At 39.3% G+C, this 144179-nt stretch overlaps 2 long non-coding RNA genes across 9 annotated transcripts; one reads left to right on the top strand and one right to left on the bottom strand.

The window, feature by feature from the left end:
- The first annotated feature begins 77703 nt into the window (after positions 1–77703).
- LOC134529032 (uncharacterized) lies at positions 77704–122093 on the top strand. 7 transcript variants are annotated; one of them, XR_010074444.1, is made up of 19 exons: positions 77718–77894; positions 77967–78119; positions 80648–80751; positions 80824–80976; positions 83513–83615; positions 83688–83840; positions 86323–86426; positions 86499–86651; positions 90891–90994; positions 91067–91219; positions 97199–97302; positions 97375–97527; positions 105850–105952; positions 106025–106177; positions 110739–110841; positions 110914–111066; positions 113754–113865; positions 116934–117049; positions 120591–122093. It is a non-coding gene; the product is annotated as an uncharacterized LOC134529032 (long non-coding RNA). The 7 variants fall into 7 exon arrangements; XR_010074438.1 differs by lacking the exon at positions 116934–117049 and having other exon boundaries at positions 77720–77894; XR_010074443.1 differs by having other exon boundaries at positions 77704–77894; positions 97199–97527; positions 113754–117049.
- A 2435-nt stretch (positions 122094–124528) lies between these two features.
- Positions 124529–130004, bottom strand: LOC134529033 (uncharacterized). Of its 2 annotated transcripts, none has more exons than XR_010074446.1 (3): positions 128559–130004; positions 127550–127816; positions 124529–124745 (listed from the first exon to the last, which is right to left on the bottom strand). It is a non-coding gene; the product is annotated as an uncharacterized LOC134529033 (long non-coding RNA). The 2 variants fall into 2 exon arrangements; XR_010074445.1 differs by having other exon boundaries at positions 129793–129983.
- Positions 130005–144179: the final 14175 nt, after the last annotated feature.

Genomic DNA, 144179 nt, shown 5'->3' with positions numbered 1-144179 from the left:
GGTGAAAACAAGGCGACGACTTCTCTCGCAGACGGCCGCCAATCGCAAGGAAGAAACCGCTCGTGCGGGTATACCTCGTTGCAGTCTGGCAGACGTTCAGGTTTTTTCGCGAAAAATGCCTGCCCCTATTCATTACTATACATTTTTGAACAGATTGTATTATTCCACGTCAAACAACTTTTATTTACATGGGAAACTTAAAGTTGTAGCTTTAGAAACAAGCTGATACGATGTGTGTGTGTAGTACGAGCCATCTTCGATTCAACAGATTTCTAACAGCCTTCAAATTCGCATTTATTTCCAACAATGCCGTGACAATGTGAGAGCATATATAATAGTTACGGAAATACTAGATTATGATCCGAAAGTGAATAAAGCATTAACGATGCAGTAGCTGTTGTCATGGAGATGAAGAGAGCGTCATCAACAATGCTACGGCCGTTCTTGTAGCCGCCATAACCTGCGTGGATGACGTACGCAAGAATTATGAGAGTTTCTTCTATGTCAGCACTCATTTGAAGTAAGTTGCTCGATTTCTAATTTTCTTCTATCATCAGCTACCATCAGGTGAATAAAACTGGCTATGCTGTGGGTTAAAATATTGGAGTGCAAAAAAAATTGAACACATCACATTCTTTAAATGACTCGTGCAATGGGGAATTTTGATAATACAAATAAAAACACTTAATAAAATTTCACCATTGCGTGAACAGGAAAAAACATCAATACCGTATTTCCAAGAAATTGTATACGATACGTCGCGGCAATAGAAGTCCGAAAGGTGGAGCTCCTAGTGGCAGTTCCTGAACTTCTTGGAGCCGCCAACAATTTTCTCCACGCTGACGTCATAGATGTGTCGAACGTGATTGGTTGGAAATCTTGGGTCACCGTCGTTCCGCTAAAAAATTTGTGTTGGTACCCATAAAACATCTCTAAGCGCTCAGAGCAGGAAGTTGCGCTTAGTGCCGCTAGATGGCACTTAAAGTTAAATATGACTTAGACAAATGCACTGTATTTAGTTGTACTTGTCGCCAGCCAAACACAGTGTATAATATATGTTAGTTTACTGGGCGTAGTATTTGCAGTTACTAAGTGATGAAGTATTCCTCAGGTTGGGTAATTACAAATCCCGGTATGTATATGCACCTAACAAAAAGGTTAAGTGTTGTATTTTATACTCTTAAAACAAACAATAATTGACCTGACTCGAAGCTATAAGTGTGCAAGCCCACTAATATCTTCTGGTCAGGTAACTAAAAATCAAAATCCGTGGTACATACAATGCTATGTTATATTGCAGCATAGTATTGAATTTCTTCATAAATAAATACTATATAATGTTCAACACGTTCTTGACGATTGGATTCCAACCTATCACATATATCGCTAAAACAGTTTTTTTTTGCTGTGTGAGTGGTGCTGTCCTTTAAGGCCTGTTTACAAATACAATGTTCTAAGTTGTGTCTGGCGGACACTGGTCGCTGATAGGTCCACGCGACCCTTTGACGTCATGAGTGGTGTAGGCAGTAGCGGATCCAGAGGGGGGGCTAAGGGGCTCAAGCCCCCTCCAAAAGCATCTGGGTCCACTATTGTTTTAGTGTTTGCCTTGATAAAGCCTAGCCTCAGCTGGGTCAAGCCCCTCCCAAACCAAAATCCTGGATCCGCCACTGGGTGTAGGTGATGGTCCGAATACATTGGTCAACTTGAACATTTTTTTCCAATCTGTGTCCTTTGGTAGCATTATTGAATATATATAACGTATAGAAGTCGCGAGGGGATACCATTTATTCTGCCGGTTTTGGAATCCCAACTGAGGTAGTTGGAAGCTCCCCCGCCAGACAGCTCTGCTTTCGAAAAGAAGGCACACGTGGTTACAGTCTCCCACGCTAGAGCGCTATAGCATCGCTTGTCTCAAGGTCGCGCGCGTTTTCTCTCTCTGTCTCTCTCTCATTCTCTTGTATTTTGTTTCCGTTGCTGTGTGGAGGGCCAGCGCATTGACAAGGCGGGAGGTTATGCTCGTCAAAAAAATGCGTGAACATATTTCACACAAATGTATTTTGTTTAAAGAACCGAAAGCAAAAAATAATTCCTTGAAATATTACACAATTATTTAAAAACAGCCACATAAATCAGTAATCCATTGGTGTTTGATCCCAGATGGTGTAATAATTATTGTATTTTAATAAAAATTGGTCCAATTGAATATAAAATAAATATTTTATTCACCAAATTAATTCAAGTACCTCAAAGAATCCACTTTAATATGAATTCAATCAAATGCATGCAAAGCGGAAATTATAAAATACCAGCCACTGTTATATAAATTGTCGATCAGTGTAAATCTGTGCACGAACTTTGTCATACATTCATAGAAACTTTTGTAAGCTATAACACAAGAAATTCGTTTTTATAGGGAAAAAATTGTATGTTAAAGAAATAACTAAACAGGAAACAAGTACATACATATTATTTATGTTTACATACGTGCTGTGAATATTATTTTGCAGTGACATATTAATGTTTTATTAACATGGCTAGATCTAAAAAACGTTTATATAAAATTTTAAAAATATATATTCAATGGTAGCATCGAAGAAGAATAACACGCGTGATATTTGCTGTTTCCTGTTCCTGTTTCAAAGAGATAAATAGAAAATAAAGGACGGTGTGCTAGGAATCCATGAAGATCGAGACAGGGTTCTACGTTTGCGACCGGCGCTTTTCAAAGCCTGAACACAATAATTCATTTTTTCAGTGTGCTTAGTATCCAGAATATTCAAAATTTAGATGCGTGCTCATTTACAATGCCTGAAAACAATAAACAAAAAGAAATATTTTGACGCTCTGTATCCACTGTGCTTTGGGAACTACTTTAGAAATCAATAGATTCAGACATAGGACATCACAACTGTAGACGGGCTGTTTTCCGTGCGACAATGTGACGTCACACATTAGAATAAGAACACGGACCACCCACAGGTTTGGAAACTTGTAGCCGGGCCTTCAAGGACAACATACTAGTCGATACTTTGTCACATTACTGAACAATTTAGAGCTCACAGCAGCAGATTATAGTAGGTACAGTTGCCTATTTTACAACCTAGTTTTCGACAGCTGGAACAAAACATGCTGGTTTTTGTTAATAAATGTTTTACCTGCATTGTTGCCGGTACAATATCCTGTTCCCACTAGGCCTACAGTAACATGCATTGTTGCCGGTACAATATCCTGTTCCCACTAGGCCTACAGTAACATGCATTGTTGCCGGTACAATATCCTGTTCCCACTAGGCCTACAGTAACATGCATTGTTGCCGGTACAATATCCTGTTCCCACTAGGCCTACAGTAACATGCATTGTTGCCGGTACAATATCCTGTTCCCACTAGGCCTACAGTAACATGCATTGTTGCCGGTACAATATCCTGTTCCCACTAGGCCTACAGTAACATGCATTATTGCCGGTACAATATGCTGTTCCCAATTGACCTATCTCTTTAGGTACTATTAAGTGTTCCTGCAAAAAATCGGAAGCGCAACAAAATTATAGAAATTTCTGATTCTATTCTGAAATTAAGCCTAGTTGTTGAAAACTTGTACCCGGATAAATAAAGCCATTATTCAAGTGGTTTAGACTCAAAAATTAAAGTAAAATTTCTTTTTCTTACATTATCATATTCTTTTGAGTCTAAACCACTTGAATAATGGCTTTATTTACATTATTTTCTGTCTGTCATTGTATCTACTGTTTGCGTTTATGTGAGCTGTAGACACTTTAAAAGTAAACCATTGGCTACAGTCATCCCGAAGCAGTAAACAGAGTTGATATTGAATTGAGCAATGTTTATCTCATTCTAGACAATCATTATAGTCAGACTTCCATTGGCATACTGTGGGCTGCATTTATTTCAAATGAGAATAATCTAATGCTTTCCGGTAATTGAAATCAATCAGTATTAGCGTATAATATCATTTAATCTTTGTGAATTGACCCGAAAAAATTATTTTACTTTCCCGTTGACGTTGTAATAAAATTCAAGCAAATAATAAAAAAGGTAAGATGTTGTGACTGTAATATTTGTTTTGTTTTTGACGTGACAACGTCCAATAAATCGATGAACGCCGGCTGCACGCACGAAAGTGTCCCGTTACGCACATTGTCCCGTTACGCACATTGTCCCGTTACGTTGTGTCCCGTTACGCTCATTGTACGCTTGCGCCGCATCTATCACTCTTCCACTCGATTGGAACAACCCTCGATTTGACTTTTTCGAGGCACATTAAATTGAAACACTCCCATTCGTTTCCTACTTTTCCTGTCATCGTCCTATCCTTAACAGAATAACACAGATTGGAAGAAATTAAATAGCAAACACGTATAAAAGTTATAGTTAAAATAATCCCTTTGTTAAAGTAATAAACATATTTGAATTAATGAGTGCAAATAAAAGTAAATTTATCAATTAAATTGTAGATTTCATTTCACTGCTTCTTTGTATCCATACAAAATAGTGATAATTCAATAAAAATGATTCAATTTTATTTATAAAAGTATGCAATCGTTTCATCAATGTTTTGTTATGACGTTGTCACGTTAAACTATCGTCCGTAAACCGACTTTACAGACAACCAATTTTTTTTTCTCCCCCTTTGCTATGGAATAAAGTTTAGAAATACATCCGTGCAGATTGTGAGGTAGCTATGGACGTGCTTGAACAGATGAATGCTGGGTGCTTGCGCGCCGACACAATTGCGTTGTTGGTCGTTAAAATCGCTGACGCCGCGCGTAGCCCGGGGAGTAATTAAGTTGGGGCTAAGCGCCGTCAGTCTGCAGGAATGCCGCCCCCATGCCCCGCTCTTGTTGTGGCGTCAAACAATGAAGCATTAAATTGCTGCTGTTACTCCGGAGCCGGGAGCGACTTTAAGATTTTGGCAGGAATTAGATAATTTTCCCAGGAGGGCACCTGAAGGAGTAAGGGAGCCATTTTGTGTAAAGTAGTTAACTAAGTTCACCCTGCAGCCACCTTGAGGTTTGTTCCAAGGGTTGGAGCGCGAATACGGCTGGGGGGAGGGGGAAACGCAAATAATGAGCATGCTGCAAGAATGCGATCGTTCTCTCTCTCTCTCTCTCCACCTCTCTCCCCCTCTCTGTTTCTCTCCCGACTCGGGGGTAGACAAGAAGCGGCAGTTAAAAACAGCTAACTGGTTGGCACGACCACAGATATAACTGTGATTCCATCTCTGCTAATTATACAGCGCCTGGGGGGGGACGGGGGGGGTTGTGGAGGGAATAGTGTTTCCCGCTGTCTCAAAAACACTACGGAGAGCGTATCAAACATGCTCGTTCGAAAGAAATTTCCGCTTTTCAACCAACCCACAACCAGTACTCTGTTACACTGGAATAAAGATGTATGTGGTTCTCTTGTGATGATCGAAAACTTAACACGCTACTCAGTTGTAACAATGCTATGTTTGTATGGTCATACAATAATTTGCAATATTCTTAATTTTTAGCTTGGTTGGTACTTCTTGAAATGAAAGTGTATAGCATTGTTGAACTAACATCAACATAATTTTTGTTATCGATTAATAAATAATAGATAACTCACGCTTCTAAAGCCTAAGAATTATTCTAATAGTCTTTTCAATTCGTGGCTGTACATTTTTATACATCAAAGTTCACGTGATTCATCGGGGAATTTATAAATACCGATTTGTCTCTGAATAATTAGACCATAAAATTTAATTAGCTACATTAGCCCGATACACGCTCATAGAACCACTTACTTGTAGTTGCATATCGTATCCATTATGTGAAGCTTATGTTTCGAAGCAAAAATAATTCTGACGTCGCATTTATTTCTTATTTTCGTGAGCGTTAGAAGTTTCACTTGTATGGCATTACTGAAATAAGTAATAACTTTAAAACATTTTAAAACATTTTTCGGCTACAATATTTGATGTGGGTTCCATTACAGAAAATTTCTTACCCAAGGTATTAATATCTGGTTATATTTGGGCTTTAGTAAAACATAACTTCCATAGAAGAAAAAAAGAGGGCGTGTAACTCAGTACACGTGATATTGAAACTTCTTTGGCAATCCAAACCAGGTTTCGTAAGTAAGTGTATGGTAAATCGACACAGAGAGAGAGAGAGAGAAGACAATTTTCTAAAAATAACACAGCGCGGGGTTTTCGGCTTAAATTGCGCGATTAATTAACGTAATTAAATTCACTAATGTATACACAGGCGTACACTACATCCTTAGTTTCTAGTTACACGAGCTGGCTGGCAGCCTGGCGGGAAACGACGAAAGTCGCCCCCGAAATAACCAGTGCCACCAAATGAAATGCGGACAACAATGTCCAAGCTCCCGCCCTTTGCTTAGTAGTACTCTGTCCAACTCTTCTTCCGGAACCATCCTTCTGTTTCCCGTGACCAACCTGCTTGCTATTAATGCATGAAATTTTTGCATCCCGCATGTCAGAGACCAGGCTGCATCATTAGAGCGTATAGGCTTCGGCCTGAGACGCACTTAGTCTTCCCTAACCAGACCTATCCCGCACACTCATAGTTTTAACTTAGGTTAGGAAAAAAAACAATGTTTCACGAAAACGTTGCAAAAAAATTCGGCCTTGAAATGTTATGCCCATCGCGACCAAAGACGTTTCACTTCAAAAACTCCCTGTTTTCTTAATGCTTCCTTTTTGTAGTAAGGGATTTCCGCTTGCTCTTTGACACATTATGTATTGCAGCATTGCAACGCATGAAAGGACTGATTCCCCGTGTCAGTTTCATGCAGGACAGCGAGCGAGTAGAATGTGTCTACTTCTGTGAGCAGAGTGTGGTTGTAGAGTGTTGTGTGACATTAAGGTAAATAGTGAGAATAATTCTAGGGTAAAGTTTGACTTGTCCATACTTAGGGTATATCGGAGGTTTACATCTAATATTCTAACAAATATTCAATATTTTTTCGTGTGAATAAAAACTTGCAAGAGTTACCAGTTCTTATGCTGTACTTGTGCTGCATTTATAATGTGTACTTACTGAACCACGAAGGCAAAAATTCAATACGTCTGTAGTAAAAGTATTCTTTTAAAATGGAGCAATCTCTTGAAATTGAAATTGCCCGATAAAAGTGTGTAACATCTGAGACATTATGTCCGTAAATTTTGTCCACTTAACAGATGCTAATGTTTATGCTACTAAGGTAGCACTGTTTTCATTTGATAGCTCCGAGTCAGATTGCAAACTATTCAAAGCGCATTGCAGAAGGAAAAATACAAGGTATATAAAAAATACATTATACTACTTTCTAAGACATCATCATTTTAAACATTTAATTTGATTATAACTGATAAACTTAAATATGTTATTGGTTATAATTATTTTTTTCTGAATATAAAAATAGGCATTTCCCTATTGATTGGCATATCCCCCCCCTAATCATAAAATTCTACGCATGGGTCTTAGCAGTAGAGTCAAAATTGCATTGAAACTACAAAAGTTTGTGTTTCCATGCTATTCTGAGATTAACAGTGTCTATGTGATATTTGTGTTAGAGAAGAGGCCTAACTGATAGCCGAACTGGCTGTGAGAGATTCTTGTACCCGAAAGTGCTCGATGCCCCTGTAATAGGTGGGGGCCTATTAGGGTTGGAGGGAGACCAGAACCTGGCTAGGACTGGGGTTTACGTGACTGGAGCAGTTAGGTAAGCAAGGTAAATGGTTTCAGGTACACAACACATTTTATTCAAATTCAATATTAATTCAAGATTAATATTACGTTAACATTTATGATAATGTTAAGTTTCAACAATGCAAGGTTGAATACATAAAGCATGAACAAATTCAATATTAATTGAAAATTAATATTACGTTAACATTTCTGATAATGTTAAGCTTAAACAATGCAAGGTTGAATACATAAAGCAAGAACAAATTCTGACAAAGCGAGTTAGTTGACAATTATAATTTGAATGGGTAAGCCGGCTACTCAGTAAGCGATTCAATCAACGATCGTCAAAAAGAGACATAATTTCCACGAATGAAGTTATATTACAAAAATTGAATTTACCAAACTACTGCAAAGTGCAGGTACAAGAAAGAAAGAAGTTACATTATTCTTTAAGAAAACTTTAACAAACAAATACGTGCGACGACGTCTCAGGGGGAGACAGTTACAAACAGAAAAATGGAAGCGAAGGTTAAGTTAAATTTAAAGCAAATTATCCAAACAATTTTTGATGGTGGCGGCCGAAAAGGAATTTAGACAGAACAAATTCAAACATAAATGATTCTACATTAGGGTGAGGGCCACCGCCTCACTGACGACTCGAACCAACTTACATTTCTCCCCTGAGGTCGCACACGCACGAAGACTAAGTCGAAGCTCTCGGACTACATGCTAGTGAAATTAACAACTGGTCAGCTACTGCTGACAACAAAGCCTGACCAAGGCTACCAGTAGAAGAAGGCCCTCAACATGGCCGCAGCTGAATTTATAAACTCGCGCCGCAGCGCGCGCATGCGCATATTGAAAGGGTGGGGGGAACGAGTACAAATTGAACAAACACTAGGAGGGGGGGGAAAGGAGGGTGGAGGAGGGGAGCGGAGTGCCGGAGGCCCGCGATGACGCGCGCAGTTTGAACGTGGCGGGCCTAAACGCTACACCCCAGTTGTTTAACAAAATCTCCCTAAGAACGTTAATGGTTATTTATTCATTACTCATCGCTAGGGACACCTGTATTTCGCGAATACATAATGTGTCAAGGTATTTCACAAAATACTGTAGCTTTTCTCCTGTGGTTATTGGCTGAGGTCGGTGAGAGGTGTCGTCCCGCTCTTGACGGGGCCAATGAGAATGTGGTCACCGTACTGCTGCACCCTCACAATTTGCCATGACTAGGGGCAGGAAATTTTCGCGAAAAAATCTAAACGCCTACTAGACTGCAACAAGGTATACCCACACCAGCGGTTTCTTCCTTGTGATTGGCGGCTGTCTGCGAGAGAAGTCGTCGCCTTGTTTGCACGAGCCACTAAGGACGAGTTTGCTTCCGCACTGAATTAGTGTGATTGGTTGTTGTAACAATCGACATGCACCTCAAAGTAACTCACCCAATCACGAAACACAGACGATGCTACAGTGTTTTGACTTCCAGCTACTCTCGGGATCTTTTAGCGAAATTTTCATGGCCCTAGCCACGACTCTTAGAAAAAGCTACAGTGTTTTGTGAAATACCTTGACATGAAATGAAATCGCGAAAATCAGGTGTCCCTACTTATCGCTGCCTTGCTGCGCGTGATCGCGTCCTTGCCAGCTATTGCCTGAAGGCAGGTCTTGCTAGTTTTAAACCTCGCGGGCTTTTCTCCGCCTGCCCGCTGTCATTTGTCACTTGAATTGGCGTCGTGGCCGGCGAGAGATAAGAAAGGAAATTCCCGAACATCCGGTGCGCGTGGACACGCGTGGAAAAAAAAAAAAAAAATAGCCCTGGTGGCAACGTGCGAAACTTTGTCCCAATAACTGCGACAGTTTTCATTAGTCGTTGAGAAACGACTGGTTAGTCATGGCTAATAATCGACGCCGGATAATGGCTGTATTAACATCTCTTTTCCGGACGCTGTTCGACCGCTCAGGGTAAGGGGTTGTGGGAGGGGAGGGGGGGGAGAAGGCATAGGACTTCGGGAGATGCGATATTGCGCCCACCAAGTGCACACATAAATATCGCAGAAACGACCGCCATTAAAGCTCATCCCACGCAGGAATATCCCTTCGAGAGGGAAGGCAAAAAATGAACTATTCCAGCTAGCCCCGTGGACGATGTTGCCGCGTTGTTCGCTAGACGATACTTTTTTTTTTAATTAATTGGAAGATGGTCCAAATGGCAGGTTTATAGCCCGAAGGTTTTTTTTTCTTTTTTGGAAGTAGTATAAACGAAACAGAGCCACTGACATTGATGGTAGGTATTTCACCTATCCTCTTTGTTAGTAGGTACACTCTTCGTGCAAATGCAGTGCGGCTTTTTCTTCCACGAATGAAAACATCCTCATTCGTTGTAATGCTTTCCATCACAGCAGAGGTAAGTTTAAAAAAAAAAGCTGGATGTTGTCGTAGGAAATAAACTAACTTTAATTTTGCATGCAAATAATTAATAGAAATAAAATGGTAATAGGACTGGAGTGATACGATTGGTAAAGTATAAATTTATTCAAATTAAAATAAATACCTAGTTTTCAATAGTTATATAAACACATTTTTTTAATTAATCATTAGTTTAGTAAAATTATCGAGATGAATTTTAATTAATAATGAAAGTCAATAAATATGTTGAATGTTTATTCTAATTAATTTTAATTATTTACTTAATAATGTAATAATATAATGCCCAAAAAATATACATACGGGAACATAACCTTAATTAATTTCAGAATCACAATTTTTGTCACTGATATTTACCATAAATAAAATGTTTAATTATATGGACCAGTTTTAAATATCAATCACTAAATGTATATGATTTAAAAGCACACACATAAGATTAATTTATATATGGCCATTTTTCATCCCGTCAATTTTTGCTGCATGCTGCGCGCGCATCGTAAACATTCACTCTCATCGTGTTCTCATGAGGCGCCTAAAGATACGCCATAGAGAGCTTACTCTATGGTGTGAAGAATCTGGGAACAACTGACAGAAGGGTAGTCAGCTGGGTTTTGCAATATGAATCAATGGTGCGGCTGGCTTAATCGCTTGATGTTTTGTGTTTGCTGTCTTCATGGGAGGTTGTAAGCCTCGTTTACGTTAATAAATGTGTTAAAAAAAACAAGGCAGCTATAGCCGATAAGCTATCCATAAGAATATATAGGTACACCTGTATTTCGCGAATAAATTTCATGTCAAGGTATTTCACAAAACACTGTAGCTTTTTCTAAGAGTCATGGCATGGCAAATTGTGAGGGTGCAGCAGTACGGTGACTACATTCTCATTGGCCCCGTCAAGAGCGGGACGACACCTCTCACCGACCTCAGCCAATAACCACAGGAGAAAAGCTACAGCATTTTGTGAAATACCTTGACACGAAATATATTCGCGAAATACAGGTGTCCCTAAGAATGTATAATCGAAATAAAGTAGTATAATTTAACCTCACTTATATAAATACACTTGAAAATACATTTTAAAAAGTTTATAAACACAATTTATATCACTAATATTTACAATAAATACATGTTTTAATAACATTGACCCGTATTAAATAACAACCACTGCAGTATTACATTTAAAAGCTCGTATATGTATATATATATATATATGTGTGTGTGTGTGTGTGAAGTAGCTTGGCTTCTGTGTTGTAGCCGCGGCTACAACCAGAAGCCAAGCTACTTCAGAGACAATGGCCGTGAAAGCCTGTGAACATTATTCACACACACACACAAACACACACACACATATATATATATTTATTTATTTATTTATTTATTTATTTGTATGTAACATTTTTTTGGTGAAAATTATGTTGCATGCTGCATGTGCATCACGAAAATTCACTCTCATCGTTTTTTCATAACGCGTCTAAAGAAGTATATCTTCAATCCTTATACACGCGGTTGTATTGTAGTATGAACTAAAAAAGAAAATAATAATATTGGTGCTTAATATCAATATTCTTAAATTTTCTGTCAGTAATAACTAACTATTCTTGAGTATAGGAACATTACGAAAATGAAACAAAACAGGGCACCTCATGCTTTTATTCATTAGAATTAATTGTTTTGTTTATTAATTGATTACTTTTTTAAGCTTGTTAATAATTAAGTTATACAGTGTTGTAAATGCTATTGCTGTTGAACAAGTTACACAAATTTAAAGTTTGTTTTACTTTTTGGATCATATTACAATGAAAACCTTTTTTTAATACTTAAAAAATAATTTTAGTTTTACTCTAATAATTTCATTTTCTAAGAAAAGGCCTCATTTTTTAATTTACATGGTAATAAAATAAATATATTTTCATTAACATAAATTTGTTATTTGTTACTATTAAAGCTTCGTAAATATATATATTTAAAAAATATAACTGTAAAGTATAACATAAATTGTTTTGTTGTATACTAGTATTAGTGTAGCATAATATTCATAAAATGTGAAGCTGCGACACAAAGAATAAGAACTGATTCCTATAATCAATTTTCAAAGTCCCGATCATTTCAAGGGCAGTTAAAACAACCCTTCCCCCCCCCCCCCCCCCCCCAAAGACAACTCAAGATCCAAGAACCCCAGAGAGTACGAAGTTGCCTAAAGCCCTTGGGAGCACGTCAAAATCAAAGTACTTCCATTTTCTGCACTATAAAAAACGCAGGCAAATGAAAGCTTCGATTCTGAAAAAAAGATAGAAGAGTAAAAAAGGGGGGAGTGTTTGAGGTCATGGAAATTTTGCATACAATCCAAATCGAAAGAGGAATGATATTTAAAATTTTCTCAATTGTAGTGCGTGACCCCTTTGGGGGGAGGAGTGTTTGACCGCCAGGGGGAGGTCAGTCGATGACCTAGCACATCATCCTCCACGCAGCGGCCCCGTTGACACACAAGAGGCGTGGTTACTGCCCATAGCTCGACAGTAGTTGTTTATGACGTGACAACGTCTAATAAATCGATGAACGCCGGCTGCACGCACGAAAAAGTGTCCCGTTACGCACATTGTCCGTTACGTCGTGTCCCGTTACGCTCATTGTACGCTTGCGCCGCATCTCTCTCTCATCCACTCGATTGGAACAACCATCGATTTGACTTTTTCGAGGCACATTAAACTTGAAACACTCCCATTCGTTTCCTACGTTTCCTATCATCGTCCTATCCTTAACAGAATAACACAGATTGGAAGAAGTTAAATAGCAAACATGTATAAAAGTTATAGTTAAAATAATCTCTTCGTTAAAGTAATAAACATATTTGAATCTATGCGTGCAAATAAAAGTAAATTTATAAATTAAATTGTAGATTTCATTTCACTCCTTCTTTGTATCCATAAAAAATAGTGATATTTCAATAAAAATGATTCAGTTTTATTCATAAAAGTATGCAATCATTTCATCAATGTTTTGATATGACGTCACGTTAAACTATCGTCCGTAAATCGACTTTACAGACAACCAATTTTTTTTTTTATAATTCTCTGACCCCTACACCCCCCCCCCTTTTTTTTGTATTCAGTTTCAGTCATTAAAATACTGTCTTGTCATCGGTTCTTAATACGTGTGCAAAATTTCAAATTATTCCTACGTCTTGTAGTGGGTTAAAATAGAATTTGAAGATTCCATTGCATACTAACATTAGGGTGAAGCTAATAAAAGCAATTTTAATTGCTGTAAATTCTAAAGGGAAAAAAAGAAAGTAAATGTTGTTGTATCCCTTCAAAGGTGTTTGTATGGTTTCAGGAACGTGTTATCACCGAGAAACTAGAACAGTGCAAAATACTATTCGAAATGAACTTTTTAACCCACCGCTAGTTTGTAATTATCTGCAGGCAAAGTTTAGTAATGATACAATAGATGGCTTACATCTCCACAAAAAATGTTTTGTAATGTAGGAAAATAAAAAGTTTAGAGTTATAAAATATTTAACTAGTTGCTAATATTCATAATTCGTTATAGTATAAATAAATCGCTGTAAACATTTTATTATACTTAAGCGGACGTTTTACTATTAGTGATGACGTATGGCATGGTAATATTGATTTTTTTTTAATGGGGACCCCCCCCCCCCCCCCCAGGGGTCCACCCTGCCAAAAAATTCCCGTTCTTTATTAGGATCAGTTGGTAAAGTACACACATGAAGGGTAACATTTGACACAGATAACATATACATGGTATTTACAATTATTTCATTAAGTGCACGGTAAAACTCCTTCCAACTCATTGAGTCCTTGGAAGTTAATCAGTTTTTTGATGGGCTACGGGGGTTGAGGTCTGGAAGATCGTTCCTGAAGGCGGGGCCAACCTTCATTGGTCGGCGGCGGGATCCTGCCGACGTGTGTCAGGGTGGAGCTGGTTGGTACCGTGAGTGATCTGTCCCGCAGTGCTTAATAGGGTAATCAATGCAATGATTACAATGTCAAACACAAAATACAGTGTTTGACATTTCAAAATACGGATTGTGATGGTGGTTATTAATTTAACTATAACCGCGGAAGTATATACAACAAAACTCTTGACATTTGTTCTGTACTGTAACGAAACATTGTTACAGATGAACTTTTTGGCTTTGGTTTTGTGAATCGATATATATTTAGTTTTCAGTGCCATGTTTGTTTGATATATTGAAGTATGTGCTATGGTATTGGAATTGTGATATTGTATGTACATTACTCTATGCTTAGGAAGGAGTTTAAAAATGAATGGAAGAATTGATATCCTCGAAAAGGAAATAATTAAAAAGAAATACAAAGGCCGTGTTTTTCCTTTTGAAATGACAATCGTATGAGATTATATTTTATGAGTGAAGAAATTAATTAAATACAATCGAGTCTGTCGACTAATACTGAGTACTCGTCGGAATTTCAGAAGTCCAAAGGTATGAATTTCGTTCTCTACCATTGACAACAGTTGGCCGGGATTTATAATTAAAACATTATAATATAAACTATATCGTGGTGTGCATTAATGTTGGAACCCAATTTTAATATTGACAATAACTTTTGTGTTTTTAAATGATGTGCCCAACCTAACTTCCAGTCATTTAACAAACATTTGAGCTAACACAAATGGTTTATTTGTTCATAATTTTACATACTTAATTATAATTTTACATATACTATCACAGATTCAAGCTAACCATATTGTTCGAGCTTTATTTATTGTGTAGAATGTGTATTCCAGTATTGAGGATTAGCCTATAAGTAATTTTTTTTTTATTTTTATTTTGTAATTATAACACAGAATATTATACATGCACACACACTCACAGAGAAAATTTTTATTCACAATGAAGATCCTAACGTTAGTATAGAGTACATTAACATTTGGCGATTTGTTACAACATAGTCCGGATAAATTGAATCGCTTGGTAATTTCACTGTCTAAGCCCAGGTATTAACGTTTATTTACACTCAGGGTTTGGCTAGTGACAAACAAAAAGGGTACACATACAATAGTCTTGGACGTATAAAACCTTAGCTGCCATCTGTCGGCGGTGAGCGCAACTCCGTGTGGTACGAGCGCTTCTCGCGGAGCGGAGCGACTTCAATGGCTCGCGTGCAGAAACTGACGGCGATGCCCCGCCCTTCTGTTTACGTTACTGCGTGCGACCAGTAATTTTGAACAGTTACATTCAATATCATTTGTTGCCGTTTGTTACGTTTTGCGCATTGTGTGAGCGACAGACGCGGTAGTGAAATTATGTCCCAGAAGATCCGTCTCCGTTTAGAAGTGGAATTAGTGAAGTTATGTATTATGTATTAGTACAAAAATTGTTTTTGCAATACTTCTGATATTTATCGCCGGTGGAAAGCGTAGCGGATGTTGCTATTTGCAGCGCACGGAAAAAAATAATAATTGGAATTGAAGTGGTTTTTGTAAGAGTAAGAAGAAATGACAATAACCGATGTTTATATAGTTGGTTGTAATTACCGAAATTCGTGTTTGATGATTCCGAAGTAATGTGTTGATGTTATTTGGTCATATCAAATAATTGTGGTAGAACAATATAAGAAACTAAAACTTTTAAACATGGTGATGCTGGCTACACTCGACTGCAGCGATCCTAGCGGCTCAGCCTGAAAACGCCCGCGAAATTCAAATTACCATGCATTACAATGAGCTATCTCGGCACAGATTTTCTCTCGTCTTTTGAAATATTGTTCTTGTAGAGTATTTAATTTACACTCCATACATTTGTAACAAAACAGTGTTTTCATAAACGTAACAGGTTTTCTCAATTTACAAAATTGTATATTGACTTAAATAACATACAAAATTACCTAACTTAAACATGACAACAAAAGGACAGCGCTCATACAATTTCTAACAATGAAACATACTTAACTTTGACCCTGAATTTTTGTAAATCGTTTATTTCGTAAATAATTCTGTGAGACATGATAAAATAGTTAATTGCCTAGAAAAGGTGCTCAGCTGTAAAAAAGAAACTGAAAATGGTACTTATTTTAATACCCGTATCCCAAAAATTATTGTTCAGTGTTTTCGATGTTGCTTACATACCCCAACCAACTAATTACTACAAATTAAATCATTTAAATGTTGTTAAACAAACTGTATCAACTTTCAAAACTGTGTACTATTGGTAAACTACTTTGAATATAGCAGTTCACTTTTTATGCATTCACCAAATAGACTGAGTAAAAAAAATTTACAATTTTCCGAATTTTATATCATTTATTATAAGAGTGCCTACTCTTGCAAATTACCATTTTATATTTATAAAAAATATTTTAAAAACTTTATTAAATATTAAAAGAATAAACATTTAAAAGCATTAAATGTTGCACATATATAACTTCTTCAATTCATGCCAATTGATATTTGTTCCATAAAGATTGTAGATATAAATTTTCACAATTAGATGAAAACAGTAGTATTCATATTATTTTAAACGGTAGTTGAGAAACTTTTCACTACAGTAGTACCAAAATTCCTTCCTAAGGGTTGGGAAAGGATAGTGGGATGGTTTTTAGCAATCTAATTTAGACAATGACATTATACTTATTTTGAAGGCCAAACTCTGAATAGAACTTTAAATCTGTATTAAAACCGTACAAACAAACATATAAAGTCTGCTTTATATTAAGGTATATACACATACACGTACACCCAATTAAACATTTCGAATATTTTTATAAGATTTATACTTATTGTAGTAAAAATAAATGTTATATGCCTACCAAGTGTAAAATAACCAAACCAACGGACTGGGATGTCTCCTTAACCTAACCTAACCGAACATAACCTAACCTAACCTAACCTAACCTAACGGAATTCTACCTCTGGAGATTGAATTCCTTTGTTTTAGATTGTACCACGAATTAACATACACGCTTATAAATAGTTCATAATACTCTATTATAAATACTTCAATCCTAAAATTATAGCTTTTTTTTAGTTGTGACTATTTCTTTGTCTGATTATTTAAGTTTATACAATTCATTCCAGAACTTATTTGCCATCACAGAGATTTATTTGGAACGCCGTGGCTTGAAATGTCCCCCGGTGGTCATGTAAGACGATATAAAATAGTCTATTGTCGGCACACGCAGACGACTTCGGCAACAAACGCACCGTAGGACTGTTTACTTTTAAAACGTTTTCGAGCAGTTAGCAACATCGTAATTGCTGCAACCAAAAAATGAATAATTTTTTTTCAGGCATAATACAAACTACAAATAAGTAAAACTTGGAATAAAGTACCTGTTAAAAGGCCAAAAACACAATCACATTTGCGATTAAGTCGTGGGACCAGGACATGCCGTTCAAGAACGTGTCTCCCGTTTATTTGACGACTTTCCTGTATTGTTCTCTTTCAATACTTGGTTTTAAACTGGAAGGTACCATTTCACCATTTACTTAAATTAGGGTTAGGGATCACTAGGTGCCTGTTGCCAGGCAATGTAAAATTTATATCTGAAGGTCAATAAAATTTTTACATTGATTATAATAAATCAAAGAAAATGGCCAATATCTTATTCATTGTATTACGCATTACTTTTGGGGTTAATTATGGTCAATTTCTCTATTTTCTTACCCACATTACGTTGTATGGTGTATTGCCTTATTAAGTGTTACATGATAATATTATAATATTTATTTCACATTTTTATTCCTTGTTCTTATTGGCTAAACGGAAACAAATGAACCCTTGTAACGGTATATCATTGATTGCCATCTATCGGCAGACTGCGGCACTAGAGTCTCGGGCAAGGAGGGACTCTGCTCCCAGCCAGCGCGGTGGTACAATAAACTCGACATTGCCAAGAAACTATCCAACCAAACTGCATACAACTGCAGGTGTCTGTTCCTTAAGGTGCGTGGCCTACAATGGCTAAGTTTTAACACGGTGGTCTGATAGTCTGTTTATGTTCATTGTTGTGTTCGCATATTTGCTGCGTTGTCCAGGTTTTGTAGTCTGCTAGCATGTACTGTTGTTGTTGGAACTGTCTCGTCGTTGTTAGCCCAATGTGTTGGTCTGTGCTGTGGTCGTTGTGTTGTTCATAACACCTTGTTTAGGTACATCGCTGGCTTTATCTGTTTGACATATCTGTTTTAGGCTTGTTCTCTGTGGGTGTATATCTTCATAATGTATTTTTTATATCTTTGTTTGCGTTCTTGAATTTTTCCGTGACAAACAGTGCAAAACTGCATTGGCGTATGTCCAAGAAATTGTATTAAATCAGAAGTATATAGTGAATGGATCATTTAAAGAACGTCCCACTATTTGATTGGTGTCTAACGTTGCGAGAGCGTAGATCACTTTACCCCAAGGCAGGGTCTTTGGTAAACCAAGAATAACTCCATGATTATATTTTCCCATTTTCTACTTGTTGGGATTGCTCTGTTTATTATATCTAGAGACCCGGAAATTTCGCGGATTCTTCTGGCCTCAGATTAGAATCCAAAGTTATAGGTGTGCTCGACCCATGTTTACTTTCCCATTGGTTGATTTCTTAGCGAGAACATTTTTATTCTTGTTATTTGGCACTACCTGATTCGCTTACTTCTCTCCTAGCTGGTCATCATTGGCTCACGGTCGTAGACGGGCGTGTCCAAACAACTGCGGTCCAATCATGAACACAGTGCGAGAGTGTGGAGGTTTGCATTCTAGCATGCGACTAAATGAATCCGCGAAATTTCCGGGTCTTTAATTTATATCCCCCATCCTGAAGTTCTTACATCTTAGTGCTCTCGTTGGCTGGCTTATAGCACTTAGTTACAAACTTTTCCACCTCCAATCAGTGCGATCACACGTCGATAATAGCATGGTACACGTCGTGGAGTGTTTGACGCAATTCAATTACTTTCCCGGTGCATTAAAGTTATGTTCGAACAGGACGAATCCGTCTTTGTGGCATTGGGTCGTTAGTTCAAACAAAATATTTCCAAACAATCAAAAACAATCAGATAATGTAATATTAAAAATAACAATTACATAGCTTATAACGAGTTTGGTATTTGCATGTCAAATAAATATTCAAATTATAGCACATTGTTTGTTGCGACTTGCGCTGCAAAGAACAAAAAGAACCATAGAAGTGTTAAATTTACAATAGATATAAAACTTAGACTTTTCTGTCATAAAAATAATGATCAAATGAAAGCATATTGAAGACTTCTGTGCGAGAAACGCGCACGTTTGTTGCAGTCATACGCAAGGGTGATCAGCAAATTAAGGCACGGTGTTCTGGCGCAGTATTTTTATGTAGGGTCATTTGCGATAATCATGGACGGTCGCTCTCCGAGATTTAGACACGGTCAAAGCTGCTGCACGTGCAATGCAAACCCATCATGATTGGCCAGACACTCCTCCAATCACGGTCACCCACGGCCTCCGGGGACGGTTTCGACTGATTGACAGCTGAATGCCAAATGTCATAAAAGTAGGCGGTGGACTTAGCCATAATATTCTTCTTTTCAAGTGTATAAGTATGTGTATGTGTATATGTGTGTGTGCGCGCGCCTCAGAGGCGTATGACTATGTCACATAAACAATATTTTTCATGAGAGCAATTTAAAGAATTTAAAATAATACCTCACTTATTTTTGACGTTATAACGTCTTATAAATCGATGAACGCCGGCTGCACGCACGAAAAATTGTCACGTTCCGCCTGAGCCGAGCGTGCAAGAACCGGCCAACCACCGTGCGAGAAAATCTTCTATAATATCAAACAGGTTGAGGCGGGCTTTTTAACTAGTTGTTCGTGATTATATTTAAACAACTTATTTAAATTAAATTTGCAAATAATAATTTGAAAATTAAAAAGTATGCAATTTTTCATCAATGTTTTCTTTTGACGTTATCACGTAAAATTATCGTCCGTAAACCGACTTTACAGACAACCCCCTTTTTATCGTAGAGTTTAGTGATGTATGCCACTAGAAAGAACGCCACCAGTGGTCAGGTTTATGGTTAAAAGTCAATTTTGCCCCAAAGTGGACACAGTGTCTTATGCCTCCGAAGCACAGAGATGTGTGTGTGTGTATTTCAGTAGAGACCGGAAAAATTCGCGTATTCATTCAGCGATAGGCTAGAATTCAAATACATATACCTGTTAGATGATTTTGCTATTGGCGTACTGTTCATCTGGACGAATCTCAACCAATTATAAACGTTCAACCAAAGAAGGATCGAATCACAAACAAACCAGATGAGGAGACTTACAAGTCGGCAGCCAATGAACTTGCGTTGTTTGCCCGAGTGTACAGGGGAATGTGCAGTCTATCCTGAAGGCCATCGAAACCGCGAATTTTTCCCGTCCCTATATTTCAGTAGTTTCCCGCAGAACCGTGTGATGCAAACACTCCACGACACTACTGCCTGCAGTCCCGCCGTGGAGAGAGGATCTCGTCCTCACTGCAGAGCGGTAACGTGGCGGATGTTGCCACTGCTAGCTCCTGGTTGCCCGCCCACTCATTCCCATTGTGCGCGCTCTCGTCGCTTCGCCCCGGACCAACGATGATTCAAGCTGTTGCTATGCCGTTCCTTCATTCCCCGCCGTGTTCAGTTCCCCAATCAGTTGATGGTTTTCGTGACATTGCATGAATTATATCTAGAGACCCGTAAATTTCGCGGATTCATTTCGTGTTATGCTAAAATTCAAATAATTATACCTTAGTGCGGCTTCTGTCATTGGTTCACTGTTAATCTGGAGGACTGAGGGCCAATTAGAGACCCTCACTCATAGAAATGTCGAATCGCAGGCCACCCAGTCGAGACGACTCGCAAGTCAACAGCCAATGAACAGTTGGCATTTGCCCGAGTGTGTAGAGGAGATTGGAGTCTATCCTGGAGGTCATTGAATCTGCGAAATTCACGGGTCTCTTTATATCACAGGCTATTTCTTTCTTGATGGCGTATGTCCAAAAGCTTACATCAAGTCATGCACTCCCATTGCACAGGTCTTTCAAAGAAAATACAGACTGTTTCGCATTGTTGCACTCGTTAACCAGAAATTATACAATACGTCCATAAAAAATGTTCCAGTTATAAATTTCAACAGTATCGACTGTAAGCGTGGTAGAGTTTTCGTTCAAGGTCACAATTAAAGAGTGACTCAAACAGTTTCAGATAAGTGCATGCGCGAGTACTGCTTTGTTGCTTTCTCGCTGGCAGCGCCACCTGCGCAAAATGGCGACTCCTGAGCGTAAAGCGTTTTGTGTTCTGCAATTCGCTACGAGTAGAGACCTGCAAAATTTGCGGTTTCGATGGCCTTCAGGATAGACTGCACATACCCCTGTACACTCGGGCAAATAACGCAAGTTCATTGGCTGCCGACTTGTAGGTCGTCTCAGCTGGTTTGTCTGTGATTCGATCCTTCTTTGGTTGAGGGTTTATAACTGGTTGAGATACGTCCAGATGAACAGTAAGCCAATAGCAAAATTATCTAAGAGGTATATGTGTTTGAATTCTAGCCTATCACCGAATGAATCCGCGAATTTTGCAGGTCTCTAGCTACGAGTGAATCTGTAATTTCATCCCTCCCCATTGGAATCTCTTTGCACGAGAGTGGTTGAACGTCGAAGTCCCTGGCCGTTGGGTTGGTCGTAATGGTCGAGACGACAGAGCTCTTTTTCGCTGGCCTCCACGTTCACCTGACAGTCAAATACGATTTTTATTTTCTTTGGGGCTTTATGAAAGATCGTGTCTACGTTCCACCGCTACCGAATGATCTGCCAGATTTGAGATGCAGAATTGAAGAGGCTATTGCTTCCATAAGGGCGCTGGAAGGCTAATGAAGTCGCCCGAATGCCGCTAGGTAGTGGAGACCGCTCTACAGGCGCTGGTGGCTGGGAGAGTGTCTTATCGCAGTTGCAAGTCTGTTGCACCAGTGTTGGCAACCTTTTGAAACATATTTATGCTACAACTCAGAAAAAAATATGCTATTTTGAGAAAAACTATGCTATATTTAACCTTTTAAGTTATTTATTAAGGTAGAAAAACATTGCTTTTACGCTGCAAAATAATAAAGCTGTAAAAATTTGCTAAAACTTAATATTGCACATAAATTATTATTAAATGCATTATTATAAATTAATATCCATTTGCTATTTAGTCCAAGCTGTTTTTCTTTACACACACACACACACACACACACACACGTATTAATAGCCAAATAAAGAAGAGCTTCATCCTCTGTACTGCTGTCGTCAGCAGAATTTAGCTTGACTTGTAAATTTTTCATTTGAAAGAAAAAAATGATAAAGAGTTCCAGTCCAGTGTGGTATAAAATTTCCCTACAAACGATACCGCTTTCAAGACGTCGCTGAAAGATAGCAGTGTGTGTGGCTGTGTAATCAGAGATCCCAGTTCTCGCGTGTAGCACCGAAACTGTGTTATCTACTGTATTTAGTTACATTTGTAGCTTTTGAACTCAATTCTTTACAGTTCATTTTTTTCTGAAATAAAGAAATTATGCTACTTTTGCGTAGCATAACTGGCTTCATATGCTACAGCAACAACAAATTCTGCTACATGTAGCATAATTATGCTACGGTTGGCAACACTGTGTCGCACCCGGGCCGTACCGAGCCGTGCTGGGCGACGGGAAGGGATCAGCTTTCCAGTGTTGCCAGCTCCAGCGTCGCAGCTGAGAGGTGACGTCAGCGAGCCCTGACCTTGAAGGAACACACGTCCCTCGCCAACAATGAACACCCGGCCTCCTGCAGCGATTGTGGAGACCCAACGACCTAGAGATATATAGACTGCTTATCACCCTGCTTTCAGCGCCAATTGCTGCTGTCGACGGCATACTGGGGAACTACAATCCGAGCGAGAGAGACAGAGAGCTGTTTTGACAGAAGGATGGGCGAAACATTGCTGTAAAAGCATTGGTTCTTATGGGAGAAAGATGCAAGTTGCTAGTAAATTCCCTAAAAATGTAGGTTTTTCGCAATTTTACAGTTTTTGCGGGTAATATTTAAAGATGGAACGAGTGAAATATAATTTTAAATACAGTTATATTGTAGTGCGATGTGTAAGTACGACATTAAATGCGCTAGAAAATAGCTAACCCTTCTTCGACCCAACGCTTGTGACCAATATGTAGATCAGTTATTGAACCTATTATATATGTATTTCGGGTAGGTAATTTGATACAGTACATGGAATTTATCTCATCACTAAGTACTATTAATTAAAAATAATCGACTGCAATTGAATAATGACCACTTTTAAATGATTTGTGTGGGTTTGTTATTGTAGTCGTATTCGTTCATTACGAGTTTTAGTTGTGTCTTTACTGTTATAATATTTCAGATTCAATGCAATTTTTTAAACAGGATAATCTTAATTACGTAGCAAGATAAAACAAACCTATTGCTAGAATATATTTTAAGAGGAAATCATTGGACGAGTGCAAACCTAGACTGTGTGTTGATGTTTTAAATACAAATAAAATTGTCATCACAAACTGCTCTACCTCATGTAAATATTATGTACAATTATAACAGTGTGTCGTCCAATTTTTTTTTTTTTTTTTTTAATCTTGAAAGTAGTGGCTCTAGAAAATAAAGTGCATACGTAATAGCTGAAGTAAAAACTTGTGAGTCAGCTACATTAATACGTATAATCTGGGTTACATTATTTTTTTTAAAAATGTAATTTATTTATCACTTTAAAACCTTTCAGTTTTGTTATTATTTGCCATTTCCCCAGGAGCCTCTACTTTCTAAACTGTATTGTCTTCAGGAGCTCTCTCCCCAGACCCTTCTCTATATAGAAATTTAAGTAACATATTTATACTTACCCATTTTTCGAGAAAATTAGCATTTATAGCAGTAAAAAAAGAAACATTTTTGACTCTCCACCTTGAAAAGCCAACCCTAAAAATAAGGCTCTATGCACATAAATTGCTGAACCAGTAATACTGGAGATTAGCAGATTTTAGAAAATAATTGTTAAGTAAATGATTGGTTGGATCAGCTACCTTAATAATGCATAATATCTTGTTGAAATGGTAATTAAAGTATGATTAACTTTGCTTACCTAACCTCTCAATCTTTTCACTTAATATGGCTGACATAACCGAACCTACTATGCACACAATTTCAGAGTATTTTTAATGTACCTAACCTAACCACTTTTTGAAATGGTAAACTATTTAATGTATCACAATTCCCTCACAGAGAATGGGTAAAAAGATTAATACACAAATATATATATATATATATATATATATATATATATATATATAATTCAGGACAAAAACAAATTGCTTTCCTTCAAACCTATCCTGCCTTTATGTACAAAAATCCACCGGATATACTTAAATCAAAGACGTTCAATTTACACGAGGAAAAAAATTACCGGTTCATACTATCTTAGCTGGTGACTTATCGAAACTCGTGTGTCTGGTGAAACTATGAACCTTGTCTCAAGCCTACAGTGCTCAATGTGTTTAGCCTACTCATTGTTTTACGTGGTGTTTCCCCCAATAGGCCTATTAAAACCTTTCACATTCATTATTTGCCTATTTTCCAGGAAAACCTACTTTGAAAAATAACTATTATCTTTAATTGGTTATTGCGTAAACTCTTGTAGAAATAGTAATTTACGTGTAATGTTGCTCACCTTACCTACACAACATTTTTTTTTTATTTTAATTATGTAATATACACATTTCTGTGAAGCTGCTCATTTCTGTAATTACTTTTAAAATTATTAGATGTGCAGTGTATACATAGGCTTGTTAAAATGGTGAACTATTTGAACACCACCCTTTTATAGTATGATTGGAAACAAGCGTGGCTCCAGAAGTGTGCTCGACCCCCAAAAAATGCTGGAATGACAGCACCACTCAGTATTTGGTTTTATGTGACCATGGCGTTGCGTGTTTCTTTTGGCGCATTTGCAGTGGCCCACCATAAAGGAAGCTTTAACATCATGTTTCTTTGTATGATAGTCCCTCTCAAAGTGTCTTCCTGGAGCTTCTGCTGAATGGAAAACATGTTAGGATGCAGAAAAAAAAATTTTGATTTTTTTTTTTTTTTTTTTTTTTTTTTTTAATTCAGAGGCTTTCCTGCAGACTTGATCTGCCCCACAGGAAAACACCACTGGATGCAATTTAGTAAAGTCAATCAAAGATGTGCAATGTACCTACTACATGACGTAAGAAAAATCAATGGTACATACCATAATTGTTTGTCTATTGAAAATCATACTTCTGGAGAAATGTACTGAGTGGAAGCAGTGTAGTGCACAATACATTAACTCATTTTACACGGTGAGTTTCTCCAAGAGGCTTATTATACCATGCTATTTAATTTTCTAACTACTACTACTCCGTAGCCTGTGTAGTTTCTGGATGTCTGTAACTACATACTATGTCATGATTACAACCAACAAGTCCTTGTTAGAATCTTGAAGTATACTTTTTACTAAATTGTAAGCAAAGAAACTCAGTTCCAAATTTTGACTGTTAAGAGATATTGCCCAATGGGACTAAATTGGGCCAGGAAGATAAAGACTCAATTTGAAGTAATTGTAACAGAATTTATGCGTGGACTATTTTGATGTATACTTGTTGCCTTAAAATAAAATTCACATAAATAAACACTGTTGATATGATTCATAACACTGTCACCAAAGTTTGAAATTTTTATCTACTCTAGAATTACAATAATAAAACAAGAAATGTAATACAGGAAAAAGTAACAGTAGACTGACAACTTCAAAAAGAAAATTATTGCCTAGGTAGGTGTAAATGTTTAACAGTTATTGTCAAGCACAAATTTTAGTTATGTATAACAAAATTTACAGCACGTTTGCTGAACACTGGTGTGAGTACATAACCTTATGACTAACCAAAACTCGCACTTCTCATTATATTCGTAACACAAATCCTAAATTTTTAACATACACATCAATATTTAAATGAAGCTTATTTATGTATAAGAAGCTGAAATCAATCATTACTGTATTGATTACTTTTGACATCATTTTTTTTATTATTTAAAAGCTGAGAATACATTCGTCGGATTTTTAAAGTAAACAAATATTTAAAAATTAAGATAACTCCTAAAAGAAAATACACTTCAAAAATTATATTTTGAAATTAAATTCAATCAATTCAACACATCATCTGTTCATTCATCACGTAATTTTACAAATTCATCGCGTATTATTGCTGTCAACGTATGTCGTCTGCTAACAAAGCACTGTTTGCCCACCATTCTGTCAAATTCAATTGGAATCAAAGATGGCCTCCCACTAGCAGTCTATATATCTCTAGGTCGTTGTGGAGACCGTATCACAGCCTATGGCCTAACACAGTTAAAATAGACAAATTTGTATGGTAATTATTTTTCCCACGTATATTCCTAAACTTATATATGTACATATAACTGATAACGTATTTTGTGTTCCGTTGTTTTGTATGCAGCATGTATAAATGAAATTGGAAATCTAATAACGACTATATAGAAAATAACGATTTAGGTAATGGATTTATTTAAATAAACACTTATACAAACATAGTGTTCAAACAAAATTATATTCTAAATAAATGATGTCGCTTAGATGTCACTCCCATGCGACATGGGTCGTGTATTCTATCCCAAACCTCTTTTTGACTCAATTTATGAGCACTGTGTTGTTACCTACCATAACACTGTCATGGAAAATCCAATAAAACATGTGATTTTCAAGTGATATCGTAAACTGTTCTCTTTGAGATTGAACGTGATCTAAATTGCATTCTTAACTGTTTACTTACTACATAAGAAATGGTGCATGGCTCGAACATTGTATCTTGACACCTTTAGTACGAAATGATAAAATATATTTAACATTAAAATACTGTAGGGAAGGAAACACACTGTTCATTATTGTATATAGTGTTCGAAACCAATCTAAAAAATAAGTATATCTTCGAATAAAAAAAATCCACTAAGAAATATGCTGCTGATCAACAACTTGTTTGGAATCCCAGTTTTGTTGTGGAATTTCCAAACATATGTATATTTTTTAATACAGACATTTTTAGTGACTACCTACCTTGCCTATTGCTACAAAGGTTTGTAGTTATATTACTTTTTTTTTTGGAAATAGCCAAACATCTAAATGCAAATCTGAGTTATGTAAATAAGGCCATTATACATTCTCATAATATAATCATGTCAACTGGCATTTTGGATTGAATCTTTAACTTTGAGAATACAGTCTATGGAAGTGTTCAAACAGCGTTTTTTAAGTTTTGTATACTGTATATTTAGCCAGATGCTTTTGTTCATAAATCACTGACATTATTTTAATTGAAAATTTATTACAACTGACGATCACAAACATTTCACTTCCAGCAAATTATCCTGCCCTACTAGCCCGTCTGGACTGGCACCGAGATATGGACTGGCACAGAGGTATGGACTGGCACCGAGGTATGTAATGGCACCGAGGTATGGACTGGCACAGAGGTATGGACTGGCACCGAGGTATGTAATGGCACCGAGGTATGGACTGGCACAGAGGTATGGACTGGCACCGAGGTATGGACTGGCACAGAGGTATGGAATGGCACCGAGGTATGGACTGGCACAGAGGTATGGACTGGCACCGAGGTATGGACTGGCACAGAGGTATGGACTGGCACCGAGGTATGGACTGGCACAGAGGTATGGACTGGCACCGAGGTATGGACTGGCACAGAGGTATGGACTGGCACCGAGGTATGTAATGGCACCGAGGTATGGACTGGCACAGAGGTATGGACTGGCACCGAGGTATGGACTGGCACAGAGGTATGGACTGGCACCGAGGTATGTAATGGCACCGAGGTATGGACTGGCACCGAGATATGGACTGGCACAGAGGTATGGACTGGCACCGAGGTATGGACTGGCACAGAGGTATGGACTGGCACAGAGGTATGGACTGGCACCGAGGTATGGACTGGCACAGAGGTATGGACTGGCACCGAGGTATGTAATGGCACCGAGGTATGGACTGGCACAGAGGTATGGACTGGCACCGAGGTATGTAATGGCACAGAGGTATGGACTGGCACCGAGGTATGTAATGACACCGAGGTATGGACTGGCACAGAGGTATGGACTGGCACAGAGGTATGGACTGGCACAGAGGTATGGACTGGCACCGAGGTATGTAATGGCACCGAGGTATGGACTGGCACAGAGGTATGGACTGGCACCGAGGTATGTAATGGCACCGAGGTATGGACTGGCACAGAGGTATGGACTGGCACAGAGGTATGGACTGGCACCGAGGTATGTAATGGCACCGAGGTATGGACTGGCACAGAGGTATGGACTGGCACCGAGGTATGGACTGGCACAGAGGTATGGACTGGCACAGAGGTATGGACTGGCACCGAGGTATGGACTGGCACAGAGGTATGGACTGGCACCGAGGTATGTAATGGCACAGAGGTATGGACTGGCACCGAGGTATGTAATGGCACCGAGGTATGGACTGGCACAGAGGTATGGACTGGCACAGAGGTATGGACTGGCACAGAGGTATGTAATGGCACCGAGGTATGGACTGGCACAGAGGTATGGACTGGCACCGAGGTATGTAATGGCACCGAGGTATGGACTGGCACAGAGGTATGGACTGGCACAGAGGTATGGACTGGCACCGAGGTATGTAATGGCACCGAGGTATGGACTGGCACAGAGGTATGGACTGGCACCGAGGTATGGACTGGCACAGAGGTATGGACTGGCACCGAGGTATGGACTGGCACCGAGGTGGCAACACCCTTGCAGTGCGTGGTTCACTCGTTTCTCTCCCGTGAACTTAACTACTAGAGCCATGTATCTGGAAAATTACAAATGAACAATATTCCATACAATATTACAATTAAAAAGAAAGATAGGGTTATTATTTATTTAAATGAACTCAAATGTGGCTGATGGTTGTTAATACGTTTTCTACATTTAAATCATCATGAACGCTGTTACTCATATTGTTACCAAAACTTATTATCTTAGGTACTGAAATAAAATGTAACTTAAACTTACAAAGTAATCAATATTTAATCAAATTGAAAAAAAGTTTATCTAAAATTATTACAATTGCCAAAACAATACGTAACAGTGAACGTATGGTTATGATTTTATGAATTAGTGGTAATCCTTATGCAACCCAGCCATATGATGTACCCTCGTGCGAGATTACTGATATTGGTCCTGTAGGTTTCGGGAATAAGAAACAGGGATGATAACATTGTCCACATCCACTACTGCTGCTCGCTATACCATTAGTCTCAACAGCTCACAGTCGCAGAGCAGAGATGGTGATCGTGCTACACCACCTGGTGCTTCGTCTCGGCATACTGGTGAACCATGCCATCACATCTAAAAGATGCCATCACATTTTAAAAGAGCAGAATTATTCAATAATCTACCACAGAATATTAAGGAAACAAAACATTTTCAACAATTTAAAAAAATTATTTTTAACTTTCTAGGTACTTCAAAAATGCTAATACTCCACAGCATAATATCTCAATAGAACGACTCAAATTTCCACTTAAAACTTTTTTTTTATTTTCTATAAATACAATTTCAATGTTTATGAGATAAAGTATTAATCAAAATATCTTGTACAATCTTTGTCTCAACTGTATTACTTCTTTACCTTTACGTGTGTATGGTTAGATGTATTTTTTAATGTAAAAAAATATAATTGTAACTGTACTACTACTGTTTCAATTTTATCTGTTTACAACTGTATTATTGTATAAAGCCTACGTGTATACTTGTATTGCTGTTTCTGCAACCATCTTGTGTTATACTTTTATCAACTGTCAAATTTTAACATTTATCTTTAGTACCTGTAAAACTAGTTGTTGTTGTTGTTGTTGTTAATGTATTTTTTGACGTGTCCTATACCATTTGTGCAAATGTCTGTATGGTCAGATGGACGAAAATAAAGTCTAATAAAATAATACAGGCATGTGATGAACTGACGTTGTTCTGGAACTATGGGTTAGAAGACTGCACCACTTTCAGCAGCTGGAATTGTTCTCGACGAAGAACCAAGATGTGATGACTGGATAGGGCAGGAACGGCATCACCTAAGGTTCTGCGTTGACTGTAGACGGTGCGGAAGTTATGCTAATATCGTCGTACTCAGGGGCGTACCCAGGGGGGTTAGGGGTTCTAACGCCCCCCCCCCCCCTTTAGCCTCATTTTTTTTTCTTATCTGAAAGCAGGTTAGCTAAAAGCCTAGGTGTATTACTGCTATCACCGGCCACTGCACTGGAGGGGAAGAGTAAGCGAGCCCTACCGATTCTCCTTCCCTTCCCCTAACCCTGTCACGAGCAGAAGCTATAAGGTTGTGACGCCGTGACGGGTCCCAAGCTTTCAAATATCTTACACCTACTGTATTTAACCAACGTGGTAATTATAAGCAGGAGGTGACTGGGTAACTCTTCAAGCTAAAGCTCCAGGAATAGACCAGTTCTGCCGAAACCCAACAATTTTTATTCCTTTTTTTTTTTTTGTATTGTCTAGCTTCGAGCATGATTTATGATTTTAAGTGGACGTGGACAAGGCACTTGGATTGATTAAAATATCTTTAATTAATTTCTTACTTCATCACTCAAACAATTTTTTTTATTAAAAAAGTAATAATAATATTTTTAACATTACAATATTTAAAGTTAAGTACCGAAAACTGCTAAAATATAACTATTTTACACCTTAAAATCCTAATTTTTCCGGGGGAGGACCCCCGGACCACACGCTTTAATGGGGGGGGGGGGGGGAATCATGCTTCTTGACCCCCCTCCCCATACACAAATCCTGGCTACGCCACTGGTCGTACTCACTAACGTTGTGAGGATATAGATGTGGAACTAATTCCTCGCCACCAGCTACACGTCAGGATACCGGGTCGTGCGGAGCCGCGCTGGCTGCAGACTCGACACCACGCACTGCGGGTTGCGTCCGATATGTTCTCAGGATGCCAGGCGCAAGAAATACACGCACTGCTTGGATAGCACACATCTGCTTCAATTTTATTACAATCCAACTTCGTGAGACACGAATAATAAATTGAAACCCGAACGCACTTCGTGCACATTCACATTTCGATATAGATTTGACCATGGCGTTTTTACAGTCTAATGAAAAATTATTTAATTACAAGCCTGCACACTTTTTTTGTATCAACTTACGAGCAATTTAAACCTATTCCTGCAAAAATTACTAAACATACTTCAGTTATACCAAATATTATCTACATATATTGTCTCGTTTTCGTGTTTTGTAGGATCGAAGATTGAAAAAAAATTATCTTTAATGGCCATTTATCTAAACATTATATGCCTAAATAATCTCAAATTGGGTACAAGATATTCTCTGCGTAGGATGAATAAATGTCATCAAGAAAAACATAACGAAAATTTTGCGAGCAGTTCCCTTCGAAAGTGTGGAAGAATTGGACTCTAGGTTGGATGTGTGCCGTATAACTAAATGTGCACACATTGGCCATTTGTAACAAAAACTAGTTTAGTTTACCTTTAATTTGATGTATGATTTGTTGTAAATAGTTTAAATTATTTATTTTGTAATATACCATTGAAACAGTGACATTCTTTTATGGCACTGTATTACCGTGCACACCAACACAAATCACGTTAAGTCCATCAATTTTGACATCCGCAAGTGCCCAGAGCGTTGCTACACGGTCTTTTGCAATACGGAAGCGGTATTTCAAGCTGGGACTCAATTTTTGTTCATTAGTTTTGTAGGGTCTTGCGTCGTACGGTTATGCACAGGGTTTTAAGGCTGCGGGACCTCCAATATAAAGGTGGGCTCCGAATCACTGGAAAAAATACTCGCTGGTCAAAAATACGATCGATACCGTGGCGTTGGCATCGAACTCACGACCCTTCATGAGATCCCGCTTGGTGTTTGAGAAATACAAGATGGTGGCCACTAATTCCCTTCTAGCATATGGGAAGCCAAAGATTAACAGAAACTTTCATACATGTCCGAATACTTATCTTAGAGCAACTTCGGTTTTTTTTTTAACTTGAAAAAACGCGCAGGTTAATAATGTAAATAAATGTATCAAGTGACGAAAAACATACTTAAACCATTAATAACGAAATAACGAGAAAAATATTAAAATATTGATTCGAAAAATTGCAGCAAGTATCTTTTTTACGTCAGTTGATACCTGTCGCTAAGAGACAGTTTCTGATATTTTAAAGTTCCATTCATTATTCAGGCAAGCTTTTGCAAGCACATTGCGTTGTGTGCAGGCGAACGTAAAAAACTATTGACTACACGAGAAGTTAAAAAAATCTCGAAGTTACAGGAAGGCAAGTATTTGTGTGTGTACGAAATGATTTGTCAATCGTAAATTCACCTTAAGCAGGCCATAGAATATTGGTCGATATAGACCAAGTGTGTAGATCTGCGCACTGCAGGCCAACACTGGCTCACTATTTGCCAACCGTACTAAAAGTTCAGCTGATGTAAACAATATCATGTACATTTGTTTACAAATGGAACTCCACAGATATATGTTTCAGCTAAAATATGACAATGTAAATGAGATATTCTACACAGAGCATAGTTATTCAAATGCACAAATACTGAAGGTGCTATGGGACTACGTAACCTTAACATATTTCCAATTGCATCCGCAATTTCTCGTGAATTTGTTTTGTTTATTTTCTGTTAGAATACAAGCCAGTTTAAATTACGGACCACACATTATTTTTTTAACTGCGCTGCTTGTGCGCACGTTCTACATCCGTCATTACTAGAGACAGGAAAAATTCGCGGGTGCATTTCGCGATAGGCTAGAATCCAAGTGCGTGTAACGTATTGCCGCTTCAGTGATTGGAACACAGTTTGCCTGAAGGACTGTGAGCCAATGAATGACCCTCAACGTAAGAAGTATCGAATCATGAGCATCCCAGTCAGCAGGTGTCACGAGTCAGTAGCCAATGAGCTGGTGTAATATTCCCGCGTACAGAGAGGATCGTGGAGTCCATCCTAGAGGTCATGCAAACAGCGAATTTTTCCAGTCCCTAGTCATTACTCATTACCGGAGATCACTCCTAGTCATTAGCTAGGATCACTCCACAATCCTCTACGTACTCGGGAAAATGCTACCTGCTCATTGGCTACTGATTTGGGAGACCTTTCGTTTAAGTTGCTTGTGATTCGATACGTCTCACGTTCAGGGTATTTTCATTGGCTCAGAGTCCTTTTAGTAAACTGTAGTCCAATAATTATGGGCATGCATATTTTGCGAAAAGATTTCGAGACTATCTAAGAGTTTAAAAACTGTAGTTTCGTCTTTTTCGTGACTGTTTGAGTTTCTTTCAGGTACATGTCTATTCTTACAACACCAATCACTAGGGACCGGAAAAATTCGGGGATTCATTTCGCGTTATGCTAGAATCCAAACAACTGTACCTTCATGTTGCTTCTGTGATTGGCTTACATTTTGTCTGAAGGACTTTGAGCCAATGAAAAACCTTCAACCAAAAAAAATATCGAATCGCAAGCGTCCCAGTTGACAGGTGTCACGAGTCAATAGCCAATGAGCAGGTGGCATTTGCCTGAGTGTGTAGGGGGTTGTGGAGTCTATCCTAGAGGTCACTGAAAGCGCGAATTTTTCCAGTCTCTACGGCAATCACAGTAATTCAATACGGAAGCAAACGCGTCCTGAGTGGCTCGGTCAAATAAGGCAACGACCTATCTCGCAGACGGCCACCAATCACAAGGAATAAACAGCCGATGTGGATATACATTGTTGCAGTCTAACAGGCGTTCCTTACCAATTGTTAGGGACCGGAAAAATTCGCGGGTTCAATGACCTGTAGGATGAACTCCATAGTTCTACGTACACTCGGTCAAATGCCACCCACGCATAGGCTGTCTTGTGAGACGTTCCAGTGTAGCAGCCTGTGATTCGATAAAGCTTTGGTTGGGTGTTTCTCATTGGCCCAGAGTCATCCAGGTGAGTTGTGAACCAATAGCAGAGGCAGCACTGAGGTATAACGATTTGTATTTTAGCCTATCGCGAAATGAATTCGCGAATTGTTCCGGTCTCTACCAATTGCAGAAGCAGGGAAAAGGTAGACGTGTTTGGCTTCCAGCCTGTTGCGCAACTAAGTCGTCAGTCAGGGGAGTTCGCTTGGACGCCAACCTACTATACTGGCCGGCGACCCGGCGCAGGGAAGCGAGGCACGTGAGAAAGTCGACGTCTCCGCCGGCTTCGAGGGCTCGCAGCGCACAAGTCTTGACAAAGGAGCGGCGCGCTTTGTTTCTTCAGCCAGCCCCCTCCCCCCTCCCCCCCCCTCCCCCCTCCGGCTCGTAAAATAAAACACAAACACAAGTTGCTGTTTGCCCGCTCCTTCGCTCCGCTCTTAGCTCGTCATTAATATGACAGGCGGGTCTACAACAGAACGATTGCCGACAAAATGGAATCCTTGCGAGCCACGAGGCCTGAATAAACACGCCATCAAATTAATGGACAATAATCAACATTCCAAGGCGGAACGAGGAAACAGTCTCCCCCCCCCCCCCTAAACCCCCCGGGCAAACTCCGCCGCCCTCGTTAAAGCACAAAGAATCAACGCTGAAAAATTATTCTTCGCCATTTTCGTCATTGTGCCTCGCTTCGAGCGAACTCGGCCGAGGCAGGGGCGAATGTGCGGGGTTCCCCCCCCCCCCCCCCCTCGACACGCGGCCGTCGACCAATGGCACGAGAGCGCCGGCAGCGCGCACCTGCGGCGAAGCTTGCAAACACAAGACATTTCAACCATCAGATCATTTTTTTTTTTTTTTTTTTTTTTTTTAATGTTTTGTCAGAACAAGTTCGCTGTCCACGTCGCAGAACGCTGATTCGACAGTCAGTTATGTCAATGAAAGCTTTGAATATATATACTGTATAGAAGTCGCCAGCCCAGGTTAAAATTTCTAATACGGTTTTGAGGTAGTTGGTTAATTCACCGCCGCAATCGCCACCATCTCTAGGGCATCGACTTGTGGTGGTCCCTGGCGGACAAGTGTCGAACTCTTCAAACACCCCTTCCCCCCCTGTTGAACGACCTTGAGCTGTAGTGAATGATGGATGGGGGGTGCGGGGAATGACAGCGGGCGACAGTGCTGCTCTCTAACGTGTAAATAACAACTAAGACGATACAGGGCGTTACGGCAGCGCACTGCAGCGGTTAAGTTCCCAAGCTGCTTATCATACATTCTGAAAAACGTAGAGTAAATCCTATCCACTTGCGACTTCTATACAGTATATATATTCAAAGATGAAAGTTATGTGTGCCGGAACGTCAGTGCAAAAAAAATTGCCGTTTATAAAATTTAGTAGCTAAACAATTATCACATATTTAATCTCTGGCAACCATTTTTTTATCATTTTGTAAATAGTATTTTATATATGTTTAACTTTTAATTTTGCCAAACAATACAAGCTTCGAAATGTTTGGAAACATGCAATTTACAGGCTTAGAAAAGTTTGGAAACATGACAGACTTTCCATTAAAGCCCTTTATTCTTGTGAGAGAGAAAAAATTCCTACTTTTTATACTGTGCAATAATAACTGTTATTTTCTAGTGTCAGGCCAGACTTGTACACATTTACACAAAACAGTTGGCAGTTGGTTGATTCTCTCTGCATTGGGGTATTTTCTTATTGGTTTCTTGTACTTCGTGGCGTCAAATGACCCACGAACCCAATGAAATGCCATTCATACGTGCAATGGTTCACGGTCTTGCCTGTATCAATGTAATAGCGCGAATTCTCCTGGTCTCTGCCCATTTATTTCATACTTCAACTGAAGACGACACTGCAGTGGGTAACAACGTCATCAATTTAAAAAAAACTTATATTTTTTATTTTAAAAATTTATCCCGGGAATTTTTTGCCGTTCGGTTACTTATACTGCTTGTCAATTTTTTACTATTTTTTGCTTTGTTTTGAATACAATGTTTATTATTTGTTGTCGCACGGGTAATAACCGTAGGTTCACAACAACGCGAAATTATGCTGTCGCATCGCCAGCATTATAGTGACTCCAGGATGGCATTTTTAAAAATTCCATGCATATAGCGAAGTAAATAATTTACTATGTGTTCGGTTTTGCCTGCGTACGTCTCGATGATTAATAAACGATAATTTATACAATGGAATTTTATTTTATCGGTTAACTTAATCAATAATTGAAATGAATACAACTTCAAGGCCCTTGCTTCACTGGAGTTCGTGACAGTGATAATATACTGAGAAAAATGAGTAGAGAAACAACAGAACAATACTGTTGCACTTATGTGGAAAATATAGCCCATGTTCGGTGCTTGCAACAGAATATTCTAAGTCATAAGTCATAACAGTCTATATGTTGCTGAAACAGTTATGTTACTTCGAACTTCTACAAAAGGTGTATTTCATTTATGACCAATTTTTTTCTGTGTGAAAAAGTTATCGGGATATAAAAGCCACATTTATTCTCCAATATAGTTACGTGCTCTATGAGATTGTAGATATCAATATCAATATGAGTAATATATAAGTTCAATAATAAATTAGGAAATATGATTTATTTCCTTTTAAATAAGATACATATACATTAAGAAACTACTTTTGAAATTTTGTTATAACCATATGCTTAACTCAATGGTTGTCCACAAGTTATGAGGATATAAAAAAACTATTTTAATGTCTTAAAGCCTTAATTTGCAAACATCAAACTGAAAATCACTCTCATCTATTTTAGTTTGCTACAGTGCATCATAATACCTATTTACGCGTGTTACAGGCATTGTCATAAGAGTAAGTGTTTGTGGACTATGTAATGCAAAGCACGCTTGATAATACGCGAGAGATTAAACGGCTCGTTATGATAGTGATGGTTAGTTAGCATTGGTTTTTTTTATTTAATTGTTGTCACGTGACCTCGCTCGAGATGAATCGGCGCTGTGTTTGCGCAGACAGATCGCTGCTGCTGGACCAACTACCAGCCTGCAGATGGTATTCGGTAAGGGGCCCGCCTCGTCAGGGGTGTATGTGTGTCAGTGAGGCGGGATGATAAGCGCGACGCTCGCTGGTGCTTCTAGCATTGAATATATATAACTTATAGAAGTCGCGAGGGGATACGATTTATTCTGCCAGTTTTGGAATCAAAACTGAGGTAGTTGCAAGCTCCCCCGCCAGACAGCTCTGCTTTCGAAAAGAAGGCACTCGTGGTTAGTGTCTCCCACGCTAGAGCGCTTTAGTATCGCTTGTCTCAAGGTCGCGCGCGTATTATCTCTCTCTCTCTCTCTCTCTCTCTCTCTCTCTCTCTCTCTCTCTCTCTCTCTATCTTTTGTATTTTGTTTCCGTTGCTGTATGGAGGGCCAGCGCATTGACAAGGCGGGAGGTTATGCTCGTCAAAACGATACATAAATATATTGAACACAACTGTATTTTGTTTAAAGAACCGAAAGTGAAAAAATATTCCTTGAAATATTACACAATTATTTAAAAAGAGCCACATATATCAGTACTTCATTGGTGTTGGATTCCAGATGGTGTAATAATTATTGTATTTGAATAAAAATCGGTCCAATTGGATATAAAATAAATATTTTATTCACCAAATTAATTAAAGTACCTCAAAGAATCCACTTTAATATAAATTCAACCAAATGTATGCAAAGAGGAAATTATAAAATACCAGACACTGTTATATAAATAGTTGATCTGTGCACGAACTTAGTCATACATTAATAAAAACTTTAGTAAGCTCTAACACAAGAAACTCGTTTTTATCGGGGAAAAATATTGTATGTTAAAGAAATAACTAAACAGTAAACATGTACATACATAATATTTATGTTCGCATACGTGCAGTGAGTATTATTTTGCAGTGATATATTAATATTTTATTAACATGGCTAGATCTAAAAAAAGTTTATACAAAATTTTAAAAATATTTACTACCTATATACTTTTCATAAGTAAGGTTGGTTTGTAAATTCTCCTTCAGGAGCATTATACAACACAGTGCATTAAATTGCATTTCAAGTCACATAAAAAAAATTAAAAATGGGTGGAAGTAAAATAAAAATACCACACACAAATGATTATACGTACTATTTTATCATCTTTATAATTTACAAATAATTAGGGCCCAATAACTTTGAGTTAAGATGGTGTATAAAACTCTAGCGAAAAACAGTTCTCTGTATTCTAGAGTTGTTTGAAGAGTTTATTTACATGCACAAAAACTTTCAATGTAAAAAAAGCCACATTATCATCCTACCATAGTAGGTGACATTTTTGACAGTTCGTACAACGAAATTTGTGACTTTGACATATGAATTATGTGAAGCATTAAGAATTTGTGAATCAATAAACAAAACTAACACATATTCATGTAGTGCAAGACTAGCTAATCATGTATTAATAATTTTTGTTTATTCTACAGTAAAATATTCAGCGGCCAAAGACTTAAGCCGTTGCAATAAATGTAATCTAAAGCCATCTTAAGTGAAACAAACTGTTGCTAAATGAGGCCCAGTAATTTTGAGCGAAATTGTATTCGTGCAAGTTCCCATGTACCACAGCTGTATTTACCTTATATTATATGTATATGCATAATAAATTTAAATATCACTTAAGAACTTTAAGAAAAAATAAAACAGAGTACAATATAAATTTCAAAGAATTATTTCATTCTAAATATCAGTATATAAAACTCTTCCATTGCGTATAAAATTTTTGTAACTTTTACTTCCGTACATTCATAACGATACGAAACATGCACAATGCAATTTAATGCCATTTAACAAAACTATTGTGTTATTGTCCCTAGGTATTCGTTACTTATACGTTTTATACGTTAAGTAAAATAACCTCATTAGTAAGTACTATTTTTTACAACATTAACTAATGTAAAATATTTCATTGTCGAGCTTTAGCAAACGACTTACACACGTGCAATCACTGACACGTATAGAGGAAGGTTTATAAATCAATGACTCGTTAGAAAATGTACGTGTTTGTTTCATCATCTGTGAAATATGTAAAAATATGATCGTGTAAAACGCAGACTGTCATATGTCAGGACTGAGATTATTTGTCAGAAACGTTTGTTGAAAGCTTTCAAACTAGCAATAGTTCTAATGAAGGAATAAATAGCCCAGTCAAAATATGCTAACATTTCGCTCGTAGTCGAATTAATTTGTTACACTTTGCACGTATTTAGTAGTGTCCAGGGGAATTAAAATCAAAAGTCATGATGAATAGGAAGTGAGGTAGTCAGAAACTAGAAAGGATTATAAAAAAAAGGCATTTTTTTTTTTTTTTTAAATATCTCGTAAATGAGTAACCTTAAAAGAAAAAAGGTTTTAATAAAAAAAATGAAAGAGTATTAAAAATCCTATAAAAGATTATTTTCACTTTTTCATTTCTCCAATATTGTTTGAGATAGTCTCACTTAAAAAATGAGTTTTTTTTATTTATCTCAAACATTTTTCCTATAGCAACTGACCTATATATTTGTAAACCGTGCCTCTCGTATGCCAAATGCCGTCACTTGAATTTACAAGACATGTTTAAGCTAGAGTCCATGATGACCCCAGAATTAAACATTTTTACATGTCAGGGCTACTTCTCAAAGAAAAGAACTGATAGCGTTTGGTCAGACAGACCACAGAGCAGACTTAAATGCGTAACATGAAAATTGTTGGAAGCCTCACACGAGGACGAGGATTCACTGACAAGTTCTTGAGCGAGTGGACCTTGGGAATGACTGCATTTGCATCTGCTCATCATTGAAGAGTTATGCGCTACTCATTTTATATCTTTGAACGACTAGATTTCTGACAATATCGAAGAAGTAGGGATGCCACAGATTAATATAAGATCTCTGCTTAGCTAAATAATCACCCACCATTTCCTGGATCACAACAAATCATGTCTATAGCAACTGGACTAGTAGGGGATGCCACAGTTACCTTTTTCAATGCTATAGTAATTGGCGAGCAATCAATACAGAGTAATATTGGAAAAATGCTAATCAAGCATTGTCACGAAAAGATCAAACTCTCCCTCTGGCGAATATTAGCTACACTATTACATTCAATTGTAATAGCTCATTAATCATTTGTTAGTTTTCCAGAGGATAACGATAAGTGAAGAAAAATAGGATGACTTGATCATGTATATGCAGTATGAGTTGGCTCCATTTCATTTAGCTCTCTTTGACGAAGCTGGGATACGCAAAACCAAGAACCCTGTACATGTTTTAGGTGACGAGGGAGAATTTGGACTTGGAGAACCCTGACTTTGTTCTTAATGGTGGATTCTTACTACACAGTCATATAGCCGATAAGAGGTACTGATTCCTCTATTTGCCCAAAATATGTCAATTACATTATCATTTCATATTTATCATGACTGTTGATGTGACGTTCCGTGCAGACCACTGAACAATTGAAACACAAAATCATAAACATCGGTTTGAATTTGAGCACATAATATACTTTGACTGGGCTAGAAGTCTATAACACCTCGTGTTTAAATGCGTACCTAATTTTTAGAATCTCAATATAAGTGTCTTCCAGGTTAATTTTTTTTTCTGGATACATAATAAAATATTTTGGAATTCAAATTGTTCATAACTTAGGTAATAACGGTAGAATTCAAAGCATTTTAAACCGTTTTATCTACTTAAAAAAAAGTACGGAGGTGGTTGTGTGGACCAATTTTTACCACGTTTTTGTTTTTATTTTTGTATAAAACTAAAGTTCGAACTTATGTTTTTCTTACGCTAATCCACTTAAAAAGTATGTTCTCTTGTAAATAAACGCAAAATTTTTCACATGACGTTTTTTGACAGCGATCATTAAGCTACTAACATCTTAATATTGTAAAGTAATAAACAAAAAAATACTAATGCAGCTGCAGTCTATCTACTCACAAATAATTAATTGTTTAGTTATTTCTTAAGCACATATTGCAATCTATCTAAAAAAAAAATTGGAAACGCTTGCCAAACAAATGCATTTTATGACAGACGATACTTGGCTAAAACTTTGCGTTTATTAAAATTTACATCGAAAATTAACTAGCGTTCACTCGGTTTTAGTCAAAATGATGAAATTAAAAATATGTGGTTGCTGTAATATAATTAGTTTTTTAAAGAAATTAAAACGTGGATATTTTAAATATAATAGAAAAGAATTCTTTACTAATTCATATTAAATAATTATGACTTTCCTCGCATACTAGCGTCAACTTTTTTTTACACAGTATATAACTGATAAATAATGTAAAACAAAATTGGCAAGTTATAATTCACAACTTCCCTTTCATTATTTTTAACTGGAAAATGGAACATTGATGTGCCTTATGAACCGATCCTCGTATTCTGACAACCCGTGTACGCACATTTATAACCCTTCAGCATGTCTGAAATTATAAAATTATCAATGCGAAATAAAGTTAAAATAAGTAGGTATTTAACTTTTAAATTAAATCATATTTTAAACTCAACACGGACTGAAGGCCTGATACAAAGTTCTTAGGAGCTAATTTTCACGTTACTAGGGTACACAATCCCTCGATACAGTGATCCCAGTAACTGTCTTCTCCGTTCTTCCGGGGTTTCGTGGCTCTCAAAGGCAGTGGTAAGGAATACTTATCGTCAAGGTCGCCGAACGGTGCTGATACCAGCTTCCCGTGTATGGGAGGGTGAAGGGAGGTGGCATGACTGGCTGGTTAACGTAGTACGTCCTAAGACCGCTAGGGGCGTGCGCTGTCGATACCCAGCGATTGAAGCGATCGCAGCGGCGGAGCTTGGAACTACAACAATTCTTCTGGGAAACCGGACAGAAAATTTAACCTGGGCTCGCGACTTCTATACATTATATATATTCAATGCTTCTAGCGCGGTGTCTCCTCTGGACTGGCGCGCAGTCTTCTCGTCGTCACATGAGCGGTGACCGTAACATTATATGGCCGAGAAATGATGATAAAGGTGTAATGCAAGTCCCTTAAGTGCTTTCAAGAATCTGTACGGGTTGTTTTACGCCTAAAAATTACTCTGAAAACATGCGTTTTAGCCATTTTAACTCTTCTAAAACTACAGTTTTAAAACTTAATCCGAAATCAAAAGTACTTTTCGGCCCTCTGCGAACTCTTAAAATGCTTTTCGTAAGCAGACCCCACTCGGATGTCTTGAGTAGTCACGTTGTTTTCCCTGGAGCTCTGCGCGCCGTGTGTGTGCCCGGGTGGGCGGGGGCTCCTAACTCTGTCACTCCACCGCCATCTACAAGTAGCGCGAACATGTGAAGGCGTGCTCGTGGAAATGGCGCTGCCCTGCTCCCACGTGGACGTGGAGAACACGACTGTGAAGGCCCGCTCTGCAAGGCGCATGTCCCTGGGACATCTCACCGTCGCGCCTGCTGCTTCCGCGACGCACGGAAACATAACAAATGGCAACCAAGGTTACGAAATATTAATTTAATTTAAAATGCTTATATCATGCTTAAACCTCACAGCCCGGGCAAGCACTCGGCTGCTATTGGCCGCGCGGAGCGACGTAAACGGAAGAGCTGGGCATTGCCGAGCTGATACGTAATGGGTCCGTGTCCTGCGTGCTATTGTAGACACACTGTTGCCGGGTTTACGACCGGGACGTCCTAGCCTCGTGCGGCCTCGCCTAGTGTTAGGCCCGGTGCACACGTGCGGACATTGTCCGCGCGGTGCCGCTGCGGCGCCGGAGATGCCTTCTCGGATGCTTGACTGGTAAGAAGTAATGCACACACAGCTGCGGCACCGCACGTCCATTGCACGTCCATTGCACGTCCACTGTGCTTACATTGTTGTCCGTAGATCCCACAGGACCGCTGCGGCGCCGCACGTCCAACTACGTTCCTCAGTACATTGGTGTCCATCGAGCAGTGCACACGTGCGGTCGGTTGCCGCAAAGTGAGATGGCAGCATCACGTGAATTTGAAGACATGTTAGATGTTGAACTCTTCATCGCAGAAGTTAGAAGTTATCCAGAGATGTGGAACGTAGCCGTTGAAGAATACCATGACCGTAATAAAAAAAGAAGTGCGTCGATCAACATCTGCCGTAAATTTTGCGAATCGTTTGACGAAAAGGATAAGGAAAAAAACGAAACATGTAAGTATACATTATACTTTATTTTAATGAATGCTTATAAGAAAGTAGTGTTTTAATAAACGTACAGTATTTCAGAACAGGCTGTATGATTAAATACATTTACAGATGTGAAACATGTGAGTGAATATTTAACGTTAATGTACGTACATAATGTCAGGATACATGCCGATGAAATATTATGCGCTAACAATAATCCATCAAATGACTGGACACTCATACGGAAATAATTATGAAATTTTTCTGCATTGCCTTTCAGGTCTGAAAAACTTGTTACAAATCTGCCTCTCAAGAGTCTTGAGTCGGTGAACGGATGCACCCAATGTTTTTTTAGTTGTATCCAATAAACATTTGTATATAAGGTACACAAAGAATACCCGTTCACGTTTGTACACATCCATCTCGTTAGTCGGCATCGTTCAGACTGTGCGGTATTTGTCCGTGCTGTGCGAATGTGTTTCTGCGGCAACACCGCACGTGTGCACCGGGCCTAAGGGTACCGCAGTACGTCGCTCGGCCGCCGGGTACATTAGCCCGCGCACGCGCTGGCTCGCGAGCTTGCAGCCGGACTGCACACCTGAGTCCTCTGCCATGTGGAGCGGCCCAGCGGTCGCTACAGTTGGTGGCAGATCCCATGTTCGGTCTCTGCGGCCAGCACACGAGTGGTATCCTGTTCACCACGGACTCCGACTGCTGCGATTATGAAGGCAAGTACTGGCAAGTCTGAGGGGCAGAATCGGCCCGTGTCCACCGTCGTGTTTCGACGTCTACAACTACACGCGCGCTTAATGAACTGGGACGGTGTTCGCTTGTCTTCCCCCCACTTTGGAAACAGTGACGTTAATGAATCGTGTACAGGGAATGATACACCTCATGAGTACAATGAACTGTGACGTATTATCTTAAGTAATAGAGACTCGATAGTATATTGTAGGAGTCAGGGGCGTAGCCAGGGGGGAGTTTTAAGGGTTCAACCCCCCCCCCCCCTTAGCACCAAATCTTAAATTAATTTCTTATTCATCACTCAAACAAATTTCATATTAAAATTAATAAATTTTTTACCATTACAATATTTAAATTTAAGTACCGAAAGCTGCTAAAATAGCACTATTTTACACCTTAAAATCCAAATTTTGCCGGAGAGGACCCCCGGACCCCCCCGCTTTAATACGGGGGGGGGGGGCATGCTTCTTAATACCCCCATACACAAATCCTGGCTACGCCACTGGTAGGAGTCAGAAATTAATATGTTAAGTGTTTGTGCTTGCTCCCGTTTCCATAATAAATGTAGCCTCTCTGTCACCATGTTGCCGGTTAGCTCAGACTACCCCCTCCCCCCCCCCCCCAAAAAAAAAAAAACAATACGGTTCCGTCAGACCCGTCTCCGCTTACGTGTCATTGTAGAGCGGACCTAACAGCAAACAATACCGTGCGGGGTTACGACCAGGGATGCCAACTTGGGGGTTTTCCCCCCAAATTTAGGGGGAACAAAGCTGCAATGCTGTTTTTTTTAGGGGGTAAATTTATTTAGGGGGATTTTTTTAGCGGGTACATTATTTAAGAAAATTTTTGAGGGCGTGAATTTAAAGTGTATAACTTGAAAACAAAGTGAAGAAAGAACAGCAACACAAGTGGCAAAAATAATTTTAGCTCTCAAATGGGTTTACAATTACAGCTTTAGGGGTTTTTAATAGTAATCTAGGGGGATTTGAAGTTGGTCCTAGGGGGAACACTCTAAAGGAGTTGGCATCACTGGTTACGACTTCCCATTACGTAACGTGAGCCTTGTCAACACAACAAACACACCACGAACTAAACATCGAGGACAAGTTATCCTTCCTGCAGAGATAAGCTCGTGTTACTAGTCAGGGCTCGACTGTCAGTTGTTCGTGCTACCAGCCACCAACACTGATACAACAGCGACGCAGTTCCGTATCCACGCAAGCAACGACTCCACTCCCCCCCCCCCCCCTCCTCACTCATACTGCTGGTCTTTCGCGTCTTATGTTTCTGTTTTTGAAGTGAAAACTTCTTTAGCCGCGTTGAACGATTTTTGGTAGGGGCAAAACTCATGGGTTCGCGTCACTGACATGCTATTGACGTGTTGCGCCAGACTGGCGACGCGCAGCGGCCTGTGTACATGTATACGCATATATACACTAGTACATTGTATATACTCGACTGTATCGTGTGCGTGTTGGACTCATTTTTGGATGGGTAAAATCTTGTCTGTTCGCGTCACCGGCATGCTGTAGTAGCAGTAAGTGAAGTTAATTTGACCACGTGAATAGATGACCTAGGTCTGACATTACTGATAATCCATAGCTAGGTAATGAATTTTTACGTAATTTTAAAATACCACTTACATCTGTTGTGACTAAAAAAAGATGTAAGGATAAATGATATCTTGCTGAAACCGTACATATATAATACCAAAATAATTTTCTTACGTCCATTTGACGTAGAAATTATGTCCTATTAAACATCTAAAAACAAAGTTTTAAGTTTTCACTTCTGGCGATAGTCCAAAATACTGCCCTTTTTTTGACGTGACGTCTAATAAATCGATGAAAGCTGGCTGCACGCACGAAAAAATGTCCCTTTACGCACATTGTCCCGTTACGTTGTGTCCCGTTACACTGTGTCCCGTTACGCTCATTGTAAGCTTGCGCCGCATCTATCTCTCTTCCACTCGATTGAAACAACCATCGATTTGACTTTTTCGAGGCACATTAAACTTGAAACACTCCCATTCGTTTCCTACTTTTCCTATCATCGTCCTATCCTTAACAGAATAACACAGATTGGAAGAAGTTAAATAGCAAACATGTATAAAAGTTATAGTTAAAATAATTTCTTCGTTAAAGTAATAAACATATTTGAATTAATGAGTGCAAATAAAAGTAAATTTATCAATTAAATTGTAGATTTAATTTCACTCCTTCTTTGTATACATACAAAATAGTGGTAATTCAATAAAAATGATTCAGTTTTATTCATAAAAGTATGCAATCATTTCATCAATGTTTTATTATGACGTTGTCACGTTAAACTATCGTCCATAAACTGACTTTACAGACAACCAATTTGTTTTATTCACACATCCTGTTGCAGCTGGCTCGTTATACGCCATCGCCCGCCTGCTGCGTCCATCAGTTCAGAATGAAGATTTATATTTCCATACATAGGTGTGTACACCTAACTAGTCGTGTATGCGCATCTTTGGTTGTTTCCCGCGAAGAAGTGCCATCATGAAGTGAACTGTAATATTGTTAATCCATTTCCTAAAACAACATCGTTATTCCATAACCATAACTCAACAGTTCTGGCCCAGCTATACTGCAGAGTTTTGAATTCTGAGAATTCAACATGAAGTGCTTAACTATAACAATTAATGATTCATTCACTTACAACTTAGATACAGTTACAAAATAAAAATAAATGGGTATATTACAAGGTATATCATGTAGGGAAAAGGGGGGAGGAGAGTAAACTGATTAATCTAATGTTTTGAAAACAATATGGCGGTCATGTAGAGAGCGAAGACACAGGAAGAACCTCTTCCTTGGGTTCGCCTCGCCACGGAGTCCTAGCTGTCTCGCTGTTCCTCTGGTACCAGAGGCCGACTGCCGCGCGGGCTGACTTACATTAGCCGAGGGTTACATTACACTAGGCGACCCAGGCTAGCCGTGCTTCCAGACCGTCACGGAAACCAGGGACTCTGGGTTCGGACCCCGCTCCATCACCCCCGTCCAGACTGCATATAATATTACTAGAGACCCGTGAATTTCGCGGATTCATTTCGTGTTATGCTAAAATTCAAATAATTATACCTTAGTGCTGCTTCTGTCATTGGTTCTCTGTTAATCTGGAGGACTGAGGGCCAATTAGAGACCCTCACTCATAGAAGTGTCGAATCACAGGCCACCCAGTCGAGACGACTCACAAGTCAACAGCCAATGAACAGTTGGCATTTGCCCGAGTGTGTAGAGGATATTGGAGTCTATCCTGGAGGTCATTGAATCCGCGAAATTCACGGGTCTCTAAATATTACAAATCCCTAGGGCCATGTAGTTTTCGCGAAAAGATTTATAGACCAGCTTTGTGTTAAAACACTGTAGCATCGTCTGTTTTCCGTGATTGGTTGAGTTTCTTTCCGTTGCATGTTTACTGTCGGTCCACAAATCACAGTCGTTCATTGCGGAAGCCAACACGTTCTGACTGGCCCGGCCCAACAGGGCGATGGCTTCTCTCGCAGACGGCAGCCCATCTCAAGGAAACAATCGCTAACGCGAACATAACTTTTTGAAATCTAATAAGCGATCATATTTATTCGCGAAAAACACCTGCCCCTACAAATCCCTCAAGAAAATTACAATGTTAAAGAGTTAACGAACAAAAATTTATTTCGTGGGTGAATTAAATATTTCAGATAAGCTCACATTGTCCATTATTTTTTTCTGGAACACATACCTAACCCGAAAATTGTGTCCACCTGAAATTTGTAGCTATAACATTTACTTTTATCACTAATTAGTAATTACATTTATTTCATAAGTTCAAAGTAAGACAGTAATACGGGCCTTTTTAGATCTAAAGTAAGATACAAAATACGAGGGAAAAAATCAAAATTTTTTTATACATAAAATTAATCACGTGAGCCGAAATCCACTAATTGTACTGCGCGAAAAGTTGTTTGCTATTAGTCGGAAACAAAAGAACAATTAACTACCCGCATGTGTCCATTATTTAGGAGATTTTAAGGATACTTAGTGAAATCGAAGGACTACAGATAAATTAAGGACTTTTAAGGATATTAAGGACGCGTACGAACCCTATCGCAACCCCTTAATTATAAAGCGTAAAAAAAAATTGGGGTGTGGCTGTGTAATGGACACGGCCGTGTGTTGTACGTGAATACGTGTACGTAACAGGTAATATATTCTATACAAAATATAAAATACGCTATTTTCTGTATGTTATAATCATTAGAGCCACGGAATTTTCGCGCATTCATTTAGTCACAAGCTAGAATGCATACCTCCACACTCTCGCACTGTGTTCATGATTGGACCGCAGTTATCTGGACACGCCCCTCTACGAACGTGAGCCAACGATGTCCAGCTAGGAGAGATTTAAGCGAATCAGGTAGTGCCAAATAACAAGGATAAAAACGTTCTCGCTAATAAATCAACCAATGGGAAAATAAACATAGGTCGAGCCGTATAACTTTGAATTCTATCCTGAGGCCAGAGGAATCCGCGAAATTTCCGTGACTCTAATAATCATGTTTGAACACTAAGAAGTCCTTCGGGTTTCCACGTTTTGTTTATGATAGCAATTATTTTTTTTTTAATTTTAACACCATATTTATTCAGTGTAACTATTTTACACTACTTCTTTATATTTGCAATCGATAGATTTTGACGAGAGCTGACGATTTAAACCCAAACGAACGCCGTAGCTTCTCCGAGTCAAAAGTTATACCAAATGGAAATCTCGAAACGCAACAAAATGACCTCAAAATGGCGGCGCTTCCCCCTCCACCGCGCGCGATGCGTCGAGTCCTCACTCAGCGTGACGAATTCTTTGATCCTTTAGCTATCCAGTGGTGTGATTACATTTTGGATGGAGATGATAGATATGTAGCTGCAACACCAAAAATCTGTATCCTCCGATTTTGTTATCATTCGTATTTTGACGTGACAACGTCTAATAAATCGATGAACGCCGGCTGCACGTACGAAAAAGTGTGCCGTTACGCACATTGTTCCGTTATGCTGTGTCCCGTTACGCTGTGTCCCGTTACGCTCATTGTCCGTTACGTTGTGTTCCGTTAGGCTGTCGGCGAGTGCAGTAATAATAGGTTATGTTACAATTGACTAAAAAATTATGGTGATTCATATAATTGATGGTAGATATTTGATTACAGTTTATTTATACGAAAACTTGTTCATAATAATATTTAAACTTTATAGCTAAACGCTAGTTTTTAAAATTAATTACAAGTCATCTACACGTGAACTGTTTCGTCGACTGTTTAAAAAGTGCAGTGAAAAGTAAATGTGGTTTTCATTGCTTATTACAACAACAATTTCGGCAATAAAGGTTAGTTATTCTTGCGTTTTAAAAATCTGATAACTATTATAATTTCAAGTATTTATTATTTTATTATTAAAATAATAATGATTCAATTTTACTCATAAAAGTATTCAATCATTTCATCAATGTTTTGTTATGACGTTGTCACGTTAAACTATCGTCCGTAAGCCGACTTCACAGACAACACTAGGGAAGCAAAAACAGCGGTTGTCAGGTGCGACGCGCAGCAGTCTGGAGTCGCACCTGCGTGTAGGAGTACCCACAGCTAATCCACAGCCTGCGAGATGCGACCAGCTGGAGGAAGCCACTCTCGCGACACCCTGTTTACTGCGACACTCTCGCCTCGCCTCGCCACCAATCCTATTATTAAATAGAGACGGTTTACTCGCCTGCAGAGCAACTCCTCCCTGGGGTATTAGAGGCAGGCATGTCTTTGCATGGGCAACTCTTCTCAGAGCGTGGATTAGAACACCCCTCCCCCCTTGTCTGCTCGGCTGCCCGGCGCTGCCAACCCGACCCCTCCCCCGGACAAACATTTCCCTTCTGCGCGGGCCTCCCCCGCCCCCCACGCACTGCCGCCAACCCCCGGCGCACCAACACCTTTATTTATCGCCACTGACCAGTTTCTGGCCGCGACGCCACACTGCACCGGCTGTTCCGCAAAACACGTCTCCTAGCCACTTCAACTCGGGAAGCCTAAGATGCACATCAAGTTCTGGCCCTGCCCGAACACGCCCGAATATTCACCTTCGGCTGACCTCGGGTTTATTTATATATATTTACATTTCTCTGTTTATTTTAATGTAGCTATACTAACCTAACTAACCGTCCATAGTGTTTTAAAGTGTTTTAATGTAGCTAACCTAACCGACCCTGAACAAAAATAAAACAAATCCCGAGGTTGGCCGAAGGTGAATATTCGGGCGTGTTCGGGCAGGGACAGAACTTGATGGACATCTTAGGCTTCTTCTTCAACTCCTACAAACAAACAACACTACTTATCGGCCCCTCGGCGAATTATCGAACAGACCCCACCCGGATGTCCGAGTAGTTTTCAAATCGCGTGGTTTGTTCTGGAACCCGTGTAGGCGTGGCCTGAACTAATGCAGCGGCGCGACCAGTATTGTTGTGCCAGTCGAATGTTCAATAAAATGCATTTTCTGGGTTAATTATTGGTGGGGGGGGGGGGGGGGGGACGATAATGAACATAATTTTTTTTTGGGGATGTGTGTTCCTCCCCGGTTGCGCACTCGTACTTTTTGTAACAAACATACAAACATACTTTTTGCAATTTACAAACATTTGTACAAAATAAATACTTCAGCTCCATTTACAATACTTTTTTTACTGTGTTAGAAGACACCTCATAAATACATATACACATATGTAGGTATTACTCGAAAACGTTTTAGGTATTTATATATATACATATATATATAATTTAGTGTTTTCCTATTGTTGTAATTGTTACAAAAATATTTTTAATGACGTATGTACTCTCAGGCGAACCAAGTTCATTGCGGAAAATCTCAACGATCACTACCAATACCTAACTAGAGACCTGCAAAGTTCGGGTCGTAACTTGGAGACAGTCGAGAATGAACATTGTCAATTATAATAATAAAATTTTATTTGGCTCGTGGGTCTTTGACACACTCTGAAATACAGGAAGCCAAAAAGAAAATAACGAAGATCCACATGACCAGACTCGTACAGTCCCGACAGAAGGTGGGAAGAGGCAGCAGTTCATAAATGAAGTGCAATTGCTCGTTTGTTATAAGAGTGTGAAGCCTAGCCTAGTGCCACAATATAACGTGGATTGTGCGAAATGACACGTTTCTCTGTAAATATGGAAGCCTACAATTTTATATGTCTTTTTTTTAAATAGGTGTTCACCTGTCGATTAAAGGCGATAAGTACGTTTATTAAAAAAAATGGTTGTCTGTAAAGCCGGTTTACGGAAGATAGTTTAACGTGACGTCATAACAAAACATTGATGAAATGATTGCATACTTTTATGAATAAAATTGAATCATTTTTATTGAACTATCACTATTTTGTATGGATACAAAGAAGGAGTGAAATGAAATCTACAATTTAATTGATAAATTTACTTTTATTTGCACTCATTAATTCAAATATGTTTATTACTTTAACGAAGAGATTATTTTAACTATAACTTTTATACATGTTTGCTATTTAACTTCTTCCAATCTGTGTTATTCTGTTAAGGATAGGACGATGATAGGAAAAGTAGGAAACGAATGGGAGTGTTTCACGTTTAATGTGCCTCGAAAAAGTCAAATCGACGGTTGTTCCAATCGAGTGGAAGAGAGATATATGCGGCGCAAGCGTACAATGAGCGTAACGGGACACAACGTAACGGGACAATGTGGGTTACGGGACACTTTTTCGTGCGTGCAGCTGGCGTTCATCGATTTATTAGACGTTGTCACGCCAAAAAAAAAAAACCTCTGAACTCAACTTATTTTTAAGCAGTTTTTCTTAAATAGTATTTTCTGGATTCGTGACGATTTGCGAGTTTCGCAAATGACGTCGATCTCCCAAGTGAGTTGCGAGCAGAGTTGTTGCGCTCTGGCGCTACTGTGTTGTTCACAAAGCTGGCCCGAGGCCGACACTGCCTCTACGCAATTTCAACGACTGTTTATTATTTGACTCAGTATGAAGCTAGAGCTATTAGATGGTTAGGAAGTGCTAAGCGTTAGGTATTCCTTGATTGAGCGAGGTGTCCACCATACAGAAAGAGGACGGTAGTTCGAAGTATGTAGGCCTATGTGTGTGTATCAGTGGCGGATCCAAGGGGGGCACCAGGGTAAAGTGCCCCCCCCCCCCCCCTCACATACGAAAAACCAGTTGTCTGCTACATTAATATTGCCGACAAAAATGATTGTTTCTGAAACCAATAAGATATTTTAATGTAATTAATGAATTTCTCGTAGAATCATAAAATCTGGTGGTTGGGTGTTATGTTTAGTGTGAGCAGATTATATACAAATTTAGTAATTTTAAGACATTTTTTCTCTGGCTTCTCTGAAATCCTAGAGTGCCCCCTGCGAGGTGAATCTCTGGATCCGCCACTGGTGTGTATATATATAAACGCACATTAGTTTCTGGAGGCTAGGTCATTATGAACGGTGAAATACCACGTCGAAGATCACGGATATTGGGACAGTGATCTGACAGTTCCTGCAGCAAGGAAGAATACCAGCACTGTCCTAGTGTGCTCCCAGGTCACCTCGGCCATCGACAGCAGCGTGGCCTCGCCGTTCTTCGAACCCGGGCCTCCTGGGACCCGGGCTGTCGCAAGTGGGACGCGTCCCGTGTGTTTTCTCGGGGTGCTCCCGTTTCCCTGACCGGCCCATTTCGCCTCACGCCGGCCGGAGCGGCAGGTCTGTGCCTCAGTCTGTGCCTCAGTCTGCCTCAGTCTGCCTCAGTCTGCCTCAGTCTGCCTCAGTCTGCCTCAGTCTGCCTCAGTCTGCCTCAGTCTGCCTCAGTCTGCCTCAGTCTGCCTCAGTCTGCCTCAGTCTGTCTCAGTCTGTCTCAGTCTGCCTCAGTCTGCCTCAGTCTGCCTCAGTCTGCCTCAGTCTGTCTCAGTCTGCCTCAGTCTGCCTCAGTCTGTCTCAGTCTGCCTCAGTCTGCCTCAGTCTGCCTCAGTCTGCCTCAGTCTGCCTCAGTCTGCCTCAGTCTGCCTCAGTCTGCCTCAGTCTGCCTCAATCTGCCTCAGTCTGCCTCAGTCTGCCTCAGTCTGCCTCAGTCTGCCTCAGTCTGCCTCAGTCTGTCTCAGTCTGCCTCAGTCTGTCTCAGTCTGTCTCAGTCTGCCTCAGTCTGCCTCAGTCTGTCTCAGTCTGTCTCAGTCTGCCTCAGTCTGCCTCAGTCTGCCTCAGTCTGTCTCAGTCTGTCTCAGTCTGCCTCAGTCTGCCTCAGTCTGCATCAGTCTGCCTCAGTCTGCCTCAGTCTGCCTCAGTCTGCCTCAGTCTGCCTCAGTCTGCCTCAGTCTGCCTCAATCTGCCTCAGTCTGCCTCAGTCTGCCTCAGTCTGCCTCAGTCTGTCTCAGTCTGTCTCAGTCTGCCTCAGTCTGCCTCAGTCTGCATCAGTCTGCCTCAGTCTGCCTCAGTCTGCCTCAGTCTGCCTCAGTCTGCATCAGTCTGCCTCAGTCTGCCTCAGTCTGCCTCAGTCTGCCTCAGTCTGCCTCAGTCTGCCTCAGTCTGCCTCAGTCTGTCTCAGTCTGCCTCAGTCTGCCTCAGTCTGCCTCAGTCTGTCTCAGTCTGCCTCAGTCTGCCTCAGTCTGCCTCAGTCTGTCTCAGTCTGCCTCAGTCTGCCTCAGTCTGCCTCAGTCTGCCTCAGTCTGCCTCAGTCTGCATCAGTCTGCCTCAGTCTGCCTCAGTCTGCCTCAGTCTGCATCAGTCTGCCTCAGTCTGCATCAGTCTGCCTCAGTCTGCCTCAGTCTGTCTCAGTCTGCCTCAGTCTGCCTCAGTCTGCCTCAGTCTGTCTCAGTCTGTCTCAGTCTGCCTCAGGCAGGACACCTCGTGTCATCCTCTGGCATCACAGCTGCTCACGCCATTGGACGAGGATAGGGGTGTGGTTGAGGACTGGCTATTTGTTTTTACTTTTCGACATAGAACCATTGTAGCCTACGAATGGAACTGAATACCGGATCAAAAGTCAAAAGGTGTAATAACTAGAGACCCGGAAAATTCGCGGGTTCATTTCATGTTATGCTAAAATTCAAATAATTATACCTTAGTGCTGCTTCTGTCATTGGTTCACTGTTAATCTGGAGGACTGAGGGCCAATTAGAGGCCCTCACTCATAGAAGTGTCGAATCACAGGCCACCCAGTCGAGACGACTCACAAGTCAGCAGCCAATGAACAGTTGGCATTTTCCCGAGTGTGTAGAGGATATTGGAGTCAATCCTGGAGGTCATTGAACCCGCGAATTTTCCGGGTCTCTAGTAATAACTAACTAGATATGCCTTGACTTTAACATGTGGAAAGAAAAAATAGGAAAGAAGGCTTTCATGTACTCTCAGTGGTAGTTTTGGGGTAAATCAGTTATGATCTGGTAGTGGGAAAACGCTCGATATACATTTTTTTTTTAATTTAAACTTTATTACAGCTGGTAGGTATGTCATCAGAGAGTAACAAATATTATCAAAATAAAAAAAAATTAGCTTAACGATGAAGTGTATCGCTCAGAACTTTACTGCAATTGTAACGATCAGGAAGATAGTCGTGTAACTGCATTGCAATTTGACACCATTTTATTCCCCTTGCACTTCTATTGCGCCGAGCTTAGACTTGTCAGCTGACATTCAACTGCCGACGCCTCAAAAATTACTCGTTCACTTTCGCTCAAATGGTACACTGTTCTGCGAACCACGCCACCGTACCCGTCCAGCAAAAACGTCCTACTGCTACTATAAACATATATTTTAGTATAACAAGACTGCGTAAAATATTACCTTTAATATTTGTACTTATAACTAGGGCCATGCATATTTCGCGAAAAGATACCGAGGCCAGCTGAAAGTTAAAACACTGTATCATCGTCTGTGTTTCGTGACTGGGTGAGTTTCTTTCAGGTACATGTCGATTGTTACAACACCAATCACAGTAATTAAGAGCGGAGGCAAACGCGTCCTGAGTGGCTCGGTCAAATAAGTCAACAACTTCTCTCGCAGACGGCCGCCAATCAGAATGAATAATCCGGTGGTGCGGGTATACCTTGTTGCAGTATAATAGGCGTTCGGATTTTTTTCGCGAAAATTGCCTGCCCCTACTTATAACACTATCGGGTGCACTGTAACATCGCTTTCGTTACAACAATGGTTTCTGTTTACAAACAAAATTTTATGTATCAGCCAGTGCAGCAAACAAAAATTCTCAGTGAAATGTAAGAATACTCAAAGTAGAAATCGGCATTGCACAATTTTCGTAATGATGAAGTTAGTTACAGCTGTTAACTAAGAAACGTTTGTGTAACAAGCTATTTCATTGTAACCTTAATGCCCACAAACATCAAAAAATAACCATATTACTAACATTTATCACATGATTGTTTAATGTCATCGTTGATATAATGTCAGTAGTATGTAAATGGGGCTCCGATATCAGGTTCCAGGGGGTGGAGCCGGGAACCGGTGTCCGCCATCTTTGATTGTTAAATCACGGCGGCAAAAATTCCTCAAAATTCCTCAAAAATGACTCAAAATGACTCAAAAATTCCCGTTTTGAGAAAAAATTTCCCGTTTTCAAGGGAAAAATTCCCGTTTCGAGGGAAAATTTCCCGTTTTAGTCCGTAAAAATCCCAGCGGCTAGAAATGTCCTTAAAGAGGCTTAAGCATCCTTAACTCAAGCCTCAGTTAAGCCTCTATCAGGACTTGACCTTGACCCCGACGGCCATTTTCGATCCGCCATCTTGGATCCGTCATTTTGGATGACGTCATTGTGTTCTAGAAAATTCCGGCGATGTGTTATCCGCCATTTTGAATGATGACGTCACCGTTGCAATTATCGTTATGGTCGCCATATTTAACTTTTTTATTTATTATCCGATTTTAATGAATTTTTTTTTAAATTTATAAAAAAAATCACTTAATAAAATTTTAATAAAATATTTATAAAATATATACTTTTACGACACCGAGTTCGGAGTCCTCGGTTCGAACCCGACGAGTGCAAAAAAAAATAAAAATGGCGACCGATCCTTCCCCCGTGGTGGCTGCTGGCATACTGACTCCCACCACTTTTTTTTTCAAAGTATATATAACATCATCTAGTATAGCGTCATGTCCGCCATCTTGTCTTCGATGCTGGAAGCCATCATCATTGTATCGTCGGCTAGAGTGCACCAACGCCATGTTAGTTTAATTCTTACCCGCTAGAGTGCAGTAATCATTTATTACTAAGGTGCCCGCCATCTTTTCATTTGGCCGCCATCTTGAAAATCCGTAATTTTTATGCCAGAAATTCCGGAAAAATTTCTAAATTCGTTAAATAAATCACTCATTAATTTACATATTGATTCGATCCGTTCCTGTCCTCGGTTCGATACCCAATTGATGTAATAATGTTTAATTTTATGTAAAAAGAAATAATAATTTCAATAAACCATGTTAAACTTTCGTAAAGAGACTTTAAATCCTCTACTACCATCATCCTATCAGACATCAAGACTACCATAATGGAAATTCGTAATTGTAATGCTAGAAATTCGGGAAAAATTCCAAAATTCATTAAATAAATTTGTAATCTATATACTGATTGATTAGGTCGACTAAGGTCCTTGGTTCGATCCCTGGCCGATACAAAAAAAAATATAACATCAATTTAAAATAATAGTAACAGGTTCGAGGAATTAAACACCGCCAGTTCTATTACAAACATAATATTTATTACACAATCTCTATTCTACTACAGGATCAGTTGCGAAAGCCAGCAATCTTACAATCATTTAGTTCCGCAGCGGTGTGAAATGACTAATTCTTAGCTCCAATCGGTTTATACTAGACAGAGTCCAGCCAGAACCTTTACTGACATAGTTCTCCTCTTCCTGACAGAGTTTCTTGATACCATGTTTAACAGTTTGCTTCACATCGTCAGAACTGTAAATTACTGCAGCCGAAGTCTTGAAAGCACACTTCTTCACTTTGTCATCTAACGGATACGGCTTTCCATATAGACAGTCCAACCACAAGTTATATTTTAATGAACCGTTTGTTGCTACGTCATCAGTAAGCTGATTGATCATGTCCTGTCTGATATCATCAAGAAAAGTACAAATGTCTTTCGACTCACCTAAAGTATTTAAATAATAGTAGTCCTTCAATGTTCCACGAAATGCAGACTGCGCCAAATAGAAGCCATTATCGTTCACTTGTAATGCTCCGAACACAATCTTAGGTTTATTTTCCTGTTCAGACGTCATACCAATCGGTTGCTGCTCATCGGTTTTCTTGCTTGTACGCTCACGAGCCTTCAACCTAAACCGAGGAGTCGAAATTTCTGCAGGTAGTTCAGCAGTAGGCACACGGACTTCACCTTTACAGTTTTTCGCATGTCGTCGCAAATTATCAATTCGAGTAAACCATTCATGACAATCATCACAGCGAAACTTCATGCGAGATGGATTCTTCTTGCATTTGCTCCTCTCATGTCTTCGTGCATCATGAGCAAATGCGAACGTCATATCACAGTAGCTGCAAGGATACCGGGGTGATGTAGACGAACCTTTCAGACCCGATCCAGATACTGACGTTGCAACAGTAGTACCATTTCCAGGCATACTCTTATGAACATCGATGCATCGCTGTTGCACCGAAACCTTTACTTTCTGCCGCACAGCAGGACCTTTACATGTCTTCATGTGCGTTTTCATATTATCTTTTCTGGCAAACTGCTTATGACATTTCTCACAAACAAACATTTTACGATATAGGTTCTTGGCACATTCTCTCTTCTCATGCCGTCGAGCATTGCTGCTGTTTGAGATTATCTTGTCACAGTAACAGCACCGATGTTCGTTAGTTGTTGTCGATTCGGTATCCATTGAATTCTCCATCGAGGGCGAAACGAAGTTCGTCAGGTTTCCTGCACAGCCAACACTACCGGCATTAAAGTCTCTTCTGCTGGTGGTATCGCGTCTGATGAAGTCTCCTCCAGTGTTGTCGCCGTGGTTGTCAAAGGAATCTGCTCCTTCTCCGTCGTAGCTGTCGTCAAGGTTCCCGTAGACGATGGTACAACCTCCATCGAGTTCGTCGTTAAAGTCGGTAAAGATGCCATCGAGTTCGCAAGAACAGGTAATTACGTGATTAATGCACCAGAAGAAACAAACTAGGTGATCCTTACACCGTCGACGTCAGTAACAAACTGAGCGTCCTGCTGTCTAGGACTCGCTTATATACATGCACCGTATGGAATAATACGCTAGTCAAATCATGAACCATTTACAATAATACTAGAGTCAAAACAACATTAAAAATAGAAGGACCATCAACGAAAAGGCAGCACATTTGGAAGCACCGACAACGAAAAGACAGCACATTTGGAAGCACCGACAACGAAAATACAGCACATTAGGAAGCACCGACAACGAAAAGGCAGCACATTTGGAAGCACCGACAACAAAAAGACAGCAAATTTGGAAGCACCGACAACGAAAAATCAGCACATTTGGAAGCACCGACAACGAAAAGGCAGCACATTTGGAAGCACCGACAACGAAAAGGCAGCACATTTGGAAGCACCGACAACGGAAAGGCAGCACATTTGGAAGCACCGACAACAAAAAGGCAGCACATTTGGAAGCACCGACAACGAAAAGGCAGCAAATTTGGAAGCACCACGAACGAAAAGGCAGCACATTTTGGATGCACCATCATAAAGGCAGCACATTTTGGAAGCACCATCGAATAAGGAAGCACACTTGGAAGCTCCATCAAAAAAAAAAATGCAAAAAGGAAGCACAAGTTACGAGATCTAAGCCTTAGTTAGAAATCAGAATACAAGAAATAAAAACATTAAATTCTTATAATTTAAATTATTTATTTTATTTCTTTACATTATACAAATGCAAGTAAAACAAACCATTATTGTATGTAGCCAGCTTTCCTCAGTTCCATGGATCTACAAAGCTTCTAGAACATAAGTTTACGAGACTGCGAGAATACAGTACTACAAGTCTACACGAGTACTTGACTACTTCTTAGCTCCAACAGCTCCAAATTGCTCCAACAGCTCCAAATGGCTCCAAATGCTCCAAACGGCCTCCAAATGGCTCCAACAGCTCCAACAGCCTCCAAATGCTTAACTCAGCTCCAAATGGCTCCAAATGCTCCAAACGGCCTCCAAATGCTTGACAGCTCCAAATGTCTCTAGCAGCTCCAAATGCTCCAAATGGCTCCAACAGCTCCAACATCTCCAAATGGCTCCAAATGCTCCAAACGGCCTCCAAATGCTTGACAGCTCCAAATGTCTCCAGCAGCTCCAAATGCTCCAAATGGCTCCAACAGCTCCAAATGGCTCCAAATGCTCCAAACGGCCTCCAAATGGCTCCAACAGCTCCAACAGCCTCCAAATGCTTGACAGCTCCAAATGCTCCAAATGGCTCCAACAGCTCCAAAAGGCTCCAAATGCTTCAAAAGGCTCCAAATGCTCCAACAGCTCCAAATGGCTCCAACAGCTCCAACAGCTCCAAAAAAAAGGCTCCAAATGCTCCAACAGCCTTCAAATGCTTAACACAGCTCCAAATGCTTCAAAAGGCTCCAATTATCGCATCTGTCTTCGTCGGCATTTTCTCTTTTGCTCCCACTGCTCCAACAGCATTATGTTATATGATTCCATGGATACTTTGTTACGTAGCTACAGGTCTACGAGGTTCCAATGCATCATGTTTACGAAGCTTCCAGAACACAAGGTTACGAGACTGCGAGGCTACAGGACTACGAAGCTTCCAGGACACGAGGCTACATGGCTACGAGACTACATGACTCTAACTGATTACAATAGCACCACTCAGTGGTGAGAGTTAGGTTATCTAATGGAAAGCATATTGATGCAAGTAGTTCTGGCTGTCATCAACAGATGTAGCCACGTGTTGCTTGCAGGTAAATATTAATTAGTTATTTTATGTGGGATGCGGGATGCTCACTAACGATCGCAAAAGAAGGAGGGCTTCGCTAGACACCAAGGAGAAGGAAGTTCGTCTTACATGTTAATGCTTCGCTGATGTCTCATGGCATATTATTTGACTGAGTAATGGTTGTTTATTTCTTTAATTCCACCTGGTAAAATTATTGCAAGTGTCAATTTATTAGCAGAAATTCACTAATTAAATGTAACTCTGAATAAAATGACATGACTCATTAAGTAAATATCCTTCATGCAGAGATCGATTTCACACAAATAATCAGCAGCACTCGGAGAAAATCATTAGATGTCTAGCCAGGAATAACCAGAAGCACTTGGAGAAAACCATCAAATTATTAACAAGAATAATCAGGAGCACACGGAGAAAACGTAATGACAAGAATAATTGGGAGCACACGGAGAAAACCATACACAAATTGAAAATAATATTCACGAGCAAACATAATAACAAGAATAATCGGGAGCACACGGAGAAAACCACCACACGTTTTCTTTGATATCATAAAATTACAGGGAAAAATATAATTAATAAATAATAAAAAATTTAAAATGAAAAAAATACAAAAATACATAAAATTCTGGCTTGTACTAGAACTCTAACTTTGCTCAACAATGAGAAGTTCACAAGCTAGCAGAATCTGTTTATGTATTTTTGTATTTTTTACATTTTAAATTTTTTATTATTTATTAAATATTTTTTTCCCTGTAATTTTATGATATCAAAGAAAACGTGTGGTGGTTTTCTCCGTGTGCTCCCGATTATTCTTGTTATTATGTTTGCTCGTGAATATTCTTTTCAATATGTGTATGGTTTTCTCCGTGTGCTCCCAATTATTCTTGTCAATACGTTTTCTCCGTGTGCTCCTTATTATTCTTGTTAATAATTTGATGGTTTTCTCCAAGTGCTTCTGGTTATTCCTGGCTAGACATCTAATGATTTTCTCCGAGTGCTGCTGATTATTTGTGTGAAATCGATCTCTGCATGAAGGATATTTACTTAATGAGTCATGTCATTTTATTCAGAGTTACATTTAATTAGTGAATTTCTGCTAATAAATTGACACTTGCAATAATTTTACCAGGTGGAATTAAAGAAATAAACAACCATTACTCAGTCAAATAATATGCCATGAGACATCAGCGAAGCATTAACATGTAAGACGAACTTCCTTCTCCTTGGTGTCTAGCTAAGCCCTCCTTCTTTTGCGATCGTTAGTGAGCATCCCGCATCCCACATAAAATAACTAATTAATATTTACCTGCAAGCAACACGTGGCTACATCTGTTGATGACAGCCAGAACTACTTGCATCAATATGCTTTCCATTAGATAACCTAACTCTCACCACTGAGTGGTGCTATTGTAATCAGTTAGAGTCATGTAGTCTCGTAGCCATGTAGCCTCGTGTCCTGGAAGCTTCGTAGTCCTGTAGCCTCGCAGTCTCGTAACCTTGTGTTCTGGAAGCTTCGTAAACATGATGCATTGGAACCTCGTAGACCTGTAGCTACGTAACAAAGTATCCATGGAATCATATAACATAATGCTGTTGGAGCAGTGGGAGCAAAAGAGAAAATGCCGACGAAGACAGATGCGATAATTGGAGCCTTTTGAAGCATTTGGAGCTGTGTTAAGCATTTGAAGGCTGTTGGAGCATTTGGAGCCTTTTTTTTTGGAGCTGTTGGAGCTGTTGGAGCCATTTGGAGCTGTTGGAGCATTTGGAGCCTTTTGAAGCATTTGGAGCCTTTTGGAGCTGTTGGAGCCATTTGGAGCATTTGGAGCTGTCAAGCATTTGGAGGCCGTTTGGAGCATTTGGAGCCATTTGGGACTGTGTTAAGCATTTGGAGGCTGTTGGAGCTGTTGGAGCCATTTGGAGGCCGTTTGGAGCATTTGGAGCCATTTGGAGCTGTTGGAGCCATTTGGAGCATTTGGAGCTGTTGGAGCCATTTGGAGCATTTGGAGCTGCTGGAGACATTTGGAGCTGTCAAGCATTTGGAGGCCGTTTGGAGCATTTGGAGGCCGTTTGTAGCATTTGGAGGCCGTTTGGAGCATTTGGAGCCATTTGGAGCTGTTGGAGCTGTTGGAGCCATTTGGAGCATATGGAGCTGCTGGAGACATTTGGAGCTGTCAAGCATTTGGAGGCCGTTTGGAGCATTTGGAGCCATTTGGAGCTGAGTTAAGCATTTGGAGGCTGTTGGAGCTGTTGGAGCCATTTGGAGGCCGTTTGGAGCATTTGGAGCCATTTGGAGCTGTTGGAGCAATTTGGAGCTGTTGGAGCTAAGAAGTAGTCAAGTACTCGTGTAGACTTGTAGTCCTGTATTCTCGCAGTCTCGTAAACTTATGTTCTAGAAGCTTCGTAGATCCATGGAACTGAGGAAAGCTGGCTACATACAATAATGGTTTGTTTTACTTGCATTTGTATAATGTAAAGAAATAAAATAAATAATTTAAATTATAAGAATTTAATGTTTTTATTTCTTGTATTCTGATTTCTAACTAAGACTTAGATCTCGTAACTTGTGCTTACTTTTTGCATTTTTTTTTTTGATGGAGCTTCCAAATGTGCTTCGTTATTCGATGGTGCTTCCAAAATGTGCTGCCTTTATGATGGTGCATCCAAAATGTGCTGCCTTTTCGTTCGTGGTGCTTCCAAATTTGCTGCCTTTTCGTTGTCGGTGCTTCCAAATGTGCTGCCTTTTTGTTGTCGGTGCTTCCAAATGTGCTGCCTTTCCGTTGTCGGTGCTTCCAAATGTGCTGCCTTTTCGTTGTCGGTGCTTCCAAATGTGCTGCCTTTTCGTTGTCGGTGCTTCCAAATGTGCTGTCTTTTCGTTGTCGGTGCTTCCAAATGTGCTGCCTTTTCGTTGTCGGTGCTTCCAAATGTGCTGTATTTTCGTTGTCGGTGCTTCCAAATGTGCTGTCTTTTCGTTGTCGGTGCTTCCAAATGTGCTGCCTTTTCGTTGATGGTCCTTCTATTTTTAATGTTGTTTTGACTCTAGTATTATTGTAAATGGTTCATGATTTGACTAGCGTATTATTCCATACGGTGCATGTATATAAGCGAGTCCTAGACATAAGGACGCTCAGTTTGTTACTGACGTCGACGGTGTAAGGATCACCTAGTTTGTTTCTTCTGGTGCATTAATCACGTAATTACCTGTTCTTGCGAACTCGATGGCATCTTTACCGACTTTAACGACGAACTCGATGGAGGTTGTACCATCGTCTACGGGAATCTTGACGACAGCTACGACGGAGAAGGAGCAGATTCCGTTGACAACAACGGCGACAACACTGGAGGAGACTTCATCAGACGCGATACCACCAGCAGAAGAGACTTTAATGCCGGTAGTGTTGGCTGTGCAGGAAACCTGACGAACTTCGTTTCGCCCTCGATGGAGAATTCAATGGATACCGAATCGACAACAACTAACGAACATCGGTGCTGTTACTGTGACAAGATAATCTCAAACAGCAGCAATGCTCGACGGCATGAGAAGAGAGAATGTGCCAAGAACCTATATCGTAAAATGTTTGTTTGTGAGAAATGTCATAAGCAGTTTGCCAGAAAAGATAATATGAAAACGCACATGAAGACATGTAAAGGTCCTGCTGTGCGGCAGAAAGTAAAGGTTTCGGTGCAACAGCGATAAATCGATGTTCATAAGAGTATGCCTGGAAATGGTACTACTGTTGCAACGTCAGTATCTGGATCGGGTCTGAAAGGTTCGTCTACATCACCCCGGTATCCTTGCAGCTACTGTGATATGACGTTCGCATTTGCTCATGATGCACGAAGACATGAGAGAAGCAAATGCAAGAAGAATCCATCTCGCATGAAGTTTCGCTGTGATGATTGTCATGAATTTTTTTACTCGAATTGATAATTTGCGACGACATGCGAAAAACTGTAAAGGTGAAGTCCGTGTGCCTACTGCTGAACTACCTGCAGAAATTTCGACTCCTCGGTTTAGGTTGAAGGCTCGTGAGCGTACAAGCAAGAAAACCGATGTGCAGCAACCGATTGGTATGACGTCTGAACAGGAAAATAAACCTAAGACTATGTTCGGAGCATTACAAGTGAACGATAATGGCTTCTATTTGGCGCAGTCTGTATTTCGTGGAACATTGAAGGACTACTAATATTTAAATACGTTAGGTGAGTCGAAAGACATTTGTACTTTTCTTGATGATATCAGACAGGACATGATCAATCAGCTTACTGATGACGTAGCAACAAACGGTTCATTAAAATATAACTTGTGGTTGGACTGTCTATATGGAAAGCCGTATCCGTTAGATGACAAAGTGAAGAAGTGTGCTTTCAAGACTTCGGCTGCAGTAATTTACAGTTCTGACGATGTGAAGCAAACTGTTAAACATGGTATCAAGAAACTCTGTCAAGAAGAGGAGAACTATGTCAGTAAAGGTTCTGGCTGGACTCTGTCTAGTATAAACCGATTGGAGCTAAGAATTAGTCATTTCACACCGCTGCGGAACTAAATGATTGTAAGATTGCTGGCTTTCGCAACTGATCCTGTAGTAGAATAGAGATTGTGTAATAAATATTATGTTTGTAATAGAACTGGCGGTGTTTAATTCCTCGAACCTGTTACTATTATGTTAAATTGATGTTATATTTAATTTTTTTTGTATCGGCCAGGGATCGAACCAAGGACCTTAGTCGACCTAATCAATCAGTATATAGATTACAAATTTATTTAATGAATTTTGGAATTTTTCCCGAATTTCTAGCATTACAATTACGAATTTCCATTATGGTGGTCTTGATGTCTGATAGGATGATGGTAGTAGAGGATTTAAAGTCTCTTTACGAAAGTTTAACATGGTTTATTGAAATTATTATTTCTTTTTACATAAAATTAAACATTATTACATCAATTGGGTATCGAACCGAGGACAGGAACGGATCGAATCAATATGTAAATTAATGAGTGATTTATTTAACGAATTTAGAAATTTTTCCGGAATTTCTGGCATACAAATTACGGATTTTCAAGATGGCGGCCAAATGAAAAGATGGCGGGCACCTTAGTAATAAATGATTACTGCACTCTAGCGGGTAAGAATTAAACTAACATGGCGTTGGTGCACTCTAGCCGACGATACAATGATGATGGCTTCCAGCATCGAAGACAAGATGGCGGACATGACGTCATACTAGATGATGTTATATATACTTTAAAAAAAAGTGGTGGGAGTCAGTATGCCAGCAGCCACCACGGGGGAAGGATCGGTCGCCATTTTTATTTTTTTTGCACTCGTCGGGTTCGAACCGAGGACTCCGAACTCGGTGTCGTAAAAGTATATATTTTATAAATATTTTATTAAAATTTTATTAAGTGAATTTTTTTTATAAATTTAAAAAAAATTCATTAAAATCGGATAATAAATAAAAAAGTTAATAATGGCGACCATAACGATAATTGCAACGGTGACGTCATCATTCAAAATGGCGGATAACACATCGCCGGAATTTTCTAGAACACAATGACGTCATCCAAAATGGCGGATCCAAGATGGCGGATCCAAAATGGCCGTCGAGTTCAAGGTCAAGTCCTGATAGAGGCTTAACTGAGGCTCGAGTTAAGGATGCTTAAGCCTCTTTAAGGACATTTCTAGCCGCTGGGATTTTTACGGACTAAAACGGGAAATTTTTCCTCAAAACGGGAATTTTTGAGTCATTTTGAGTCATTTTTGTAGAATTTTGAGGAATTTTTGCCGCCGTGACGTCACAATCCAAGATGGCGGACACCGGCTCCCGGCTCCACCCCCTGGACCCTGATCTCGGAGCCCCATTTACATACTACTAATGTCATATTTATTTTTATTCGAACAATACAATGTTTTTTTTATATAGTTTCTATTTTTTATCGCTTTAACTGAGAAACGGCGATAGCTAGGCACTTAAAATTTGTTTCCGTCATGGAATAAATTTTGTATTTAATAAATAAACAATTAATCGCTTTGTGTATAGTACGGAACCCTCAAATGCGTTGGTCCAACACGCACTAGCCAAATATATTTTCAGACAGATTATAGGCGAGCTCTAGAACTACTGCGCGGCCAATCACAAGGCATGTCACTCGCACCTACCATCGCACCGCCCGCTGCTTTTCCTTGTAATAATTAACTAATTAACAAAATTCAAGAACGCAAACAAAGATATAAAAAATACAAATATGAAGATATACTCCCACAGAGAACAAGCCTAAAACAGATATGTCAAACAGATAAAGCCAGCGATGTACCTAAACAAGGTGTTATGAACAACACAACGACCACAGCACAGACCAACACATCGGGCTGACAACGACGAGACAGTTCCAACAACAACAGTACATGCTAGCAGACTACAAAACCTGGACAACGCAGCAAATATGCGAACACAACAATGAACATAAACAGACTATCAGACCACCGTGTTAAAACTTGGCCACTGTAGGCCACGCACTTAAGGAACAGACACCTACAGTTGTATGCAGTTTGGTTGGATAGTTTCTTGGCAATGTCGAGTTTATTGTACCACCGCGCTGGCTGGGAGCAGAGTCCCTCCTTGCCCGAGACTCTAGTGCCGCAGTCTGCCGATAGATGGCAATCAATGATATACCGTTACAAGGGTTCATTTGTTTTCGTTTAGCCAATAAGAACAAGGAATAAAAATGTGAAATAAATATTATAATATTATCATGTAACACTTAATAAGGCAATACCCCATACATAGGGACACCTGTATTTCGCGATTTCATTTCATGTCAAGGTATTTCACAAAACACTGTAGCTTTTTCTAAGAGTCATGGCTAGGGACCGGAAAAATTCGCGGGTTCAATGACCTGCAGGATGAACTCCATAGTTCTACATACACTCGGTCAAATGCCACCCACTCATTGGCTGCTGTCTGGTGAGACGTCCCAACGTAGCAGGCTGTGATTCGATAAAGCTTTGGTCGTGTGTTTCTCATTGGCCCAGAGTCATAAAGGTGAGTTGTGAGCCAATAGCAGAGGTAGCACTGAGGTATAACACTTTGTATTTTAGCCTATCGCGAAATGAACCCGCGAATTTTCCGGGTCTCTAGTCATGGCAAATTGTGAGGGTGCAGCAGTACGGTGACCACATTCTCATCGGCCCCGTCAAGAGCGGGACGACACCTCTCACCGATCTCAGCCAATAACCACAGGAGAAAAGCTACAACATTTTGTGAAATACCTTGACACGAAATGTATTCGCGAAATACAGGTGTCCCTACCCATACAACGTAATGTGTGTAAGTAATAGAGAAATTTACCTCAATTAACCCCAAAAGTAATGCGTAATACAATGAGTAAGATATTGGCAATTTTCTTTGATTTATTAGAATCAATGTAATATTTTATTGACCTTCAGATATAAATTTTACATTGCCTGGCAACAGGCACCTAGTGATCCCTAGTCTACGTTAATGGTGAAATGCTAACTTCCAGTTTAAAACCGAGTATAGTAAGAAACAATATTGTAAAGTCGTCAAATAAACGGGAGACACGTTCTTCAACGGCATGAGTGATTGTGTTTTTGGCCTTTCAACAGGTACTTTAGTCCAAGATTTCCTTATTTGTAGTTTGTATTATGCCTGAAAAAAAAAAGTGTTCAATTTTTGGTTGCAGCAATTACGATGTTACTAACTGCTCGAAAACTTTTTAAAAGTTAACAGTCCTACGGTGCGTTGTTGCCGAAGTTGTCTGCGTGTGTCGGCAATAGACTATTTTATATCGTCTTACATGACCACCGGGGGACATATCAAGCCACGGCGTTCCAAATAAATCTCTGTGATGGCAAATAAGTTCTGGAATAAATTGTATAAACTTAAATAATCAGAAAAATAAATAGTCATAACTTAAAAAAAACGCTATAATTTTAGGATTTAAGTATTTATTATAGAGTATTATGAACTATTTATAACCGTGTATGTAAATTCGTGGTACAATCTAAGACAAAGGAATTCAATCTTCAGAGGTAATATGCCGTTAGGTTCGATATCGATTTTACATGTCCTTAAATTGTTCTTTATTACATTTTAACATCATAATTATAGAAAATAATATTATTAATTACATTTAAGTAAGTGTTATAATATTAATGTTAAGGAGACATCCCAGTCCGTTGGTTTGGTTACTTTACACTTGGTAGGCATATAACATTTATTATAACATTAAATATAAATCTTATAAACATATTCGAAATGTTTCATTGGGTGTACGTGTATGTGTATATACCTAAATATACAGCAGAGTTTATATGTTTGTTTGTACGGTTTTAATACAAATTTGAAGTTCTATTCACAGATTGCCCTTCAAAATAAGTATAATGTCATTGTCTAAATGAGATTGCTAAAAACCATCCCAATATCCTTTCCCGACCCTTAGTAAGTAATTTTGGTACTACTGTAGTGAAAATTATCTCAACTACCGTTTAAAATAATATGAACATTACTGTTTTCATCTAATTGTGAAATTTTGTATCTACAATCTTTATGGAACAAATATAAATTAGCATGAATTGAAGAAGTTAAATATGTGCAACATTAAATAGTTTTAAATGTTTATTCTTTTAATATTTAATAAAGTTTTAAAATATTTTTTTTATAAATATAAAATGGCAATATAGATGAGTAGGCACTCTTATAATATAAAGTATAAAATTCGGAAAATTGTATTTTTGAGTTTTACTCAGTCTATTTGATGAATGCTAAAGAACACTGCTATATTTAAAGTAGTTAACCAATTGTACACAGTTTTGACAGTTGATACAGTTGGTTTAACAACATTTAAATGCTTTAATTTGTAGTAATTAGTTGGTTAGATTATGTAAGCAACATCGAAAACACTTAACAATATTTTTTGGGATACGGGTATTAAAATAAGTACCATTTTCAGTTTCTTTTTTACAGCTGAGCACCTATTCTAGGCGATTAACTATTTTATCATGTTTCACAGAATTATTTACGAAATAAACTATTTACAATAATTCAGGGTCAAAGTTAAGTATGTTTCATTGTTAAAAATTGTATGAGCGTTGTCCTTTTGTTGTCATGTTTAACTTAGGTATTTTGTATGTTATTTAAGTCAACATACAATTTTGTAAATTGAGAAAACTTGTTACGTTTATGAAAACACTGTTTTCTTACAAATGTATGGAGTGTAAATTAAAGACTCTACGAGAACAATATTTCAAAAGACGAGAGAAAATCTGTGCCGAGATCGCTCATTGTAATGCATGGTAATTTGAATTTCGCGGGCGTTTTCAGGCTGAGCCAGTAGGATCGCTGCAGTCGGGTGTAGCCAGCTTTCGCCATGTTTAAAAGTTTTAGTTTCCTATATTGTTCTACCACAATTATTTGATATGACCAAATAACATCAACACATTACTTCTGAATCATCAAATACTAATTTCGGTAATTATAACCTACAATATAAACATCGTTTATTGTCATTTCTTCTTATTCTTACAAAAACAATTTTCAATCCCAATTATTATTCTTACTGTGAGCTGCTCACAGCAACGTCCGCTACGCTTTCCACCGGCGATAAATATCAGAAGTATTGGAAAAACAATTTTTGTACTAATACATAATACATAACTTCACTAATTCCACTTCTAAACGGAGACGGATCTTCTGGGACATAATTTCACTACCGCGTCTGTCGCTCACACAATGCGCAAAACGTAACAAACGGCAACAAATGATATTGAATGTAACTGTTCAAAATTACTGGTCGCACGCAGTAACGTAAACAGAAGGGCGGGGCATCGCCGTCAGTTTCTGCACGCGAGCCATTGAAGTCGCTCCGCTCCGCGAGAAGCGCTCGTACCACACGGAGTTGCGCTCAGAGCCGACAGATGGCAGCTAAGGTTTTATACGTCCAAGACTATTGTATGTGTACACTTTTTGTTTGTCTCCAGCCAAACCCTGAGTGTAAATAAACGTTATATCCCTGGGCTTAGACAGTGAAATTACCAAGTGATTCAATTTATCCGGACTATGTTGTAACAAATCGCCATATGTTAATGTACAGAACAAATGTCAAGAGTTTTGTTGTATATAGTGCCGCGGTTGCTGATAATTTAACCACACAACTTCGTAGATAATTAAAGCGTAGGAAGTTGCTGCTAGGGATTCGCAATGAAGGAGTGGGCAATTTCTCTAACCGACCGACTGCCCTTTGCTGGCGACAGGCGATCTGAAGCTATGTCCTCTCCAGAGTTTGTCCCGACACATCAACTTGCGGGCACACTATTTAAATTAATTATTCGTAGCTATTGATGCGTAGATGCTGTGATAATGGGTTAAGCAATGACGGACGAACTAATTTCTCTAAGTGCCGACAGCCATTGACAGGCGACCTGAAGCTATAGTTTCTCCGGAGTAAAGCCCATGTCACAGCTCGCGGATACTTAACGTAAATAAAACATTTAATGCCCACACATGCGTTACACCACACATCAAGGCATGTTAGCCCGCGCAACATGCATTTACTAAAAATAGTCTAGTCTGTAGGATGTTTAATTTTCTCTCTTTTAGTTATAGGTGCTGCTGTCTGGAGTGGATGTGAGTGGTTCGTGTTACCCTCACCGCCAGGGGCCCCTGCGTCCCTGGCCAGCGAATTCCAGTCCTGGACAAAATCAAAAATCAAGGCGGACATCAAGTCCAAGTACCCAACCCCCGCATGGTAGACTCTTTCTACTCTGGCCAACTCTTCATCCAGACCATCCTCTATCTCCTGTACTCTCCTACACTAATGCATGCAAACTTGCATCCCGCATGAAAGTGCCCAGGGTTTTCCCTGTGTCTATGCAGGTTTTACCTGGGCCCAACTTAACTAGTAGTTTAGACTAGAGATAAGAGTGAGGGGAGTTAGTCATGCCAACAATCGCTGCCATGGCTGGCCAATCCCCTCCTAGCACACGATGCATGTGACCCTCTCCCTGCATGGCTATTTCCAGCATGACTAAGGCGTGATAGGCTTCGGCCTGAGACGCACTTAGGTCCCTCCCTAACCCGGACCCCTCCCAAACACACTTAGTTTTTAGTTAGGTTAGGAAAAAAAAAAAATCGATAATTTAACGGTCGGTGGTCGTCTCTCGGGGCGTGCGCATCTCTCTCGCGGGCTGTTGGCTGGGAGTTCCCTGCGACCTATTGGGTAACCGAAGGCTGGCAGTGCGTGTTGGTTTTGTGTGCGTGCTGGGGGCGGCCTAGCAGCGCCAACTGCTACCGACCGCGTCCCGCGGGTGGCGGATACGGGAGCCCAGCCCGAGAGTTGCAATCTCGCTGGGGTGGCTGTGAATAACCAATAGCAGTCCGCGGACCAATGGCCGGCCTGTGGAGTCGTTATTACGGCTATCGGGGTGAAAGGTAGCCTGAATGTAGCTCGGCGCGTGGCAGGAAGCAGCTTCGTCGGCGAAGGCACCACAGGGGAGCTCGATGTGCCATAGTAGCGAAGTGTAGACGAACTGCGGGCTGGAACTTGCGGAGCTGTGAACTGCTGCGCGCGCAACGGAATTGAAATGCATCGGAACTCTGAAGGAAGACATCAGGAACCTTCAGCTGGGGCTGCTGTAGGTGTGGCAGCAGTAGCCTCGAGCGGCGCGACCTTCAACCGTCTCGGGGATTTTGGGTGGCGAGGTTGGTTCCCTCCCCCCACCCTGGCTTGAAAAGTACTGCTGTTGACCTGAAGAAGGAAGATGAAGATGGCGCAACGTCAGGCTGCCTTTCGCACCGAGAGCCAGCAGTTCGAGCCGGTTTACTGGCTCGTCTGCCCGCTTCTGTCTTAACTGTGGCTGCCTGGGCAGCTGTGGCTGGGCTGACGTGAAGTCGCCCGCCCCTGGGGGCGCATGCGCCCCTGGCTAATAATAACCCAGGAGCTCCCAACTTAAATGCGGGCCGCAAGGCCCAAGCACCCAACTCCACCAAGGTTGATTTTTCAGCCCCTCCAACTCTTCTTACCTGGACCCTTCTTCCTCTTGTCCAGTAGTTACCTGCTTGCTTAATGCATGTTAATTGATCCCCGCATGAACCGGCCCAGGGTTTTCCCTGTGTCTATGCAGGTTTTACCTGGGCCACACTTAGCTAGCTTTTAAGCTAGGCGACCAATGGGGCGTCAGTCATGGCGCCAATTGCAGCCATGGCTGGCCAATAAACCCCAATAAGCACATGATGCACGCGCCCTTGTCCTGCATGGTTAAAAACCCGCATGGTAGAGTGTATAGGCTTCGGCCTGAGACACACTTAGGTCCTCCCCTAACCTGGACCCTCCCCTACACACTTAGAATTAACTTAGGCTAGGAAAAAAAAAATTGATAATTTAACACAAGCCTTCCGATGAAATACAATTTTGAAAAGTCAAACACTGTGGTGTGCTTGACATTGTAATTATTCTCTTGAAGACCTTATAATAACCAATACTACCTTGCTATATGATATCGCCAATAGGAAAATACCTGCTTTAAAATAATGAAATGTTTACAGCGATTTACTTATACTATAACGAATTAATATTTTATAACTCTAAAATTTTTATTTCGCTACGTTCAAAACATTTTTTGTGGAAATGTAAGCTATCTCTTGTATCATTACTAAACTTTGCCTGTAGATATTACAAACTACCGGTGGGTTAAACAGTTCATTTCGAATAGTATTTTGCACTGTTCTAGTTTCTCGGTGATAACACGTTCCTGAAACCATACAAACACCTTTGAAGGGATACAACAACATTTACTTTCTTTTTTTTCCTTTAGAATTTACAGCAATTAAAATTGCTTTTATTAGCTTCACCCTAATGTTAGTATGCAATGGAATCTTCAAATTCTATTTTAACCCACTACAAGACGTACGAATAATTTGAAATTTTGCACACGTATTAAGAACCGATGACAAGACAGTAATTTAATGACTGAAACTGAATGGAAAAAAGGGGGAGGGGGAGAGGGTTCAGAGAATAATAAAAAAGGGTGTTTTCTGTAAAGTCGGTTTACGGAAGATAATTTTACGTGATAACGTCATAAGAAATTATTAATTAAAAATTGCTTACTTTTTAATCTTAAAATATTATTTACAGTTTTTGCAAATTTTATTTGAAAAATTTGTTTAAATATAATCACAAACAATTAGGTATAGAAATAAACTGAAATCAAATCAATGTCAATAAATTGTTAATTTGAAATGACGAAATTGGACAAATAAATCAAATTTTTTAAATTGCTGCTTTTAAAAAGCCCGCCTTAACCTGTTTGATATCATGGAAGATTTTCTCGCTCGGTGGTTGGCCGGTTCAACTTGTCATTTTAGACACATTGTTACGACATGTGTGAGTTTAAACATTAATTTTTAATCTTACATTAATAGCTGCGCATGATAATTTTTTTTCAGTGAATACTAAATAAAAGCATTTGACTTTTTATTCGATCGTTTATATGAATAATAATTTTTTAGTCAAAATTGTAACATGACCTATTAATACTGCACTCGCCAACGGATGATACTTTTTTTAATAATCAAAGAACGAATATATGAGATTATATCGCTAATAAAATTCTTAAAATGCAAGAATTAATTACCTTTTTTGCCGCAATTGTTGTTGTAATAAACAATGGACACCACATTAACTTTTCTCTTCACTTTATAAACAGTTGACAAAACAGTTCACGTGTAGGTTGTGTGCTGCCGCTGTCTCTCTTCTACTCGGACACATCGGCCGATAGAGTGGAAGAGAGATAGGTGCGTCACAAGCAGATCGTGCCTCTCTATCGCTTGTTCCGCGCTCTCGCTTGCACGCTTGGCTCAGGCGGAACGTGACAATGAGTCATGCTTTTTCGTGCGTGCAGCCGACGTTCATCGATTTATAAGGCGTTATCACGTCGATAATTTAGGATTTCTTGTTTTATCAGTAGAGTTCTACCAAAGACCACAATATATTTTACCTTTACGTGTTTTTTTTTCCTAAGTGGCTTTTATTGTTAAGACTTTATGTTGGAATTGTGAATAAAATATTTCGATTTTATCTCATTTTTGATCGTCTTAAAGCTCCACGCAGATACAGAGAGATTGGCTCATCTCACTGGTCCAGGGCAGCATCTTGGCTCGTGACCGCTAGACCGGCCCTGGGCTGTTTGTCCAGCTGCTATTAGCGAGCTGGCGGCCGCTTCCGGACCCCCCCCCCCCCCCTGGCCACTGCGGCCAGGGGCTGTTTCCGGGGCGCAAATTGCCCTGTCTCCGGCCAGCACTCCCCCCCCCCCCCCCCCCTACTCACACGGATCCCCTAGCGCCCAGCCAATGGTCACTTCCGAACACGCTCGAAGCTCTCCGCCCGCTCGTGCAACTCCGTGGTACTTCGAGCAGTGCCTCGGCTGTGAGCTTTGTAACATATTTCTTGTGTTATTCACGTTTTCTTCTTTAGTTTCAGGTGCTGACTGGCAGCGGAGTGAGTGGTCAGTGCAGCCACTCACCACCAGGGGCGCTTGCGTACCTGGTCACTAAATCCAGTACGTACTGGATACACGAGTCCAAGTGCCCAACCCCCCGCATGGTAGACTCTTTCCTACTCTGTCCAACTCTTCATCCAGACCATCCTCTGTCTCCTGTATTCTCCTACACTCCTGCACCCCGCATGACCGTCCCCAGGGTTTTCCCTGTGTCTATGCAGGTTTTACCTGGGCCCAACCTATCTAGTTTTAGTCTAGAATAGTCAGCGAGAGGAGTTAGTCATGACTAAAATGTTGCCATGGCTGGCCAATCCCCTCCTAGCACATGATGCATGCGACCCTCTCCCTGCATGGCTAATCCCAGCATGACTAGGCGTATAGGCTTCGGCCTGAGACGCACCTAGGTCCCTCCCTAACCCGGACCCCTCCAAAATACACTTAGTTTTACTTAGGTTAGGAAAAAAGAAGAAAAAAATTCTGCTGTGAGCTGTGCATAGCAAGTGTCCAGTCCAGTAGGAGCATTTGTCCACTTTTCTTTCTTCTCTTGTTTTAGGTGCTGGCGTACGCCCCGCCTCTAGACCTCTCTCTGCAGCTGGCTGACTGCTGAGTCCGTTTTGAAGTGGAATTCATCTGCAGCTGCGTCGGTTGATTCGAGAACGGTTTGGTGACAAGGGCGGCAGATTTGGATGAGTCGAGGAACCACACAGTGAAGTTTTTGGATTTTATGAAGAATTCTACGATCATGTTCATCTTCATTAAAGATTAGTTTGGAGTAACAGAGTAAAGGAGTTTCAAAATAAATTCAGTTTTCCAAAAGACGTGGTTGTAAATGTGCTATACCCATTTGTACAAATTTGGGGGGGGGGGGGGGAACGATAATCGTGATTTGCCAGTTCCTGCGGTGTGCGAGTTATTGTTAGCCTCGTGGTTGTATCCGACTGGGAGTTTTCATGTACGTTTTTTCCCATGGACTGTATACATGTTATGCGATTATATTATTTGAATGTTCAGCAATCGAAATGAAACTTGCATGTGCCAGATATGTTATACTTTGTATCTATAGGTCCCCTGATAGAGACATTGATTAATCTCTTTAAAAAAAAAGTGATAAAATAATAAACAAATTTTGGAACACCGGAAAAAAAAACACAATAATTTGTTTTGGCCCAAAACATTGACTTCGCAAAAGAGACTACTAAAAAAAATTATATCCTTAGTTCTTATTAACTTACTTAAAATTATCAATGAACGAACCAGAGTCACTTAACAATCCAATTCTGCTATTGACTATTATTACCAACCTCCAACAGAGAGACCTTACAACTAATGTAACTGATTATAAACTTTCATATCATATAACTTAGATAATTAAAGTGCATATAGCACTTCAACCTGATACAAAATTTAAATTTTTTAAATATAGGTGCATTAATAAACATAGTAACTTAAATATTATTTGAAATTTTAGGCAATGAAACTTGGCTAATTAATGATGAATTGACAACTATTGATCAAAAATTTAAAATTTAAAAGATAAATTTACAAACATCATTAATGCATTCATATACGAGTTGGTAAGCTACAATTTTTCTTATTACTATTTTGAAAAAGGTTAGTAGAGAATATGGCTTCATCGTTTGCTAATAACCAAACTAAGATTAAATTATTTTTATAAACATATATTCAACTATTAAAATTCTCCAATCAACAATTGAATTGAACACAGCACAAACCAATAAGTTAATACACTGAAAATTATAAAATGTACAAAGGTGGAATTTTATATGGATTCATAAATATATCACGTAGATTAAAACTATTACATTCAATTTTCATATCTCATGTCTGTTCTCAACATCTGATAAAAAAAAATCTTTGGGTTCAAACACAAATGGCTTGATCTTACAAAATGACAAATGATGATAGCAGGATTTAAAATGTAATACTTCATACTACTCCAGATAGCTTATATTACTTGAGAAGCATATGTTATTTAGTATACCAGTACACAAACCTTCTGTATTCACATGAAATCTGAAAACCACAGGAAAATAAAATGGGCAACATTCACTAGCAATACTTTATGTACCTAATTAATATATTTCCATTTGGGGTTGATTTCACAATAGTTTTGATATGCACTGTTCTTTTCTATTATAGCTATGCTCTGGCTAGCAAATCTCAGGGTAGAGCAAATGCTACAATCGGACTACTGGGAGAAAAACTAGTGTCAAAAGTTACGTTAACTTGTGTATGACGATAATTTAATTAATACTGGTCACTTGTTATAGGGGTATTCAAGAATTTTCGAATGTAAACTTTCGCTTAACAACAGTTACATAGTTCTAAAATAGAATCACAATAAACGATTAAGCGTCGTCTAACAGTTTTATGCAATGCAGTGTACAAAGATGATAGGACTTATTGCGTTCCTGAACACAGTAGTATTCAGTTATAATCACTACGTCAAATTATTTGAAATATGCCTAGGCTAACTAAATAGTATATAACAATTACTAACCGTTAGAACTTAACGGATACTGTACTGGCCTTAAATGGAGCCTGATTTTTACAAGACTCTCTAGAAGCGCTACACAGTTTCGTTCATTTTTCACACCAGAAGCCAAAATCATTCCACAACAATAGTTTATAATTTAGCTTCGTTCAGCAAGCTAGGCTGTGATGGCTCGGCTGACCTTAAGGAGCACACAATAAACATATTATAGAAAACGTACCTAACAATGGTGCCTTATTAAAATTTTATTAAATAATAGTTTTTTGTGTATTTAAAGTTTATAACATAAATAGGTCCATATTAGAAATAAGTTGAAAAACCAAGAGCCCTTAGAGGGGTTTGGGCAATTGAAAATTTAAAACCGTTCGTGAAATGCCATAGTTTCTCTTATCAGTAGATAGTTATTTTCCCTTTTCACTCAGACGGTTAATTTTCGACATAACAGAATATTATCAAAATGCCAATACATTAACACGTAAATAAATAAAAATAGTTCTTTTACTGCCCGCGTTTAGGCACAGAACGCCGCTTCATTTCACGTTTGAACACCGCGCCACTCGAGAGTTGTGTCCGGGCTTTGAAAACTGAAACCATAAAAGACGGTTGTTCATTCTAAAAATAACCCGGTAACCATGGTAACGGCGCACCACACAGCGCCTCGCGCGCGCTTTTACTGCACTTTTACACTTGTTCCTCAGCAAGGCGGGACTGCGGACTGCTGGTCGCTGCAACAGGCAGTCTTCAGGACTGCTACATGTACCGGGCTGCAGGGGGTAGCAGCAGGGCGACTTACGGCCCGATGGTGAGTGGCTCGAGGCAATCAGGGGCACTGCTGACACGAGGGACACTGCACAGCACAAGGGTCGTTCTGCAGGCTCGTCACATCACAGCACGGCGTCCCAGCTGCAGCAGATGAAGACGGGCAACTCCCACCACACGACTACATGGCGGTCGTCGGGCCGTGCTGTGGGCGAGACTCGCCACGTCATCGCTCAACCGGACAACGCAACCTCACCAGACTCACCAGGTACTCTCTCCTTGGTCTCACTTTAGTTCTCGTGCCATCAACACATGTGCTGACTCTGTCACTACTAGCGTGAACTCAAGTGTGCCGTAACTCTCTTCGTAGCCACAGGCAATGTTTAGCAATTCTTCATATCTTGCCGTACATACACACACACATGCTAACTTTCATAATTGAGAAAAGCCATTTAAATAAATCCTTACATCTAAATTAATTTTGCAGTATATATCAATTTCTATAATAATATATTTTAGTTTAGTAACTAACAGGGTTATTGTTAACATTTAAATTTTTTTAAACACAATACCAGTTGCTCAACAAGGCCAGACGTACATGCCTTCTATATATTATAGAGATAATAATATATATTAACTTAAACTATTTTTTTCTCCCCTGAGGGTATTAGAATGTAATATGCTCAGCTAAACACTAGATTTATTATACCTTCTTGGCCAATGGCCACTCTGAGTCCTTTTGCCTTGGATTTTTTTGTTAGGTTTTGAGAGCAAACACTGTTTGACGATATTTTTCTATACTAGGTACAATGCTACTGTAACATGCCAAACCACAGCGCTACCCTGTAGTGACAACTTTCTCGGATCGCAGACTGTATCAGCCTTAACACATATTCTTTTCAGGTTACACAAAGTGTCCTGTGTAACAATTATAACTTATTACAGTGATTAAGCTCAACAATAGGATTGCACATAATTTGATATTACTGTTGCTAATATTTACATTAATTTACAGTAACATAGGTAGTAACATATTACATAATTACAATAGCTTTCTACATAACTTTTATGCAATTACTTGTTTACAGTTTTTATTTTGTAAAAGAAGACACACATTTAATTTAAGTGCTTATCTTTGTTGTATTTTATGAGTGGCCTTGTCTATGCATTACATTTCATTAATATGTAAATAAATAAAGATAGTTCTTTTTGTGCCAGAATTTAAAGATGGAATCATTTCCAGTAAGACCATGGTTAACAATGGGAATAATAACATCAAGTTAAAAGCTAAAAAATATACTTTTTCTAAATAAAACATATTGTCAGAACACCAAATTTCTGCAGTATAATAATAACTATAAAAAGATACATAGGAGTATCATAAGTCTGGCTAAGAGTATGTAATTACAAAACAGGATAACTCATTGTTACAATGAAATGAAATCCACATGGAAAATAATCAATGCTGAAGTAAGTAGGAAGACTAAAATTAAAAAAAATAATACATTATATAATAAAACGAAATGTAAAAAAGGTGGAAATAAATGGTATAGTAATTAATGACAGTGATAAGATTGCTTCAGAATTTAAATTTACTAACTTTGCTGATGCATTAAATGCAAAAAATAACTGTTAATTAGCAGAAAAATAAAAAAGATATTTAAATTCTGAAAGAAAACAGCTCCTGTAACATTAAATCAATTTACATCATTAAAGGAACATTAAAAATTTCAAAAACCCAAATTTGTCAGATGACTATGGCATATCTTACAAAATAATAAAAGTTGCTGGACATCACATTGCTAAGCCATTATCAAATAGAATTAATAAAGTTTCTTAGGAAGGTGTTCCACCCGATTGCTTGAAAAAAATCAATAATTACTACATGTCTATAAAAGAGAAAATACAATAGATGTAGCAAACTATAGGCCCATTAGCTTACTACAAATTATTGACAAAAATTTTGAAAAAGTTCTTTACAACCGACTATTATTATTCTTCAGAGCCTGTAAAATACTCAACAGACAACAATATGGCTTTAAAATACATAAATCAACAATAAATTATGTATACATAATTTTACTATTAAATTTTCGGGCATTTTGGACTGTGGTTATTAGGCACTAGGCATTTTTTGTGATTTGTCTAAAGCTTTTGATCTCGTTAATCACAAAATTTTGCACAATTCTCATTTGTTCTCAAACACAATAAATGATTAAGCATCGTCTTAACAGTTTTATGCAATGGAGTGTACAGACGCAATAGGACTTACTTCGTTCTGGAACACAGTAGTATTCAATTATGAACACTAATTCACAACTATTTGAAATATGCCTAGGAAAACTAAATAGTATATATTACTTACTAACGGTTAGAACTGAACGGATACTAAACTGTAGTACTTAAAAATAGCCTGATTTTTACAAGACGGAAGAGCTATACCGTTTCATTATTTTTTACACCACAAGCCAAAAATTCCATAAAAATTGTTTAAAATTTAGCTTCATTCAGCAAGTTAGGCTGTGATTGGCTGAACTTGCCTTAAGGATGCTTAATTCACCTATCACTTAACACACAATACATATATTATAGGTAACGTAACAATGGGTACTTAATAACATTTTATGAAATAAAGCTTTTATTTTATTTTTTATTTTATAACATAAATACAGTTTAGCAATAGACTCTAGAGGGGAGACAGAACTTTATTCTAAAAATAACCCGGTAACCATAGTTACGGGGCACAACACCGCGCCTTGCGCGCACTTTTATTGCACTTTTTCACTTGTTCCTCAGCGACGCGGGACTGCGGACTGCTGGTCGCTGCAACAGGCAGTCTTCAGGACTGCTACATGTACCGGGCTGCAGGGGGTAGCAGCAGGGTGACTTACAGCCCGATGGTGAGTGGCTCGAGGCAATCAGGGGCACTGCTGACACGAGGGACACTGCACAGCACAAGGGTCGTTCTGCAGGCTCGTCACATCACAGCACGGCGTCCCAGCTGCAGCAGATGAAGACGGGCAACTCCCACCACACGACTACATGGCGGTCGTCTGGCCGTGCTGTGGGCGAGACTCGCCACGTCATCGCTCAACCGGACAACGCAACCTCACGAGACTCACCAGGTACTCTCTCGTTGGTCTCCTCACTTTAGTTCTCGTGCCATCAACACATGTGCTGACTCTGTCACTACTAGCGTGAACTCAAGTGTGCCGTAACTCTCTTCCTAGCCACAGGCAACATTCTACAATTCTTCATTTCTTTCCATAGCAAATACAATACATACATACATATACACACATGCTAACTTTCATGATTGAGAAAAGCCATTTAAATTAATCCTTACATCTAAATTCATTTTGCAGTATATCAAATTCCTAATATAATATATTTTACTTTAGTAACTAACCGGGTTATTGTTAACATTAATTTTTTTTTTAACACAATACCAGTTGCTCATCAAGGCCAGACGTACATGCCTTCTATATATTATAGAGATAATAATATATATTAACTTAAACTATTTTTTTCTCCCCTGAGGGTATTAGAATGTAATATGCTCAGCTAAACACTAGATTTATTATACCTTCTTGGCCAATGGCCACTCTGAGTCCTTTTGCCTTGGATTTTTTTGTTAGTTTTTTAGAGCAAACACTGTTTGACGGTATTTTTCTATACTAGGTACAATGCTATTGTAACATGCCATACCACACTGCTACCCTGTTGTGACCACTTTCTCGGATCACAGACTGTATCAGCCTTAACACATATTCTTTTCAGGTTACACAAAGTGTCCTGTGTAACAATTATAACTCATTATAGTGATTATACTCAACAATAGCATTGCACACTATTTAATATTACTGTTGCTAATATTTACAATAATTTGCAGTACATAACATAGTAACATGATAATAACAAAGTATTCTACACAACTTTTATGCAATTACTTGTTTACAGTTTTTATTTTGTAACAGAAGAAACACATTTAATTTAACTGCTTATCTTTATTGTTGTATTTTATGAGTGGCCTTGTCTTCGCATTACATTACATTAATATGTAAATAAATAAAGATAGTTCTTTTTGTGCCAAAATTTAGAGACGGAATCATTTCCAGTAAGACCATGGTTAACAATGGGAATAATTGCATCAAGTAAAAATCTAAAAAATTTACTTTTACTAAGTAAAACACATTGTCATTACACCAATTTTTTGAAGTATAATAAGAACTAGAAAAAGATTCATAGGAGTGTCATAAGTCTGGCTAAGAGTATATAATTACCAAACAGGATAACTCATAGTTACAATAAAATGAAATCCACATGGAAAATAATCAATGCAGAAGTAAGTAGGGTGTCTAAATAAAAAAATATATAAAAAACCAAATGTAAATAATGTGGAAATAAATGGAAGGTATAGTAATTAATGACAGTGATCAGATTGCTTCAGAATTTAAATTTACTAACTCTGCTGATGCATTAAATCCCAAAAATAACAGTCAATTAGCAGTAAAATGACGAAAGATACCTATTTAAATTCTGAAACAAAACAGCTCCTGTAACATTAAATCAATTTACATCATTAAAGGAACATTAAAAATTTCAAAAACCCAAATTTGTCAGATGACTATGGCATATCTTACAAAATAATAAAAGTTGCTGGACATCACATTGCTAAGCCATTATCAAATTTAATTAATAAAGTTTCTTAGGTAGGTTTTCCACCCGATTGCTTGAAAAAAATCAAAATTACTACATATCTATAAAAGGGAAAATACAATAGATGTAGCAAACTATAGGACCATTAGCTTAATACACATTATGACAAAAATTTTGAAAAAGTTCTTTACAACAGACTATTATTTTTCTTCAGAGAAAGTAAAAATCTCAACAGACAAAAATTTGGCTTTAAAATACACAAATCAACAATTAATTATATATACATAATTTTACTATTAACGTTAAGGGCATTTTGGACTGTGGTTATTTGGCACTAGGCATTTTTTGTGATTTGTCTAAAGCTTTTGATCGGTTAATCGCAAAATTTTGCACAATTCTCATTTGTTCTCAAACACAATAAACAATTAAGCATCGTTTAACAGTCTTATGCAATGGAGTGTACAGAGGCAATAGGACCTACTGCGTTCTGGAACACTGTAGTATTCAATTATGAACACTATTTCACAATTATTTGAAATATACCTAGGAAAACTAAATAGTATATATTACTTATTAACCGATAGAACTGAACGGATAATATACTGTACTTAAATATAGCCTGATTTTTACAAGACAGAAATACTATACCGTTTCATTCATTTTTCTCACCACAAGCCAAAAAACTGCATAAAAATTGTTTAAAATTTAGCTTCATTCAGCAAGTTAGGATGTGATTGGCGGAACTGACCTTAAGGATGTTTATTCACCTATCACTTAACACAAAATACACATATTATAGGTAACGTAACAATGGGTCCTTAATAACATTTTATGTAATAAGGCTTATAGTTTATTTAAATTTTATAACATAAATACGGTTTCGCAATAGACTGTAGAGGGAAGACAGAACTTTATTCTAAATATAACCTGGTAACCATAGTAACGGGGCACCACACCGCGCCTCGTGCGCAGTTTTACCACAATTTTTCACTTGTTCCTCAGCAAGGCGGGACTGCGGACTGCTGGTCGCTACAACAGGCAGTCTTCAGGACTGCTCCCGTACCGGGCTGCAGGGGGTAGCAGCAGGGCGACTTACGGCCCGATGGTGAGTGGCTCGAGGCAATCAGGGGCACTGCTGACACGAGGGACACTGCACAGCACAAGGGTCGTTCTGCAGGCTCGTCACATCACAGCACGGCGTCCCAGCTGCAGCACATGAAGACGGGCAACTCCCACCACACGACTACATGGCGGTCGTCTGGCCGTGCTGTGGGCGAGACTCGCCACGTCATCGCTCAACCGGACAACGCAACCTCACGAGACTCACCAGGTACTCTCTCGTTGGTCTCACTTTAGTTCTCGTGCCACTCAACACATGTGCTGACTCTGTCACTACTTGCGTGAACTCAAGTGTGCTGTAACTCTCTTCGTAGCCACAGGAAACGTTTTTAGCAATTCTTCATACATTCACACACACTGACTTTCATCATTGAGATAGGACATTAAAATAAATCCTTACATCTAAATTCATTTTGCAGTATATCAAATTACTAAAATAATATATTTTACTTCAGTAACTAACCGGGTTATTGTTAACATTATTTTTTTTAAACACAATACCAGTTGCTCAACAAGGCCAGACGTACATGCCTTCTATATATTATAGAGATAATAATATCTATTAAATTAAACTATTTTTTTCTCCCCTGAGGGTATTGTAATATGCTCAGCTAAACACTAGATTTATTATACCTTCTTGGCCAATGGCCACTCTGAGTCCTTTTGCCTTGGATTTTTTTTGTTATGTTTTGAGAGCAAACACTGTTTGACGATATTTTTCTATACTAGGTACAATGCTACTGTAACATGCCAAACCACAGCGCTACCCTGTAGTGACAACTTTCTCGGATCGCAGACTGTATCAGCCTTAACACATATTCTTTTCAGGTTACACAAAGTGTCCTGTGTAACAATTATAACTTATTACAGTGATTAAGCTCAGCAATAGCATTGCACACAATTTAATATTACTGTTGCTAATATTTACGATAATTTACAGTAACCTAGTAATATGATAATTACAATAGCTTTATAAATAACTTTTATGCAATTACTTGTTTACAGTTTTTTTTATAACAGAAGACACACATTTAATTTAAGTGCTTATCTTTGTTGTATTTTATGAGTGGCCTTGTCTATGCATTACATTACGTTAATATGTAAATAAATAAAGATAGTTCTTTTTGTGCCAGAATTTTGAGACGGAATCATTTCCAGTAAGACCATGGTTAACAATGGGAATAATAACATCAAGTTAAAAGCTAAAAAATATACTTTTTCTAAATAAAACATATTGTCAGAACACCAAATTTCTGCAGTATAATAATAACTATAAAAAGATACATAGGAGTATCTTAAGTCTGGCTAAGAGTATGTAATTACAAAACAGGATAACTCATAGTTACAATGAAATGAAATCCACATGGAAAATAATCAATGCTGAAGTAAGTAGGAAGACTAAAATTAAAAAAATAATACATTATATAATAAAACGAAATGTAAAAAAGGTGGAAATAAATGGTATAGTAATTAATGACAATGATCAGATTGCTTCAGAATCTAAATTTACTAACTTTGCTGATGCATTAAATGCAAAAAATAACTGTTAATTAGCAGAAAAATAAAAAAGATATTTAAATTCTGAAACAAAACAGCTCCTGTAACATTACATCAATTTACATCATTAAAGGAACATTAAAAATTTCAAAAACCCAAATTTGTCAGATGACTATGGCATATCTTACAAAATAACAAAAGTTGCTAAGCCATTATCAAATAGAATTAATAAAGTTTCTTAGGAAGGTGTTCCACCCGATTGCTTGAAAAAAATCAATAATTACTACATGTCTATAAAAGAGAAAATACAATAGATGTAGCAAACTATAGGCCCATTAGCTTACTACACATTATTGACAAAAATTTTGAAAAAGTTCTTTACAACAGACTATTTTTATTCTTCAAAGCCTGTAAAAAACTCAACAGACAACAATATGGCTTTAAAATACATAAATCAACAATAAATTATGTATATATAATTTTACTATTAAATTTTCGGGCATTTTAGACTGTGGTTATTAGGCACTAGGCATTTTTTGTGATTTGTCTAAAGCTTTTAATCTCGCTAATCACAAAATTTTGCACAATTCTCATTTTTTCTCAAACACAATAAATGATTAAGCATCGTCTAACAGTTTTATGCAATGGAGTGTACAGACGCAATAGGACTTCCTTCGTTCTGGAATACAGTAGTATTCAATTATGAACACTAATTCACAACTATTTGAAATATGCCTAGGAAAACTAAATAGTATATATTACTTACTAACGGTTAGAACTGAACGGATACTAAACTGTAGTACTTAAATATAGCCCGATTTTTACAAGACAGAAGTGCTATACCATTTCATTCATTTTTCACAACACAAGCCAAAAATTCCATAAAAATTGTTTAAAATTTAGCTTCATTCAGCAAGTTAGGCTGTAATTGGCTGAACTGACCTTAAGGATGCTTAATTCACTATCACTTAACACAAAATACACATATTATAGGTAACGTAACAATGGGTCCTTAATAACATTTTATGTAATAAGGCAATTATTTAATTTAAAGTATATAACATAAATATGGTTTAGCAATAGACTCTAGAAGTGAGACAGAACTTTATTCTATAAATAACCCGGTAACATTAGTAACGGGGCACCACACCGCGCCTCGCACACACTTTTACCGCACTTTTTCACTTGTTCTTCAGCATGGCGGGACTGCGGACTGCTGGTCGCTGCAACAGGCAGTCTTCATGAATGCTACAAGTACCGGGCTGCAGGGGGTAGCAGCAGGGTGACTTACGGCCCGATGGTGAGTGGCTCGAGGCAATCAGGGGCACTGCTGACACGAGGGACACTGCACAGCACAAGGGTCGTTCTGCAGGCTCGTCACATCACAGCACGGCGTCCCAGCTGCAGCAGATGAAGACGGGCAACTCCCACCACACGACTACATGGCGGGCGTCTGGCCGTGCTGTGGGCGAGACTCGCCACGTCATCGCTCAACCGGACAACGCAACCTCACGAGACTCACCAGGTACTCTCTCGTTGGTCTCACTTTAGTTCTCGTGCCACTCAACACATGTGCTGACTCTGTCACTACTAGCGTGAACTCAAGTGTGCTGTAACTCTCTTCGTAGCCACAGGCAACATTCTACAATTCTTCATACATTCACACACACTAACATTCATCATTGAGATAAGCCATTAAAATAAACCCTTACATCTAAATTCATTTTTGAGAATATCACTTCTTACAATTAAAAATTTTAGTTTAGTAACTAACAAGGCTATTGTTAAAATTAAAATTTTCTTTTTCAACACAATACCAAGTGCTAATATGTCTGTTATCACAGTTTCTTTTCAGGTTACACAAAGTGTTCTGTCTAACAATGAAAACTCATTACAGTGATTAGCTCAAAAATAGCATTGCACACAATTTAATATTACTGTTGCTAATATTTATATTATTTACAGTAACCTAGTAATATGATAATTACAATAGCTTTATTCTTAAGTTTTATGCAATTACTTATGTACAGTTTTTATTTTTAACTGAAGACACACATTTAATTTTAGTGTGTGCCTTAGTTATTTTGTTATGAGTGCCCTTGGTTTTGCTGATGTCTGTGTTCATCTTATTCTTTTTTCTTCTCCTTCATTTTTTTTATTTACGAGCGCCCTTCTCGACCTCTTTATTTCATTTACTTCCTTACCGGTTGGCTGGGGGATATAATTAGTAGCATCTGCTCCTTTATTTACAGTCTCATGTTCAGTTGACACCCATTCTATCACTGACCACAGCAGACCGCCTCAGCTCTCGGCTGATCAGGTCATCGTCCTTCTCAGCGACGTGTGGTCACTACACTGTTCCGTCTCTCAGACTGTGTCATGGCGGCTAGCAGCCACTACTCGTAGCTTACCAAGCCACTCAATCAGTGGTTTGTCATGTCTCAAATAGACTGCTGTTTGCATCTACGAAGGAACAATGCACATTATGTCAAAAAAATAAAATTTCTTTCAAAGCGTAGGTACTGTTAATCTCGAATAGGTTAGACAAAAATAGGAAATTGATTAAACAAGGAATTTAGGATTTTGTACCATCATTACAATTGGTTATCAGTGAGTGTGCAATTTATTCAAAGTTTAGAGTATCTACATAATGTTTTATATACATACAAAAGTAACTACACAATTACTAACTGTGTACGTTTCCAGTAGAATCTTACTAACCATACACTTGAAGTGTTGTGTCACACATCCTAACACAATTACATCACATAGGCTTGAGAGAACATGTCAGTTTGGTGTTACAACCATTTACAGGCTAGACAGAATAGCAATACTTGCATAGACTAGATGCTAGGTTCATCAGTTGTATCTGTGTAGGTAAATGTTGCCAAACACTAAAACTTGCAAAGTGTCGGTTTCATATCAGAGTCTAAGTACTAGTTCTGCTGCTGCCCAGGGCGTCGTCTCGGCTGCTGAGTGAGGCCGTCGCCTCTTCGACATGCTCCATCGTGCAGGGAGGGGGTTAGTCTGCTCCTTCAGTATTGCTTCATCAGTAGAGCACTACCACTGGAGTGCTTCATGCTCTTGTGGAGCAGTCAGTAGTAGACTCATTGTCTGACTTGTGCCTGTCCTTGTGAAACACACTCTTGTAGGTGTTCCCAGTGTTGGAACCCCGACTCTAGCCATCCCTCTAAGCTGCTAACATCAGTTCTTAGGCTGGCCTCTAGGTTGACTAGTTTCAACTGAATAAAATCTATCTTATTGTTCAGTTCTGATTTGTATTCCAAATTGCAATGATTTATCTTATTGTTGACCTGGCTGATATCCAACATGAATTCTGAAAACACATAAGTCAAACGTTCCACAGCAACGATTGCCAAAGTGTAGAACTAGAATGTTCGCTAGTGCCTGCAGTTTTCCCATCAGTGGCTAACTTGTTCAAGGGAACATCACTGGTACAGACACATTGGAGGTACCTGGACTACAACAGGTGTCACAGTGTCACGAGATAGGAGGTTTGGGGTAGAGGGTAGAATTGGGACAAATGGTCACTCCAAACTCTAACTTATCTAGTTGGGGGAAGTAACAAGGCTGTCCATATTCCCCCTGCTCTTAGGTGAGCTCATCCCGTCAGACGAGGCTGTGATTGTGTCGCTCCCCAAGTCCCTAACCTCACTCCCTTAAGCCCCTCCATGACTATATCAGTCCTGTACCGCAGGACGAAGACCTGTGACGAAGAGTGTCGAGACATACTTCCAACAGTGAGGGACAAATATACAATACACACATAAACAAACAACAATAATACATCAGTTCCTTCATTACAACACCAGGTTTTTATTTAAATACACTTTCGTAAGCCTTCTCTTTTCTTATTACTATTGTGAACAAACTTAGTGGAGAATATGGCTTCAGTGTTTGCTCGTAATAGAAATAGGGTAAATGATTTTTATAATACACTATGAATGAGAAAATGTACAGTGGTAGATTTTTGTCTGGCTTCATAAATATATCACATGATTTAAAATTATTACAATCATTATCATATATCATTTCTGTCTCTAACATCACATAAAAAAAAAACTAAAAACTTTGGTTTTAAACACAAATACTTGTTCTTATAAAATGGCAAATGGTGACAGCGGTTTTAAAATTTAAGTCTTTAGACATCTCCAGATAGCTTATATTACTTGAGCAGCATACGGTATGTTATCTAGTTTTAATAGTAACTTCTGTATTCACATGAAAAATCATGAAAATTAAATGGGCTACATTCACTAGCAATAGTTCATGTAATTAATATATTTCCACTGGGGTTGAATTCAGAATAGTTTTGATATGCACAGTTCTTTTCTATTATGTAAAGCTGTGCTCTGGCTAGCAAATCTCAGGGTAGAGCAAATTCCATGATCGGACCATTGTGAGAAGAACTAGTGTCAAAAAATACGTTAACTTGTGTATGACAAATTAATTACTACTGGTCACTTATTATATGGGTATTCAAGAATTTTTAACTGTAAACTTTCACTTAACAACCATCTCACTGTTCTCAATTGGAATCACAATAAACAATTAAGCGTCATCTAACAGTTTTCTGCAATGGAGTAAACATAGGCAATAGGACTTACATGGATCCGGAAGACAGTAGTATTTAGTAATTATAAACACTATTTCACAATTATTTGAAATATGCTTAGGCTTACTAAATAGTAGTATAGAACACTCACTAATCGTTAGAACTAAACGGATACTATACAGGCCTTAAGTATAGGCCTAGTCTGATTTTTACAAGATTCTCTAGAAGCACTACACCGTATTATTCATTTTTCACACCAGAAGCCGAAAAAATTCCATAATTATTGTTCAAAATTTAGCTTTGTTCAGCAAGCTATGCTGTGATTGGTGCAGCTGATCTTAAGAACACTTAAGGGGCTCGCCTCGTCAGGGGTGTATGTGTGATAGTGAGGCGGGATGATAAGCGCGACGCTCGATGGTATTTCTAGCGCGGTATCGCCTCTAAGCACAAGGCTCTGAACTGGCGCGCAGCCTTCTCGTCATCAATGGATAACTGTGAAATTTGAGTGGTGACCGTATTTTTATATAACGGGGAAATGAAGATAAAGGTGTAATGCAAGTCCCTTAAGTGCTTTCAAGAATCTGTACCACTTGTTTTACACATAAAAATTACTCTGAAAACATACGTTTCAGCCATTTTAACTCTTTTAGAAATACAGTTTAAAAAACATGATCCAAAATTAAAAGTACTTTTCAGGCCTCAGCGAACTCTTAAATGCTTTTCGTAAACATACCCCACTCGGATATCGTGAGTAGTTTTGAAATGGCGTTGTTTTTCCTGAAGCTCTGCACACCGTGTGTGTGACCAGGTAGGCGGGCCCCTTAAGTCACCGATCACCCAACACACAATATACATATTATAGATATCGTAACAATGGTGACTTTATAACATTTGGTGAAATAATAGTTTTTATTTAATTTAAAGTATATAACATAAATACGGTTTAGAAATAAGTGTGGAAGCAATAGTCCCTAGAGGGGTCTTGAAAATTGAACATTTATAATCGTTCGTGAAATGCCATAGTCTCCCATATCCGTGGATAAATGTTTCCTTTTTTACTCAGATATTTAATATAAACAAAATATTATCAAAATGACAATACATTAATTCTTTAATAAATGAAAATAGTTTTTTTTGTTCCCGCATTTAGGTACTAAATTCCGCTTCACTTTTGCATTTGTTCCTCAGCAAGGCGGGACTGCGGACTGCTGGTCGCTGCAACAGGCAGTCTTCAGGACTGCTACAAGTACCGGGCTGCAGGGGGTAGCAGCAGGGTGACTTACGGCCCGATGGTGAGTGGCTCGAGGCAATCAGGGGCACTGCTGACACGAGGGACACTGCACAGCACAAGGGTCGTTCTGCAGGCTCGTCACATCACAGCACGGCGTCCCAGCTGCAGCAGATGAAGACGGGCAACTCCCACCACACGACTACATGGCGGTCGTCTGGCCGTGCTGTGGGCGAGACTCGCCACGTCATCGCTCAACCGGACAACGCAACCTCACGAGACTCACCAGGTACTCTCTCGTTGGTATCCTCACTTTAGTTCTCGTGCCATCAACACATGTGCTGACTCTGTCACTACTAGCGTGAACTCAAGTGTGCCGTAACTCTCTTCGTAGCCACAGGCAACGTACTGCAATTCTTCATACATTCACACACACTAACATCAATCATTGAGAAAGCCATTAAAATAAATCCTTACATATAAATTCATTTTTGAGAATATCACTTCTTACAATTAAAAATTTTAGTTAAGTAACTAACAGGGCTATTGTTAACATTTAAATTTTCTTTTTCAACACAATACCAAGTGCTCATATGTCTGTTATCACAGTTTCTTTTCAGGTTACACAGTGTCCTGTCTAACAATGAAAACTCATTACAGTGATTGAGCTCAACAATAGCATTGCACACAATTTAATATTACTGTTGCTAATATTTATAATTATTTACAGTAACCTAGTAATATGATAATTTCAATAGCTTTATACATAACTTTTATTCAATTACTTATTAACAGTTTATTATTTTTAACCGAAAACACATTTAATTTTAGTTTTTTTTATGAGTGTCTTTGTTGGTGTTTATGTTCATTTTATTCTTTTTTTTTCCTCTTCATTTTTTTTGTTTACGAGCGCCCTTCTCGACTTCTTTATTTCTTTTACTTCCTTACCGGCTGGCTGGGGGATATAAATAGTAGCTGCTCTTTCTTTTTTTACAGTCTCATGTTCATTTGACACCCATTCTATCATTGACCACAGCAGACCGCCTCAGCTCTCGGCTGATCAGGTCATCGTCCTTCTCAGCGACGTGTGGTCACTACACTGTTCCGTCTCTCAGACTGTGTCATGGTGGCTACAGCCACTACTCGTAGCTTACCAAGCCACTCAATCAGTGGTTTGTCATGTCTCAAATAGACTGCTGTTTGCATTACGAAGGTACAAAGCAACTTGTGTCAAAAAAATATAATCTCTTTCAAAGTGTAGGTACTATTAATCTCCAATAGGTTAGACCAAACTAGGAAAATGATTAAACTAGAAATATATAGATTTTTGTACCATCATTACGATTGGTTTTTGGTGTGTGTGAATTTCATTCAAAGTTCAGAGTATCTACATAGTCTTTAACATACATAAACCAGTAACTACACAATTACTAATTGTGTATGTTTCCAGTAGAATCTTACTAACCATACACTTGAAGTGTTGTGTCACACATCCTAACAATTGCATCACATAGGCATGAGAGAACATGTCAGTTTGGTATTACAACCATTTACAGGCTAGACAGAATAGCAATACTTGCATAGACTAGATGCTAGGTCCATCAGTTGTATCTGAGTAGGTGAATCTTGCCAAACACTAATAATTACGAAGTGTTGGTTTCATATCAGAGTCTAAGGACTAGTTTTGCTGCTGCCCAGGCGTCGTCTCGGCTGCTGAGTGAGGCCGTCGCCTCTTCGACATGCTCCATCGTGCAGGGAGGTGGTTAGTCTGCTCCTTCAGTATTGCTTCATCAGTAGAGCACTACCACTGGAGTGCTTCATGCTCTTGTGGAGCAGTCAGTAGTAGACTCGTTGTCTGACTTGTGCCTGTCCTTGTGAAACACGTTCTTGTAGGTGTTCCCAGTGTTGGAACCCCGACTCTAGCCATCCCTCTAAGCTGCTAACATCAGTTCTTAGGCTGGCCTCTAGGTTGACTAGTTCCAACTTAATGAAGTCAATCTTATTGTTCAGTTCTGATTTGAGTTCCAAATGACAATGATCTATCTTATTGTTGACCTGGCTGATATCCAACATGAATTCTGGAAACACAAGACTCAAACTTTCCACAGCAACGATTGCCAAAGTGTAGAACTAGAATGTTCGCTAGTGCCTGCAGTGCAGAGAGGTTCCGTGGCTGCCCATCAGTGGCTAAAGGCCCGTCTACAATAGCAATGTCCTAAACTGTGTCCGAAGGACACTCGTCGCTGATTGGTCCACGTGACCCTCTGACATCATGCGTCAAGTGGGCGAAGGTTCGAACCTAACTGGTCCGAAGACTTTCGTCAATTTGAACTTTTTGTCCCAACCTGTGTACTTCGGACACAGAACACTCACATTATTTGAATTTCCGGTTCCCATTTGAACACGTGGTGTTTGTTTTTTTTATTGAAGGAAATGGAAGATGTTGTAAGTCTCTTATAACTTACATAACTTTCATAAGTTCAATCTCAAACTACAAAGCATCAAAACAATAAACAAAAACATTTGGTTTGGCACATTTACTGCGCTCTGGTGACTACTTTAGAAATCAATACATTCGGACATCGGACATCGCAATTGTGGACAGGGCAGTTTTTTGTGAGACAATGTTACGTCACTCACATTCGGATAAGAACACGGACCACGCACAGGTTCGGACTATTGTAGACGGTCTCTAACTTGTTCAAGGGAACATCACTGGTACAGACACATTGGAGGTACCTGGACTACAACAGGTGTCACAGTGTCATGAGATGGGAGGCTTGTAGTAGAGGGTAGAATTGGGACAAATGGTCACTCCAAACTCTAACTTATCTAGTTGGGGGAAGTAACATGTCTGTCCATATTCCCCCTGCTCTTAGGGGAGCTCATCCCGTCAGACGAGGCTGTGATTGTGTCGCTCCCCAAGTCCCTAACCTCACTCCCTTAACCCCCTCCACGACTATATCAGTCCTGTACCACAGGCTGCAGGGTGCCGAAGAGTGTCGAGACATACTTCCAACACTAACAGATAAATATACAATACACACATTAACAAACATTAATTAGGGATGGTCGGGTACCCGAAATTTCGGGCAGTGTTTCGGGTATCAAGTATACCCGAAATTCCGGGCGGGTATTTCAGTGCCCGAAAATATCGGGCACCTTGGAAAACGGCAATACCGCACGGCGCAAGTAAACAAAGCTTCTTTTTTTTTGGAACGCGCGGCAGCTGCAGGAACATGCCACGCCGCCGCCGTCCCGGCACCAGCCGGTGAAGTGAGTGTGTGTGAGAGATAAGATAAAGAAGGTGCCCGGTCAGCAAGTGTGTTTGTGGGAGGGGGAGACAGATATAAGAGAGCGAGCCCTGTAGCAAGCGGAAGTGGTCAAGGTCAACATTTACCGTTACTCTCGCTGGCTGACTAACGATGCAGCTGGTCGCCCGCCTCTCTCTCTCACACACACACACGCGCGCGCGCGTACGCACGGCGGATGCTCACTGCTCAATAGTCACAAAGTAGTGTTCAAGGCCGGTGGATCTGCTTGCTGTGTGCGAGAAGGATTATAAGCTGACTTTAATTACACACATTGTAGTTGCGTGGCATTTACAGAAAGTGGTTGTGAATTGTTTCTATTTAATTCATGTCATTATTTTACCAAAATGGCAGTGTAGGTCAAACAATCAACAGTGACAATGAACCTTCAAGCAGCTACCCAAACACAATTTAGTTAATAAGCACTTTATTTCCAAGATTAATATGCACTCTATTTTTTAGTTTAATGTTTAACTTTCATATCAGTGCGGTATAGTAAATAAATAAAAACAGTTCAGGTTTGTCAATGCAAACTTAAGTACGACTATTTTATGTTCAAAATTTATTTCATTAACTGATTTTGATGCCCGACCGAGATTGCCCGAGCCCGAAAATTTTGGACAATTACCCGCCCGAGCCCGCCCGAAGTCAAATTTCTCTGCCCGACCATGCCTAACAATAATACTTTTTTTTATATCTTCAGCCCCTACCTTACAACACTAGATTTTTGAGTAAATACCCTTTCGTAAGCCTTCTCTTTTCTTATTACTATTGTGAACAAACTTAGTGGAGATAATGGCTTAACTGTTTGCCGTAACAGAAATAGGATTAAATGATTTTTATAAAAGTATATTCTACTATTAAAATTCTTCATTAAACAATTGTGTTGAACATACCACAAACCATTAGGTTATATTATAATACACTATGAATGAGAAAATGTACAATGGTAGATTTTTGTGTGGCTTCTTAAATATATCACTTGTATTAAAAATATTACATTCAATTTTCATTTATCAATTCTGTTCTCAACAAAACTTTAAAAAAATATGTAATAGCTAATAGGGCTGGGCTGATGCCAATCACCGATCACAGTCGGCCGATTTGAACACATCGGCATAGGTATAGATCTGCAAATTATTTACCGATAACCAAACGCCGATCATTACATACTAAATCAAAATATGTAGTAATGTAAACCACCTGTAACACTAAGTTTTTAAGATTAACTATGTGACATATCACATATCTTTTGTGCTTTTACATGCTGCAAGAACTGCACTGCATTATTTAGACAAAAACTTAATATTTATTTGAAAACTAACCCACAAAGAGTTGTTAAGTGTTAATTAATGTTTTGTGTGCATTTGTTAACAAAGTAAATCTTAAATATCAACACATGATATACTGTTTATTTTCAAAACAATTCATAAAAATTACCATGTGTCACTGAATTTGTGTATTGCATATTGTGTTGCACTCTTAGTATTGCAGTAGCATTTAGTTATTCATTTGGAAAATCTTTGTAGATATTATAAAGCACTTATTTTCAAGAACTGTGAAAAGTGATGTATGGGTACTTTGGTTTGTGGGTTGGTAAGGTCTAGAAATAGTAGAAATAGGAAATACTTAGATTACATTATATTATTGTTCATTTTTAAAAACCAATGAACAATTTGACTTCTGTCAGAAGTGTTAAATAAAGGGTAGGTTTTTTATTACAATTTTTTTTAGAATTTTTTTATTACCATCAAACAAGCTATATAATTCTTAATTTGTCTGATCGGCAATGATCGGCACCGCTCATCGGCGCAAATAGTCAGTTGGGGAATGATAGGCAAAAATGGTGATCAGCTCAGACCTAATATATAATATTTGCTTTCAAATACAAATAGCTTGTTTTTACAAACTGGCGAATGTTGATAGCAGGATTTAAAATTTTATACTTCAGACTACTCCAGATAGCTCATATTAGTTGAGAAGCATATGTTATTTAGTTTTACCAGTACACAAGCCTTCTGTATTTACATGAAATTAGAAAAAGACAGGAAAATAAAGTAGGCTACATTCACTAGCAATACTCCAATACTTCATGTATTTAATATATTTTTATTTGGGGTTAATTTCACAAAAGTTTTGATATGCACTGTTCTTTTCTATTATGTATTTCTGTGCTATGGCTAGTAAATATTAGGGTAGAGCAACTGCTACACAGGACCACTGGGAGAAAAACTAGTGTCAAAAGTTACGTTAACTTGCGTAAGCCATTAATTTAATTTATAGTGGTCACTTATTATATGAGTATTCAAGAATTTTCAACTGTTAAATTTCACTTAACAACAGTCTCACAATTCTCATTTGTTCTCAAACACAAGAAACGATTAAGCATCGTCTAACAGTTTTATACAATGGAGTGTACAGACGCAATAGGACTTACTGCGTTCTGGAACACAATAGTATTCAATTATGAACACTATTTCACAATTATTTGAAATATGCCTAGGAAAACAAAATAGTATATATTACTTATTAACCGATAGAACTGAACGGATACTATACTGTACTTAAATATAGCCCGATTTTTACAAGACAGAAGTGCTATACCATTTCATTCATTTTTCACAACACAAGCCAAAAATTCCATAAAAATTGTTTAAAATTTAGCTTCATTCAGCAAGTTAGGCTGTAATTGGCTGAACTGACCTTAAGGATGCTTAATTCACTATCACTTAACACAAAATACACATATTATAGGTAACGTAACAATGGGTCCTTAATAACATTTTATGTAATAAGGCAATTATTTAATTTAAAGTATATAACATAAATATGGTTTAGCAATAGACTCTAGAAGTGAGACAGAACTTTATTCTAAAAATAACCCGGTAACATTAGTAACGGGGCACCACACCGCGCCTCGCACACACTTTTACCGCACTTTTTCACTTGTTCTTCAGCATGGCGGGACTGCGGACTGCTGGTCGCTGCAACAGGCAGTCTTCATGAATGCTACAAGTACCGGGCTGCAGGGGGTAGCAGCAGGGTGACTTACGGCCCGATGGTGAGTGGCTCGAGGCAATCAGGGGCACTGCTGACACGAGGGACACTGCACAGCACAAGGGTCGTTCTGCAGGCTCGTCACATCACAGCACGGCGTCCCAGCTGCAGCAGATGAAGACGGGCAACTCCCACCACACGACTACATGGCGGTCGTCGGGCCGTGCTGTGGGCGAAACTCGCCACGTCATCGCTCAACCGGACAACGCAACCTCACGAGACTCACCAGGTACTCTCTCGTTGGTATCCTCACTTTAGTTCTCGTGCCACTCAACACATGTGCTGACTCTGTCACTACTTGCGTGAACTCAAGTGTGCCGTAACTCTCTTCGTAGCCTCAGGCAACGTTTAGCAATTCTTCATACATTCACACACACTAACATCAATCATTGAGAAAGCCATTAAAATAAATCCTTACATATAAATTCATTTTTGAGAATATCACTTCTTACAATTAAAAATTTTAGTTAAGTAACTAACAGGGCTATTGTTAACATTTAAATTTTCTTTTTCAACACCAAATGCTCATATGTCTGTTACCACAGTTTCTTTTCAGGTTACACAAAGTGTCCTGTCTAACAACGAAAACTCATTACAGTGATTGAGCTCAACAATAGCATTGCACACAATTTAATATTACTGTTGCTAATATTTACAATAATTTACAGTAACCTAGTAATATGATAATTACAATAGCTTTATACATAACTTTTATGCAATTACTTATTTACAGTTTTTATTTTTAATAGAAGACACACATTTAATTTTAGTGTGTGTCTTAGTTTTTTTGTTATGAGTGCCCTTGTCTTTGCTGGTGTCTGTGTTCATCTTATTCTTTTTTTTAATCTTCATTTTTCTTATTTATGAGAGCCCTTCTCGACCTCTTTATTTCTTTTACTTCCTTACCGGCTGGGAGATATAAATAGTAGCTGCTCTTTCTTTATTTACAGTCTCATGTTCATTTGACACCCATTCTATCATTGACCATAGCAGGCCGCCTCATCTCTCGGCTGATCAGGTCATCGTCCTTCTCAGCGACGTGTGGTCACTACACTGTTCCGTCTCTCAGACTATGTCATGGCGGCTACAGCCACTACTCGTAACTTACCAAGCTACTCAATCAGTGGTTTGTCATGTCTCAAATAGACTGCTGTTTGCATTACGAAGGTACAAGGCACATCGCGTCAAAAAAATAAATTTTCTTTCAAAGTGTACTATTAATCTCCAATAGGTTAGACCAAAATAGGAAAATGATTAAACTAGAAATATAGGATTTTGTACCATCATTACAATTGTTTATCAGTGTGTGTGAAATCATTCAAAGTTCAGAGTATCTACATAGTGTTTAACATACATACACAAGTAACTACACAATTACTAATTGTGCATGTTTCCAGTAGAATCTTACTAACCATACACTTGAAGTGTTGTGTCACACATCCTAACACAATTACATCACATAGGCTTGACAGAACATGTCAGTCTAGTATTACAACCATTTACAGGCTAGACAGAATACTGTGCCCAGCAGATAACTTGGCGTCTGAGCTCCCAGGGCCTGTCTGGGGGGGAGGGGAGGGCAAAGAGAAAGCGATACCCTATTGTCAAGGTCAGCGGCCTGGTTTGTACTAGCAACACAGAAAACATTCGGCGCGTGACTTCCTACACTACGTAAGTCTGTATCCACGCCCGTGGGGACCCCAGGGTAGTAAGGCCTTTTCGCTAAGAGCGCTGGGTTACCAAACCAAAAGTGAGAAATCTTATGAATTGTACTTGTACCACGTAAGTGTAACATTGTGTAAATTGCAGTGGTTGTGCTTGATATTTGATCTCATCTGTCAGGAAAAGAAACAAACTATTATCTAAACCTGCAACGTTTTACTTTGTCCCATCAAATATACTTACGTGTCTGCTAACTATTATGGTATCCTAAATTAATTTAAATGTTGTGAACTCTTTAACTAGCGAAAACCAGACACAATTTATTTTGGAAAACTAGGTCACTTAGTATGTAAAATAAATTTAAAACTATGCTTTTCAATTCATTGCGTTCACAAAGTTTTTTTTAAAAAAAAGTCTTACAAGAAAAAGCAAACGACCAAATCATTACGCAGTTGTAGCTCTCCGCGCGAAAGCTATTTCACAGTTGATGACGCAGGAGCCAGTCTAGCCCTTATCTTTCTCCGGTTTCCGTACCTAAAACGTACCATTTAGCGCTGCATTTACATTTAAATAAACATGGAGCTTGTTATGTTATATTTGCTGCTTTAACTTCATGTTAGTCCTTTAGGAAACACTTGACTAACAACGTTAATTGCATTTATAAAATGTTTGTGTATGTGTGGCTTTATATTTTAATGCACCTTTAATCGATTATTCATTATAAGTGTAAATACAATTTGCATTGTACTTACACTTTAGAATGCATATTATGTATAACCTTCAAAACCTCATATGTATAAAATGATTTGTTTAATGTAAGTGTGAAGTTCTCTTTCCATGATTATTGATTGTATTAGGTGACGAAAAACAAAATCAGTTAAAAGTAATTACTATTATTGCTATTCGATTGTCAGCATTCATAGTGTACAAATACTGCAAAACATATAACTTACAATGATAAACTTACCATTTAAGCCACTTTTGCTCTTTTTTGGAGTACGTAATAGCAACTTATACGATAGAATAAACAGTTTTTATTATTTCCCGCTCTCCGCTATTTATCACTTTACCGCGCCTCTGCGAGCTGCCACCTTCGCCTTCAATTTTCGGGTATACACTGAAGGGCGATATTTTCCTAACAGCCACTACACGGCTCTCGGCTACGTGTCGCCTGCTTACCCCCTCTTCTGTCCCCGCACCCCGCTGTCCCCGCTCCCCCGCGCTGAGACACGCCAAGATAACTGCCGGGCACAGTAGCAATACTTGCATAGACTAGATGCTAGGTGAATCAGTTGTATCTGTGTAGGTGTCTCTTGCCAAACACTAATAATTGCGTTGTGTTGGTTTCATATCAGAGTCTAAGGACTAGTTTTGCTGCTGCCCAGGCGTCGTCTCGGCTGCTGAGTGAGGCCGTCGCCTCTTCGACATGCTCCATCGTGCAGGGAGGTGGTTAGTCTGCTCCTTCAGTATTGCTTCATCAGTAGAGCACTACCACTGGAGTGCTTCATGCTCTTGTGGAGCAGTCAGTAGTAGACTCGTTGTCTGACTTGTGCCTGTCCTTGTGAAACACGTTCTTGTAGGTGTTCCCAGTGTTGGAACCCCAACTCTAGCCATCCCTCTAAGCTGTTACCATCAGTTTTTAGGCTGGCCTCTATGTTGACTAGTTTCAACTGAATAAAATCTATCTTATTGTTCAGTTTTTATTTGAGTTCCAAATTGCATATTTTATCTTATTTGTGAACTGGCTGATATCCAACATGAATTCTTAAAACACATGACTCAAACATTCCACAGCAACGATTGCCAAAGTGTAGAACTAGAATGTTTGCTACTGCCTGCAGTGTGCCCATCAATGGCTAACTTGTTCAAGGGAACATCACTGGTACAGACACATTGGAGGTACCTGGACTACAACAGGTGTCACAGTGTCATGAAATGGGAGGTTTGCGGTAGAGGGTAGAATTGGGACAAATGGTCGCTCCAAACTCTAACTTATCTAGTTGGGGGAAGTAACATGTCTGTCCATATTCCCCCTGCTCTTAGGAGAGCTCATCCCGTCAGACGAGGCTGTGATTGTGTCGCTCCCCAAGTCCCTAACCTCACTCCCTTAACCCCCTCCATGACTATATCAGTCCTGTACCGCAGGCTGCAGGGTGCCGAAGAGTGTCGAGACATACTTCCAACACTAACAGACAAATATACAATACACACATTAACAAACAATAATACTTTTTTTTATATCATCAACCCCTACATTACAAAACCAGATTTTTATGTAAATACATTTTCGTAAGCCTTCTCTTTTCTTATTACCATTGTGAACAAACTTAGTGGAGAATATGTCTTCATTATTTGCTCATAACAGAAATAGGATTAAATGATTTTTATAAAATTATATTCTACTATTAAAATTCTCCATTTAACAAATTAGTTTATTACAGCACAAACCAATAGGTTATGATAAACTATGAATGAGAAATTGTCTAAAGTTAGATTTTTGTGTGGCTTCATAAATATATTACATGATTTAAAATTATTACAATCATTTTCATATATCATTTGTGTCTCTAACATCACATAAAAAAAATCTAAAAACTTTGGTTTCAAACACAAATGACTTGTTCTTACAAAGTGGCAAATGATGAGAGCGGTTTTAAAATTTAATACTTTAGACATCTCCAGATAGCTTATATTACTTGAGCAGCATACAGTATATTTTCTAGTTTTAATAGGACCTTCTGTATTCACGTGAAAAAACATAAAAATTAAATGGGCTACATTCACTATATTTCCACTGGGGTTGAATTCACAATAGTTTTGATATGCACAGTTCTTTTCTATTATTTATAGCTGTGCTCTGGCTAGCAAATCTCAGGGTAGAGCAAATGCTATGATCGGACAATTGTGAGAAGAACTAGTGTCAAAAAATACGTTACTTGTGTATGACATATTAATTACTACTGGTCACTTAAATATGGGTATTCAAGTATTTTCAACTGTAAACTTTCACTTAACAACAGTCTCACTGTTCTCAATTGGAATTACAATAAACAATTAAGCGTCATCTAACAGTTTTCTGCAATGAAGTAAACATAGGCAATAGGACTTACATGGATCCGGAAGACAGTAGTATTCAATTATAAACACTATTTCACAATTATTTGAAATATGCCTAGGAAAACTCAATAGTATATACGACTTACTAACTGTTAGAACTGAAAGGATAATATATTTTACTTAAATGTAGCCTGATTTTTACAAGAAAGAAGTTCTACACCATTAAATTCATTTTTCACACCACAAGCAAAAATAATTTCATAAAAATTGTTTAAAACTTAGCTTCATTCAGGAAGTTAGGCTGTGATTGGCTGAGCCGACCTTAAGGATGCTTAATTCACCTATCGCCCAACACACAATACACATATTAAAGGAAACTTAACAATGGTGACTTAATAACATTTTATGAGATAATAGCTTTTAGTTTATTTAAATTTTATTTCATATATAACCAAGGGAGATGGGTGGGTTTTTATTTTGCAAAGAAACTTAAACAATTTTGTGTAGAAGACAATTTTAATGGTTATAATATAGCACACGACAAACATGCAAACTTGATACTGATACGTCGCCGTTTGCTTCAATAGCCGAAACAGGTTAACTGCAAATGGCTGACGATCTCTGTGAACACAAATTACACACTTTTACTTTTTGCTACGAGTACTAAAGCAGAACAAATAATAACCTTGAAATTTAGAGATTATGTTAAAGAAGGCAACAAACAATGAAATTTTGTATTCTATTTTCTTTGAATTAATTTACTGATACCTAATTCCAAAATTGCAAACTAGACTTAACTTTACACAATTACACACAATCTTTATCTGACACACAATTCAAAACATACACTGGACTTATACTTAGACCAACACCGCGAGTTTGGGTCCGCCCTTCGTTTATTATATAACATTTAAGTCAGATCCCTAGTGGCGCTTTCGCCTACACACTATTGAGGTGCGGCCAACTCGTCGTTTTTATAGTTCCGGTTATCCTGCGTCTCAGTCATGTCTCTCAATTTACTACTCTATGCACAAGGTCAATTCCGGGTAAGTTCGCAAATGCTGCCTATAAACCCCTCTTCGCCGTATGCGGACGATGTAGATGTCGACTTCCACTTTCGTTGATCCGACTCGCTGATTCGCCACTCACTGAGCAAGTGTCCCTAATCAAAAGTCTGCTCCCTTCACTATTTTCCTTCAGGGGGTATTCGCCCACCCCTGAGGACTTCAAATATGATTAGCAGCTTTTCTCAAAATTACTCGCCGAGCAAGTTTCTACTCACTCCTGGTGAATATTGGTGGCGAGTCGTGGCGTCTGAGGTTAAGTCCGTATCTTCAGAATATGTCGTCTGCGGCTTAGTCCCGTTCCAGAGTGAAAAGTTAAAGTTCCACTTACGGCTTGTTGAAATTCGGCTAAGTCCCACCTCGGCTGCTGATGGAGGTGATAGACTCCGGAGGTGACGGTGCGGCCTCCGCAGGCAGAGTCCGGTTGGCTCCTCTGGATGCAGAGTGACTGTCTTTCGTGGCGGAGCAGCGATTCCCTTCTGCCCCCGGTGCGGATTTTTCTAAGTCGACAGCAAAGTTCCGGGCGTCATGAGTGCTGGCGGCAGCGTGACGATCTGTTTTCTTCTTCAGAGCGGTGGTAAGCCGAAGCCTCTGGCTGGCAGCCAGGCACGTTCTGCTTGCTGCTTGCTAACAAACCCGTATTTATACCCGCCGAACCCAGAGTGACATCATCAAGTGCCAATCAGCACAGAATTGAAGTGACATCATCTAGAGAAAATCAGCGCTCACTGCCTTGTTGCTAAGGGCTTGGTCGCCTGTGAACCTCGGGTTTCCTTGGGCCTAGGAGTTATGCAACCTCTTAGACTCCCGTGTATTGCAGTTGTCCTGCCTTTTGGGGAATTCTCGTTAGGTAGGTACAGTAGAACCCTGTTATAACGAATCTGAAGGGAGTCATTTATATGTTCACTATAGAGGGGAAACTTTATATCTGGGAAAACTTTTATATTGGCAATACATACTCAAAAGCAAAATCTTAACTACACGTAGGCCTAAGCCAAGAAAAGAACGAATGAAAATACTCAAAGCAACAGTTTTATGAGCAAATGCATATATTATTTTTAATGAACTACACATGTACAAACTTTCTATTACCTAATGGTTCTTGGACATCGGCGTATTATCATTTTTTCAGGCATTTAATACTCTGTGACGTTTTCGCAGCTTGAGAAAGAAGATTGTTCAGCTTGTTTAATATTGTACTTAATGTGGATGTTGCAATTCCCAGTTCCTTTGCTATTAACACGTGCGGGACAGTGGGATTGGAGTCTACTTTTTCAATAATGTACAGTTTATCTCGCACAGATAATGCCTTACGTTTTTTTCCCGCGTTTTCACATTTTTTTATGTACGTATTTCTTATTGAAGCACATTTGCAGCTTAATAACACAAAATTCTTTTTACCGTCAAAAGTAAATAAACGAAAAATAACGAGTCTGGCGCATCAAAGATCACTACGTATCATTTAGTATCGCAGTTGCTAAAGCTGGAACGAAATTTTCTCACTTTCTATGGAAAAATTTAGTCCACAGAGTTCTATCTAGTGGTAGTCTTACCATTACGAACCTTAAGGTGGGTTTACGATTGAAAATTAAGAATTAAGACTTAGTCGTGTACTTACCATTTGACTCTATGTAAACTAGTGGAATGGTTTATGATTGTCGTGTGTGAATTTTGACGGGTCGTGTGCGGACCATATGATGACTTAAGACTTAACAGAAATGGTTATATTTTATATTTTTCGTTAAGACTTAAGGGAAGCGACTAATCACAACAAACCGGAACCTTTCAACCGGAAGTTTATGTCTTATTATTGGACCGAGCGAGGCAGTATTTTGGGTTAGAATTCGTATATTAGTAATTTGTAATCATCATCCATTTCGAAAAATAGATATCCCATTTGTCAATAACCTATTTCAAACCTGCTTCTCCATTTCGAACAATGGCCGACCATTTGTTTTGTGCTGTGATTGGTTAGAATTAACGACTTCTATGCCAATCATAAACTGTAAAATATAGTTTTGACTTAATCGTGTGCTCTATGTTAAGTTATAATTCTTAAGGAAATCAATCGTAAACCCCGCTTTACTCGATCAAAATGTCCGAAACGTGAACGATAAATATATGACGTAAAAATATTGAATTTGCTGCTATAATGTACATACGTATTTGTGTGGTAGTAATTTATGTTTAATTTTGATAACATATTAAATGTACACGCGTTCGCCCATTCTTTAACTATGCAGGGAAAACTATTTTTTATTTTCACCTAACTGATCACCATTTATGGTTACACGTAGCCTACCGAGGCCACTCGAATATGACTTGTTTATAATATGAACAGTGGACAATCGAGTAGCGTTTTGCGGAGAAAAACTTCAATGTGATCTAGAATAGATGTTTTGTGAAAAAACTTGTAATTATATGAAAATATTTGAGATAAATGTGCATTATGTCGTCAAAATTTGTTCGTGGTACACGGGAAAACGTATCAACATTGACAAAAGTTGTGCGCTATATCCAATAAATTAATACATAACCTCACATCATTTTGCCGGGACTGAGACGGAAATTCACAATAAACGGGAATTCATTATAGGCGGGTTCACTATAAACGGGTTCTACTGTATTTCCTACCATAACACGGTTTAGCAATAGACTCTAGAGGGGAGACAGAACTTTATTCTAAAAATAACTCTGTAACCATAGTAACGTGGCACCACACCACACTTGCGCGAACTTTTATCGCACTTTTTTTATTTGTTCCTCAGCGAAGCGGGACTGTGAACTGCTGGTCGCTGCAACAGGCAGTATTCAGGACTGCTCCCGTACCGGGCTGCAGGGGGTAGCAGCAGGGTGACTTACAGCCCGATGGTGAGTGGCTCGAGGCAATCAGGGGCACTGCTGACACGAGGGACACTGCACAGCACAAGGGTCGTTCTGCAGGCTCGTCACATCACAGCACGGCGTCCCAGCTGCAGCAGATGAAGACGGGCAACTCCCACCACACGACTACATGGCGGGCGTCTGGCCGTGCTGTGGGCGAGACTCGCCACGTCATCGCTCAACCGGACAACGCAACCTCACCAGACTCACCAGGTACTCTCTCGTTGGTATCCTCACTTTAGTTCTCGTGCCACTCAACACATGTGCTGACTCTGTCACTACTTGCGTGAACTCAAGTGTGCCGTAACTCTCTTCGTAGCCACAGGCAACATTCTACAATTCTTCATACATTCACACACATTAACATTCATCATTGAGAAAAGATATTAAAATATATCCTTACATATAAATTCTTTTTTGACAATATATATTCTTACAATAAAGATTTTAGTTTAGTAACTAACAGGGTTATCGTTTGCATTTAATTTTTTTTTAACACAATTCCTGTTGCTCATCAAGGCCAGACGTACATGCCTTCTATATATTATAGAGATAATAATATTTAATAACTTAAATTATTTTTTTTCCCCTGGGGGAATTAGATTGTAATATGCTATGCTAAATTCTAGATTTATTATATCTTCTTGGCCAATGGCCACTCTTAGTCCTTTTGCCTTCGATTTTTTTGTTAGTTTTTTAGAGCAAACACTGTTTGAGGGTATTTTTCTATACTAGGTACAATGCTATTGTAACATGCCATACCACAGTGCTACCCTGTTGTGACCACTTTCTCATATCAAAGACTGTATCTGCCTTAACACATTTTCTTTTCAGGTTACACAAAGTGTCCTGTGTAACAATATTAACTCATTACAGTGATTACTGTAAGCTCAACAATAGCATTGCACTCAATTTAATATTACTGTTGCTAATATTTACAATAATTTACAGTAACATAGGAACATGTTAATTACAATAGCTTTCTAGATAACTTTTATGAAATTACTTGTTTACAGTTTTTATTTTTAACAGAAACAGAAGACACACATTTAATTTAGGTGTAGTTTTTTTTATTTGTTATGTGTGCCCTTATCTTTGCTAAGGTCTGTGTTTTCATCTTATTCCTCTTTTTTTTCTCACTTTATATTACTTATTTACGAGCACCCTTCTCGACCTCTTTATTTCCTTTATTTACAGTCTCATGTTCATTTGACACCCATTCTATCATTGACCACAGCAGACCGCCTCAGCTCTCGGCTGATCAGGTCATCGTCCTTCTCAGCGACGTGTGGTCACTACACTGTTCCGTCTCTCAGACTGTGTCATGGCGGCTAGCAGCCACTACTCGTAGCTTACCAAGCCACTCAATCAGTGGTTTGTCATGTCTCAAATAGACTGCTGTTTGCATTACGAAGGTACAAGGCACATTGCGTCAAAAAAATAAATTCTCTTTCAAAGTGTACTATTAATCTCGAATAGGTTAGACCAAAAAAAGGAAAATGATTAAACAAGGAATTTAGGATTTTGTACCATCATTACAATTGGTTATCAGTGAGTGTGAAATTCAATAAAGTTCAGAGTATCTACATTGTCTTTAACATACATAAACAAGTAACAACATAATTACTAACTGTGCGTGTTTCCAGTAGATGCTTACTAACCATACACTTGAAGTGTTGTGTCACACATCCTAACACAATTACATCACATAGGCTTGAGCGAACATGTCAGTTTGGTGTTACAACCATTTACAGGCTAGACAGAATAGGAATACTTGCATAGACTAGATGCTAGGTCCATCAGTTGTATCTGTGTATGTGAATCTTGCCAACACTAAAACTTGCGAAGTGTTGGTTTCATATCAGAGTCTAAGGACTATTTTTGCTGCTGCCGATGCGTATTCTCGGCTGCTGAGTGAGACCGTCGCCTCTTCGACATGCTCCATCGTGCAGGGAGGTGGTTAGTCTGCTCCTTCAGTATTGCTTCATCAGTAGAGCACTACCACTGCAGCTCTCCATCCTCTTGTGGAGCAGTCAGTAGTAGACTCATTGTCAGACCTGTGCCTGACCTTGTGAAACACGTTCTTGTAGGTGTTACAGAGTGTTGGAACCCCGATTCTAGGTATCCCTCTAAGCTGTTAACATCAGTTCTTAGGCTGGCCTCTACGTTGACTAGTTTCAACTGAATAAAATCAATCTTATTGTTCAGTTCTTATTTGAGTTCCAAATTGCAAAGATCTAGCTTATTGTTGACCTGGCTGATATCCAACATTAATTCTGAAAACACATGACTCAAACGTTCCACAGCAACAATTTCCAAAATGTAGAACAAGAATGTTCGCTAGTGCCTGCAGTGCAGAGAGGTTCCGTGGCTGCCCATCAGTGGCTAAAGGCCCGTCTACAATAGCAATGTCCTAAACTGTGTCCGAAGGACACTCGTCGCTGATTGGTCCACGTGACCCTCTGACATCATGCGTCAAGTGGGCGAAGGTTCGAACCAAACTGGTCCGAAGACTTTCGTCAATTTGAACTTTTTGTCCCAACCTGTGTACTTCGGACACAGAACACTCACATTATTTGAATTTCCGGTTCCCATTTGATAACGTGGTGTTTGTTTTTGTTATTAAAGGAAATTTGTGATGTTGTAAGTCTTTTATAACTTACATAACTTTCATAAGTTCAATCTCAAACTACAAAGCATCAAAACAATAAACAATAACATTTGGTTTGGCACATTTACTGCGCTGTGGTGACAACTTTAGAATCAATACATTCGGACATCGGACTTCGCAATTGTGGACAGGGCAGTATTTGTGAGACAATGTTACGTCACTCACATTCGGATAAGGACACGGACCACGCACAGGTTCGGACTATCGTAGACGGTCTCTAACTTGTTCAAGGGAACATCACTGGTACAGACACATTGGAGGTACCTGGACTACAACAGGTGTCACAGTGTCACGAGATAGGAGGTTTGGGGTAGAGGGTAGAATTGGGACAAATGGTCGCTCCAAACTCTAACTTATCTAGTTGGGGGAAGTAACATGTCTGTCCATATTCCCCCTGCTCTTAGGAGAGCTCATCCCGTCAGACGAGGCTGTGATTGTGTCGCTCCCCAAGTCCCTAACCTCACTCCCTTAACCCCCTCCATGACTATATCAGTCCTGTACCGCAGGCTGCAGGGTGCCGAAGAGTGTCGAGACATACTTCCAACACTAACAGACAAATATACAATACACACATTAACAAACAATAATACATCTGCCCCTACATTACAACACCAGATTTTTTACGTAAATACACTTTCGTAAGCCTTCTCTTTTCTTATTACTATTGTGAACATACTTAGTAGAGAATATGGCTTAATTTATTGCTCGTAACAGAAATAAGATTAAATGACTATTATATAATTATATTCTACTATTAAAATTCTCCATTTAACAATTCTGTTTATTACAGCACAAACAATAGGTTATGATAAACTATGAATGAGAAATTGCACAAAGTTAGAATTTTGTGTGGCTTCATAAATATAATACATGATTTAAAATTATTACAATCCTTTTCATATATCATTTCTGTCTGTAACATCACATAAAAAAAACTAAAAACTTTGGTTTCAAACACAAATGACTTGTTCTTACAAAATGGCAAATGGTGACAGCGGTTTTATAATTTAATACTTTGACATCTCCAGATAGCTTATATTACTTGAGCAGCATATGTTATCTAGTTTTAATAGTAACTTCTGTATTCACGAAAATCCATAAAAATTAAATGGGCTACATTCACTAGCAATAGTTCATTTTATTAATATAATTCCACTGGGGTTTAATTCACAATAGTTTTGATATGCACAGTTCTTTTCTATTATTTATAGCTGTGCTCTGGCTAGCAAATCTCAGGGTAGAGCAAATACTATGATCGGACCATTGTGAGAATAACTAGTATCAAAAAATACGTTAACTTGTGTATGACATTTTAATTAGTACTGGTTACTTATTATATGGTAATTCAAGAATTTTCAACTGTAAACTTTCATTTAACAGTCTCACAGTTCTCAATTGGAATCACAATAAACAATTAAGCATATCTAACAGTTTTCTGCAATGAAGTAAACATAGGCAATAGGACTCACATGGATCCGAAAGACAGTAGTATTCAATTATAAACACTATTTCACAATTATTTGAAATATGCCTAGGCTTACTAAATAGTACAGTATAGAACACTCACTAAGCGTTTGAACTAAATGGATACTATACTGGCCTTAAGTATAATCTGATTTTTACAAGATTCTCTAGAAGCACTACATCGTATTATTCATCTTTCACACAAGAAGCTGAAAAAATTCCATAATAATTTTTCAAAATTTAGCTTTGTTCAGCAAGCTAGGCTGTGATTGGTACAGCTGACCTTAAGAACACTTAAGTCACTGATCACCCAACACACAATATACATATTATAGATATCGTAACAATGGTGTCTTTATAACATTTGGTGAAATAATAGTTTTTATTTAATTTAAAGTATATAACATAAATACGGTTTAGAAATAAGAGGGGTCTTGGCCATTGAACTTTAACAATTGTTCGTGAAATATCATTGTCTCCCATATCCGTGGATAGATGTTTCCTTTTTTACTCAGATATTTGACATAAATGAAATTTTATAAAAATGACAATACATTAATTCTTTAATAAATTGAAATAGTTTTTTTTCTGCCCGCGTTTAGGTACTAAATTCCACTTCATTTTTCACTTGTTCCTCAGCGACGCGGGACTGCGGACTGCTGGTCGCTGCAACAGGCAGTCTTCAGGACTGCTCCCGTACCGGGCTGCAGGAGGTAGCAGCAGGGTGACTTACAGCCCGATGGTGAGTGGCTCGAGGCAATCAGGGGCACTGCTGACACGAGGGACACTGCACAGCACAAGGGTCGTTCTGCAGGCTCGTCACATCACAGCACGGCGTCCCAGCTGCAGCAGATGAAGACGGGCAACTCCCACCACACGACTACATGGCGGGCGTCTGGCCGTGCTGTGGGCGAGACTCGCCACGTCATCGCTCAACCGGACAACGCAACCTCACCAGACTCACCAGGTACTCTCTCGTTGGTCTCACTTTAGTTCTCGTGCCATCAACACATGTGCTGACTCTGTCACTACTAGCGTGAACTCAAGTGTGCTGTAACTCTCTTCGTAGCCACAGGCAACATTCTACAATTCTTCATTTCTTGCTGTAGCAAATACAATACGTACATACACACACATGCTAACTTTCATAATTGAGAAAAGCCATTTAAATAAATCCTTACATCTAAATACATTTTGCAGGGTATCGATTCCTACAATAATATATTTTAATTTAGTAACTAACTGGGTTATTGTTAATATTAATTTTTTTTAAAACACAATACCAGTTGCTCATCAAGGCCGGATGTACAGGTCTTCTATATATTATAGAGATAATAATATTTAATAACTTAAACTATTTTTTTCTCCCCTGAGGGTATTAGATTGTAATATGCAGTCCAAAATGTTTTTTCCTCTTGTGCCTGTACCACAAATTGTAGCAAATTTGGAGAAGATCTCAACATACTCTTCAGTATTAATAATAGTGTTCCATTTCTTCAGAACTTGTTCTATTCCCCCGAATACCCTACTTGGAGGTCAGAAGCAATGCCCTACCACAGGGATATTATATTGATTTTTTTTTTTATGTTGCAGGGTGCATTTTTCGAAAGCCAGTGGCCTAGCATGCCTACCATGGTAGTATTCTTGTTTTGTACACCACAACCATCAGCATATAGCTCTATTGTCTCATATTCTGTCAAATCAGTTGAACACAACCTATTGGACACTGTAGATGCAAATGCATTGGAACCCTTAGATAACTGTTTTTCAAGCCAATTATAAATAAAGACTGTTTCCTTATTTTGAGGTGCAGTTGAAATCCTTGACATATTGTAAAATTGTAGATCTATAGCTGCCTGCTATAATATGCAGATTGACCAGATATTTATGGTAGAAACATGTTATTTGACAATCAAAACTTAAAACCAATTTGCTGGGTTTTTCTGTTCTCAAGGACTAGTAGAAAGCCTTTGCTTATTAACATGGTACTCAACCCTATACCGTTCTTTCAATTTGGGGGTTTCTGCATGCTTCATCATTTCCAGTAAGCATATGCAGGTTGAGCATGCATCTGTTGCAGGAGTCTTGAAACTGAAGTTGAAGTTCGTCACAAATATGTTTCTGAAGTCCTGATACTTCACACTGAGAGGTAGCAAAGTCTCCTGATTATAAGCATGTCACATTTTACGAACAGTAAGATGACTTGGCAAGTATTGGCGTGGTGTTTTCTTGCGGCCGTAGTCAGACTCAACTGCCTTGTATTTACCAATGAATGTTTTTACAGCTTCTCTTTTCGATGAAAAAGACTTACAACATGTATCGCCATCCCTATTTTGTTTCTACATTTCAGACATGGTTAAGAACTGTTTTGGAACATACGCAAGGATGGATAAGACAAGTTCTGGAAAAACATACATGTTTTCAATGCAGTTTTCTAATGGATTATGACTGAATTGAAACAAAATCTTTGCTCAGAAGAATGTGAATCTGAAAGAAGAATTTCAAATTGCAGATAGCTGATTTTTCATAGATTTTGGATAAGGCACGTTTTGGAACTGCACTCCTCAAAATGTCATCTCATTGTAAATGAAAATTCAGAAAACTTAAAATTTTAACACTCATAAATGAGTATATTATAAGAATACTCTTATTCATACATAAGGAGAAACACAATTTTTAAAAAAAAAAAAAAAAAAAAAAAAAACCTAGATATTTATACATATAAAGAAAGAAACTCTAGAAAATTAAGGGTAGCAGTTCGCAATACCAGTCAATTTGAAAAAAAAGGCACAAATTACATAGGCATAACAATTAACAATTTACTACCACAAAATATCACAAACATTAACAACAATTTATCTATATTCAAAAGAACACTCAAACAAGTTCTGTTAGAGTATCCTTACTACTTTCTGATCAAATTCTTTAACCTAATAGTAGATAAGAAAACTAAACTATGGTAAACTAACTTAATTCAATCACATGAGAGGAAGGGGACGAAATAAAAAATTTGTTTTGTGAACTAACTTTTTTCCTTTGAGACCAAAACTAAAGTTTATGCCATTTTTTTTAACCCACTGTTTTTTTTTATGGTGATGTATTGTATTGTAATTGTGCTTGTACTGTATGAATGTATGTGTGTGTATATGGACAAATTTACTTGTTCTATATCCCAGAGCACTCAACTCCATATAGGATCCACAGAACAAAAAATTAAATTAATAAATAGCTCATAACATTGAGAAGAATATGACCTTACGATCATAAATTAAATTCTTAGAAACAAGTTAAACAATATGTCATACACCTCAGCTATTGTACCATGTTAACACCCAATACAAATACAAATTTATGGTGCAACCTGTCTACTCTTGTAGACAGAACAGTGTGTGGTGTTAAACCTTTAAGGGAGTTATTTAGTCACATAATATGTCCAGCTATTGATATAACCATTTAAAAAAAAAAAACTTTTAAAAAATTGTTGTGGAGTACGTTGTTAAATTTATTATGTTAGTGTTAGTACATATTCTCATTTGGCAACATAATCTTGAGAAGCTTGATAAACATAATCTTGTGAAGCTTGATAAGTCAAGTTTCTGTTGGTTTTGTTAGCAAAATGATCATGTTTAATTTCAAAATCATTTTCTTTTCCAGGGAGTATGTGGAGACTAGTGGCCTAAGCGGAAGTACAGCAGACACAGTGGTAACAACCTGACGGAAGCTCTACCTGGACAGCTGAGGCACCCCACACAGTTACCGAACACAAGTGAGGAAATCAATGGCGCTACGCACAGTCCTTATGACACTGGAAATTTACCTGGTGTTGTGGCTGCAGTGGACTGCACTCTTGTTCCCGTAGCAAATCCTGGAGATACAGGAGAAGTGATTGGAAACAGATGTGGGATTTTTTCCCTGAATGTCCTGGTTGGTTTAGTTTCAATTAAATTATGTCTCATTTTCATTCATAAAGACGAGTTTCCATTTGTTTGAATACAAATATACATTTTCATTCGAGCTTGATGAAAATATTGTACACTTGACCTTGGAAACAAGAGGAAGATCACAGTCTACATAAAATTTCGTAAAACCAGCCCCATTCAACTTTCCCATCCCTAAAACCTAAATTTTGACATCTGACATTCAAGATATAAGGAAAATTACTGTCTAAATTTGACACTGAATAAAACTACCCCCCCAATTACTTATCCACCAGTATTGTTAATAACCTCTTGTAATAATTACATTTTGTAATGGAACTTCTCCTTAAAAAAATAAACCTTATCACATTACATAACATACGTATATAAAATAACCTATATACAATGTGCTGTAAAATATACTTTGGTGACAAATTGCATAACGAAATTTGATGTATTTTTAAATTTTTGAAGTAATTATTTGCAATAATTAATTTCAAAATGGTTCGGTTTATTCAATCAAACAAGAGTATGACTTCTAACATGTGTATATAATTACACAGCAACTTTTTTTAAGCGGTATCTTATTGTACAGCAAATGTATTTTTTGGTGCAGGTTGCTTTAAGTACACAAATTATTGACATTTGTGGCACAAGACTTTTTTGATGGGGCAGGACTCCAGGTTTGCTTCAAAGAACAACATATAAAGGGAATTATGCTAGAAGACATACCTACTCACACCATGGCTAAATCCACAGACAGATGCTGAAGAAAGATACAGTGTAGCTCATATCCGAACTAAAAATGTTGTGGAAAGGATGTTTGGTGTCTGGAAGCAAAAATTCTGCTGCCTTACAAAAAAAAACTGGCACATAAACCTGAAAACATTGTTGCAATAATTTGTGCAACTGCTGTACTGCACAATATTAGCATAAATCTCGAAGATGAATTACCACGGATTCATTTGTTTTGTTCAGCAGTTGCTGGGAATCGTAACAGATGTAACCTTATTTGTGCAGATTTCATTTGATGTCGGTTTGTGTAATTTATTTTACATATTCGGTTACAAACATGGAAAACTGGAAAAATCAAAGAACTGTATTTACAAAGTACAAAAGTTTATTCACTTTTGAACAATAGTACTAAAGCAAATTTTCACGTGTATTTTCTGCATTATGCGACATATTTATATTTTCTTTGTTCAGAATATGATTTGCTGCGAGTCAGCTCTAATGTATCAGGAGTCTGGCCTAAACACACAAATTCCATTTAATTGGAAATCATTTATGTTGAAGTAAAACAACAATTATTTAATATTTTATGTAGAGTCAATAATAAATAACCTAACAGGTACGCCAAGTTAAAAAATACAGGTTTCTGGAGCCTTTCGGAAGTGTTTTTGCTGTATACAGAAATTTGCACAATTCACATTACTGTGCATAAAATTTTTGTTCACCCAATTGGTAACAAATTAAAACATACAGCTGGTACACAACCATGCTTGGTATACCATGTATCATCTTGTCACCAAACATGAATACATACAAACATTGCCATGTGACACACATAAAGCATCTGTAAATACATATATTGTTTAAAATTTGTCAGCTCGTGGTTTTAAATTAGAGTATTACAACAAATTAATTTATGATGTGTAAAAAGTATCAACAAAGTTTAGTGTAAGCGACTTAGGTGTGCACCGAGTATTCCGTAATTGAAGGCGAGTGATAGCTTATTTAAATGCTTTATTGTGACAAGTTTCAACTAGCAAAAGACATATATAATTGAAAGTTTTCTCAAAGTTCAAGTTATAGATATTTTTTTAATCACAATTGTAGAGACATTTGAATTATTTTTATCAGTTTGCGAGAAGTTAATTGGTAAATTTGTAAATAGTTTTCAACTAACTTTTGTACGCATTTTAAATATTAATTGTGCTGTCATTAACTTGATTGTTATGTGTAAATTTTACTACAGCAGATCCATTAAGTTAAAGTTCTGATGAACTGGAATGTAATGTTGTTCGGCCTTGTTTAATTTTGCAGAAAACGTTGTACAAATAATAATTAAAGCAAAGGGCTTTTTTATAATTTGCATAATCTTATATTACCAGCTGTGTAATAATGTGTTATTCGTGTTCATAGAAACTATCATTCATGAGTACAACTGTACTTCCACACACATGGTACAAACCAGAGAACATGTTCAATGTTTATGTTTGGTAGAAATTTAATTTGAAAAAAAAAATTACATATACACAAAGCACTTCTCTCACTTGTTATTAAAAACTACTCTCTAGAGTTGCATCTCACGGGGTACAGCAGTGGGCGAGAAACGCACCACTCTGCTTTCGAGCAAGTGTGCCATGCATAGGAGTTAGCCATGCTCTCTGGGTTTAACATGAAAAGGTCATCTAATAATTGTACATTTTTTGTGTATTTTTTTGTTGTACTACCACACAATGCCTTTTACAGGGACCATGTGAATCCAGATGCTGACAAAAGAACCGTTGCTGCGTCTACTAACCAACTAGAACATAGGCAGTTTTGACCCAAACACGAGCTGAGAGGAATAGCATGCGAGTCCTACAAAACGAAAATAACTTCTCAGGGAACTAGTGAAATCAATAATACAGGATTCCTAAATAATTATTTCAAAAAGAATTCTGTAAATCCTGTCATAGATAAATTAGTGAATTTACTGTACACTCAAAGCAGTAAATGTAATTGAATTTCTGGGAAAAGTTCATGATATAAGGAATCAGGATTTAATAAGTGATAATGCTTTGTTTGAGCTGTTAATGTTAAAGAGTTCCTAGTGAAGTGCAGTACTGTAGGGCCGCGACGTCTTGGCGGGTGGACTCCCTAGAGCTCAGTGACCTTGTAATCGACACGTCCCGCCTTGTCTGCTCCGCAGATAGCAACGGCCTGGAAGTCTTCATGCCGTTCCGAAAACATTGGTCCAGTACAATCTCACGTACGGTGCAGCACAGCGCAGATCTTAATGATACAAAGATGCGATAATGCTTTACGGTAATTTATTATTTAAAGGTAGTGCACTATTTGCTCGACTGGGCAGCTTAGTTAAACATAGTTAAACATAGATATACAATACTTTAAAAGTTAAGAACTAAATTTGTAATTGTGGGTTGCTGTAGGAAACACAATTAATTAAGACTTGCAGCTAACTCCCTCGCTGATGCTTTCTTTTTCATTTGGTTTGGCTGAAACGTGAAGACGATCGACATGACACTTTCACGCACATCAACAACCTTACCACTTTAATGCACTCGGGTTGGTATTTTTTCCATAACACATGTACAATCCTACTGACAAAACGTTTAGTACTTTGACTCAGAAAATAACACGAATGACATGCTATTATAACACCATTTAGCAGTCAGTAGAGATTTAAATTAAGATGAATGACAGCAGTGTGAAATAATGTTAACATTAAAAACATGATAATAGTAACAATTTTTGGCAACAATAGTATTAAAACAGAAAAAATAACACAGTCATAACACAATAGTAACATAATATCATAGTTACAGAATATCCTAGCAAACAAAGCCGAAGTACTCTGTAAAAACACTCTTTTGACAAATAAGTTTTAAAACATTTGTATTTAGATTAATAGAGCTCTCTCAAACATAAAAGTATGAATTTTGGCCGTTTAGAGAATCTGAAATAAACATTGTTGCATAGAAGCATGTATAGGAAATTCACAATGGGACAACAAGAACAGATTCATCACTACTGTCACTATGTTTAGATGCACTGTCATCGCTGTCATTACACACATTTATTATAAAACCTTCCAATACATCCTCCATGACCCAATCCTTTTTCCAATACTCGTCCTCTTTACTGACCACGTGTTGACAGTAACCTTCCCAGTCGGTGCTTGTGATGGAATCTAAGGCCCTGGTGGTTTGTGACTGCAACACTTGCAACGAAAGTTCACCAGAAGTATTGTTCTCACGAATTAAATGCTTCATTTTGGCCCACGCGAGCTCAATAGCATTTAATTCACAATTATAGGGAGGCAGACGAATTACACGATGACCATGTAGCTCAGCTAACCTGTCTACTCTGAAACGTTTTTCTCTCGGTCGATGTTTTTCAACAAGTTCGGTAAGTGTTTTTTTCCGCATTTTATTGTCACATTCTATACCTTTTCTCTGCGACCAAGCTATCATTGCACATTTACTGTCGTACTTGGATGGCGGTTTGTCTTCCTGCTTGCAACGGTATGGAGAATTAACCATAACCAAGAGACTGAAGCGGGTGGCAAATTTGGAATCACTTTTTCCGTAATCCATTTTTCAAAGTTTCCAGAGTTCATCTGGCCATGGTAGTCTCCTGTTGTTGTGCCTGCTTTATAAACAAGAGAGGCTCCGGGAAGGAAACCCTGCCTAGAACCAACACTTGCAACTATCAGTCTGCGCTGAATTTCCTGTTTCCATTACACCTTCAAAGTCACCTTTCTTTTGCCAACATTCCTTTTTAGTTTCAACCCAGGATTCATCCATGTAAAATATCTTCTTCCCAGCCTCCCTGCACTGTTTCATGTGAGTCAGGTACCGTGATCACCAAGCAACAATGTCATAGCTTTCAAGAAGAAACATTAGCTTATTTTGGCTTCTTCTCCACACAAAAACATTTCTTTGAGTATTTTACACAGCGATGTCTTTCCCCAACTCCATATGATTTTTTCTTTCAAAACTGGCAGTAGTTTCCTTGTGGGAACCACTTTTTTTACTGCATAAAATTCGTGGAATAGTGTGTCTGATCACTCTTCTATCAAAACATCATCAACTAACAACACAAGTCTCCCAGTTTTTTTTTTGGGCCTGAAATGAATAATTTAACATGAGAGGCTGTTTCACGGTCAAATAAAGGAGTGTTATATATGTATATGTAAATATGAACACATAAATTGTAAATAAATAATATATTTAATATAATATACATTAATAAATATCATAAAATCATATATATATCATTAAATATATAATGCAATATATAATGTGTATGTATGTATAATGTAATCTATCATGTAATATAATGTAATATAATGTGTAGAAATATCGGCTACACTTGTAGCTAACCAATATTCTAACAAGCGGTGCAGAAAGTCTGGAAAATTGCCAAGTGTAAAACAAACAAACCGCGGGTGAAATCACGGGGAATGCGTGGAAAAACATATAATGTAAGTATTATTATTTAAAGTTTTAATTACCTTTTTTTGCCTGGTGTTGTTTGTTTTTTATTTGGCGTTTTTCTGTTGTGTTTTCGGATGCGCGAAACTGATCTTTGGCTTCTACCTGTGTATCGCGCAGCTCTTTCGGTTGCTTTTGCAAGAGGTACTAGCAGACATTTGTTGGCAGCTTCTTCATCACAACACTGGATTACACTAATTATAATTCCCCTCTCCCCACTATGTATTACTTTATTGTATCTTGAATGCCCTGCGTCGGGGTCCATTGTTCACTTCAGACTGAGAGCCTGCTTCCCCTCTCATTTACTCTTCCCCACTTCCCCGCAAAACGACACGCCAAGACGTTGCGGCCCTACAGTACCTATTAACAGAAACTAAAACAATTGAGTGATTCGCAAGATGTCAAAGAACGTTTCTTACAGTTAAGTTGTAATGGGCGAGTTAAAGAATACTTGCACGGGAAATTACTTTGCAGTAAACAGTGTGCAGGTGAAACTGGCTTGGGCTTTGTGAGCGATATCATGCGTTGCGTAGACGTGTTAAGTAACCCATATCCTGGTACACAGTTAATATAAATTATCATTGATAATTTGAGAACTGAACTTAACAGTATTGTTTAGCCATCCCTCCAAGTACCATGGCGGAATTGAAAAACATAGTAGCTAAAAGTGAAAATCGCCTTCAAAATCGTGAAACAGATTGCAACAAGGCGGCAGTAGAAAAAAAAACAGATAAAGATAAAGTAATGAAAATTAACAGCATCAGGCATTGTTATATTTGTGGTCGAAGAAATCACCTAAAGGATGATGATACAAGATTCATTAAGACAGAGTATATATTTGTAGTGTGTTTCGGGTGTGGTGAGCCCAAACACATGATGTTTGCATGTCCTAAACATAAGTAATTTTATGAATAGGAAGTAGTTCTGTAACCCGGATGTGACTTTCATATTTTCTCGAATTTGTCCAAAGTGTTATCTAAATTAATCTTAAACATTGAACGAATTGTTTGAATATTGTATTCTATAACTTATAATTACAAATTGTCTTTGCATTTATATCAGGTGGGCAGATTGGCCTCCTGTTTGGTGTATTTAAAAGACATATCTCTTTGTTAAAGTGGGAGGGAGGGAGATTATTACAAAGCTTTGTGTGAGCGACCTAAGTGTGCGCCGAGTATCGCCACCTGACGGCAGCCACCCGCCTACTTCAACCATCGCCACGTGCTCATCGCCACTATCAGAAAGTGACTGCCTGCACCGGCCATGACATCATTGCCACGTGACCAAGTGGCTACTACTGTATAGGACATTTTGTCAAGAAATGTTCGTTACCAGGCTTGTTGTTATAGATAGGGGACCCCAGGAAGCCAGCAGCATAAGCGAATGAGAAGCGACAGAGCAGCCTGCATCGCTCCCACGCGTCATGCTGCCAGACGGAGGAGCAGTGAACATTCAGCTGGCAATACACCAGGTGTTATTTTGCAAAAAGGACTCGGCCCATCTTCAGCGAGGACGAGTGCAGAACCCAGAATGAGTACGCAGGCGTCCGAGAGGTGATCAGCCACGCACACGTGTAGTAGTTGTACCGGCCGAGTCTACTAGGGACCTGTGCAGTGCGAGTAGACTTTGGGAATTTTGGTTTCAAGCAAGCCTAGCATACAGTGATGAAAGTTGTAAGCAAATTTAAAGGACAGTCAACCATGAAAGTTTTAAGGCGGTTGAGCTCGGCGGGCAAAAGGTGCAGACGGCTATATTGACGCACACTCTTGACCACCAGACTGACATAGCACAAGTCACAAACTAACCAAGGTGCTCTATCCGGAAAGTTGTGTTCACTGCTTACTACATGAACCGGTTGGAGACCGTACAGCTGAGTTCTACTCATCGTTGCCAAGATCGCCGGACGAGTCGGCAACCGAGTCGCAGCTCAGGAAACTGGGAGGCAGGCGTCTGGGTGTGCTGAGGCGACGAGAGGACATTGCCGAGCGAGTGCGGGAAGCAGAGCAGTCCACTCGCTGTGGGGACCTGTCTGCACAGCCGCACGACTGAGACACCTTACTGACAGCTTAAACACTTTACTGTTTACTGTGAGAAGTTTCAACTAGCAAAAGACATGTATAATTGAAAGTTTTCTCAGAGTTAATGTTATGTATTATTTTGAAATCGCAATTGTAGAGACATTTGAATTATTTTATTCAAGTTGCGAGAAGTTAATCGGTAAATTTGTAATTTGTTTGAAAGTAACTTTTTTAAGCATGTTAAATATTACTTGTGCTGTCACTAACTTGATTGTTACGTGTAAATTTTTCTACCGCCAATCCATTAAGTTAAAGTTCACTCATAATTAAAGTTCAAATGAACTGGAATGTAATATTGTACGACCTTGTTTAATTTTGCAGAAAACGTTGTACAAATAATAATTAAAGCAACTGCCTTTTATATATATAAATTGCGTAATCTTACATTACCAGCTGTGTTATCACGTTTTGTTTGTGTTCATAGGAACTATTATTCATGAGTACAGCTGTACTACCAGACCCAGTATATGAACCAGAGAAAATGGTAAATGTTTGTGTTTGTTGGAAATTTAACTTGAAAATAAAATTACATGTATGCAAAGCATTTCTCTCGCTCGTTATTAAAAACTACCGTCTAGTGTTGCATTTCACGGGGTACAGCACTGGGCAAGAAATATATTAAAATAATGTGGAATGTGTAATAAATTTTAATCTTATTTTTGTCCTAATATAATATACCAGTCACATTGCCATGTTGATGGAATTTTTAATGTTGGAATGTACAAGCTACTGTTGACATTATTTACTTGGTAAATAAATGCACTAGTGAAAAACTTTCTTTGGGCAACAATACAGGCTCAAGCAATATAATTTCCCATACTATTTTATTAATAACATACAGATTTCAACCTAACATGAAGGGTTTTTTTCCAAGCTTTTAAAATTACCACTAGTGAATGTACTACATCTATTGTTCTGCAGTGTAAAATGCAGTTTATAATTTTTTTTAAAATTTATAAAATAGATTAAAACAATTATATTTAGTTGATCACATGAAATACATACATAAGGCAATATTAAAGGAGATTTGTTTTTAGATCTAGTGTGAAACAATTCATTGGCTTTTTTTTTTTTCCCCAGTTTGTTTTAGGGTATTAAGGCTTCTCACAGAACTCTGTGGTTCAGATTTATTTTATCATTATAATTATAATTGTTTGTATTTCCTTTCAAATTGGATTTCTTTTGTTTAAAATCTAAAGCAAAACAGGTTTCAACACAATGTGATAAATGAGCAGCCAACAATTTTAAAATAACTCTTACAATTTTCTTTTGTTGTGATTATTTATTATGTATGAGAATGAATTAAGTTAAATGCCATTATTTAGATTTTGTTCTTGTCTCTTGTAGAATGAGTAGTTGAAAATGAGCTTGGATTAAAAGATTTCATAAACACTAGTAATAAACTGTCAGTGCAACTTTTGGTTGTTAACTCAAAAGTGAAAAAATTATATAGGCTAGCTAAATCATGAACAATATTGCATAAATTATTGCGATTGTTGTAGCCACTGTTAATTTCACATGTTTAATGACAATTGAGGTGTAAAAATTTGTGTTATCTATATTTTGTAAATAAAAATCAAATTTTTACACAATACCTACATAGGTTAAAAAAAAATGTTATTTCATATATAAATTTTACCAGGCAGATGCTAGATTCTAATTGCTTTTGTAAAAAATAATAAAAAAACAGTGGTTTAGACTTAGCTTGTCAGCAAAATTGACGATTTTTTTTTTTTTTTTTTCTGTGCATCAACAAATTGCAAGAATAAACAAATCAGGGTGTCCACAAAAATAAGTGGAAAAGTTTCCCTGACTTTTCAATGACTTTCCATAATCAAAATTACAAATTTCCCTGATAAATTATAATAATTTACATATTGTGCAATTTTCTGAAAGAACTGAAGACAACCAGCCTCCACCATCCATAAAGCTGTACTGGTTTTAACAGAACCTTGCTTAGGCCAATTTACAATGCATACACAAACTAAAAAAAGTTTGGGTGATGGCATACTGGGGCATGCCATTTTCCCCTCAAATTACTATAAATTAGGAATTTCCATGTCTTAAGTTTTTAAGTTAATTCCCTGACTTTCCAGAAAATGACACCCTGCATATTAACTAGGATGTGTGAACGACACTACAAGTTTATTATCCATCAAAGTTTTTCATGAATTTAAAAAAAAAAATATTTTATATAAGTACAGCAGAAGTATAAAAAAATCACACGTAATATGTATATTATTAGTTTATTATATTACATAGTCTTACTTCCATAACACCATTAACAAAGTTTTTTTTATCAAAGTTTTTTCTTTAACTGTTAATTTTATCATAAACAAGCTGTATATCATAAAGTGTTGCAAAATTCAGCCCCCTTCAAAGTTAAATCCTGCACATGGTACAAACATGTTTTGCAATTAAAAGTATATGCAGATTTACTTTTTATTTTAATGTAAACAGGCAAATTCAAATAAAAAGTACAAAATTAAACTAAAAATCATAAAACTTATAGATAAAAAATAACAATATTTATAAGTACAGTACAAATTGTTTTCCTTATTTTGACAATCTTGTTCCTCTGCAATTGTTTTCATTCGCAACCGGCGAAACAATAGTTGTTCCCAAGCTAATTTAACCGCAAGCATTTCCACTTGTAACAACCCAGATTACAGCCTTCTTCATGCAATCCAGTAATAATCGTTTGTTATAAATTTTGGTCAGAGTTCAGGTTAGACGTAAAGTGTTTGATCCGGGTTTATAGTTTTTATTTTTAAAATTCATAAGTTTATTTTTTGAAGTAATGTTTTTTTTTGCTGGCTTCTTTGTGTGGGAAGGCGTGCTGACGTGATTCTCCTTCGTTTTTTCCACGACAGAGGCTTTGTTTCACACGCTAGGCGTGTGAGTCACGGTCATGGGAGTGTGAGAAAAAGAGAAAATCACTACGTTGTGGGAACAGAAGTAAGCATTTCGTGGAAGCCTCTGTTGCCATGCGCCGTGATTGGCTGAGAATTACGTCAGCGAGCCCAGAACACTGCCCGCACAAAGGGAAGGAAGGCTGTAAAGTAGTCATTGTCCGAGCACCGGGCCGAGTGGTCGTAGTTCGGGCGATGGCTCCGGGTTTTATTTTTTTTAATTAACATTTAATTTTTATTTATTCTGTTGTACGGATTATGGTGTGATTTTTACATGAATAAAAAAAAAACAGGTAATACATTGAACATTGAGTAAGAATTTATTCGTGACCTGCCACATAACATGTATGTTCCACTCATCACCTAATTTTGAGATGCATGAATTTCACGGCGCATTCTAAATTTCTTCAAATTTTTTTTTCAATTCTCTTCAGGACTTCTACCTTCCAGGTGGGCGGACTTTACCAGGAGTCCTTCTAGCTGGCTGGCAGTTTAAGAGCAGAAAACATTCCATCTGCACACAAAATTATTTTGGATGTTATTTAGTAAATCATAACACATCACAGATATTTTTGCATCAATTTTCCAGAACATGTAGGAATAATTATTAGCCAAAATAAATTAGCTATAAAAAGTTTACTAGTAGAATAGCTGCTTAGGTTAACAGTGTAATAAATATAATTAGTAACGAGAGGGCTTCAAAAAAAATTCCAAAAAGCTCTTTTTTAATATCAGGATATTGTTTATTATCTCTCTAAAACACTGTTGCGATATTTATAGAAGTTTACCTGTAATTTACTGTTTCAATGGTTGGTTAGCTACATTATAATACCATAAAATAATGTAGATGGTTTGATTAGGCTGGTTACATTTAAAATAAGTAAATAGTGTGGACAGGTTAGATTAGCAATAGGTAAATATGTAGAGTAGCGGTATATGCAAAAAAAAATTATAAAAATCCGAAAATACTTTTATTCTATGCTCTTTCACTTCCTCTTTTCAAATCAACCGGCGGAGATAAGAAATTCCAAATACTTAAATGACCTGACCTAACGAACCCGGACAAATGATGGACATTAACAACTCACATAAATTTTTTTTGTTACTTATTACTTGCGCAACAATATCCAAATAAAAAATAAGACTTTAAAATTAGAAACGTTAAAAACCCACCTAAGTTGGAGGCGGGTACATTTCCTTTGCCATTAGAAGTCGTTCACCTACGTCGCGATACCTCCGACGGAACATTAATAAATAAATAATCACGTATTGGTTCATTTGAATACTGGCCAATCACGGAACTGTCACGTGACAAAATTGTCCAATAGGAAACATGGTAAATATGTAGTGTATGGATTAGCGCCAAAAAAAATCGTACAAATATAAAATAACTTTCATTATATGCTCTTTTACATCCTCTTTTCATAACCGCCTGCAGAGATCAGAAATTCCAAATACTTTAGGAGATATCAAATTTTTTAATTTTAATATTTGGGCAATATTTGTTAAAAAAAAAATTAAAATTCCAAAAATACCTTTATTCTGTGCTCTTTAACTTCCTCTTTTCATTAAACCCGGCGGAGATAAGAAATTCCAAATACTTTAGGAGATATGGAATTTTTTAATTTTCATGATGTGCACTGATGCGGCGTTCAGCGGGAAGCCTACGATTCACTCATCCTTCTGGACATACCCGAATACTCACGTTGGCAAGCCTTCTTTTCTTAAAATTAGCAAGAAGTAATTAAAAATACTTTAAAACATTGTGGATGATTGGTTATATTAGGTAAGTATAGCTACATTAAAAATACCGTAAAATCATTTATGGTTGCTTAGCAAATAACTTTTTAATATGTAGCTATCCAGCGCTAGGAAACCGTTAACATGATTTCACAGTATTTTTAATGTAGCTATCCTAACCAAATCAACCATCCACAATGTTTTAAAGTATTTATAATGTAGCTAACATAACCTAATTGACCATTAGTTTTCATGAGTTGCATATTTATTTACAATAAACAAAAAAAAGAACCGAAGATGCACGATCGGGCGTTTGCCTCTCGTCTGTTGAAAGAAGGCTTGCCAACGTGAGTATTCGGGTATGTCCAGAAGGATGAGTGAATCGTAGGCTTCCCGCGTTCACCATTGTTGCTTGTTTACAAGTATGATTTTTTTTTTTTTTCGCGACGTAGTTGAACGACTACATCACGTAAAAAGAAAATTACGTGAGTTCCTACTGTTCATCCTTTTTCCCGGTTTGTTAGGTCAGGTCAGCTACATTATAAATACTTTAAAACAAAACAACCATTAAAATTAATTTTTATTATTTTTAATGTCCGTTCAGTTTCAAAGTATTTATACTGTAGCTGACCTGACCTAATCTACCTTTGTCCCGTTTTGTTAGGTCAGGTCAGTTACATTATAAATACTTAAAACTATACAAGTAAAATTAATTGATATTATTTTTAATTTCCGTTTATTTTGAAGTATTTATAATGTAACTAACCTTACCTAATGGAAAATTTCTGTTATTTAGGCATTCACAAACACACACGGTAAAATATAAAATGGCGTCTGTTGAATGATTACATAGGGCTTGTATTGCAAAATAAGAACGGCGATATCTCCAAAAGTAATTGGAATTTTTTATCTCCGCATGCGGTTATGAAAAGGACGTAAAAGAGCATATAATGAAAGTTATTTTATATTTGTAAGATTTTTTTTTGGCGCTAATCCGTACACTACATATTTACCAGAAACATAATAGATACTCATAAACCAGAAACAATGGTGATCGCCGCATGAATACACAGGAATTGTGATGAAAATTAAAAAATTCTATATCTTCTAAAGTATTTGGAATTTCTTATCTCTGCCAGTTGATTTGAACAGAGGAAGTGAAAGAGTATAGAATAAAAGTATTTTCGGATTTTTATCATTTTTTTTCGCATATACCGCGACTCTACATATTTACCTAGCAATATTAAAAATACTTTGTGGGATCATGAAGGTCATTAGTTTAAAGATTGTTTGGATTTTTTTTTCTCATCAATAATTACCCAACTAAAACTCTGATCCACATTCTGTTCAGATTAGGCACGCATGAAGATGGAAAATTATAATTGATTTTTCATCAAGTATCCCATTTATTTAAATCTATGATGGCAAAGTAAAACATCACACATCATGCATCGCCAAGTGAAATTATTCTGAAATATTTGTTTACATCTGAAATACACATTTCAGTCAATGTCAGATTAACCACGAGGCACTGTTTTAAAAATAAACAGTCTTCACAAGTAAATAATTTAACCTTACCAGGATTACCTAACTTCTGGCATGCAGTGGGCCCAGCAGTGTATCGAGCAACTGCCACTTCTGCAGAAACAGCTGTGGCTCTGGAGGCAACCCTGGCATCCAAGAGACGGACTGCATTGTTCCCCCACGCCGACACCATAGCACTGCATAGAGGGCATCACCGTTGTTATTTCCTCCGTCTGAGGCTGCCCTCACTCGTTGCCATTGCATGAAGCCTTTCTGTCTGGCGACGCTTCTTCAAAGTAGTTTTGGCTTTGTCCCCTACACCTGAAAAATTAATTTAAACATACTCTAATTATAAATTTTTGAAACTTCAATTTTAGAGTACCGTCAGTTGGGGTAACATTGGCCCTTTGAGGGTAACTTTGGCCCAAGACAAAAAACATGTTAAACCATGTTACAACTCTTCAAAATATTTATTAGATGTGATGATACATAATGTGATGATATGCAACATATGTATCATCACATCTAATAAATATTTTGAAAAGTTGTAACATGGTTTAACATGTTTTTTGTCTTGGGCCAAAGTTACCCTCAAAGGGCCAATGTTACCCCAACTGACGGTAATGCAGTTACAACATGAAAATAGGTACAACAAAATTGGTAATCAAATTAATTAGTCAGAAATGTGTTACTAACTAGCAAAGCCATTATAATTGGTTGTTGCTAGAAACTTCAAAGCAATACAAAAATTTTGCTTTCAAGGATGTTAAAGTATTGTTTTATGACCATTTCCTATGTACAACTTTGTGAATTTATGCAAACAGATCTTATTTTTCACATAACTTCTATCTAAGAAATTTTACCAGTTTTACTTTTCAATGTTGAAAACTGATAAGCTGTGAAAGGTTATTCAGTTGCACAATTTTGACTAATGTATAAAACTTCAGCAAAGACATTTTAAACATTAGAGGATTGTAAAAATCCTGTCCCATCACATTAACCAAATGCCTTTCGTCGTTTTCAACACTAATATACTTTACAAGAACAATAAATTCACACGTACCTTTTCTGCTGGACATCATTTCTTTTTGCTGTGACGTTACTTGCATTGATCTCCAGTGGCTTTCATTTGGTTCAAAACTAAGTCCGTTTTAATAATAATAATGTACACCTGCTATTGGGCATCCGCCCGGTGGCAAGGAGTTCCCACCCCCAAACTACCCTCACTCCCCCCTCCGGAGCCTCCTTTGTAAGTCCTTCCCTCCTCCCACATCCAGTGTCCTCCCTTCAAGCTCGTTCCACTCTCGCCCCGTCCTCACAAGGAATACCTGTCTTCCTCTCTCTGTCCGTCTCCACTCCCTCTGAATCTTCCACTCATGATCCCTCCTTCCTTGATACAGCCCTCTGTGCAACCTAGCTCCCAGCTTTCCCCAGCCCCCTCCCCCCATTCTAGCCAGCCTTTCCACCTTCCTCCTTTCTTGCAGCGTGTCCCACCCCAGTTCCTTCATCATCACCGATGGTCTGTGTGTTTCCCCCATCCTGCCTTCGCCTTCCCTTCTCCTCCACATATTCATCACCCATCTCGCTGCCTTGCGCTGCACCCTCTCCAACTCCTCAATTTCCTTCTCCACACCGCCGCGGCATACTCCAACACTGACCGTACCAATGTCGCGTACGCCTTTTCCTTTACATTCCTACCTGTCCCTTTCAGTGTCCTGCTAAGCAGCCCTAACCCCATTCTGCCCTTCTTCACCACCTTCTTGACCTGCTTTCCCCACCCCAAGTCGTTCTGCAGGATCACTCCCAGGTATTTATACTCCTCAGCTTCCTGGATCACCTGTCCCTTCCAGCAGTACACTTTTCCCTCCACCCTTCTCTTCCTCGTGAACCTCACCACCTTCGTTTTCCCTACTACACGCCCAAGCCAACTGTGGTCCCGGGAAAAATGTGAACTACCCAAGGTCAGACGGACCCCTCCCTCCGCCACACTGTCCCCTCCCTTTCCCTAGTCCGCCTCAAGGGTCAGGCGCGTCATGTCACGGGTGGGACGGCAAGTAGAGTTGTTACCATAAGTCACGAGACAGTGCGCGGACACGGTCGTATCGGTGTTCAAGTATTTCACGGATCCTTTGAAAGCGGAGCAAGGTTTCGAAGCGTGCGCGACTGTAATATAACGTATATTGACAAATGGCATCGGGCAGTAAAACAAAATACAAAACTATACATAGCCAGTGCAGGGAAGTGATTAGCAATGTGATTGCATTTTGTGATCAGGGGAATGGATCAGGCAAACTTACCCATCCATTATGTAATGCAACAAAGCGTGCGGCCGCAGCGACAGGGAAATCGAAAGGAACAATATGCAAAATTAGAAAAGAAATTAAAGAAGCCGCAAATAAGCCACCAACAGCCGGTACAAGAAAACAAGATATCATCCAACGTTTACAGAACAACAACATGACAAAATGTGAAGTCCTCCAGCACTTCTTCTCTCTTCTTCTTCTTCCTTGAGTGTTTTGGCCTTGGGTGGTACAGTTCAGCCAGAAATGAACAAAAATGAGGGGAATAAGATGCATTTCACACAGGAATTGCACAAAACAAGGCCGTATGAGAAAACTCAGCCACAGCCATTCTCTCGGTGTCTGCAAATACCTTGCGTCCACTGTACGTGCCGTTTGACGTTCCCTGAATTACTGACGTCTTGACGAGATGTCACGCCTCTTCGCCGGACATCCTCTTCGGTTGGAAGCCGATATAGAACTGATGAGCAGCGACTTGCGTCGCGTCGTATATTACCGTTGAACACTAATGCGAGACTTGCGTTTTCACGTCGCCATGTTGAAGTTAGACCTTGACACCATTTGAGAACAGAAATTGAAATACAGCGAGATACACAGGCACAATAGGTTGACATAATACATATTCACGATTGCATGGAGGAAATTTACCTTCTCTGATAAGGTTTTGAAAGAATTCGTCGCGATTTTTCATCAGCGAACATTGAAATAAAATGTGGTTGATGTCATGAGTAGCTGTCCCACAATCACAATCGGGAGAAGCTTGACGCCGTCGTCGGTGCTCCCTCTGAGAGCACAGGCCGTTATGTGTCCTCAACACCTGATCAGTGCCGCGCCTCAAACGCGCCCGTGCGTGCAACGTAGTGCAGTGCCCCGAACGGCGTGACGTCAGTCACGGCCCCCTATGTGTGCAAAGCGCCCGGCCGGGTGTGGCACTGCGCAACTAAATAATTTGTTCATGCATTCGATAAAACAAACAAAAACTAATACTTGTAAAATAACTAATAATTAATATTAATTCAATAATCATTTTGTAAACTGGTATCATTCACAAAACTGGCCGAAATCATCTTCCCGTGCCCCGCAGTTTCCCGCGGAATTTCCCCCCTCCCTGGCCCCGGGGGCCAGGGAGGTTAGTCAGTCGCCATCCAGCACTCGCCAGGGCCGGCAGCCCGCGCACGGGGAGCTCTCAACTTTCGCGCCAACTTCACCCTTCACTGCAATAGGTGATTATAGTCAAACCATTTAACTCAGCTCCCCGGTCGACCCGAATCGGCCGTTCGAGATTTCGTACTGTCCTTCAATAGAATGTGTAGCCCGACACCGGACTTTTCGTGTGCTACATAATTAATTAGGTGACCCTCCGTGGCACCTGCGCCTCACGCTAGTGAAATCCCACATCGGGAATTAGTTCATCGCCCACGCGGGGCGGCACTGTGCCAAATGCGAACTTAAGTTTTCAGACGAGTCATTAACTGGGACGTGCCACGGCCGCGGGTGCGATATCCTGCCGGATTCTGCCGCGTCCGTACCCAGCATAACGTGGCCCTAGCCACCATGCGGAGTAGCGCCATTGTGTAACCACCTGTGTGGGACACCCGGACCTGGTCCGAACCCGGGACTAACCACAGTGACTGTAGTGTAGTGTTTTGTATTAAGTAATGTTGTATGACCAGTCGTCCACGTATTTCACGTTGCGTTCCGCAAACTTTCACGTAGGTAGGAACAGACTTACCGCTCACCCGATAACCCAACTCGCAGCTCGCCGGAAACAACCCCTATTAACGTATTAGCCACCGGGTTACCGTGGGGCCATAATAAGTACCGCCAATAGAGGGTGGCGTGCATGGAGCATAGGTCGACGATGAAGCGGCCAGTCGCGTGAGCATGTCAAGTGTAAAGTGTGCGACGGAATAAACCAGTTAAAAGTACTTGTGTGTTTTTACTAATACGGCATCCTGGGAGGCCATAACAGCCCGGGGAGCCCTTTGCCGACGCGTCCCTGCCTGCAGCCACGAGGCCAGGAACCCCGCCCTTGAGATCAAAATTAATCAAAACATTTCTAATTCACGTAAAATTCAAATCAGGCAGCGGGGACGGCATCAAGCTACAATATGTAACTTATATAAGTGACTCTTAAAGCAGCCGTGATTTGATCATAAGCGTATAAGTGTCGTGCAAAACTATCGTCCGTGGTGGTTAGAGAACCATGCGCTTGTTTGTAAGGAGGGTTGGAGTATTTTGTACGACCTTGAAATTTCGATTCTTTCCCACTCCAGAGACCAGAGCGTCCGCATTTCCTGGTAAAGTTCCCGAAACATGACTTCCACAATAGGGGTAGCGATGGGAATTCCTTTTGTGGCGGCCATTTTGGCCATGTTATCAACCATGTCGTTATGTTCATTCCCCATGTGGCTCGGTATCCATGTAAATGATAGATGTATACCCTGTCGTGACAGGGAATAAAGACGATATGTAATATTTATTATGATATCTGGAGATTTATGCGATAGTTAATTAGTCTGTAAGGCAGAGAGAACACTGTAGGATTCTGAGAATATCATAATTCTTTCATGTTTACCATTTTCACAAAATTCTAGGGATTTACAGATTTGACGTCGTCCGACCGAAGGCCACGCTAAAGCCCAACCTGCAACCGCCAGTATTCGACCCCGCTAACGGAACGCGCCCCTAGCCATGGCCCACCCGAGTCAGTCGAGCGCCGCGGAAGACAAGGTAGAATCCGGCCCCATAATAACCAGACCGACACTACAGTCAACCCCTCTGATAAATCACACGCAGAATAAAAACAACAATGCGTATAGGTTAAACATTCTCTCAATGAAAATGCGACGTAGGAGTGCCCGGGCACTCACGTGTGAAAATGTGTCAGTACGTGTGCGAGTGTCCCCCTGGCGGCCTTCTGCCTGTATTAATTAAGTGTTTCAGGTGACATAATTATTACCTCCCTATGTTGTGTTTTTACTCCCCACCAGAGCGGTCTGGCAAAAGACAAACAGTCTCTGGTGTGACTTACAGTTCAAAAACATAATCCGTAAACATGCTAAATCTAAATCGTAGAAGGGATGTGTAATTTAAATTTAGTTTGAATAATTAATGTAAGAATTTAGCGCTCTTAAAATATCTTGTTAACTTGTTAATTTGGAAAATAACGTAATGAGGTCAACCTCGGCGCGAGAGGACACCGAGCCTCGGCCGGACGCCATGACATCACGGCAGTACAGCGCGACTCGTGGACCGGGGCGGACGCACGTCCCACGGAGAGGCAGCATCCTTTGTCTACACTGAAGTAACTCCTGGTAAATATAGTCACGCCACCGAAACTCTTTTTATTAAGCTCTCAGTGCGTACCCGGTCCAACCTTTCGGTCTAGGACTTAATCCGGCCGCGTAAATTAAAAACTCCCTGCACTACACTTGGTCCGCGGGGCAGTTTGCCAGCATACAGCACGGGCTGCCTCCCGAAACACCGGACTTTTGTTAAAGTCACGCGCCCCGGCGCTGACCTCACCAACGTAGGACTTGGACTAAGTTAACTGCGGTCCGCGCTCCACCACAGTGGGCGCGAACACCGCCTTGAAGCAAAGACATACGGGATTGGCCGCCTCCAATCACAGTCAACGCCTTATTCACAAAACATTTTTAGTAATATTGTGCCACGCCTTATTCACGTAACATTTTTAGTAATTTTGTGCAACGCCTTATTAACGTAACATTTTTTGTAACTTTGTGCAACGCCTTATTCAAGTAACATTTTTAGAGTGACTCTGTGTAATGAAAAGTCGCAGTTCGAGCCCGGGAAGGATGACCGTAGTGCAGTCCAGCCCAGTTGCCGCCCACAGCCCGAAGGATGGAGTCGTGACTGCGCGTATTCCTGCCGCCCGCTAGAGACCGGAGGAGCAACAGAGAGTTCGCAGTCCTGATTGAGGCGAACCAAGGATTCTACGAGAACCTACACGTCTCGTGGGTATTCTGCAGCAAGGTTTGATCCCTTACTCCATCAACCGAAGACTCGCTGATTAAAGAAGTATCCTCACGAATTACGATTTAAACAAGACGAACAATTTTCACCGAACTAGAATCTTTTAAGTTATCGAACATATTCTTTGTATATAAAGACCGTGTACTTGTTCATCTTTAGATTTAGCATTTAAATTCCGGAATCGCGATCCCGAACTAAATAATATTAGATAGTATAGATGGAACTTAATATTGAAATAACATGTTGCTATTTTGTTTGACGGGTACTGCAAGTTACGTACCCAGTTGTCCACGCTCTGCGGACTGAAGCTAGTTTAAAATAAATAACACACAAATGATTAACATTTTATCTTAAAGATAACTTACTCAAATGAGAGAATTGTTAGATGCTTTGAAGTCGAGAATGATAACAAATTCCATCTGTATCTTAACATAAATTATTTTAGTTAAGTTATTTATATAAAGTGTGATATTGTGCCTGTCGAAGTATATTGTCACCGTCTGCACACAACCTTACACGCAAATATAAATATTACATTTGAATTTGTTTACGCATAATTACCAGGTCTAGTCTCGAAATTAGTATTTAACATACTTTTGACACACTGTAATTTTGACTTTCAGACACAAACTTCTAGAAACAATTCTTAAAACTGAGAGAGGTAGGCTAGAGGAACTGAAATTATTAATCACATCAAAGAATTTCAATAGTTACACTAGCCTACCTCTCTCAGTTTTAAGAATTGTTTCTAGAAGTTTGTGTCTGAAGTTTGTGTAATGTGTAACTTGTGTACTGCGTGACGTCAGCTTCTGTACGACGTGGTGTGTAATCCACTGTATTATGCCAAACCCACAGTCGCACGAATAAACGGCGCACGTCATTTGCCGCATTAATTCAGCGCCTAATTAATCAGCCCTACAAACCCCCAACCACCACCAAGTAGGTAATCCTTCATATCCCACGCAACACCGCCGACGGTCCTAGTGGGCCACGCAGGAGCAACCGCCCCCACGACCCACCTCTTGACTAGGAACAGAGCTAGTCTGGCGCCCACCCGGAAACATTCCATTGAGAACAGCCTTTCCCGCTAGGAACCACACCGGGTCTCGAACCCGAGTCCCCGGACGACGGCAGATTGCATAAGCTTCTGCATAAAAGATCGTTGTCTCGGTGGGTAGTTTAAATAAACCAGATTTCTTGAGTTGAGGAACATAGTAAGCGGAGCCAGTAACATTGTCAAATTTAGATCCATCATTATATATGTGAAGGATTCCTGGATGGGTTCGCAAAATATCCTGGTGCATGTAGTGAACTTCGCGCGGAACAAGGAGTTGTTTATTGACAGGAAATGGGTTATGTACCTCACTAACATAAAACAGTGCTTGATAGTCCATAGTGAAATATGCCGGGCGGTCATCCAGTGGTAAAATAGTGGAATACTTCTGAAGGCATGGTGTCATGTCGAATCCCAATATCTTAACAGTATTGCAGAGTGGATGTAGTCTGTATGTGGAAGTACGGATCCAATAACAGTTTTGCAGATATCGTTGTTGTAGATGGAAGGGAAAGGTGTTGGCTTCCACATGAAGTGCTGCAATAGGTGTTGATTTTATGGCTCCCAAACAAAGTCGTAGGCAACAGTTTTGTATCTTCTGTACAGTAGTTAGGCGTGTAGCGCATATGTGGACCATTAGAATGCAGCCGTACTCCAGTTTCGAGAGAATGTAAGCTTTATAAAATAACAGAAGCGTGGCAGGGTCTCCACCCCAGACGGTATGACTCAGAACCTTAATCATATTAACAGCTTGGTACACTTTAGTGGTCATACGTTGCACCTGGCGGTGCCATGTTAAATGACCATCCAGTTATATGCCTAGATAACAGTGTGATGATTCAATTAGAAGTTTCTCATGATAAATATGTATGTTGACAGTAGAGTGGTCAAAGCGTTTGCGGGTAAAGAACATAATTTTGGTTTTTTCTAGAGATATAACAAGTCTGTTGTTGTCTAGCCAGACCTCCAGTTTGTTTAGAGCATCATTCATCTTCTCCTCAGCATCAAGCTGATGTGGTGCTAGATGATAAAGCACAATGTCATCTGCATAGGCTAGAGACCTTACATGGGATCCAATGTGAAAAATCAAGTCCTGTACATACAAAATAAAAAGTAAAGGACTGAGTACCCCACCTTGCGGGGTGCCACAGTACATGTCTCTGGCGGAGCTATATGTTTTACCAATCTTTAAGTGAAGAGAACAATGTGCCAACAGGGAATGTAGAAGCTTAAGTATAGACCGTGGAATTCCCAGTTTGGTGAGCTTGTTCAAAAGAGTAGGAACATGAACCGTATCAAAAGCGGATACAAGGTCTATATAGCAAGCCGTCAGAATGTTCTTCGTAGCCAAAGCATCCTTCGCTTTCTGCACCAAGACAACAAGTGGGTCAGTGGTAGAACTGTATTTACGAAAGCCAAACTGCTTATTTCTGATCAAGTAGTTGTGTTCTAGCCACCAATCTAGTCTCAATTTCAGTATATGTTCAAAAGTTTCGGCTACACACAAGGTCAATGCAATGGGGCGGTAGGAAGTGCCCAGAGAAAGATTTTTCCGTTGTTTAAGAAGCGGAATGATGAGGGCGTGTCTCCATTGATATGGTATGGTCCCTTCCTGAAGAATTCTATTCATGATAGAGAGAAGGACTTTGTGTCCTATTGGTGGCATTTCTTGAATGTGCTGGTACGTGATCCCATCAATACCTGGGGATTTGCGGGAACAACGTAAGACTGCTTGATATTCCTGATACTGGATTGTGGATGTGAGAACCTCTGTGCCACCAGTTGGCGGGAGGGAAGGAGTGGCTTGATATTCATAGTGCAATTCCGGCCAAGAAGGCACATAGGCAGGTGCAATATTTTGGTGAAAAGCTTCCAGTAGCTTGGGACCAATGGTGTCTGTAGAAGGCTGAGGTGGTTTATTTTGTAGTACCCGTAATACTTTCCAAATCTCTTTAGTAGATGTATGCGCAGACATCTTTTGGCAGAAGAGCCTCCAATGTTGACGTTTACTGGATTTCACTTCCCTTTTGAAACAGGCTTGATGGGAGAGGTACAATAGAAAATTATCTGGATTGCTTTCATGCTTATACGAATTGTAGGCTTGTAAGCGCTTTGCGTTAAGTCTGGCACATTCCGGAGTCCACCAACCACAATATGGTTTGCATGATCGAAGATAAAGTTTATTTGGTGGGGAGCTGAGTCTTATAGCAGACGTGATGGAGTGTTGCCATAGATCATAAAGATCCTGTGTGGAGTTTGCAGCCACCATACCAGTAGTGAGAGATTCTTCTATCTGAGTTTTGTAAACATCCCATGAAGTGCGGTAGAAGTCGAAGGAATAATACCAAAGCGGTGCAGTAGTGTCCCAGAAAGAGGAATGGTGCCACCTTTCAGCTAGTTTGGTAATCACTATAGGGTAGTGATCGCTCCCCATAGGTTCCGGCAAAGTGGTCCAGAAGAAATCTTGTAAAATACTTGAAGAGCAGAAAGTTAAGTCTATATCAGAGGCCCGGCGGTCAGTTGTGCCCATGTAGGTGATATTTCCCGTGTTCAATAGAACGAACGAGGAGTTGGTTATGTAGTCAGCTAAGTTTTTCCCCGCTGTGTCTTGCACGGGATCCCCCCAGAAGGGATGGTGAGCACTAAAGTAACCGCCAATAAAAAGATTGTCCTTCGCCAAAGTGAACACCATAGTCCATTCCTCTTGTGAAATGGTATGTCGTGGGAAGGCATATAAGGAAACAAATGTTATTTCACGATCATGATGCCAGATGTTGCACGCCACAATTTCTAGATTGCCTGGAATATTATCAATCTGTTGTTCAGTGGCGGAAATGTCGTTGTTAACTAGGATAGCAACACTGTGTGTATACGAATGTGCAGTATGGAAAACCTTGAAACCAGATAAATATTGCTTGTGGTGAAGATTCTTCCAGTGGGTTTCTTGCAGTAAGATAACATATGTAGGATTTTGCTGTACATATTTTTGGAGTAGTCCTAGTTGAAGCAGGAGGGATCTACAGTTCCACTGAATGATTCTCATTTAAAAATTAATGTCCTGAGACTAGGTGAACACCCTGGCAGTCATGCATAGGTGAGTGCTGAGTGGTGGTGGTAGGAAGAAGATGAAGGTTTGAACACACATATTGAATGGCTTCCCTGAGTCGTGGGTTTGCTTGTATGGTTGCTTGCTCCAAGATCAGACTTAGCTGTTAAAGTACCGGGTGCGGAGATACGGCAGCATCAGTAGCCTTGCAATTACTATTATCAACAAATGAAAAAGGGGCACCATGTCCGCTGGTGGAACTATCTTGTTGCGGTTGCAATAAAAGGTCACTGCGGCTAGTGTCTTCGTCAGGACGGAATTGGGAGTAATAAAGAGCTGTTGGGGAAATACGGCGCGACTCCTGGTCGTTGAACATGTGGGTAGAGTTGTCTATGGGCTTTTTCCCCTTTTTGTAGACTCCAGATGTAGAATGTTGACGCTGTGAGAGCGAACATTTCTGAGGTGTAGCTGCAGCCGAAGCAAAAGTTGCTGGTATACAAGGTGGGGGAGTGGGAGCGTCACATGCGGATGTGGAGTGTTGCCCTTCACCGAGCTGTGAGTTTCAAACACGTGCCGGGAATTCCATTTGGTAGTGTTTAATCCCTGGAATCGCAGAATGGTAGCCAGTTCGCTCGGAAGATTTATGGTTGTCAGTTTCACCTAGAACGTTTTGCCTGGCCAACTTATAGGAATTATTGAGAGATGCCATAACAGATTTAATTTTGATTTCACAGTCCCATTGAGGGCATCGACCTTTGTCTGTGGCTGTGTGTGCACCACCACAATTTGGGCAGCATAGGGTGGTAGATGTACAAACTGCTTGTTGATGATCGGAGCCACAATTCGGGCATCTTGGCTTTGTTGATCGACAGTGTTTAGTGGGGTGGCCGAATCGAAAACAGTTGTTACATTGCGTAACTAATTGTATTTTGGGTTTTACTGGGATAATTGATTTGTACACTATCACAGAGTCAGGTAGGAGCTGACCTTTGAAGGTGAGACAAATTAATTTTGTGGATTGCAGAGTCTCGACATCATCTCTAGTTACCTTTTTCATCATACGTTCTACCTTAATCAGTTCATATGGGGTTTCTATGCCAGCTTGGATTTCTTCGTTTGTTAGATCTAAAGGTACGCCATAGATGAGTCCTTGTCGTTGAGTCAGGGAGAGCGGTATATATCCAGTGAAATCATGTTGGGTTAACTTGTCCCCTTGCACTTGGTCGTTAGCTGTTTGAGCAGATTTCATGGTTAGTTTGACTCGGTTTGGGCCAGCACGAGAAATTTGTACGATATCATTAGATATGCCATGCAGTTTTTTACCCACAGACACGGGACGGAGATATCCAATATTTTTGTCTTTTGATTCAAGGAACACAATATATGAGCAAAGACTTGTTCGTGAATATAGTGGCATATGGCCTTGAGTTAAACTTGCAGCACCAATTGGTACACAGGGTTTTATAGGTAGATCCAAGGAGTTCGTACAGTCATTGTAGTTCGAGGAATGATTATCATTGTCTTGAGGAGAAGTTTTTCTAACCTGTTGGTCGGTGGTTTCAGGTGTTGTGCCCATTGGGCCACTTACCACGACTTCTACCCAGTTGAATAGGTCTTGAAGTGTTTCATGGCCGAGCGACGAAAACGAATCGATGGGCACTGGTACAGTAGACACAAGGTAATTACGACTAAAGAAATCTTTCATCGTCGAATTCCTCCTACTTGTCAAGATCAGGTAGTCACACAACCTCTCTCTTCGAAAGCAGAAGAACCAATCTCCCTCCAGCTCGTTCGTGGTCGACGTCCACCTCTCATGGTTTCGCATAGATGAGATGTTAGAAGAACATGGGCATGAAGTAATAAGATTACCACAATACCATTGTGAGCTTAATGCTATTGAGTATGTATGGAACATTGTGAAATCACGTGTTGCTGGAAAAAAATGTCGCTCAATCATCACGTACCATTGAAAACATCACAACAGAAGCAATCAATAGCGTCACCAAAGAAGAATGGCAAAATGCTATTTTACATGTAAAAAATACAGAAGCAGAGTACTGGACAGGTGACTGTCTAATGGAGCACGAAATTGAGAAAATTGTTGTTAACTTTGGCGAGTCCAGCTCAGACAGTGAATGGGAATTTTCGGACAACAGCAGCACATAATCCAATGGTAACATATCAGGAATTGAAGAACTAAATGGCTGAGTGGGCGTTTGTTACGTGCACTATGCACGAAACTGTGTTGAAATGTTTCTTGCATTTTTTCATTAATTAATCACACAAACAATATTTTCTTTGATTACAGGCAAATATATACCGACATGTATGTTAAATATGGTGCTGAGTGAAATAATTATAACACAAACGGTACGATGTGATGCTGTGACACGCTTTAGTACACACTGTGAAATCTTCGTAGACACTGTGTTTCGCTGTTTCATACGACTGTACCTTCACCTTATCACAACATTTCTTACTGCATGACTGCGCTTCATGGCCATCGTTTCATCCAGGTAATCATGCTTACATGTTGTGTACACTTATGAACGCATGTGTATACTCCTTGCTTCCACAGCTAATGGTATTCCCCTACTGCCAACTCCTCCTCATTCCCCACCCCTCTCTCACTGCGACACTAGCGCTCCCGTCACTCCCCTCCTCCGGACCATAGATGGCTTGGGCGTGTAGTAAGTTTATACCCATTTCATTTTCCCTCGACCAGCACTTCAGTTTCTGCAAGTCCTCTGCCAGGTGCGCCCCTTCCCCCACAGTTTCATAGAGCACACAATCGTCTGCAAACAACCGCAGCCTACTTTTCAACCCCTCCCCTACATCATTCATCATGATCAGGAAGAGCAGGGGTCCCATGACACTGCCTTGTGGTACCCCTGATGTCTTATTTTCACCTACATTCATATATAAATATTATTTTTTATCAAATTGAACAACACGTATATGTCAGCTTAAGTAAATGCGACATTTTTAGGCGTACAGATTATCCTGTTTGACGAATTCCTCACCAAAATTTCACCAAAATATTATCTACCTACACTCAACCAGAGATCAACTAACACTTCCTATTTTAACAAAAACCGAACAGCAATTTGCATTTAGCAATGCGGGTGATTGCATTACTAGGCTGTTGTTGTTTACGTCACAAAAGACGATCGAAAGTGAAAGGGTTTTTTGAGGGAGGCCTAAGATGTACATCAAGGTCTGTCCCTGCCCGAACACGCCCGAATATTCACCTTCGGGCAACCTCGGGTTTATTTATATATATTTATATTTCTCTATATATTTTAATGTAGCTATACTAAACTAACTAACCGTCCACAGTGTATTAAAGTGTTTTAATGTAGCTAACCTTATCGTAAGCTGGTCGGTTAGTCCCTGACAATGCTACTGTTCTGCCGGCTACTCAGGGTTCGGTAGAGGGGGGTCCGGGCCGCGTGGCCGAGGGACTTAGTCTCCAGAGATGAAATGAGAACAACTCGAATAAAGTTTGATGGTCCTTTATGCTCAAGACGCTGAACACTTTACATGGGGCTGCCGCGTTTCCGCCTGTGACTATTTCTATGTGGGTCGAAACCCGGTTCCGCGCACTAATATGGTAATGAAAATACGGGACGTCCCGCCCGTGACGAGTATTACCACACTGTAGGGAATAGAAGTCTTTACAACTCGCGCGCAATAGGATGTCTGCCCAACTGTACACCACAATGACCGCGGAGAAAAGTAAAAAAGCACAAAACATACAACTGCGAATGACCAATTTACAAAAATAAACCGTGACTCGCAAAAACTAGCAGAAGACAACACGTGAGACAAAAGACAGGATAAAAGCACGCGACTGAATGACAAAGTGACAAACTCGACTGCAAAGCTGAAATCGCTTCCGCACGGCAAAGCCTAGAGCTACTGCAAATACCGTGCCCGCTCAATCTCACCGTCCCAGAGAGACGTCACGAACACGTCCGCCGCCTCTCGTGCCGGGTCCACGTCTGCCTCCCACTCCCCTCGCGCGCCTGAGCGTCCGCGTCTCCTCCCCTCCCCGCGAGCCCGCGGAACACGCTGATTGGTCACAGGCGGAAGCCACGGCCTTGGCGCCCGGTGAACAATTAAAACTTACACAAATACACAACCCTTCAATACAAAATTAATTTTAATAAAAATATAAGCAAAATATATACAAAAACGTAAAACAAAATATATTTACAATAAAATAATATGTCAAATCCTGTAAAGAAACAAAACGTCGCACGTCACCGTCACTTGCGTCGCACAACAAACGCAAGAGATGGCGCTGGCGCGGCATAACGGCCTGAAGGAGCCGGGGAGACACTTGGGTTGACGTAAAATGCCCCCCCTCCGACGAGGCTGTTATGTCCGTCAACGCCTCTCATTTAACCACGAGTTTTCGTAGCTGCGCACTGCGTAGCACTGGGTGTGGTGGTGGGTACGATGTCTGGTACCGTGGATCGTGAATTATATACCCCCTTAGTGACAAAATAAGGCAATAGGCTCACGACACTATATCGGGGCTTCGATGGCGAGACAGGAGTGACTGTGCCCATCTGCGAGCACACGAAGTCTCGCAAGTACCCTGGTACCCGTCGTGTCCTAGTGGGACGTGTCGGTTTGGCGAGTGACGTGTCAGAAAATGTGTCGGGTGAGGGTGGGGTAGAAACATCCCCGACAAACGGTTCCGGCTCCTCGTCCGATGATGTCTCCGCCTCCACGTCCGATGACATCTCCGCCTCCATCATGTCCACAGACCCGTCTGTACGTGCCTCGTCCGTCGGCAGGGGCGGCGAACCTTTCCCGTCATCCTCCCCCTCGTCATCGTCCGTCTCAGGCTCCGTGATTCGGACCGAAAAGTCAGAGTCAGAGAGGCTAATGTCTAATAGCCACAGGAGCTCCCCAAGCCTCTGGGGCTCCTGGTGTCTCCCGGCCAGACTCTCGAATCATACTACCATCCTGGTTGAGACCCGTGTACTGTCGTCCGTCAGCACTTGTCCGTCTGTCGGGGGCTCCTGCATCTGCCCCTCAATCAAACCGGGAAGAGTCACGTCTGTCTGGCTGTCCTCCGTTAACCAATCGGACACCTCGATGGCCGGGTCCTCCTGGCTCTCCCGCTCACCATGTCCTGCCTGATCCACCGCCTGCGGCTGGTCATGCCTCCCCTCGCCGTTTTGTCTCATGTCCTGTCCTTCCACCGGGTTATTCGCCCGCTCTTCTCGTCTGTCGTCAGCATTCCGCTCGTCCAGCGGCCCGTGAGGAACGCCCCTCGCGCGGCCGGTGTCATGTGTTGCGTCCCCTCACGTTGTCTGACGGGGATCCATCCTGTCTTCCCTGTCTTCGTCGTTAACCCGTCTCAGGTCGTCACGGTGTATTTTAGATGGCCGTCCACTAGGTTTCTGGATATAGTAGGATGTCTCGCCTGCACGACGCAGCACCACACGAGGCCCGTCCCACTTCGGGGCCAGCCCTGCGCTGAACTTGTTGGCTCCCGATGACAGATGGTGCTGTCGGACGTACACTAAGTCGCCTGGCTCAAGAGGTTTCGGAGGGCGATTTTTCAGTGGAGTGTTGTGCTGCAGGTACTGCTCCTGCTGCTGACATGCCTGCTCTCTCATTTCAGAGAGTTCGACATGGGGGTGCTCCCCCCATCCCCCCTCTGTTGCTGCCGCAGCCACGCGGCACTCTCCCGGGAAGGCCAACTTTTGTCCCTGCACCAGCTCCGTGGGGGAGTAGCCGGTGACAGCGCTCGTCCACCGCCGCAGGCAATACAACAGATTAGGAATGTGGACGTCCCATTCTGAATGGTCCTCTCCCAACCGGAGGCGGAGCTGAGCCTTGATCTCCTGGTTCCGCCTCTCGGTTGGGTTAACCCGTGGGTGGTAAGTGGGGGTCGTATGATGTTCGACACCCCACTTCCAGCAAGCCGTCTTCCACCTGGCTCCCTTGAACTGCCCGCCATTGTCACTCAGTAGCACTGCTGGGTAACCGAAGTGCGGGAACACCTCCCCTTCCAACAGTGCCACCACAGTTCCTGAATGTATGTTGGACACGTTGGGTATGCCTCAACCCACCTTGTGAACAGATCTGTTACCACGACCAAGAACCGCTTCCCTTTTTTGCTAGGTGGATATGGCCCCATTATGTCTAATGCCACGGTGTGGAAAGGCTGCTGGGGCCGACGAGCCGTTGCTGCTCCTCTCCGTCTGATCTCCGCACCTTCCTATGCTGACAGGTTGGACAACGGCGGACATACTCCCGGAC

Source organism: Bacillus rossius, chromosome 2 (genome assembly GCF_032445375.1).
Source record: "Bacillus rossius redtenbacheri isolate Brsri chromosome 2, Brsri_v3, whole genome shotgun sequence".
NCBI classification, from domain to species: domain Eukaryota; kingdom Metazoa; phylum Arthropoda; class Insecta; order Phasmatodea; family Bacillidae; genus Bacillus; species Bacillus rossius.
The sequence above is the reverse complement of the archived record's forward strand: the minus strand, read 5'-3'. Positions and strand labels throughout refer to the sequence as shown.